The sequence below is a fragment of the Condylostylus longicornis genome, unplaced genomic scaffold (assembly GCF_029603195.1).
Source record: "Condylostylus longicornis isolate FDR11 unplaced genomic scaffold, ASM2960319v2 ptg000130l, whole genome shotgun sequence".
NCBI classification, from domain to species: Eukaryota; Metazoa; Arthropoda; class Insecta; order Diptera; family Dolichopodidae; genus Condylostylus; species Condylostylus longicornis.
This window is the reverse complement of record NW_026578098.1, coordinates 1,830,393-1,974,571: the sequence shown is the minus strand read 5'-3', so window position 1 is coordinate 1,974,571 and position 144,179 is coordinate 1,830,393. Positions and strand designations below refer to the sequence as shown.

At 29.8% G+C, this 144,179-nt stretch overlaps 5 protein-coding genes across 17 annotated transcripts in view; 3 read left to right on the top strand and 2 right to left on the bottom strand.

The window, feature by feature from the left end:
- The window catches only part of LOC129614944 (uncharacterized), a 4,245-nt gene extending 194 nt beyond the window's left edge, over positions 1-4,051 (bottom strand). Inside the window, exons 1-5 of the mRNA XM_055529927.1 lie at positions 3,912-4,051; positions 3,291-3,669; positions 2,420-3,036; positions 429-2,376; positions 1-364 (exon numbers count right to left, since the gene is read on the bottom strand). The exon at positions 1-364 is cut by the window's left edge and continues 194 nt beyond it. Coding sequence (XP_055385902.1) covers positions 1-364; positions 429-2,376; positions 2,420-3,036; positions 3,291-3,669; positions 3,912-4,051 — 3,448 coding nt within the window. The remainder of the gene's footprint in view (positions 365-428; positions 2,377-2,419; positions 3,037-3,290; positions 3,670-3,911) is intronic.
- Positions 4,052-23,185: 19,134 nt separating this feature from the next.
- Positions 23,186-27,129, bottom strand: LOC129614935 (uncharacterized). 3 transcript variants are annotated; one of them, XM_055529891.1, is made up of 8 exons: positions 26,910-27,129; positions 26,737-26,863; positions 25,902-26,083; positions 25,671-25,850; positions 25,481-25,618; positions 24,845-25,428; positions 24,631-24,788; positions 23,186-24,261 (listed from the first exon to the last, which is right to left on the bottom strand). In XM_055529891.1, the coding sequence occupies exons 1-8, from the start codon at positions 26,972-26,974 to the stop codon at positions 24,160-24,162; spliced, it is 1,536 nt and encodes a 511-aa protein (XP_055385866.1). In that variant the 5' UTR covers positions 26,975-27,129; the 3' UTR covers positions 23,186-24,159. The 3 variants fall into 3 exon arrangements, with proteins under 3 accessions (XP_055385866.1, XP_055385867.1, XP_055385868.1); XM_055529892.1 differs by having other exon boundaries at positions 25,481-25,606; positions 26,910-27,128; XM_055529893.1 differs by lacking the exons at positions 26,737-26,863; positions 26,910-27,129 and adding an exon at positions 26,122-26,610 and having other exon boundaries at positions 25,902-26,058.
- A 12,584-nt stretch (positions 27,130-39,713) lies between these two features.
- Positions 39,714-43,466, top strand: LOC129614937 (tryptophan--tRNA ligase, mitochondrial). The gene is made up of 3 exons (XM_055529907.1): positions 39,714-40,107; positions 40,171-40,631; positions 40,732-43,466. Exons 1-3 carry the CDS (start codon positions 40,003-40,005, stop codon positions 41,348-41,350), a joined length of 1,185 nt encoding a protein of 394 aa, XP_055385882.1. The 5' UTR covers positions 39,714-40,002; the 3' UTR covers positions 41,351-43,466.
- Positions 43,467-54,391: 10,925 nt separating this feature from the next.
- LOC129614936 (uncharacterized) lies at positions 54,392-112,839 on the top strand. Of its 11 annotated transcripts, XM_055529897.1 has the most exons (8): positions 55,469-55,748; positions 92,808-92,947; positions 93,008-93,133; positions 93,245-93,395; positions 93,491-93,734; positions 99,304-99,372; positions 102,326-102,370; positions 112,657-112,839. In XM_055529897.1, exons 4-8 carry the CDS (start codon positions 93,284-93,286, stop codon positions 112,784-112,786), a joined length of 600 nt encoding a protein of 199 aa, XP_055385872.1. In that variant the 5' UTR covers positions 55,469-55,748; positions 92,808-92,947; positions 93,008-93,133; positions 93,245-93,283; the 3' UTR covers positions 112,787-112,839. The 11 variants fall into 11 exon arrangements, with proteins under 11 accessions (XP_055385871.1, XP_055385873.1, XP_055385876.1 ...); XM_055529896.1 differs by lacking the exons at positions 55,469-55,748; positions 92,808-92,947; positions 93,008-93,133 and adding an exon at positions 54,392-54,654; XM_055529898.1 differs by lacking the exons at positions 55,469-55,748; positions 92,808-92,947; positions 93,008-93,133 and adding an exon at positions 54,397-54,549.
- A 1,245-nt stretch (positions 112,840-114,084) lies between these two features.
- LOC129614952 (6-phosphogluconate dehydrogenase, decarboxylating) lies at positions 114,085-116,923 on the top strand. Its single transcript, XM_055529935.1, has 2 exons — positions 114,085-115,049; positions 115,774-116,923. The coding sequence occupies exons 1-2, from the start codon at positions 114,521-114,523 to the stop codon at positions 116,688-116,690; spliced, it is 1,446 nt and encodes a 481-aa protein (XP_055385910.1). The 5' UTR covers positions 114,085-114,520; the 3' UTR covers positions 116,691-116,923.
- The last annotated feature ends 27,256 nt before the right edge of the window (positions 116,924-144,179 follow it).

Sequence of the window (144,179 nt, the reverse complement as noted above, 5' to 3'; positions counted from 1 at the left end):
TCTCGTCCCTGAGTAAAACCAAATCAGAAATTTTCATGTTGTCAGTTCTTTTAGTCCATTTTGGACGCTGCTGCAATCGGTATAGGTATTCTTTATTCCAACGTGTCCAATAGGTTTGATGTAATTTTTGTAATAGTTGCCATCTGTTTAATCTATTTTCATTTAAATCCAGCAATGAAGGTTCAGGTGGTGTAATAATTACATCACCAGTCAGGAAATGCCCAGGTGTTAGGGCCGTGCAATCGTCTGGATTTCTGCTAATTTCACAAAGAGGTCTAGAGTTTAGGCAAGCCTCAATCTGAATCAGGACCGTTGAAAACTCCTCATATGTCAACTTCGCATTTCCGAGTATCTTTTTAAGATGCTGCTTTGTAGAGTTGTCGAATTTGATCCCGTGCACCAATGATCCAAAACTTTCTATTTATTACGTTGAGCATAAGTTGAGCACCACCATGTAAAGTTTCGCGATGAATTTTTTCTAAAAGCAGTCGCACAAAATGGCTTCTATCGGGCAATATAATCGGAAATTTCTCATCGTAATTCAAATCTGCGTGTCGCAATCTGCTACCCATTCTCAATATTCCATTTTGATCCAGAAAAGGATTAAGCCTCGTTAAACGACTGTTTGCATGAATAAGTTTCTTTTTCCGCAATTGTGTCACTTCTTGTAAAAAATGTTTATGTTGAATATATATGAATGTATTGCAACTTAGACTCCTTTTGGTTACTTTGGCGATGAATCTTTTGATGTAACTCGTCACATTGATGAGTTTCGTAAATGATGAATATCGCGTTTCCAATTCGTGAATCTCGTTGCATTCTTTATCATTTATGATCGTGTTGTGACATAGAGTTGATTTCCGTACCTCGCTGTCTGTATCTTGGAGTAGTATTTTAATTGGCCAGTGTGACTCTGATTTCTGTAACCATTTTGGGCCGTTCCACCACATTTTGAAGTTTATAAGATCTGGTGGATGCATTCCCCGTGAAGCACAATCTGCTGGGTTTTCCTTTGAGGGTACATGACGCCATATGTTTTTGCCTAGTGTGTGATGTATATCAGCGGTCCGATATGCTACAAACGTTGTCCATTTGCTCGGGTGAGCCCCCAACCAAGCCAACACAATCTCTGAATCTGTCCAAGCTTGCACCTTCGATATATTTTGAATTTTCAATACTCGCTGGACATATTTCATAAGTTTCGCCAATAATGCTGCGCCGCTCAACTCTAGTCTTATCAAAGATATTGTTTTTATCGGAGCCACCTTTGATTTTGCAGTTAACATACAAGTATTTCGGCCTCCCTTTTCGTCTATGACAACCAGGTAGACCACCGCAGCATACGCCTTTATCGAGGCATCACAAAATCCATGTAGTTCTATTTTATTTGCCGATGTTGAATAGTAGAACCACCTGTTTATACGTAGTGCTTCCAGATGAACAAGAGTCTTCCTGTAAATCTGCCATTCATCGTGCAAGCTCCTTTCTACGTCATCATCCCAGCCTGAACCTAAAAGCCATAATTTTTGTATCATTATCTTAGCTATAATGATACAAGGTGCCAACCAGCCGAGAGGATCGAATAGTTTTGAAACCTCCGACAATATTGTTCGCTTTGTCCATTTCCGTGAATCATTTTCTAGTAGGGAAATTTTATACGAAAATTGGTCGTTTGCTGGATCCCATTGTATGCCTAATGTTTTGAATATTTCAGCTTCTTCAATTTTTAAAGGCCAATTGATTTCTCGATGTTCTTGTGGAAGGGCTTCTAATAGCTCAGCTGCGTTTGATGACCACTTGCGCAATGAGAGTCCGCCGGAAGCCATCATGTCCAATAATTGTTTTTGCATTTCCAATGCCTTTTCGATAGAATTCGCACCCGACAGCAGATAATCCACATAAAATGAATCCAACGTTATTCTTGATGCAATAGGATAGTTTATCTTTTCATCTATCGCCAACTGTTTTAATACTCGTGTTGCTAGAAACGGTGCTGATTTTGTACCAAATGTTACTGTAGTTAATTTGTAGTCCCGAATTGATTGACTCGGAGAAGCTCTCCAGACTAATCTTTGACAATCGGCATGTTGCGGTGCGATTCGGATTTGCCTATACATCTTCTCCAAATCTGCTGTAAATGCAATTTTATATTTTCGAAAACGTAATAGAAGAGTAGATAAATCATCTTGTATGACCGGGCCCTTTAATGTTTTGTCATTTAATGATGAACCATTTGAAGTAGGCCGTGATGCATCAAAAACCACTCGTAGTTTTGTAGTTGAGCTACTTTCCTTTATGACGCCGTGATGTTCGAGATGATTTGTTGTCGTTGATTTTTTAATTCCATTGAATTCACTTGCTCCATATGGTTCATCTCTAAATATTCAGCTATGCACTTGTTGCAGTTGTCTTTCAATACCTCATTTTTTGAAAATTGCTTCTCCATACCGAAAAGCCTGACAATCGCAATTTATCTTGAACTTCCGAGTGATATGGGACGCTCATCTGGTATAAAAGGTAACTTAACCTGATATAGCGTCCATCCTCAAGTCTACGAAATGTTTCAGAAAAATGACTTTCACACAATAATTCCTTCTCTGTAAATATTGTTTGTTCCGGTACTTCTTCTAACTCCCAGAACCTTCTGATACTATCATCTAAATCGGATTGGATGTGGAACTTCTCTATTGATGTCGTGTTGACACTTTGTTGATCGACATTGCCCGTTATGATCCATCCAAAAATAGTTTTTTGAGCAATTGGTGCACCAGGGGGACCCTTTCTTAGTCCCTCCAAAATAATTTGGCCAAAAATGTCTGCTCCGATGAGTACATCTATTTTTCCCACCGCGAAATAACTTGGATCAGCTAGGATCAATCCGTCTATGTGTGACCACTCCTTGGTTTGAATATTACGCTCTGGTAGCAAGTTGGTCAGTTTCTTGAGAACCAATGCCGAAGTTTCTTGAGCACCTGCTTGGAATCCCCTAGATCTCGTATGATGACATCCACTTTTGCTAATGATTAGCCGATGTTGCTTTCTGATACACCGTGTATATTTGTTATTGTCCTAGGATCGATTAAAGCTCTCGCCCTCTGATAGCGTCCCGTTGCTGGAGATACTATTTTAATGCACGCAGTGGCCAGTAGAACCTGTCGTGTGTGTGCATCCGATGTGCCGCTAGTGTGAACATGGCTGTTGCTGCCGGATACGAATGCTGGCGCCGATGTCGAAATTTCACCCGCCGTGGTTGGAGGTGACGGATCATGTGAGACGTAGTGCGCACATACTTGTGACGCGACTGCGGTCTGCTGCTGTCGCCGTGATAGGCCTCGATCCCCAATTTCTTCGTTGTCCCTATGCAATAGGGTATGATGTCGTTGATGACATTTAAAACAACTCTGTTGACTAGGGCAAGTGGTCATCATATGTCCAGAATTAAGACAGTTGATACACAATCCCCTACCTTTAACAGCTTCCAATCTTTTGTTTTGTCTTAATCCCAAAAATCTTTTGCATTGTTTCAACTTGTGTGGGCCCCGATAAATAAGGCAAAGTGGGTTACTATTCGCCGTTGCATCCGTAGCAGCATGCAAAGCGTAACTATTCTTGTACTTACTAGCTTCGTTTTGTATAGGTCTATAATGTGATGAAGATCGCTGATATAATCTCCAATGTGCGAAATCGAGTTTCAAGGAAACTTTTCAATTGTCGCCAAGTTGGTAATTGATTTTCCGCGCTGACGCTCTGTTCCCATAGCTGATGTGTCTCGGTTGGCAGCTTTTGCACGATGAGATAAACTATTATAGGATCCCAGCCCTCCACATCTATTTGTAGATTCTTTAATGCCTGTAAGCATTCTTAGTAGTGTCCAGTAATTTTTTAACTGCTGTAGCTGTCTCCTGATTTACAATACTCGCTTGTTGTCACAATTTCCCTCAACATGTTGAACATAATTATCTTCTGTGACTTGAAAGGCTCTCAACAAATGCTCTAGTTCACCGGAAAGGTGCAATTTGAGGTACTGTAATTTCTGAACCGCTGGAATCATCTCATTATTATGGACCAAAGATTTAAAAAGATCATAGAACGAAGGCCACTTCTGATAATCGCCGTCAAATTTTGCCAAGGTGATTTTTTGGCAAATTTATTGAAATATTGGGAACATCCACCTTTTGGCTTATACTTTGATTTGGGTCCATCTTTAGCTCCGGTGGTCTCTCTGGGAATTTGGTTTTCATTTCAGCTTCTATCATTTGATATTTATGTTGATAAAATGTTTTTATTTCGTTGAGAACGCTATTTTCCAAGTAAGGGTAATTGTCCGCTAATTGAAGCTTAATTAACTTGTCCATCCTATATACTTTCTATAAAAAATAAATAGCAGGTGTGTCACGAAAATATCCTTCTACGTCAATGTAGAAGGAACTAAATACAAAGTAAACGAATACGGGCAATAAAAAAAGAAACGCTTATTATTAATCAACCGCACAATTTTATTCAAGAATTCAGTTGATTTTTATTCTATACAAAGTTTTTATTTTGTAGAAAAGTGTTCCGCTTTTTTTTTTTACAACTTTACTGAAAAATAATCGATACCGTACAGTATTAAATTAATTTTAATTATATTACAATTCACTTATTCATACAAACACTTTCAATCAATTCATTGCACAATTCTTGCATTAAAGTTGTTAACTCATAAATTCGCTTTTTAAAAGTGGAATCCCCGCGCGAAAAACAACGCTTCTATTGTTCGAATTAATAATCTGAAAATATTGTTGAATGTTAGATTAGTAATATGTGCTATCATTAATGATAAAGTTATGTTCCTTTTATTATTTTTTTTGTAATTTGAATTATAATTAATACCGCGTTCAACACAAAATCGCGCAAGGCACTCTTAATGTTAAAATCTTTTTTCTTATTTTTTGTCCAAATAATCTGTTGCCTCAAAAATATAAATAACTATATTCCATCCATCCAAAAAAAAAACAATGTCCACAAATCAATTATAATAGACACCACACAAGCAATCCAACTTTATTAAGAATGGTTGAACAAACATATAATAAAATCGTCAACCAAAATCTCAACAAAAAAGAAGAAAATATTTTTTAAAAAAATTGGAACGGACTTACTTAATTTTCTGTTAGCCAGCCACTTACTCCAGAACAACTTACTCCGCCTATTCCATTGACGCGAAACGCGAACCGATACCGAAACCGTTTTGCACTATCAGCTTCAAAAAAAAATTCACACAAAAACACAATGTTCTCTTCTTATTTTTTTTCTTAATGTTTGTAAATCTTAATATTTTACACTGTTCCTTTGCAACAAAATTTAAATATACATATTATAATAGTTCAATAATATATATACTTTTCTTTTGAGTGTTTTAAGCACCACCTTTTTTTCAAACTTTTACCACTATTAATTGTTTCCTTTTTTTTATATATATATCGCACTACCACCTTTGTCTATGGTCTATTTTAACACCGATTTGTTACACAACACCGTTCTTCATTTAAAGTATGTATATAAGTTAATTTTTCAATAAAAAAAACCAAGTTTTCTAAATTCAAATTTGCCTTTAAAAAATATCCGGCTGGAAGGACCAAAAAATGTTCGCGAATAATTGCTTTCAAGAATTTATATATAACACTTTCAAGAATTTAAATAAAAGATAAGTTTTTCTTTTCCTTTTTTTAGAATTATCAGTTTATATTAGAAAGCACCAAATCAAAAAAAAATATGTACTCTTTTTTTCTTTGAAAAATTTACAAAATAAATATCTATAGGTACATATATATGTATATTATATTTTCCTTTTCTTCAATTTTTTCTTTCTTCAAAAAAATTTCACAACACAGATTTTTACAAATGTTATATATAAGGTTGAAATTATATAATCCAAAAAAATGATCTTTGTTTAACAATACTTTTTTCTTGGTTTAAATTATACAATTCAAAAAATTATTTTTATTTCGACAAAAAATTCATAATTCTAAAGTCGATATGTTGCGGTTAGCGAACTTCTATTAGTAGTGCTTCTTCTGGATGATTCTGTTCCTTTTATAATTTCTGGAACAAGCGGTTGAGCAAACGGTGAAGTTGTTCCTAGCCAGTCCTACTTTTCGGTTGTTAACGTTTTCTTCTTTTCTTTTACATAGATCATATGGTATAGTTCAACGAACCTGTAATGCAATGTATCATTCTTATATACATCGCAAAACATATTGTTGTTGTAAAATTCTACGTTTCTTCTTTTCTATTTTATGCTATTTTCCCCTTCCATTGTCCATTTCATTCACCTTCTATTTCTTTTCTTACTCCATTACACGTCTATCAATAGCTGACTATAACTCTATTGCTGTTGTTTTCTTTTTAGGAAAGGAGAAAAATTAACTATGACGTCATGACGGAACAAATACATTCATATGTACATACATGTGATTGAATAAAAATATTATTTTATTTATGCCCAAACCTTTTCTTTACTTGAAAAATTTATTTCTGTAAGTTTAACCCCAGTTTTGAATATTATCCATTTTATATATGTATGCAGTTTGCAAAAAAAATTAGTTAGGAAGCTTGAAAAATATTCATATATATACATACATTCTTATGTATGTACATACTTATATACTTAAAATTTTTTTGCCAATGTATTATGACAATATTTTTCTGGAAATTTTTTTCAAATTTCTAATACAATATTTATCTATTACACATATTATGTATATTAAAAAAAATAAAATAAAAAAATAAATCAAAATAAAAACAAAATTTAAATATAATCCAGAAAAAGAAAAATAGGACAATGTTCCTGACAAGCATCGATAAAATAGCCTTCTCGTTATCAGACCACACTACCCACTAGGCTACGCAGCACCTTGTATTTACCTTTCCAGTTCTTTATAACTTTTCCAAAACCATCCTATTATACATAAAAACATCATTTCGTCGCAACTAAGCAAATATTAGTTACCAAATAACAGCGTCATTACTATAGTAAAGGTAGATAAAAAAAACAAGGATATGTGGGTTAAAAGGGGAAAAGAAAAAAGGCAAGTAAAATAAAATGACGAGCATAACTTAAAAATAATAAAAGCAACAAAAACATAAAGACTAACAACATACCGACCACCAGACAAAAAAGAGAAAAGAAACAGTAATAACAATATAGAAGAAAGCATTAAGAAAGAAAAGAAAAAAAAATTTATAAGTAAAATCGAGCAGGGAAGACGAGAAAAAAATATTGCTACAAATTTAAATTACACAAAGTATCAAATACCAAAGAATTAGAATTACATTCGCAACATTCTAGCAACCAGCTCATTTCTACCGTAATCAATAGAATGATAGCGAATATTATATAAGTCAACAGGTTTAAGTTTCCTTACGTTATATCGTTAGTTACGTATTAGCTGCCCATTCCAATCAGCTCAAAGCAAAACGTAAAAACTTCTTTTGAACAGATTCATTACGCCAAATGGCCACTACATGAAAGAGCGCCCAAACCTGACAAGCATACTTAAGAATTGACTAAACAAAGGGCACATACAAATGCTTCACAACATTCGGGTCAACAAACTCTCCAGCCTTCTCATTTCAAAGTCCAGCTTCGAATTAGCCTTACCTAGGATCATATTGAAATAAGCACCAAAATCCAATCTGTGATCAAGCATAACCCCAAGATCGCAAAAAAAACGCTCACTTTCTCAAACACCATCCCTTTAAGACAATAACCATGCCAGACAACAGAAAACCCCCTCCTTCGTAAAAAATTCATGACGTTAACTGCAAAGTTATTCGCCCGATACCCCTCAACTATCCAAAACCTTCTTTAACGCTACAAAATCATCCTCTGACCAGACCGACCTCACCATCTTGTAGTCATCGCCAAAACTATAGAGCGGACCCCACAAAAGAGTCAAAGGCATCCTTAGTCGCGACTAGAAAAAGTATGGGATATGAATGACTACCCTGCGGAGCACCCAACACGGGATGTCAACGACCTCTTGTTGACATTGACAACCTCTTGCGATTTCCTCAAAAAGATATATCACTTTTATGCTTATACAGTGGTCGAAGTGGGATACTCAAAGTGGTGGGATGGTAAAAAAAAAAAAAATAAAAAAAAAAAAAGTATTATTTTAGTTACTTTTTAAAAAAATACTTCCAGTAAACTAACGAGAATATTTATATTCAAAATTAAATCAACTAAAAATTGAATCAAAAACTGTGCAAATTGTTACCAAAGAAATGCATAGACTACTATGTAGTAATGAAAATTTCATTAATAGAAAAAAATTATATGTTACTATTTGAAATTGGTCTTATTTAAAATTACATATATTACATATATTTTTTGTTAAAAAAATTTTTAAAATTCATTAGAAAATTTTCTTAAATTTCAAAAAACATGTTCCGGAACGCATTTTTCTCTCCTATTAAGGAGTAGGAAAAATAAACAGTAAATATTAATAACCTCAAATAATTAATATAAATAAAACTACGGCAGGTTAGTCACCTACCTAGTTAAACTCTATGACGCTATGAAACTAGTGCATGAGAAATCATGCACTAGCCCTATGCTCCTTCTAGGAGTGAATAAGGAAAAAAAAAAAAAGTAGTAGGATGGATTTCCAATTATTTAAAAGTACTGGGATGGCATCCCACTCTATCCCGCCTCACTTCGAGCACTGCTTATACATATAAAAATTTCAAGAAAATTTGGATGATTATTGTCTTATCGGGGATTTTCTTAACCTTTTCTGAAGAGAATTTTGATTTTGATTATAAATATATTTAAACATTTGGTTATGGTAATGAATACCTAAATGCTTGCTAATAAACACTATTACTTTTTTTTTAATTTTCTTTGGAAAACGATTTTTTGAGGGGGTATCCTCAGGTTACCAATAAGTCGGTACGCATATTAATTTCTTTTAATATTGCATTTAATTTTTTTTTTATATTTCGAAATATTTTTTTATCAGTTAAACATATAAGTACCTTGCATATTCATTCTTAAACTACAATTTCTTTTCATTCTTTTTTTTTTACTTTAATTTTTTTTTCTTTTAAATCAAATTTCACACATTTCATACTTTTGTTATGTGGTTATTTGGAATTCTTAAACGAAATTCTTAATCAGCAAATACTTTGCAAACGTAAAATATATAATTGAAATTTATTTCAACACTTAAGAAATAAAACCACTTGAAGACCTGAATTCCACTTAAAAAAACCTAAATTTAAACTAAAACAAAGAATTGCGTATTTCGCATTTCTTTTCTTTCTTATTTAAATATTGTAAATGTGTTTGGTTTTTGACCTTGTATAATAATATTGTAATATTAACATTGTAACATAATTTTTACCAAATTGTAATATTGTATGAATTTTAAATTTTAGTCTTAAGAGAGATTCAATAAAGTAAAGTTACAAGTAAATCTTTACTTTCGTTTTTATTTTATTTTCCTTACACGTTAAAAGAATATAAAACTGGCGCAGTCGGTAGGATCGCCATACTAGTTAATTAAAAATAAAGACATTAAGTTAATACGATTGAGAAAAAGTCGAATTTTTTTTTAAATTAATTAAAAAAGAATCAAAAACTTAATCAAACATAAGCATAATAAATAAGTTAATCATAATAAATAAAAACAAGAACCAAAAAGTTAATCAAACTTTATTATAAAAAGTGTAAAACTGTTACAGTTAAAGAAGATTTTACAATATCTTTATCAATAACAAAAGTAACGTTACATGAACATTGACTAGTTTCCTTTCAAGGATTCAGTAGCGATTAATGAATTTTTATAAACCATATTGTGTAAGAAAACAAAAGAAAAAACCTTTGCCAACTATCGCAGAATTGAACTATAACGAAAATTTAGAAAAATTGCAAAGTGATTTTATTCAAATAGTAAAAATGGCAAATGAAATTAGTGCAAAAGACTTATTTAGTGAAGCAAGGTCCGTCCCGATATTTCGAGATCCCGATATTTTGAATTATGTAACTTCATAAAGGAAGTAGAAACCATCATGGGTTCAACAAACGACGTCAACACAAAAAACTACTTGAAAAATATATTCAATTCGAAGATACAAGGACCGGCAGCGGTAGCGGTACGTAGAATAGAAATCTTTTGGAGTACAAGAGTCCTATGTTAAACTGAAGGAACAAGCGGACTCCATAAAATTCAGAAATAATGAAAAAAGTATTCTAAAAAAGTTTTTATGTAAAATTCCGAGGTCAGCTAGTATGTTTTTAAGAATGAAAAATATGTAGATTCGCTGAAGAAAGCTTATTATGAGTTACTAGAAACTAGTATCTCATATTCCTTAGCATAATAAATTTCCTCGAAACCAAAACTCCAATAATTACAGATATAAAAATAATTATAGTTCGAATCATATCAATAATTCGAATGACTTTGGTAGAAATAATAGAAATTATGCCTAGGTAATTCTGGTTATTTTAATCGAAATAATAATGGTTATGGTCCGAAATATAATAATAATGGTTTCAATAGAAACAATTTTAATAATAACTCATTTCAAAATAGACATAATACCAATTATAGACAAAGTGGATTTTCAAGAAATCATCAAAATTTCTCCAATTTTACTCGTAATAATAATCATAATAACAATAACTATCAATTTCCAGAACCGATGGAAGTTGATCTTAATCACAATGAACAGGAAAATTTTCGGTCAGAGCCTCGGAAACCACCTCAAAAGATTCCTTACCAATAGTAGAATTTGCTATTGGTAATATTAAATTTAAATGTTTAATCGATACCGGCTTTACAACTTCGTTAATTAGCAATAAAATTTTTCCTCACCTTAAATTAAAAAAATTAGAACAACCTATTAAAATTAATACTTTATTTGGTGTGAAAAAAATATTTTTTGAATCAATCACAAATGTTCCAGTTGAATTTAATCACGATGCGGAAATTCTCTGAAAAGTATTAGATATTAAAAAAAAAATTTAGTGCTATATTAGGACAAAATGTTCTAAACGCAATAGGTTCAAAAATAGATTTAGTAAAGCAACAAATAGAAATCAAAGGAAAAGTTACTAAATTTTTAAACGCTTGCCCTTTGATGAAAATGAAATTCATCAATTATATTCTTTGAATTTAGGTCCAAATGACATTTTTAATCATATAAAGGATAACAATCTAAATTAAGAAGAATGTAAAAATCCTAAGAACATTATTTATAGCAATGAAGATTTATTTTACCAAGAGGGTCAACAGTTAACCTGTGTAGATTCCATTAAACACTCTATAATAACCAAACATTCACGATATATTCTAAAATATATAGATTCCCTAAGATTCACGAATTAGAAGTAGAAAAGCAAGTAGCAGATATGTTAAACCAAAATATTATTAAACCTAGTAGTTCGCCTTATAACTCTCCAATTTGGGTAGTTCCGAAGTAACTCCGGTAATTCCGGCAAAAAGAAATGGCGAATAGTTTTTGATTATCGTAAACTTAACGAAATCACAGTAGATGACAAATTTACGTTACCAAATACTGAGTCGCTTTTCGATAAACTTGGCAGGGCTCAATACTTCAGTACAATAGATCTCGCAAAAGGGTTTCATCAAATACTTGTTGATGAAAAAGATCGTGCGAAAACAGCATTTTCAACCCCACAGGGTCATTATGAGTTTGTCAGAATGCCATTTTGTCTAAAAAATGGTCCTGCTACATTCCAACGTATGATGAACCACATTCTACGCGAATTTATTAATGTTTCATGTGCCGTTTACTTATATGACATTCTAATTTTCAGCACATCCCTTTAAGAACATGTTGAATCGATTTATAAGATCTTTCTGAAACTACGGGAATATAATTTAAATATCCAAATGTAAGTTTTTCTCAAAGGAATCAGAATACTTAGGACACCTGTTGAGTGACAAAGGTATTAAACCTTTGAAACTTCCTACAACGCGAAAATCTATAAAAAGCTTTTTGTGAATTACGGATTACTAGCGTAAATTCATTAAAGACTACGCCAAAATAGCGCAACCCATTACCTATTGTTTAAAAAAAGATAAGAAAATTGATATAAAAAATCCAAATTATATAGGAGCGTTTGAAAAGCTCAAAGAGTTGATTGTAAAAGATCCAATTCTTAAATATCCAAACTTTAATCAAAAATTTATTTTAACAACGGATGCGAGCCAATATGCCATTAGTTCCGTTTTAGAACTCTGAATGAGCATGAAATCAGGTATAGTAAAATTGAGAAAGAACTGTTATCGATCATTTGGGCTACGAAATATTTAAGTCCCTACATTTATGGTGTTAAATTCGTAATAAAGACAGATCATAGACCCTTAATACGGTTAAATTCATTAAAAGAGCCTAACTTCAATTACAAAGGCGGACAATAAAATTAAACGAATTCAATTTTGATATAGAATATGTAAAGGGCAAAGATAACAAAGTTGCCGATTTTCTTAGTAGAATTAACTCTGAAAAAAATGAAATTAATATATTGCAAACTAATCAATCGTTAGAAGTGGAAACCGACATTGCTACAATTCATAGTGGCGTCGAAGATTTTGGCGACCGCATTCCAATTGTAGAAACTATTGTGAATAAATATTTGAGACAAATTCACCTTGTACCAAATAAAACGAGAGAACTAATCGTGAAATATAATAAATATACAAAAATTTTTATATCTGAAGAAGATTTAAAAAATGAACATTACTTGAATGATATTTTAAGGAAATCAATAATGTCTGGCAATTTATTCGGAACTAGATTATAGTAAATTTAATATTTTGCAAAGAAAATTAATTGAGTTATTCAGTAGTAATAGGAAAATTAAAATAATTAAATGTACTAAATTGGCTCAAGATGTAGAAAATAAGGATGATCTCATTAATATTATAAAAGATTTTCATGAGAAAACTAATCATCGCGGAATATTAGAAAATTTCAATGAAATCAAAGATAGTTACTTGTATCCGAAACTAAAGGACTATATTTATAAGTTTGTTAATAACTTCGATATCTGTAATTTGGTCAAATACGATAGAAGGCCTAATAAATATAATTTTAATATAACCGAAACACCTTCTAAGCCTAATCAATTCGTAGATTCGTAGATTCGTAGATTCTAAGGGAACCGAGTGGGACAGGAGCATCCCCCCAAGCCACCGCAGCCATTTTTGACTTATTGTAGTCACCCCACCCTCCCGTCTATAATATCCCCGTCCCAATCACAAAGCCGGCGATATCCCTAAGGGAGTTGGACAATAGTTCCCGAACACTTAGGGACCCATGTCCAAGACAATTGCGGCGCCGAACAGCCAGTGCCGGACAGTCGCAGAGAATGTGCACGGCGGTCTCATCGCCACCCCCACAAAATCTGCACAGGGGGGAGCCCGACTTCCCCAGCCTGTGCAGGTGGTATTTCACCGGGCAGTGCCCCGTGAAGAAATTCGCAATAGTGCGAACCCGGCTCCTGCTCATCCCCAGCAACTCCGCAGCGAATCCGCCGGAGCACGCCGGAACAAACACCTTCGCATGACGGCACCCCTTCGTGTCCCGCCAGTGACGACTGCATTCCGCCGCGAGTAGGCAGGCAAGCCTGGCCCCCACGGCGGAAGAAGGCAGACCACAGAAAGGCAGCGGCTGCACAAAGGCAGCCCCAGATCCCCTCCGCGCCAACTCATCGGCAACTTCGTTGCCCGCATGGCCACTATGGCCCGGCACCCAAATGAGCATCACTCTGTTTTCCGATGCCAATTCCATAAGTGCAGCAAGGCAGCTCCAGACCAGCTTGGATGTAACCTGAGCTGAACGGAGCGCCAGCAGTGCAGCCCTGCTGTCTGAGAACACATAGATGGTGCGGTTTCTATACCCCCTTTCCAAATTGATTCTCAGACAGATTTCTATTGCATGTATTTCGGCCTGGAACACTGTGCAATACGGGTCAAGGGTTGCATATACACGCGTGTCCGGGCGGACACCGTATACGCCCGAGCCCACCCCCGACTCCGTTTTGGACCCGTCCGCATACCACACGCTCGAACCCGACCTAAGTACCGGACCACCCCGATCCCACGTCCATCGATCAGGAAACAGAACCCTGTACTTGTGGTCGAAGTTGTACCGCGGCAGACAGGTATCTGACATGGTTATCCTTAGAATCGGATCGCCCTCAATGAAGTCTCTGTGAGTTCTGTGGGCCAACTTTAGCCCTGCCCCGTCCTCGCCAGAGAGAAGTCGGTAAGTCACCAGCCGAGCTTCCTTCAATATATGGAGGTGCAGTGGCGGCAATCCGATCATCACCTCCAATGCAGCGGTGGGAGCCGTCCGCATCGCCCCGGTCACTCCCAGGCAGGCCAGCCTCTGTAGCTTTTCCAGCTTGGCCCGCACACCCGCCTGCTGAGCCTTACGGCACCATACAATCGACGCATAGGTGACGATGGGCCTAGCAAGGGCCGTATATAGCCACAGTGCTATTCTGGGACTAATTCCCCAGGTCCCCCCGATGAAACTCCTACACGTCCACAAGGCCGCCGTAGCTCTCCCGATAACTCTATCGATATGGGTATTCCAAGAGAGACGATCATCCAGGGTTACCCCCAGATACTTCACCTCCCTCGAGTAACTAATACGTTCACCAAACAGAATTGGGCTCGTTAACCTGTCCCTGCTTCTGCGTCTGGTGAAGGCGACCAAAGTGCTCTTGCTTGGATTTATATTTAACTCAACGCCTTTGCACCACCTTTCCACAACACGTAAATTTTGCTGTAGAAGATCAGAAATAGTGCTCTCAAATTTTCCCCGCACGACGAAGGCCACATCGTCAGCGTATCCCCAGACACGCGCCCCGGAGCCCCTGAGAGCAGCTATTAGATCATCCACTACAATGGACCACAGGAGGGGCGAAAGAACCCCGCCCTGCGGACATCCTTTTGCAGCGGAGATGAAGAGTATATCGTCAGCTATGGTGGACTTAATAATCCTATCCTGTAGCATCCGATTGACCCATCTGCTAGTCGTCGCATCAATCCCTCGTTTGTGCAACGACTCACAGATGACATGATATGGGGTGTTGTCAAAAGCTCCCTCTATATCAAGGAAGCAGCCAACTGCTACCTCCCGCACCTCCAGTGAGTTTTCAAGGACCCCCACCAGACTCTGCAGAGCGAGTACAGTAGACCTTCCCGACTGATAGGCGTATTGAGATTCATGCAAGGGATTGCTTCCCAGTGCACCGTCCCGTATAAATCTATCAATCACTTTTTCCATTGCTTTCAATAGAAAAGAAGTAAGGCTGATTGGACGGAAAGACCTTGGGTGGTTGCTTGGTCGCTTACCCACCTTCGGAATATACGTCACTTTAGCCACCCTCCATGCCTGAGGGATGTAACCCCACGCATAGCTGGCGCGAAAAATTCCCAACAGTGCTCTAGCGATATGTTGGAAACCCCTCTGCAAAAATGCAGGATATATCCCGTCATCACCTGGAGATTTGAAGGGCCTGAAAGAGAAAACAGCCCATCTAATCCTGCCCATCGTGAAGACTAGACGGGATCGTTGCCAGTCATCCCTATTGGGCCAGGGTGCCCCCGGTTCGATGACTGCATTTGAGTGATTCCGAAGAATCTCCGAGTCAGGAAAGTGCGTTGACGCCATAAGCTCCAACGTCTGCCTTCCGTTCTCAGTCATGGAGCCATCAGGACGTTCCATTAGGCCCAACCTGCTAGCATACTTTTTGGAAAGCACCCTGTGAAGACGCGCACTGCTGGGGAGTTCATCAATGCCCTTGCAGAACGCCCTCCACGAGATTCTCTTCGCTTTCCTAATTTCCTTATTGTATTTTGTGAGTGAGTCCTTATACTCTTCCCACGAACCTGACGCTTTGGCCTTATTGAATAGCTTCCTGGTCTTTAGTCTAAGCCTTGAAAGCTCCTCATTCCACCACGGGCACTTCCTATTGCTCCGCCTCGGCTTAGCACGGCAGCTCCCGTGATAGGCATTAGTAATAGCCGCCGTCAGGGCCTCGCTGGCCAGTTCGATATCCATCACCGTTCTGACAGAAGCAGGAACGGATCTAATCCCATCCATGAGGAGCGTTTCGAATTGACTCCAATCTGTGGATTGGGGCACCCGATAAATTTCTTCTGCCAGGCCTCCGGAGACCATGATATCAAACCTAATCTGCCTATGATCGGACATGGATGTCTCATTTGAGACATGCCATCCACCAACCCTACTGCCGATAAATTCAGTGCAAAGGGTGATGTCAAGGACCTCTTCCCTAATTGCATTTATGAATGTCGGCCTATTGCCTTCATTCATAATCATTAATTTATTGCTATATATAAATTCAAGTAGGCACTCACCTCTTTTGTTTATATTGCTGCTTCCCCAGACGGTGTGGTGGGCATTGGCATCACTTCCTATTATAAGTTGGAAGTTCCTCCTTCCACAAAAGTCCACTAGATCCTTCAGTTGCTCGTCCGGGTGGGCACAGTCCCCCGGGAGGTAGGATGAGCACACAATGAACTCTGTCCAGCCCCCGCAGGACTTCACCTTCACCAACGCAGCTACCTGATCCTTAGAACAGTAATCTGGAATGGGAAAATACGTTAGCTTTTTACTAAACAAGATGCAAGCCCTAGGCCTGCCCCCAATTGTATTATCATACAATAGCTCACCTGTTAGGCCCTTAACCTGATCCTTCACTATGTAAGGCTCTTGGATAAGGGCGATATCGAGGTGATCCTTCATAAATCTATGAGCCAGAACATCAGTAGATGCCCTAGCATGCTGTAGATTTATTTGGATGCACCTCACAGCCATATTATTTCCTCCGGCTCTTGTCTATGGGCTTTGGCCCTTTAGACAAAGGCTTTACATGAGCCTTACCTCCCATTGTCGCCTTTTTACCCATCTTGGTGGGCGCCTGCCCTGCCACAGCCTCTTTTGCCGCCCCAGGTGCCACGCTAGCCCCTCCAACAGCAAATACCGAAGCACTTCCGGGCTTCTCAATGGGCTTGAGCCCTTTTGGTTCCCCCGGGACGCTTGTATTTGGCGTGCTGGTCGATGGTCCTTCCGTTTCCCTTGCCGCCATTTTCGGAGCGACTTCAGACTTTCCAATGAGTTTTGGCTCTTTTGGTTGGCCTGAAGTGCTCGTCGTTGTTGCGGTGGGCACTGGTTTTTTATTTTGTCCTGCCCTGCCGCCAGCACCTTGAGAGGATTTTCTTCCTTTAACCCGAACGGTAACACGGAAGAAATTCAGGAAAAGTCGGAACTCCGCTTTCCGTAGATCTTCCAATCCGGAATCATCCACGGAAAAGGTGATGGAGCAGCCCCCGTCCTTTTCCTTATCCATCCTCAGCACCCTCCAGGAACCTATCTTGAGGCTGGGATTTTGCTTCCCTATCCTACTTAGAAATTTGTCCCTGGAGAGACTGACGGTTGTCTCGTCCTTTGGTACGTAGGTGACGCAGACATGCTGTTTGGGCATGCTGTCGCCATCCAGTACCACGACATCGCAACCGTCCCAAGGCTTTATTTTCCTGCAGACACTGGTTATCCACTCCCTGGTGTTTTGATTGTTGCATGTTACGGATATCCATCGGTCCCTTTGCAACGCTGCAGTGAATTGTGGATGAGAGTCCACAACCCTATCCATTTCATCCATGATGGCTACTTTGATTTTCCCCATCTGGACTTCGGATAGCCTTTCCTCTGGATGCAGTCTATGAGTGATGGCCACCTTGACCTGTGCTACTGCATCCCGATAAGAAGTCATTTTCGGGTTTTGTTGAGGAATGTTCCCAGGGACCTTTTCCTCAACATTGCCCTTCATCGACCTCTTCTTTGAGGGCCCTGCATCAGGGGTGTTGCTTTCCGACCTTTCCCTCTTTTGGGGATGGTCGGCCACAACAACCGATCCGCAGGCCTTCAGCTTTTCCAGCCTTTCTTTCTCGTATCTGCGAGCTTCCTCTGGGGACATGCCATCCCTGATATAAGCCGCGATACGCCGCTTGGATGCACCAGAGAAATATTGTTTTTTTCCCCTGATGTCCAACCTTTTCAGGTCCTCCTCAGTTTTTTGGATAATAGGTCCAAGAGGATCCTGATTATCCGTCTCCATCGGAGGCGCCGCCTCTTCCTCCACTGGCGTGAGAAGGAGTTCCTCCTCTGCGTCAGTTAAGAGAAGCTCTGGTTCCGAAGACCCTTGAGCACTAAGTGGTTGTATGTTGTCCTTAGTGTCGTTGTTGTTGTTGTCACTGTTGTTATTTGTCTTGTTGTTGTTGTTGTTATGTTCCATTTCTTGTCCCACGAGTAGCGCGGGAAAGTAAAGTCACCCATGGCAGAGCCCGGCATACCATGGGAAGGCTCATTTAAACTGGAGGGCGCCTGGTATCCAGAGTCCGCATACTAACGACTAAGCTCCCCCTTAGACACGCAGTCATCGGCATATGCTGTTCCACCTTGACTTGGGACGCCTGTCGTCAGCTGACGTATAGATATAGGGCTGAAACTCACAAAGCAAGAGGCTCGCCGCGAGACATGACCACGACACGAACGTAACTTTGATCGTTTCAATCACCCCTTTATCCTCCGCCATTACCGGGGCCCACCACTAGGAGGTGACAGTGCGGTTTTGGGCCCCAGCCTAATCAATTAGTTCATGGTGAACCCTTTTATCTAAAAAAAGAAGTATTTTTGACCACATTTGATAAGTTTACAAAACATCTTTATATTACTAAATTGACCGATAGAAATAGTGTTACATTAGTTCAGGCCTTAAGACAAAGAAATTTGTTATTCGGTAAACCTTCAAAATATATTTTCGATAACGAATTTAATTATTTTGGACGTTTAAGACTTTTGTAGACTAGAAAACATTGAAGCTCATTTCACTTCGCTAAGAAGTCATACGGGAAATTCAAATATAGAAAGGGTTCACGGAACTATTACTGAACATATTAGAATATTAACCTTAACGGAACCAAATTTAGATACAGAGAGCAAAATTCTGAAGGCTGTAGAAGCCTATAATAATACGATTCATTCAGTAATTGAAATTAGGCCAACAGATTTTATCAATAATACAATTTCAAATCTTCAGGAAATTAAAGATAAATTACATAACAAGAAAGAAAAAATTACTATCAAATTAAACAAAGATAGAAAACAATTCACAATTAAACGACTCCGAAATACTAATACAGAATCCTGCTATAGTCCGTTATAAAGAACAACCTCGCTACAAGAAAATTAAAATTAAAAAATTTAAAAACAAAATTATAGACAATAACAATAAAAACATTCATTCAACGCGAATCAAAAGAAAGTTTAAAAATCAAAATCATATATTTTTAGGAAATAAAACAACTGACTAATATTCTTGTTGTTCTTAACAAATTCATGTCAGGCTTCGATCAATCTCCAAAAAATGGAAACTCAGGCTGGCTTTTCAATCATTTAACAAGATCAAATAGATATACAGTAAAACACGGCTAAGTGGAAATCGATCAGCCAAGAAAATTTTGTCCACTAACGCGTGTTTTCCACTTATACGAATTCGACTATCTATATTATATTTTACAAGATTTTTCCAGTTCATGAACAGGTATACATATAATCTAATAAATAACAAAAACAAAAAAATGAAAATAGCAAAAGAGAATACTCAATTGATTATACATACTGTAAAACAAAAACAAAAAATTAAAAGCGAAAAGCGAAAAGCGAAAGAGAATAAAAAAAGAGTAGTAATATTTTTTTTGTTTTTTTGCTTTACTACCATAAACAAAAATAAAAAGCAAAAGGAAGCGAAATATTTTAAATGAGTTAAGTAAGAGTAAAATAATTTTTTGTTGTTGTATTTAACATGGAATGGAATTTAAAAAAATAAAACTAAAAATTGTGAGAGATATAAGAACACGAATAACGTTACGTTACGTACTAAGGCAATTATTCTTCGTGTGCTTGCGAAATTTCAATTGAGTAAGTAGCCAAGCCAGGTCTGTATAAAGAAAAGAGGCATTGATTTTTTATTAATTCACATTCACTTTGGTTTTAAAGTTTAACGTGAAAGGTACTATTTCCAATTGCGAATTCTTTTCTTTTTAAAAAATGGATAACAAACAAATGATGGAAATATTTTAACAGATAACGTTGTTTATAAGGAAATTTTTCGTTCTTAATAGAGTTAACTAATTCTTAAATTGAATTTTAATCATATCTATGTAATTAACAGTGACACATATTACATCTTAAAATTTATTAAATTAAAAATATTTCCATTATTTGCTGCTTATAAGCAAACCACAGGGGCCCCTAGTAATATTATAACTTTAATTTTTCAACACTCAAAATTTGACAATGACAGAAACTAAAATATTTTGTCTAGCTACATAGTGTTGCTTTTCTTATTTTGTAGTTGAGAGTGTAGTTTTTCATTTTTGACATTTATGCTAAATAAAAACAGGGATGTGCAGTTAACCGAATAAATTTACATATTAAGTATTACATGAGGGAAAAAATATATGCGCAGATAAGCGTGTTGTGCACTTATCCGAATTCCACTTAAACGAATTTTTTTATATGAAAAAATCGAAAAAAGTACAAGCCACGAAAATTTGATGCAATTAAGCGTGAAATCCACTTAAGCGTGATCCACTTAACCGTGTTTTACTGTAATAGAAAGTTATGATAAAATTTTTCATATAGTTAATTTAAGCGAAATCGAATACACTTTACATACAATTGAATTACAATTAAACTCAACTTTCAATTTGCCAACTGACAGAATAAATTTTAAAACTCTTAACGCTAACATAAACAAACTCAAACACACATTAAAAACATTAATACCATTTAGACATAAAAGATCCGTAATAGATATGGGGGGTTCAGTATTAAAGTTCGTTTTTGGAACTATGGACCAAGAAGATAAAATCGAAATAGAACAACGTTTAAAAATATTAGACGAAAACATCCATAATGAGGTATTAATTTAATATTCAAATCAAAATTAATGATAATATTCAAAAAAATATCAATGTTCTGCAAAAAAGTATTAATAATAATAACGTATGGTTAAATAAACTTTTTAACGATGTTTCTACTGAAAATAGAAAAATAATCAAACAACTGCAGTTTCTTCAATTAATTTCAAATATTAATCTTCTGAAAGAAAAACTAGAAAAAATACAGGAAAACGTAATGTTCGCAAAACATCAAAAAATGAGCCGATCTCTTCTTACACCAGAAGAAATTGATGATTATAAAATCGATATTTTCAAAATTCAAAACCTTAAAATCTCCTTACTAACCATATGATACTAAATTGATATTCGTAATATGTATTCCAAAAATAAACCAAGAAAAGGCTGTCCAATACAAGATCTTTCCTGTTACTAATTCAAAATTTGAGGAAAAAAATATAAAAATAAAACATACTATCGTACTTGAGAAAATTACCAAAATAAATTAAAACCTGTATCAAATTGTATTTCTAAACTATTTAATAATTCTTATAAAAATTGTACAAAAACTTTTGAAACTAATTTGCAAATTATAGAACTAGAGTTAGGTATGATATTAATTAAAAATGCAAATAACTTAAATTTTTCTAGTACTTATAACAATTTTCAATATACATATGTATGTAAGTATGTACATATGTACATATGTTGTACAAAAATTTTATTGTCACTTTTGAAAACTGTACTATTGAAATAAACAAAATAAAATTTTCAAACAAACAATTATAATATAAGCATACGATATTAATTCCAAGCTATGAAAATATTGAAAATTTAAATCACTCTGTAAATTTAAAAATGTTACATGTGAATCAGATGAAAAATAATAATGAAATTCAAATACATTTATTTTAATTGTTTTGATTTTAATTTTAAAAATTCTATTAATTTTCAAATATTGTAAAAGGTCAAGAAATCACACCGATTTAAAAGGAAATGTACAAAATTATATCGACCAGGAGTACAACAATCCTAACGAGGGAGGAGTTACATATCCAAAAACAACAATATGTAAAATCACTCCCTACTAATCATAAATTACTTTCTTTATGATGCATTCTTAAATTACAATTTCTTTTCATTCTTTTTTTTAACTTTCATTTTTTTTTTCTTTTAAACCAAATTTCACACATTTTGTACTTATGTTAAGTGGTTATTTGGAATTCTTAAACGAATTTACAATCGTAAAATATATGTATGTATGTATAATTGAAATTTATTTCAACACTTAAGAAACAAAACCACTTGAAGACCTGAATTCCACTTAAAAAAACCTAAATTTAAACTAAAACAAAGTATTGCTTATCTTGACCAAATTTAATATCTTAATTTTGACCAAATTGTAATATTGTATGAATTTTAAATTTTAGTCTTAAGAGAAAGATTCAATAAAGTAAAGTTACAAGTAAATCTTTACTTTCGTTTTTATTTTATTTTCCTTACACGTTAAAAGAATATGAAACTCGCACGTCTGATTGACGCCCCATAAAAGGACATCTTGGACAGGATTGGTCAAACCTTTTTTAGATGAAACATATGGTTTGAAATTGTTAGGTTTTCTTTCTATCAAAGGACGGAAAAAATTATGGTATTACGAAATGACCGTCGAGAATGTTTAAAAATGAATTTGAAAAGGTGGTACTCTCACATCACCAGTAAGCTTGAAAGTGTTACTGATAATGTAAAAATAGTGAAAATAGTCAAAACCCTAAAAACGTTAAATCGTACCGTAATACAGATGCAGTTCCATAGATCTGACATATCCCAAAAATTATTGGCAAAGTACACTAAGAAATAAAAAAGTTTGCGAACTTGGCATACTAATCTGTACAGAGAAGCAGACAAATAGACATCTCTAAAAATACTTTATTCACAGTTTCCTAGGATGAAGAAAGCAATTTCAGCAGAAAAATCGACATACGAAATGTGGTTTCATCACATATCTCTCTTATAGTGTGGAATGCGGCCGATAAAAAATATATTGTAAGAAAAAAAATGTATATTACTTAATCTTAATTTTATCAAACCTCAATAGATCTAGATGAGAGTAGGACAAAAGTATTTTTTATACTAAAAAATTTTTCACGGGTTGATAGTTTGATTCTGTATAGTGTTTTTTATTATTTCTTTTTCCAATTAGATTTTGAGTATTTTTATTAAATTTACAAATTTATTCATAAGTATACAAAATGTTATGTAAACAAAATTTTCTTAAATAGAATTATCGTAAATTTTAAATATACATATGTACTTAAACACGAGTTACTTCCCCCTAAATTTATTTTTAAATTTTTGTTAAAATTTTCAATATTTGCTGAATAGGAAAAATTAATTCAAAACCGAAATTTAAAGGGGTGCAAAACTACTGTTTAAGAAATACTATCTTACATTATTATTAATATTACGCTTATAAAATATTATTTAGAAATTTTTGCATAAAAAAGGCAATAAAACATTATTTCATAAACAATTTTAAAATTTTTAAATACTTTAAAATTAAAAAAATTAAGCTTCTATATCGAAAGTTTTAGTACTTTATAAAATAGACAGGTAGCTACTTTTATCTGCTAATATCTTCAGTAATTATTAATTAAATATATTCACAGCTTTATCTATATTCCTATTCCTTGTAATAGCATTTTTAAATGTTTACTGATTTATATTACTTACTTACTACGCAAATCATATTTCGAGTTTTAGATTCAAAATAAAAAATATTTTATATTGAATTTTAAATAAAATGTTCACCATTCTTTTTTATTTTTACATATCTTGCGAAAAGTTTCTTCTATTTTAAGCTCTTGCCTTATACAATTTCAACCAAAATTATAACGTCATTCAATCACTTAACACGTACATATATTACAAGAAAGATTTGCTGAAAAAACTACAAAATAAGCTTATTTAAAAAAAAAAATGTAATAATAATGTAAAAAAGTTCATGGAACACTAATTTTGCGCAGGGCGATATGATATTCGTATACACGCCCAATAAAATGTTATCTATGTTATTTACTTGCATTTGCAACTCATATTCTTAATTTTTCCTTCGTAATTGCATATTATAAAAATGGATATAAAACATTTAAGATTGCGGGGGATTTTCATCTCGTTCTTTGAATCTTGGGGGAAACTTAATACTTGGAAGACGATCTTGATTTTCTGTTGACCAAATTTCATAAGGTGCCTAAATAAATTTAAAAAAAAATTTAAAAATATGTTCTTTTTTTTCAAAGAAAGACTGAAACAATTTTTTTTTTCCGTTGTAGCAAGAAAGTATTACAATTCTTGATTTAAGAATTCAATACTTTAAATGGTATTACAAATATTATATTAAATGCTATTACCAACACTAGGGTTATTATGTCCAAAATTTAAAATGATTATAGCCATATAAGAACATGTAAATTAAAATAAATTGCTTTAGTTTTCATAAAATAATATTATGTCATTACATAGTATCTAGCTATATATGTTTTTCTTTATTATTGTGACAGTCTTGCTCTGAATAGAATGAATAGATAAGTTATATATATATCTGTATATAAAATTTTACAGGTTCTTCGATAAAGGGAGGTCCTAAAGAGGGTAACTGTTGTGTTGGCAGCGATTGCTGTTGTTGTAGGGAATAATTTCTTTGAGGTCTACATGATAACAGTTGAATTGCTTCTGCTAAACCATCTTGACTAGTAACTGACGGTTGAAACAAAGAATCTAAAAATTAATAGTATAAAAATGTCCTGTTATGTTTTACTTTACATTTTAATTACCCGGGGTTGTGCTTTGACTACGTTCGGAACTTGTCTTTGAAGTAGTTGGTATTGCCAATTTGGATATTGGCATGACTCGCGTTTGATGCCATGTCACAGTATTTTTGTCACTCTTACTTGCTTCCCAAGGCATTGACCATCTCCTCATTTGACTTTCAACATCTACAGAATGCAATCTCACTTCTCCAGCTGCGGCTTCTGACCAGCGCCTTTGGCCGGTCAATGGAAATAATGGAAAATTTAGTGGCGAACGTGATCCACGATAAAATGGTGACTTCATACCAATTAAGTGCCCTGGATTTGGCAAAGGGCCGCGAACATTTTCTAAAAATCCTTGAATAGGGCTGGGTCCACGTATTTCTTGTGGAGAAGGACCACGCGTTTGTTCTAAACCACCCACACCATAAACATGTTCTGATGAGGCTTGTGTAGAACTGGAACCAAATATTATGTTTCTGGAATCAACAGCAGGAACAGACGGCAGTCGAAATTGTTCAGTTTTTTGTAATTGCGTTTGTTGCTGTGGTTGAATTACACCTCCAAAATGTGGAGATGGAGTTTGAGATCGTTGCTCAACATTAATCCTATTACAATAACAAATGGATTTTAAAACCTTAATCAAATATTTTATTTTACCCATGTTTTTGCTGTATCATTGTACATTCTGGGTCATGTGAAAATCCTAGAGGCACTTGACAAACGAAGCAGCATGTAAGCGATGAAAATGAATCATAACTAGCTGCACAAAATTGATGCTGAATACTTAAATAAAAACTTAAATATAATCATAAATTTTTAAGAAAAATAATTTTCGTTCCTTTATTACTTTATCATTGTCTGAGCATTTTCCAAAACGATTTGCTGATTATGATCACGAACCCTTTGCTGTTCAATTTCTTGTTCAACGGTAACCTGAGCTGTTGTAGGAGCCATAGAAGTTGTAATAAAATCTTGTAACACAGTTACAATGTGTGACTTTACAGTACTTGTGGCAACAGCGGTAGCCCTGAAGTTCGAATATTTTCTATTATTAAAAATTTAATTGACTTTTATATACCTTTGTAAATCTTCCCAAGCGTTCGTGAAATGAGCTGACAATTGACTTGACGAGGGGTTATTGAAATTTGATGGGCCCTGTGATAATACATAAGTTTCCGCAGAGGGCGGATGACCCCACTGTTCTAATGACGAAATTGATTGTGCCAGTCTAAACCCTGCTGCACATAAATTGTTTAAAACCTGAAATATTTTTCTTTACTAGATGTATACATCTTTACCTACAAGTTCATATACAGGGTAATTCACAAAGGTATACAACTGCATATACCATTAGTTAGAGGGTTGAAAATGGATAAAACTTTTGTTCCGGACTAGGTGCGATATCTCATGGGTATACGAGATACAGGGATTCTGACGAATTTTCACGAATTTTCTACTTCTCCAAGTTTTTTGTGGCTAAAGTACTGTAAAAACAAATTTCGAATTTTCAAAAAATTTCGCACGAAATTATTGGGTTAAAAAAAATAAAAGATTAGATTTTTTTCCAAAGTTCGAATGATTGGTATTCCGAAAGTACCTAAAATACAAAATCAAGTACTTAATATGTCGTTTTCAAGCCCCTATCTTTTTCGGAGCGAAAGTTACAATCAAAAAAGCTTGGAAAAGTAAAAATTTCGAGAAAATTTGATAAAATCCCTGTATCTCGGAAACCCCTGAGATTTCGCAACTAGTTCGGAACAAAAGTTTTACACATTTTTGACCCTCTAACCAATGGTATATGTTGTGGTTTACCTTTCTAAATCATCCTTCATATACATTTACATATATACAATTATATTATGTATATATATGTCTTCATATATGTATGTATATATGTATGTAGTGGTTGTTACTTGCAAATAATTTAGCCAAGCCCCCAAACAATCTGACACAGCTGTTTTGGCTGAACCTTGGCTACTGCTAGAGCTCGTTGACGGTGATATTGATGATCCAGAGCTATAAATTCCACTTCCAAGGGAACTAAAAAAATTTTCTGTTAAAACGTAGAAAATTTATAAAGATTTACCTCCGGGGAGTAACTCCTATCCCGATTGCTTGGTGTTGTCCAGCACTTTCATCTAGATCACTCATTTCCAGTATAATATCCGTACTTTATTTATTTAATTTTCTACTCAGTATTAATTATGATAATTGTCATAGCTTTCTTGCTTAATTATTATTAAAGATTAAAATTTTTATGCATATGTCAAGTGAACCCAGCAGAATTTTTGATTATAATTAAAACAAAAATGTCATGTGTGAATTACGCCTGACTATATTGGACGCATATTAACGTAAACAAAAGGAGTCCGTAAATTAAAGAATGTTTTTCATAACCGTAATATTGCAAAACAATAACTGCGAAACTCTGCAAAAACATAAACTGAAGGCTATGTAGATATTTTTTATCATTCTATAAAATCAAAACAGATCATATGATTGAACTTACTCATATTAATTTTGCAATATTCCAAGAATTTAGTAAAGTTCATGCAAAAATAGTTGAACATTTGTTTATATATAAAAATAAAGTGAAGCTTTCACGATAAATCGCCATACAGTGCACTAATGAAAAGTTCTAAAGCTATAAACGTTGCTGAAATGAAAAGACACTCTTGAAAGCTGCAAATATTATTAAATGCATTACTGAACGCTTCAACGTAATTAAATGCAGTTAATTCAAAGTTTGAAAATGCTTCTAATAAATTTCGTTCATCCCAAAGCAGTAAATCAAAATTGGTTTATTTTCCTTTTCGAATCACCTTTCAACACATACTGCTTTTTTACTGTACTGCTTTTGCAACAATTGTAAAACTGTTAAATTTTGAAGTACGGCTTTATAGCTTGATTAAGTTGAAAAGAGAACAAAATTGACATCTCGTGCCCAAATGTCAAAATTGAAACAGCTGATATATTTTGTCATAGTTTGTTTCCACGCGTGTGTGACATTCCACGCAAAATACGAATAATTTATGGCTTAACAACGAAAGTCGTCCCCGTTATCGTTCTCATAATGGATTTTCATAATTTTTCTCTGCAGAAAAAACGCCCAATTGTCAACTTTTAATCCAATCAAAAATTGATTTCTGTTGGAAAATTCTGAATATGTAAATTCTCTATTCCATCTACATGTAGAACTTGCAGGTTTTAAATGCAGATTTAGCTCAGTCCCTTATATGTGAACAAAAATTTATTTTATTATAATTTAATAATCCTGAAAACAATATTAGTAGAGTACTTAAGCAATTGAATTGCTTAAGTAAAATCATTAAAATTGCAATCAATTTGAAATCAATTACGTTGTTTATAATCATGCTCTCTAAAACATTCATTTAGGATATTATGTCAGAAAAGTATTTAATAAATTTTTAAAATATTTCTTAAAATAACAAAGGAATTCGAGGAAACACAAAGGCAAGAAGAACCAATTACTAAAATTAAATTATTAAATCTTTAGGAAATGTTTCAGTATTTTTTTTTATAAAAATTTATTTGCACAGGTATTTCTAAAATCTTATATAGAAAAAAATTTATTAGAAGCAAAATTTAAAAGCAAATAACACATCATATGTACATACATAAGTACGTTTGTGTTATTTGTTATGTGCGAAAACCCACATACCATGTAGCGATTTTTTTTTCAATCCTTGTTGTAAAACTGGGATTTAGACAGAATTTAAACTATATTAAAAACTTTTTATACTGCGTTTTGAAAGTCACGGGTACTTTAAAACGACATAATCAAGAGCTATAGGTGATTTTATTTAAAGTTATCTTGTCATATATGTATCTCATTTTTGTAGGAATGTTTTCTACCACAGATACGACAAAAGAACAATTTTTTATACGAAGTACTCCGACTTGTTGTCTCGTTTCTATTTTTTTCAAATTCCATCGATTGTGTCATATCTTTACTATTTTTTTTCTTTTTTTCAAGTAAAAAAGAGTTTACAATTTCAATAAATCTCACGATATTTTACACATCTTTTAAAAAGCTTGCCATTTATATTCTTTGGAACGTAAAAAAAGTGCAAAAATTCTTCATATTCGTATTTCAGTATGGTTTCGAACACTATTTACACTTATTCTTATGGAAGCTATAGAGGACCCTTTTTTACTTTATTAATCTCGAATAAGATGAACCTTTTTCAAATTTTTAATTAGAAAAAGTTAAAAATTCAATCTTTTTCTACTTTACATTTTTAAAGCGTAGTGTTAAACAATTAAAAAATTTATTTAAAAAAAATCTTTCCAGGTTCTGTTCATTTTTTTAAGATTTCAATATATGTATGTACATATGTACCTACCTACTTACGCTACACTATAAGAAACAAAAATTGTGTGATTGTTCTTTTTTTTTTTAATTATTAATTTGGTTTTTGAGCATTTTTTCAAATTTAAGAAAATATACATTTGATATTAACAAGTTCCCTAATTATGTATGATCAACTTAAAATCAAATAGCTACAAACTTAAATTCTAAATTAAAATCTAATAAAATGTTCATTAACTTTATATTAAATCGTGTATTTTAGACTAAAAACGAGAAAAAAAATAGACTTGACCTTGTCAACTCTGTGATACCCGTACGAATTTGTGCGAATAACTAATGTGCCATAACTAACTATGGGGCAGACTATGACTTTAAGTTGCCGTATTACCATATTAATTTATGCAAAATTTCAGTACTATGTGTTATTCAAAATACTGGTTGTGCCAAACTACTAATGATGTTGTATGGCAGCTACCAGAAAGAGCCAAGAAATTTTAGCGAATTTTATCAAGCACATCGGCCCTACTAATATACTCACTTGTGTGAAATCTCAATATCACAGCTTTTATAGTTTCTGAGATATAGGCAAATAACTTTTGAAGTTGTATGGCAGGTACCAGAAGGAGCCAAGTAATTTCAACGACTTCTATGAGACACATTGGCCCTACTAATATATTCGTTTGTGTGAAATTTCAATACTATAGCTTTAATAGTTTCTGAAATATAGTCAAATAACTTTTGAAGTTGTATGGCAGGTACCAGAAGGAGCCAAGTAATTTCAACGACTTTTATGGGGCATACTGGCCCTACTAATATATTCGTTTGTGTGAAATTTCAATACCATAACTTTTATAGTTTCTGAGATATAGCCAAATAAATTTTGAAGTTGTATGGCAGCTACCCGAACCGGTAACCCGATCATGTCCAATTTAAATAGGGTTCTGGCACTTACTACAATAAATCATTTGTGAAAATTTGGTGAGCTTAGCTCAATTAGTTTTTGAGTTATCGTTCGGACGGACGGACGGACGGACGGACGGACGGACGGACGGACGGACGGACGGACGGACGGACGGACAGACAAAGCTAAATCAACTCAGAATTTGACGCTGATCAAAAACATGCACTTGAGTCTATATCTAACACCGTTATTTCTTAGCGTTACAAACGGTAAGGCAAATTTAGTATACCCTTCGAACATACGTTCGTACGGGTATAATTATAGCACCAAGGTTTTGAAGGTTTAAGTCAATTTTTCGTATAGCAGACTCAAAATGAAAATAGGCAAAGTTATATTTTTTTTCAAAAAAAAAACAAAAAAAATATTATGATATTTTCAGAAAAGTCATTAAAGAATGCATATGCAATTTTAACAAATATTTCACAAAAGAAGAAGTGTCCAGGCCTTGATTTTTTGTAATGCCAAGGTTTCGAATATTAATATAGAGCGAAATATGATTTTATCATGTACATTTTGTGTAATCACTAAAATTCGTTAAATTCACTAAATTTTTGCAAATAATTTATTATAGTAAATGCCAGAACCCTATTTAAATTTAATATGATCGGCGTACTGGTTCAAGTAACTGCCATATAACTTCAAAATTTATTTGACTATATCTAGAAACTATAAAAGCTTTGGTATTGAAATTTCGCAGAAGTAAATATATTAGTTGGGCCAATGTGTTTGATAAAAGTCGTTGAAATTACTTTTCTCCTTCTGGTAGCTGCCAAACAACTTCAAAAGTTATTTGGCAATATCTCAGAAACTATAAAAGCTGTGGTATTGGAATTTCTCACAAGCGAATATATTAGTAGGGCCAATGTATTTGATAAAACTCGTCGAAATTGCTTGGCTCTTTCAGGTAGCTCCATACAACTTCAATAGTAGTTTGGCCATATCTTAGAAAATATTGAAAACATAGTACTGAAATTTTGCATAAATTAATGTGGCAACTTGAAGCTATAGTACAGTCCCATAGTCAGCTATGACATACATATGTATTTATTCACACATACGGAAAATTTATTTGTGTATTTTCCATATTTATTAACAAGTTACTTTTTTGTAAAATGTCCTTACCTGGGTTTGTATGACCTATGTTAATTCTGTACGCAAACGCACAAAAATTTTCATAAGTACTCGTACCTGCGATTTTACAACATAAATTTTTGGGTCATTTACTAAGATACTATTTTTTTTTACAATAAAAAAAATAGCCAAATCTGCTCATAAAAATATATGATTCTTCCAAAACTTTTTAAATATTTTTTTACTTAACTAATTGATATACATATTAAGTTTTTAAAACTTTCCTCAAATAAAAATAGATGTAAAATTTTGAAGTGTAACGAATATAAAATTTATATTATGTACACAAAATAAATATATAAAATGTAAAAAGTATACATATATAAAATAAAAGTGTATATAAAATTGTATAAAAATAGTATACAAAATGAAATGTTGAAAGCGGCTGTTATTGTGCTTGTAGGTTTTACGCTTTTTTGCATGTATTTTAAGAATTTTAAGTAATTGTGAATGAAAATATTATTATATTAATTGATTTTTGAAATATAACTTCAGAATTTTATCTGTTTGTAATAATTATTAATTTTTTTTCTTATTTCCTCTAAAAAATGGCTATTTCGATTTAAAAAAGCCATACAAAATAAAGTCGCGCTTTCTCCTTCAACATTGGGATTTGTTAGATAAAGGCATTAACAAAAGTATAAAAACTTATAAAATTCCAGATAACTCATAACTGTAGAGGTAGAAGCAAAAATAATTTCCTAATGATAACTACTTGTTTATCGTGTTTGCGAAAAAGCAAATAATCGTAACCACAATTCGTTTAAAACAGGTTTCATTTTATTATGTATGTTTACAGCATTTTATCATGTATGGTATTTAAAAGACGACTGTATCCTAGAGTAACTGTAATAAATTAAAATTTACAAATTCAATGAGTGTTTTTGATGCTACTTATATGCCATCATACACAGTGACTTTATTAATAACCCCTTTCATTTAAGTTTAATGTTTTCAAAATCCATTAGAAGGCACTTTTGTCCTTATTTTTAAAATATTACCGAATTAATATAGTATGAGCTCTCGCAGCCGATTGACTTATACCTTCACCTTTCACTCTTGTATAGTAATTACTCGAACCTGTGAAACCTTTCTATAAAAACTTCACGGATATGTCTGACCTATAATTCGAAACATGACTGCTAAGTTTCATGAATCTGACTTTATTATTTTCCAAATATTTAAAATAAGCTTTAACTTGTATAGCAGATACCCGAACCTGTAACGCGATTCCATTTAAACTTCAAGGTTATATCTGTTCTATAATTGGACACGACTGTCAAGTTATATGAATCTGACTTTATTATTTTTCCAAATATTTAAAATTAGCTCTTGGATTTGTATGGCGGCTATTTTGGTCAAGCCATTGTACCAAAACTTCATAAATATATCTCACCTATAACTTCACGAATCTGACTTTATATTTTCCCAAATATTTCAAATTAGTCTTTGGAGTTGTATGGCAAGCACCCGAACCTGTCAAGTAATTCAACCAAGAGTTCAAGAATATATCTGGCCAATAATTGAACACGCGACCGCTAAGTTTCATGATTTTGCCTTTTTTATTTTTCCAAATATCTAAAATAATCTTTCGGGGTTGTATGGCAGCTATCTGAACTGGTCAAGCAATTTTACCAAAACTTCAAGATTATATCTGACATAAAATTGGACAAACGCTTGCCGAGTTTCATGGATCTACCTTTATTATTTTTCCAAATATTTAAAATTAACTTTCGAGGTTGTATGCCTCCCCTCTAAGTTGTAAACCTATTTGAATTGTATACAGCTACCCAAACCCTAATATTTTAAAAATAATGTATTTTTGTATAAAAATTATTGTAATTTTTGTTAACACAGGTGTTAAAAATCCTCAAAAGCGAAAAAAGGCGGAGCCAACCTGTCATCGAACCTATAGCACTCTACACTAATTCGAGAGTGCAAATATCGAGGCCTGTCTCTAATTCGAGTGAGGCCTCGATATTTGCATGCTGTTCCAAACGCGCCCTGTGTTTCATGGCACAGTTTCTTATCTCCTCACTTCCGTGGGGGACACCCACGTCCCTACGAATATCACTATTGCGAACATATCCATGGAGCACCCACCATATTACGAAGGACCTGTTTTGGGAAATCTGTATTTGTCCGATTTGTGTTTTCGTGGCACAACCCAAGCTGTAATTCATACTTCCATATAGACTTTATCATTTGGTTATAGATCAACACCATATCTTATCTAGGGGCCAATAGTTTTTTCTATATTTGTTTTCTAATCCTATACTTTTTTTTTTACATGTTCTTTCCATTCGAGCGTGACATTAAAAATAATACCTAGGTATTTCGCTGGTTTTCGATTGACCATTCAAACTAAATTGTGGCGGGTTCACTAGCCTTATTTTCCATGTATTTTTCCATTAGTTTATATTGTTTCTTGTTTCCTGCAATTTTTTTGTCAATTCTTCAGCACTTGATCTCACTGGCAATAACTAAAGTCACACCATCTAAATCTGGCAAATCGCTTGTACAAGCCAGATTTAGATGTGAATTCTAGTTCCTATATTCTAGATCCTATATGACATATTTCTGGACATGGCCTTCCCTCTAACGCCTTTTGCACGATATTTGTTATTCTGTGTATTTAGTCAATTGTTGCATGCTTTGTTTTAAACCAAACTGATGGTTTGGAATCAATTTCTTATTTTCTATTATCGGCTCCGGGCTTGTTAACAAAAATTTTTCAAAACGTTTTGATATCATTGCTGTTAGAGAAATCGATCTTTATGACTTTGCCTAATTCAAAGGTTTCCCCGCTTTCCCTATCACAACACCGTTCGCTACTTTCCAAGCCTCCTCGAGCCAACTGCTGGATTTATCAATTTTATCAAAGATGTCATAGCCTTTCCCAGAAATTCCCTTAATATCTCAAGAGTAATGAGTTCAAAACGTAGGGCCTTATTCGGTTTAAGCGACTTTATCGCTTGGCAAATTTCTTCTTCATTAATTAAAACTACAATGTTTTCATCCATATCAAAATCTTCTACAAAACAAATACCAAAATTCAGTTCATTTGGTTGAAAAATTCCTTCCAAATGATTAGCAAATAGTTCAGCTTTATCCCTGCCGCTTTTTGCCCATGATCCATCAGCATTTTTCAGTGGGGGGATTTGTTTTATCGGTTTCTTGGTACTCTCGTTGTTTACCACAACGAATAATTCGTTTCTTTAGTTGCCGATAAGTCTTTATATAATTCTTGTATGATATATGCTTAGGATAATTACTAGATACAGGTTTCAATTAAGAGATTCTTGTATTTTTCTTTAAAATTTACATATATGTTTGAAGCCTAGCCAATCTGTGATTTTTTTGACTATAGCTGGTCTTCTACGTTTGTTAGTTATTTTCTCAAGGGTTAATATACAGCTGGATGATCGGAATTCAAATTGAAATCATCTTCCAAGTTCAAAATATTTTTTGAAATTCTTTTAAAAAAGTCAATAAGATCCGCGGCTTTGTTAACATTAGTAGGCCAATAAGTGGGCCTGCCAGTAGAATGATAGGAACATCCGAACTCCCGATCGGCTTTCCTTAGGTCTATACCTCTAGTTGAGGTCAATCTAGAGTCCCAATTCACATGTTTGGCATTATAGTCCACTTCCCGTAAAAATCTACTTTCAACCGCGCATAGCAGATGCTTAAAAATATCCTTTTTATGTTATATCCCGGTAGAATATTTATTTATATAGCTATGGTAGATTCAATTTTAAGCACAACATGTTGAACCTCCTCAGTCTGTATTTTGGACTTCTCATCATGCTTTATATTTTTACTAAATAAAATAGCACTACCTCCTAACTAACCATTTAAGTTACCAGGATAAGTTGCCCTATAGCATCTGTAACCCAGTACATCCAAGTCCTACCCCAAGTGCGTTTCTGACAACAGACATACATCGATATTTTTAGCTCTAAGAAAAACCTCCAATTCGTGCTTTCTACTTAGAACGCCTTTAGCGTTCCACGTACCAATTCGTATTTCATTTACTGATATTTTTCAGAAATCGCTAAGGGGTTGCTAGATAGTGTATTTACTTTTCACAGTAGTTAGTCTCATTGAAAATTCGTCAATTCTTTGCAGCACGTCTTGCATCATTTACATTATGCTATCGCGAATTTCTTTATGTTTTTGTATTGTATTATCGTCAATTTCTTTATTAGTCATGTCTTTCTTGCGTCTTTTATCTCTTTCTTTGGTAAAAAATATAAAAACTATAAAGCAACTAGGCACAAAAAACAACCAAAATTTAAAAAAATTTAAACTTACTAATATAGATATTTCTAATATTAAACAACCTCCAAAACAAACTAATTTTTATGTTTGGAAAACATTGACGAGGGCCATATTTCTAATAACATCTAGTTTAGCTTAATTGAAACAGCAGAAAAAGGTTTCGTTAACATAACTCAGATTTACCAAAAAAGCATAATTATACATATAATCAACACACAAAACCATTACAACATCTCTATAACAACAGAAAATTTGAACTCACAATACTCGTAAAAACAATACTACAGTCAGAAATCACTCAACTTATTATCAAAAGTAATACTTTTACACCTATAAACAAAGGAAATAAACGTAGATTAATAAATGCTGTAGGAAGCAAATCAAACTGGCTTTTTGGTACAATAGACGACACAGAGTAACAAAATATAGAAAAACATTTAGAAACTATAACATAATATAACAACTAGAAATTAACTCGTAATTCCAATTTATAAGTAAAAATAAATGATCATATTAATAGGACAATTAATCAAATAAAACGCTATAGAAAAAGGCCGATCTTTACTTTTAGAAAATCTTAATAAAATAGAAGAACCCACTAACCGGTAAAATTTTTATATAGAATTAAAATTCAAAATCCAAATTATTAAAAAAAATAATCAAATGCAGGATAATTTAGCTTCAGTCAGACATCATCCTAAAATTTTAGCAAATCAAAAAATTCAAAATTATGATATAGATTTCTATAAATTACAATATTTCAAATTCGGAGTAGCTAAATTTAGGAAAATTCATTATTACTTGCTATTAAAATTCGTAGCAAAATTATAAAAGTTCCAATTAATATTAATAATCCCTTCACCAGATTTTGTAAAGAAATTGCCTATGTTCAAGAAACGGTCTTTGAATATAATAGCTTAAATTACCATTAGAAAGAATTAAAAATATTAAACGAATTACAATTGAGCAAATACTGTACTTTCAAAAATAATAGTAAGCTTATACCTACATAATAATGTCAAAAAAATTGTTGAAATTGATGAAGAAACCAACTTAATAAAAAATTGCAAAAAATATTATACTCATTTAAACTTGTGACAATAGAAATTTAGCTTTATCTAAAAATATGCTTACGAGTATACATTTTAATAACTGTTCATTAGAAATATTAGAACACTATTTTTCAAATATAAAACCTATTTTAAAGAAAAGATTTTATTATCTTATAAATGAAAATAATAAAAATTTACAAATTTTAGTACACAAGTCACATTTGATGAATTTGCATCAGAATTTTATTAGTACCAAACATATGTACATATATACTTGTTAATGTCTTTGTATCTAACAAGTCCCAATACTCAATTTTTTTTACGAAATATTACGAATTTTTGGCTTCGTTGCTGGTTTTTTCTTTAAATGCCACTGATCGTGTCATATTTTTTGTTATTTTTTTCTTTTTTTTAAGTAAAAAAGAGTTTAATATTTAAAAAAATCTCAGGATATTATACACATTTTTTAAAAAGCTTCCCATTTAAATTCTATTGCACGAAAAAGAAAGAAAGGTAGGAGGAAAGAAAAAATGAAAAAAAATTTGAAATTCATATTTCAGTATGGTTTGAAATGTTAATGAGGAAGGATGTATGATTTTTTATGCACATTTTGTATTTCCCAATAAGGTAAGTTGAGTGGTGTCGGCTAACAAAAGTGTTATTAAAAGTAATATAGGTTGACACATTCCAACAATTTGAATTATCTCATTTCGGTTATTTATACGTTACTTATAAAATTGTTTCAAATAAATTCAGTTAGTTTTAAGTTATTAAAAATAAATATGTATGTACCTACTTCCAATAATTTTTTTTTTAAATAATTAGTTTAAAACTATTTAAAACATGTTATATTGAGGGCTTCAAAAATTTTGCTGTGCTCTTTTTTCATATTTTATTAGCAGGTAAACAAGAGCAATCTATTTATAAAATGTCCCTGCATGTGTATGTATGACCTATCTTAATTCTAAACGGAAAGAATATTACATAAAGAACAAAAATTTTAAAATACCTGCTATTTTACAGTCGGAATTTTTGAGTCATTTGGTAAAATACCATTTATTTCAAAAATAAAAGAATATTCAAATCCGGTCATAAAAACATATGATTGTTTTTTCCAAACATTTTAAATATTTTTTTTTCTTAGGTAATTGATATAACTGATGGTAAGTTTTTAATATTTTTTCAAATAAAAATAGAGGTAAAATTTTGAAGTTTATATAAAATTTGTATTTAACAAATAATATTTGATTGTATTTTAGATATTATTTTCCCATTCCCTCTTAAAATTTTTTCTTTACTATTTATTTATATCAATATTGAATAATTATCTTTCATTAATTATATTTTCAACTTGACACCACAGTTACTTGCCATATCTTGAGTTAACTTACCCTATGAGAAAAAAAAGCTGTTCACTTAAAAATAATGAAGTAACATGTAAAACGTTGAAGGTTGTGCTTGTTGTTTTTCCGCTGTTTCAAGAATTTTAAAATAATTGTGAATAAAAATATTAATATATTTTTTTGATTTTTCAAATATATTTTCTAAATTTTACCTGCTTTATAATAAGTGTGAATTTATTTTAATATTTCTTCTCAAAAAATAGTCACTCAATTTAAAAAAACCCATATCAAATAAGGTCGTGCTTTCAAGTTTCTCTCTGAGCATTGGGACTTGTTAGATATAAAGACCAAAGTATATTCACTAATAAGTAATTCGACTCGTTCCATTCCGTTAGTTTTCGTTTGCATCTTGCTTCCAAATTCTTAAAATATTCCATTTTTTTGCAGAAATAGATGGTAATAAGAGTTGTGTAGGCAAGAAAGAAACAAAATATTGTAAACAAACGAGTGTATCAAAAACATTGAACTAAAATAAAATTAAATTAAGTTAGGTAAAAATTTTGTTATTTTTATTTTGATAATAACAAAATTTATTTTTCATTTTATAAAACTTAGGTAAAAATTTCAAATGTATGAAAGCAAAAGAGTTTGAAATTTCATGTATGAATGTACACATGCATGTACCTGGTACAGTAGATACGCAGTATCAGGTAGTGACATAGAAATAAAGTAATTTATAAAGAAAAAAGGTGCTGATTACTTTATGAAATATAATTATTACCGGGAAATATATTATTCATGGCAAATATGTTCTAAATTTAATAAGATTGAAATAAAAATAAAAAATTTAAAGATAATTTATTTATTTTATTTATTAATTACAAATGCCTAACACTAAATATTTAAAATATTTTCAAAAGTACATATTTACCTCTTCACATCTTTCGGCAACAAATGAAATTTTCGTGTCGACTTTTTTTCATCCCAAACACTTCAAATAATGTTTACCCATTTTTATAAAAAAAATATTTTTTTCACAACTATTTAATTTTTTTTTTACTATTGTACGTCTTTTCAAAATTCATTTTTATTATTTGTAAAAATTATATTATATAAATTATAATAATTTTTTTAAACACTTTTTTTCTTCTTCGCTTTTATAATATAATACACATTTTTTGCCACCTTGTACTGGAATGAATTACAGAAATTATTGTGTCGCCTTTAAAATTCTTAATATTTTTCCCTATACTTTATATAGGAACAAATAATAAAGTGTCCCCTTTCAAAATTTCATTATAAAAAAACAGGTTGACATCTATTGCGTACTCTTTCCCTCTCCCAAAAATTCTTATGTGTATAAAAATGAAAATAAGAAAGTATACTGCTTAACTCTTTTAACTAAGGGATTTTTTTGTATACAAAAATTGGTGAGTGATTGCATTAGTGTGATGTAAACGAAGAGTCGAACTACTTGTTAGTAGATATACTTTGATAAAGACTTTATACTTGTGTATATATATTTGTGTATCAAATTGAGTATGCGTCCGAATAACAACGAATTATCGCATAAAAAGTAGGTAAACGCGGTACACGGTTTTCGAGGGATTGGGAACATAGTTATGCAACTAATGAAAAAAAACTGTTAATGCCAAGCGCCTTTTAGAAAGGTGTTACTTTCATTTGCATTTAGCCTCCAAAAATATTGCCAATTTGAGATGGCAACTATTATTTCCTTATGATGTTTACATGTTGATTATCGTAATTATGTTACTAAATTACAAGAAAACCAAAAATATTTAAGAAAAAAAATCTTTTTTTTAAAAGGAAAATCGAAAATGTTCGATAGAAAAAGCCCCCTTGAATATATCGAATAAGTTCTATTTTACCATTCGAATATCTAAAATGAATAAATTTTTCGTAACAATTCGAATTATTCGATAGTAAATATGTAATAGTTCCCATCAGTAGGTTTAAGTTGAAGTTTGTTTGTACTTTAAAAAAAAAAGTATTTACATTAAATGGTGTCTCAATAACACATAAAAACAAAAAATATAAAAATTAACCAATTAAAAATGAAAGTATTAAGGTCATACTCCAAAAATTTGCATTTTTCAAAAAAAAATTTTTTACTGAAGAGAAATTTTGGAGGAAATCAGCATAATTCTAGTCACCTTAAAGTATGTCCTGCCATAATAAAAATCCAATTTAAAACTATTTCTTTTAGTATTTATTTGCTTTAGTCTCCAACTGATGCGTCCAAAAAGTTTGAAATCAACGAAATAGTTTGGCCAAGGAAAGTCTTTTCCGGCATTCAGCCAACTGGCGCAATTCATATTGGTAACTATCTTGGTGCAATCAGGAAGTGGAAGGAACTGCAAGACCAAAAGGAGAGTGCAACATTTTGCATTGTAGATTTGCACTCAATAACAATTCCCATTGAAGCATCTGCCCTTAGACAAAATATTTTGAATCTAACTGCAACTATGTTGGCTTGTGACCTTGACCCGAAGTTATCAACAATTTATGTGCAATCAACTGTAAAAGAACATGCTGAGTTAAATTGGATTCTCAGTTGCTTGTCTACAATGGCGCGTTTGGCTCATTTACCACAATATAAAGAGAAAACCCAAAAAATGAAAGAAATCCCATTGGGTCTTTTTGTTTATCCAGTACTTCAAGCAGCAGATATCATGCTTTTCAAGTGAGTATTTCGGTTATATATATTTTTTTGGATATATGTGTATTTTAAATATATATATGTACAAGAAATTTTCATATCGCATTAACGCTCTAAATTTTAGAGCAACGCATGTTCCAGTAGGTGAAGACCAAGTCCAGCATATACAGTTATGTCAACATTTGGCGAAATCATTTAATTTCAAATATGGTACAACGTTTCCCTATTGTCATGCATTAATCGATAATCGACAAGCATCTCGAATACTTTCTCTTCGTAGTCTTGACAAAAAGATGTCAAAATCAGATCCAGATCAGAAGGGATCAATATATTTAACGGACAGTTCAGATCAAATTTTGCGAAAAATTAAAAAAGCTGTTACAGATTTTACTTCAGAAGTAACGTTTGACATAGAAAATCGTCCAGGCGTAAGCAATCTTTTAACAATACATTCGCTTATGACGGGAAAATCTATAGAAGATATTTGTGCTGAAGTTAAATTTTTAGATACTGGAAAATATAAATTTCAAGTGGCCGAAGCAATAATAGAGCATTTAAGTCCAATTCGAAATAAAATAGAATATTATTTAAAAAATAAGGAGTATTTAATATGTTGCTTGGAAGAAGGAAGAGAAAAAGCAAGTACTATAGCTGAGCAAACTATGACAGAAGTAAAAAATAAAATTGGTTTAGGACCTAGTGGTGAATATGGTATTCCAGAAGCATTGATGAATCAATTATAATATAAAATGCATGTACAATTTATATATGTATATAATATGTATTTCGACAACCAATTAATTTTTTAAATGAATGTACGTACATTTGCCTGTGCATGCATAAGTATGTACATGTCTACGCAGCATATTCAATATATTAATTTAGAAAATTATAAATTAAAGTTATAAACCCAATGCCATTTCATTTTTCAAAATTTTTTTAATACAAAATCTTAAGTCAGAAATTACATGCCAATCAAAGATTGAGATTGATGAAGATTGACCATGCGTCATCGTCAATCAACTATTTTGATCACACTTTGGTTGACGGAAAAGTAGAAATATTTTATATTTTCGTCAATCGCTTTTGACAATAATAAAATAAAAGCGAAAAAATAGAGTTGAATATGTCAACTGTGTGATACCCTATGTGCGAATTAATATATCATAGCTGACTATGTGACAGACTATAACTTTAAGTTACCATATTCATTTATGCAAAATTTCAGCATTGTGTTTTCAATATTTTCTAAAATATGGCCAAACCATTGTAGTTGTAGGGCAGCTACTAGAAAGAGGCAAGCGATTTCAATGAATTTTAGCAAACACATTGGCCCAACTAATATATTCGCTTTTGTGAAATTTCAATATCATAGCATTCAATCAAATTGAAATTTCAATTTATAGTTTCTGAGATATAGCCAAATAACTTTTGAAGTTGCATGGCAGTTACCCGAACCAGTGCCCCGCTTATATCGAATTTCAATAGGGTTCTGGTATTTACTACAATAAATCATTTGTAAAAATTTGGTAAACTTAGCTGAATTAGTTTTTGAGTTACCGTTGGGACGGACGGACGGACATACAAAGCTAAATCGACTGAGAATTCGACACTGATCAAAAACACATTTGAGTCTTTATCTAAGACCATAATTTCTTAGCATTTGAAACGGTAGGCCAAATTAAGCATTCCCTTCGAACATACGTTCGTACGGGTATGAAAATGGCGTAAATATAAGTTGTTGAATAAAATGTACCGTAATCAGCTGTTTTAATTTTTTCTTTGCAATTTACCATTTGACAGTGGAATTGTAGTTTTAGATTTTTGAATTTAAAATGTAAACGTAAATATTCAATCATGATTGTTATTTAAGCACATGGATCTAATAATACGTTGTATACAACTTGCAAATAATAATTTTTGAAGCCAACATCAAATATGAATATACGTTAGTTAGAAATTTATGTGAGTTATTTCTTCAGCAAAAAATTTATAATTTTTCAACAATACACATATGTATATGCAATAATATTTTATTTTAAACATATACAATATTATTTTTTCAAAATTAATACTTAGTATTTTTAATAATAATTACTTTCAGCTGTCATGAATTCCACTCTTAGAACCCTTCGAATTACGAACATAACTACGACGTAGGCTTTTGAATGATCACAAATTCCTTTCGTAGAGATTATAAACCACCAATGGCAGTATAGGTTTTCGGGTTGCCAAAATCAGTATTTTATTTCAACTATCAAATGTATATTCCTCCTTTTTTTTCTATTTCAGTGAACAACTTTCTACAAAAGGATATTGTCTAAAATATTCAGGTAATAGAACTTTTTGTTTAAATATTCTTTTGTAAGAAAGTTGCATTTTCTTTTTGAATATTTTTGAAAACTCGGCAAATAAAATTTTTGGTAATAGCAATTCATTTCCTTTCATTATAGCTGTGTTAGAGTAACTCAAACTCAAACAAAAAAATTCAAAATTTAATAATTTAATATAATTTTAAATTCCTTTTTACGATTGTTTATTTCTTTCATAGGTTGTTGAAGGTAACGTAATTTATGATTTCTCCATTACGAATATTCAGAGCAGAATTTTAATAATTCGTAATTGATAATATGATATTCGTAATTTTCCGAATTGCAATTCTACGAATGAAACTCGGAAAATTACGAATATAAGCAATAATATTATTAATATACACACATAAGCAATAATATTCGGAACGAATTGTCATTGTAGTTAAATATTTTTTAAATATTTGTATAATTAACAGGTAGAATTTAAGAAATGAAATATATGTATAACAATAGACAACTTCAAAATTATGGAAAGCAAAATATTGAACTGCAAAAAATGTGAAAAAATGTTTTAAAAAATGTTTTATTATTTTTAAATTTGTGTTCACAATTCAAAAAAAGTTAATATGTATATTTCTTCCTAGTAAAATAAATATTTTTAAAAAATTTGTTTACTGGTAAAGCCAACTTCATGATTTTACCACAAAATAATATTTAATTTTTCTGAACTTTCTTCGTAATATTCGAAAAAAAACCTAAATTTAAATATTTGTCACCTTTACGAAAACGCAAATTTAAATAATAACCTAAAATAGCCTACAATTTGATTGCGTTGAAAACAAGACACAATGGTAATGCTAAAATTTGCAAAAACATAAAATTTGATGTAAAGTTAAAAGTACAATGCAATTATATGGGAGTTGGTTTAATTTTTAATTAAGAAATATATTAGCACTAGCTATGCGTGTATTATTAAATACATGGTTTTGACTGAAGAAAAAGCAAAATCAGAGCCAAAATACAAAAGGAGGAGTCGGAGACATAAACTTTCGAATCGGAGCCAAACGACACAACCTTATGATTTTAAAACAAAATTTATGGAGTTTGTATGGAGGAAAAAAAATCAGCGTCCTTTTATGTTTTAAAGTATCTAAAAATGCGTAAAAAGATTTATATATAAATGAATTTTTGACAAGAAACCGTAGGCCACTGGTTCTAGTCCAGTTCTCATTTTTTTCAAAAAAAAACATAGTGAAGCCAAAAACTTCAGGTAAGTCCCTTTACATTACCTATTTAACATTAAATGCTAAATATTGTTTTTTTTTTCTTAGAAAATTACGCGCCGCTATATAAAAAGCAACAAAGAAGATTTTGTTTATAAAATAAGTGCAGTTTGTAAATAAAAAATTAAGTGTTAAGAAAAGAATACTACTCGTATTTTATAAAAACTTATAAAAAAAATGTAACAAGGGAGAGAATCTGTTGAAAAAGAAAAAGGTATATATGTATATAATTCTAAACTGTCACTTCCATTTGTAAAAACAAATAGTTTTATTGCAACATATACATGTGAATATTATTCCTTACAATAATTACAAAAAATATTTATTCAATATCGCTTTGATTAATTTATAATTTGTATTTTTATTAAGTTTTTAATTTGCAAAGAAACCATGTGTTTTAAATGTAAATTAAAATGATTTCGAATGACATAATTTTACCAGGACCGGACTTTTAAAGCAAGATTAGTTTGTGTTTGATAAAATATAGTATACGTACAATATTTTAATTTGGTCTTTCAGAATAAGTAAGAAATACTGAGTTGAAATATTTTTTGGGTAGATGCTACACACACCGAAATTAAATTTTTCGTACCTTAAAATCAAAAAGGTTTTTTTTTTCCTTTTGGGTACAAAATAAACATAAAAACAGAAAACATAAAACGTAAAAAAAAATTAAAAAAAAATTTAAACTTTAATATGTTGAGGATTTTAAAAAAAATTTTAAATAATTCTAAAAATTATGTTGATGAATTTGATGCTAATGATGTTGATAATTTTGCCTTTCATTTATTTTCATTTAATTTTTTTTTGGACTCTTTAAAAATTTTGAAAATAAGTGCTTATAGTTTCTCTCTCTCCGTGTACCCGTTTGCAACACTTGAAGAAGTTGAACTTAAATACCTTAAAAACTTGAAATACCCTTGAAAAAAGAAAGCTGAAAGAAGTAGATTGAAAAAGAAAAGAATTACGTACTTATATCTTTTTTTATTGTATTAATACCGTACTTTAATGTCTTTATATCTAACGAGTCCCAATACTCAATTTTTTTTACGAAATATTACGAATTTTTGGCTTCGTTGCTGGTTTTTTCTTTAAATGCCACTGATCGTGTGATATTTTTTATTATTTTTTTCTTTTTTTTAAGTAAAAAAGAGTTTAATATTTTAAAAAATCTCAGGATATTATACACATTTTTTAAAAAGCTTCCCATTTAAATTCTATTGCACGAAAAAGAAAGAAAGGTAGGATAGGAGGAAAGAAAAAATGAAAAAAAAATTCAAATTCATATTTCAGTATGGTTTCAAATGTTAATGAGGAAGGATGTATGATTTTTTATGCACATTTTGTATTTCCCAATAAGGTAAGTTGAGTAGTGTCGGCTAACAAAAATGTTATTAAAAGTAATATAGGTTGACACATTTCAACAATTTGAATTATCTCATTTCGGTTATTTATACGTTACTTATAAAATTGTTTCAAATAATTTCAGTTAGTTTTTAAGTTATTAAAAATAAATATGTATGTACCTACTTCCAATAAATTTTTTTTTAAATAATTAGTTTAAAACTATTTAAAACATGTTATATTGAGCGCTTCAAAAATTTTGCTGTGCTCTTTTTTCATATTTTATTAGCAGGTAAACAAGAGCAATCTATTTATAAAATGTCCCTGCATGTGTATGTATGACCTATCTTAATTCTAAACGGAAAGAATATTACATAAAGAACAAAAATTTTAAAATACCTGCTATTTTACAGTCGGAATTTTTGAGTCATTTGATAAAATACCATTTATTTCAAAAATAAAAAAATATTCAAATCCGGTCATAAAAATATATGATTGTTTTTTCCAAAGATTTTAAATATTTTTTTTTCTTAGGTAATTGATATAAATGATAGTAAGTTTTTAATATTTTTTCAAATAAAAATAGAGGTAAAATTTTGAAGTTTATATAAAATTTGTATTTAACAAATAATATTTGATTGTATTTTAGTTATTATTTTCTAATTCCCTCTTCAAATTTTTTCTTTACTATGTATTTATATCAATATTTAAGAATTATCTTTCATTAATTATATTTTCAACTTGACACCACAGTTACTCCCCATATCTTGAGTTAACTTACCCTATGAGAAAAAAAAAGCTGTTCACTTAAAAATAATGAAACGCTTTCAGTTGTTTTTCCGCTTTTTTTTTAAATTTTAAAATAATTATCAATGAAAATATTAATATATTTTTTTGATTTTTCAAATATATTTTCTAAATTTTACCTGCTTTATAATAAGTGTGAATTTATTTTAATATTTCTTCTCAAAAAATAGCCACTTCGATTTAAAAAACCCATATCAAATAAGGTCGTGCTTTCAAGTTTCTCACTGAGCATTGGGACTTGTTAGATATAAAGACATTATTTTAAAAAATCTCAGGATATCATACACATTTTTTAAAAAGCTTCCCATTTAAATTCTATTGCACGAAAAAGAAAGAAAGGTAGGAGGAAAGAAAAAATGATAAAAAATTTGAAATTCATATTTCAGTATGGTTTCAAATGTTAATGAGGAAGGATGTATGTTTTTTCATGCACATTTTGTATTTCCCAAAAAGGTAAGTTGAGTAGTGTCGGCTAACAAAAATGTTAGTAAAAGTAATATACGTTGACAAATTTCAACAATTTGAATTATCTCATTTCGGTTATTTATACGTTACTTATAAAATTGTTTCAAATAATTTCAGTTAGTTTTTAGGTTATTAAAAATAAATATGTATGTACCTACTTCCAATCAATTTTTTTTAAATAATTATTTAAAAAGGTTCAAACATGTTATATTGAGTGCTTCAAAAATTTTGTTGTGCGAATGCTGCTTTAAAATGAAAATGGAGCCGTTAATATAATGCTCTCATCCAGGGATTTATTACGTCATTTATTGTCAGCTTTCACTTATAGAAATTTGAAAAAACTGCTAAAAATGTGACTTTTATATATGTATTTGTGAGGCGAAAACTTGATAGGGGTTGGAGTTGGAAAAAATCTTTTATTAGTATGTAAAAGCTAGAAAAGTTTCAGACTTCTACAACCTATTTTATAGAAGAAAACTGATATCAAAAACTTGAAAAGGAACGGGCTTCAGATAACGTTTAATTCTAGCACATTTATTTTTAATATTCAGTTATTTATAAAAAATGCCAGACGCAACTTTTTTGCATTTGAATGTTTATAGTTTCTTTAAAATGGCCCTTTGAGGTTTTATTACTCTTAAAGGAAAAGGCGATAGCTAAAATTTTTCTCTAACGGAAGTAAGTTTCCAGTAAAGATTCATTTATATATTATGAAATTTCAGCTTTCTTTCTTCAAGGGTATCGAAGTTTTGCAAACGGGTACACGGAGAGACAGAAACTATATGCACTTATTTTCAAAATTTTTGAAGAGTCCTAAAAAAAAATGAAATGAAAATAAATGAAGGACAAAATGATCAACATCATTAGCATCAAATTCATCAACATAATTTTTAAAATTATTTAAAAATTTTTTTAAAATCCTCAACATATTAAAGTTTAAATTTTTTTTTAATTTTTTTTTACGTTTTATGTTTTCTGTTTTTATATTTATTTTGGACCCCGAAAAAAAAAAACCTTTTTGATTTTAAGGTCCGGAAAATTTAATATCTATTTTTAGAGAGGTTTGTCGGTTTGTCAGTCTGTTGGTCTGTGTGTGTGTACGCGTGTATCTCAAGTTCGACTGAACCGATTTTGATGAAATTTTATATATAAATTTATTTCGACCATGGCACGGATTGATAATTTTTCGGGATATATCAGGCTTCGGGAACTGCACTTTTTAGCGGGCCTGTTTTACATTTTTGACCATTTTGAAGAAAATATTCAACCGATTTCCTTGAAATTTCATATATAAGCTTTGCTCAATCGTCCGCGAAACCTCTTAACTTTTGGAAGAAATCAGGCATCAGCAACTGGACGTTTACTACGGACCGAAAATACATTTTTGCGTATATAAAGAGAAATAATCAACCGATTTCATTGAAATTTAATATTTAAATTGTTCGTACTAAAACAATGAAATATAAATTTTTTGGAAAGATCAGGGGTCGAAAACTTATCTGCGGGCTGATTTTACATTTTTCCCCATATCTACGAACGAATTGATGGAATTTCTTGAAATTTGATATTTGAGTTCTGGTTGTTACCGAAACTAACTGGCGAGCATTTCAGGGAATTCGGGTAGCACAAAATGAAATTCTACTATGAGCCAAATTTACATTTTTCTAGGTATGTTAACTATAAGTTTACTAATGTCATAAAAATTGGAAAGAAGTACTTAAAAGGCATTTTTATAATATTCTGTAACACTTTTACTGAACTAGACAACACACATTGCGGTCGGTTATGTGCTGATCGCATCAGATTTTTTTACGTTGTTACATTTTTTTTATTGCGCTTATTATTAAATATTTTAAAATTTTTTACTTAAAAACTGCACTTTTTTATAAACAAAATAACATAATCTTCTCTTATATAACGGCACGTAAATTTCTAAGAAAAGAAAGGCAATATTTGGCATTTAATGTTAAATAGGTAATGTAAAGAGACTTACCTAAAGTTTTTGTCTTGACTATGTTTTTTTTTTTCAAGAAACGATATTTTAGAGAGTGTAAGCGAGAGAGAAACAAAAATGCGTCTTAATTTAGTATTTCTAATTCGTTGCGAATTGCTTATAAAATATATATACTTTACTACTTATAAAATAAATATATTCTTTTTACAAACATTATGCATTGCACGGAACGAAGCACTAAAATGAATAAAAAATTTGCTTTTTCTTCAGCAACGAATTAAAAATATTAAAGTCAGGAGAATCTTTGAAAAAGAATGAAAATTAAAAAAAATTTTAAAATTTCGTATTTTTATGTTTTTTTTTAACTTAGTTTTTAATTAGAAATACTGAATGAAGGAGCATCTTGAAAAAGCAATGACGCCAATTTTTTTCTAGTTGTCTCTTTTTTTGCTCCGAGAATTGTCAAAATCGTGTATATATTTTATTTATATATTTCAAAAATTTTTCACAGATTTTAAAATTTTTAAAATTCGTCCGCTAATACAGTATACAATTTAGCATATAAAATATATAACAATCTACCTGGTGAATTAAAAAGTCATACACTAATAAATAGATTTAAGCAACATATTAATTCATACTTTATAAATAAAATATAAGAGTTTTATTAGAATCATTAGTCGTCAAAATGTTTAATCAAAATAAATTATCATATACAATATTGTTAGTTAAACCAAATATTACTCATTTTGTTATTGTTATGGATTAATTGTTGCACTATTTGAAAGATAAAATTTTGTACTGATATTTGACAGTTAATTTTAAAAATTTTTTGTAATTATACACTTTGCTAGCTTAAAGCTCATTTTGAGATTAGATGAATAAATTGAAATTGAACTTGAAATAAAAATGTGACTTTTACAAATTTGTAAGGCGAAAACTTGCGAGGGGTTGGAGTTGGAAAAAATTTTTTATTAGTATCTAAAACCTAGAAAAGTTTCAGACTTCTACAACCTATTTTATAGAAGGATCCTGACATCAAAAAATTGATAAGGAACGGGCTTTAGGTAACGGTCAATTCTAGCACATTTATTTTTAATATTCAGTTATGTTGTGACGTTGTAAAAAATGCCAGCCGCAACTTTTTTGCATTTGAATGTTTATGTAATGTCTTTATATCTAACAAGTCTCAATACTCAATTTTTTTACGAAATATTACGAATTTTTGGCTTCGTTGCTGGTTTTTTCTTTAAATGCCACTGATCGTGTGATATTTTTTATTATTTTTTTCTTTTTTTTTACGTAAAAAAAAGTTTAATATTTTAAAAAATCTCAGGATATTATACACATTTTTTAAAAAGCTTCCCATGATGTAAGTACGTAATGTCTTTATATCTAACAAGTCCCAATGCTCAGAGAGAAACTTGAAAGCACGACCTTATTTTATATGGGCTTTTTAAATCGAAGTGACTATTTTGTGAGAAGAAATATTAAAATAAATTTACACTTATTATAAAGCAGGTAAAATTCTAAAAATATATTTGAAAAATCAAGAAAATATATTAATATTTTCATTCATAACCACTTTAAAATTCTTGAAATTGCGGAAAAACAATAAGCACAACCTTCGCCATCAACGTTTTATATGTTACTGAAAGCATCTCATTATTTTTAAGTGAACAGCTTTTTTTTCTCATAGGGTAAGTTAACTCAAGATATGGGAAGTAACTTTGGTGTCAAGTTGAAAATATAATTAATGAAAGATAATTATTGAATATTGAGCTTTAAGCTCGTAAAGAGTATAATTACAAAAAATTTTTAAAATTAACTGTCAAATATCAGTACAAAATTTTATCTTTCAAATAATAATTAATCCATAATTCTTCAAATAATCTTTCAAATAATAATTAATCCATAACAATAACAAAATGAGTAATATTTGGTTTAACTAACAATATTGTATATGATAATTTATTTTGATTAAACATTTTGACAACTAATGATTCTAATAAAACTTTTATATTTTATTTATAAAGTATGAATTAATATGTTGCTTAAATCTATTTATTAGTGTATGACTTTTTAATTCACCAGGTAGATTGTTATATATTTTATATGCTAAATTGTATACTGTATTAGCGGACGAATTTTAAAAATTTTAAAATCTGTGAAAAATTTTTGAAATGTATAAATAAAATATATACACGATTTTGACAATTCTCGGAGCAAAAAAAGAGACAACTAGAAAAAAATTGGCGTCATTGCTTTTTCAAGATGCTCCTTCATTCAGTATTTCTAATTAAAAACTAAGTTAAAAAAAAACATAAAAATACGAAATTTTAAAATTTTTTTTAATTTTCATTCTTTTTCAAAGATTCTCCTGACTTTAATATTTTTAATTCGTTGCTGAAGAAAAAGCAAATTTTTTATTCATTTTAGTGCTTCGTTCCGTGCAATGCATAATGTTTGTAAAAAGAATATATTTATTTTATAAGTAGTAAAGTATATATATTTTATAAGCAATTCGCAACGAATTAGAAATACTAAATTAAGACGCATTTTTGTTTCTCTCTCGCTTACACTCTCTAAAATATCGTATCTTGAAAAAAAAAAAAACATAGTCAAGACAAAAACTTTAGGTAAGTCTCTTTACATTACCTATTTAACATTAAATGCCAAATATTGCTTTTCTTTTCTTAGAAATTTACGTGCCGTTATATAAAAGAAGATTTTGTTATTGTGTTTATAAAAAAGTGCAGTTTTTAAGTAAAAAATTTTAAAATATTTAATAACAAGTGCAATAAAAAAAATGTAACAACGTAAAAAAATCTGATGCGATCAGCACATAACCGACCGCAATGTGTGTTGTCTAGTTCAGTAAAAGTGTTACAGAATATTATAAAAATGTCTTTTAAGTACTTCTTTCCAATTTTTAGGACATTAGTAGGCTTATAGCTAACATACCTAGAAAACTGTAAATTTGGCTCATAGTAGAATTTCATTTTGTGCTACCCGAATTCCCTGAAATGCTCGCCAGTTAGTTTCGGTAACAACCAGAACTCAAATATCAAATTTCAAGAAATTCCATCAATTCGTTCGTAGATATGGTGAAAAATGTAAAATCAGCCCGCAGATAAGTTTTCGACCCCTGATCTTTCCAAAAAATTTATATTTCATTGTTTTAGTACGAAAAATTTAAATATTAAATTTCAATGAAATCGGTTGATTATTTCTCTTTATATACGCAAAAATGTATTTTCGGTCCGTAGTAAACGTCCAGTTGCTGATGCCTGATTTCTTCCAAAAGTTAAGAGGTTTCGCGGACGATTGAGCAAAGCTTATATATGAAATTTCAAGGAAATCGGTTGAATATTTTCTTCAAAATGGTCAAAAATGTAAAACAGGCCCGCTAAAAAGTGCAGTTCCCGAAGCCTGATATATCCCGAAAAATTATCAATCCGTGCCATGGTCGAAATAAATTTATATATAAAATTTCATCAAAATCGGTTCAGTCGAACTTGAGATACACGCGTACACACACACAGACCAACAGACTGACAAACCGACAAACCTCTCTAAAAATAGATATTAAATTTTCCGGACCTTAAAATCAAAAAGGTTTTTTTTTTTCGGGGTCCAAAATAAATATAAAAACAGAAAACATAAAACGTAAAAAAAAATTTAAAAAAAATTTAAACTTTAATATGTTGAGGATTTTAAAAAAATTTTTAAATAATTTTAAAAATTATGTTGATGAATTTGATGCTAATGATGTTGATCATTTTGTCTTTCATTTATTTTCATTTCATTTTTTTTAGGACTCTTCAAAAATTTTGAAAATAAGTGCGGAGTAATATAGTTTCTGTCTCTCCGTGTACCCGTTTGCAAAAGTTCTACACCCTTGAAGAAAGAAAGCTGAAATTTCATAATATATAAATAGATCTTTACTGGAAACTTACTTCCGTTAGAGAAAAATTTTAGCTATCGCCTTTTCCTTTAAGAGTAATAAAACCTCAAAGGGCCATTTTAAAGAAACTATAAACATTCAAATGCAAAAAAGTTGCGTCTGGCATTTTTTATAAATAACTGAATATTAAAAATAAATGTGCTAGAATTAAACGTTATCTGAAGCCCGTTCCTTTTCAAGTTTTTGATATCAGTTTTCTTCTATAAAATAGGTTGTAGAGGTCTGAAACTTTTCTAGCTTTTACATACTAATAAAAGATTTTTTCCAACTCCAACCCCTATCAAGTTTTCGCCTCACAAATTTATAAAAGTTACATTTTTAGCGGCATATATTTCCGAAACTGCAAGTTTTTTCAAATTTCTATGAGTGAAAGCTGACAATAAATGACATAATAAATCCCTGGGTGCGAGCATTATGTTAACGGCTCCATTTTTATTTTCAAGCAGCATTCGCACTTGGAAAATTGCTTCTTTACAAATCATTTAATGTTTCAACCAACTTTGTTAATTTTGTTAGCTACTTTTAATAACAAATTTTTCCGATTCGTAAATAATTTATTTCGTTCATAAAAAACGAATGTCTCTGAGTGTCGACACATACTATGACAAAATGTGTACATATTAACGCAGTCAGTACTTTCAATAATAAAAAAAGAATTGTGACCTTTGAAAAAAACGTTGAAAAAAAATCACATGAACAAAGTTTAATTAATACGATGGTTATTACTTACTGAAGTAGATGGCATGTTGTCGTATGCTTCCTTATTCATTAATTGAGCTTCACGTACTAATTCATTCTAAAACAAAATATTTTATAAATAATTCATTTATAGGAAGACTATAATTATAAAAAAAAAAGATCAATTTAAAGTATTTTTTTGTATGCTACATTTTATCAAACACAAACTCGTTTTGCTCAAAAAAAATCCGGTCCTGGTAAAATAATGTCATCCGTAGTAACTTTAATTTTAAACAAAACAAAAACAAATGCTTTCTTTGCAAAATGAAACCTTAATAAAATTACAAATTGTGAATTAAGCAATATTGAATAAATATTTTGTTTTTATTTCTTTTTAAATTTGTTTTAGTATAAAAAAACTATTTGCTTTTACAAATGGGAATAACAATTTGGAACTTTACACCTTTTTCTTCTTCAACAGATTTTTTTCTTTTTTTCAATTGATATATTTCTTTTATAAGTGTTTATAAATCAGTATTCTTTTTTTGTCAGTTATTATTAAATATTTTATGATTTTTTATTTACAAACTGCATTTATTTTATAAATAAAATAACAAAATCTTCTTTGTTTACATTTTATGTAGTAGTGCGTAATTTTCTAAGAAAATAAAAAAAATTTGCATTTAATGTTAATTTCTGTTTGACAATACTTGGAGCAAAGAAAGAGACTGAAATTTTTGGCTTCACTATGTTTTTTTCAAGATAAGATTTGTTAGGGATTGTAAGTGAGATAGAAGCAAAGATGCTCATTCCTTTAGTATTTCTAATTCGTTGCTCCTTCCCTTAGTATTTCGGATTCGGTGCGAATTACTTATAAAAAAGACATACTTTGCTACTTATAAAATAAATATACTTTTTTTATAAACATTGCACGGAATGAAACACTAAAATGTATAAAAAATTTGCTCTTTCTTTAGTATGAAAACGTCGTGTTGCTATAAAGACGGGTGATAATTTTATTGTGTTTTTCCTAATTTTTCTAATTATTTTGACTTTTTATTAATTCTATATCAAAACCGTAATATTTTTCATTAAAGTAAACTAAAATATTAATATGTATATTATTCGAGAAGTAATATTTTTATTTATTATTGCTTGAAAAAATTTCATTTTTTTGTAATATTTTTTTGTAATGTCAGGCATTTAATACTTAATTTTTTTGTATATATATGTGCAGGTGCGTTAAAGTAGTGGCTGAAGTTTGTTAAAAAAATTTTATATAAATAAAAATATGTACATACATATGTTTTTTATACTTATTTTTTTATTTTGTGAAAATTAAATATAAAAACAAGAGCTTCATATTTCAGATCTATTTGGAAATCAACAAATACACACATGTAGCTTATAAAAAATAAAAATTGAGTATATCAAACAAAAATTTCGATTAAAAAAGTATGAAAATTAAAAGAAATATTTTAAAATTTCGTATTTTTAGCTGTTTTTTTTTTAACTTAGTAGCTATTACATTAGGTATATTTAATTCACGCACACATTGCAATTTTTACTGGACTACCTGAACTCGTCTGCATTATTTTGACATAGCTACGTATATAAATCATAGTACCTCTTCAAAATGATTTAAAAGTGACGTTAGAATGACAAAATTTTAATAATATAAATATTAGTAAAATAAAGTCAATCTAAAAAACTGTTGTTGTTTTCAGATTTAGTATTACATATTTACCTTTACATGCCTTTTTGCCTTAAATTGTATGTGTTTTGTACTTTTGTAATTTTATATTATTTACACATTGTGTACAAGAGTTTAAGATAGGAAAAAACAACTCTTAAATTAAACTTTTTATATTAATTATAATTTCAAACGGAATTTCTTTAATAAAATAAATGTATAAAATTATCATTTCTGGAAAAATATATCAACTTTTTACAACAAATTTTAAATAGAACAAATAAATATCTGGAAATTTTACTTAGTGAAAAATTTATTTTAATAGGTTTTAAAATACATACATAGGTAGGTACTTATGTTTTGTTAAAAATCATAAAATAGGTATAATAAATTCGTTCATTAGTATGCCATCAAAACGTTTTTAATAGTAGAAGTGTTATTTTAATCGTGAAGTTTAACTGTTTTAAGAATTATTTGTAATGTACCTATAAAAACAAAATAATTACTTAATTAGTGTTTACTAAAATTTACAATATTTTAACCAAAAGCAGAGAATTTAATAAGTTCATGAAATTTTTTATAAAGAAATCCAAAAGATACATGTACTTACCTACCAATAAGCAATTATCATTTACCTGGTAAGTAAAACGTAAGCATAAAATAATAAACATACATTTAGTATGCATGCACATTTGAAATCATGTATTGCGAAAAAAATACATGCCAAATTTATGAAACATGCCAATATATGAATAATTGAAAATTAATTAAATAACTCGATAAATATTTTTTCTGTTAAACATCTGCAAGCTACTGAGTTAAACCAAAGACTTTAAAAATACAAAAAGTAATATCAAACCAAAAGTTTTTATTGTGTGCATATTTAAAATATAAAAATATAATAATATATTTGATTCCTATAAATTGAAATACCGCGAACTTGTAGCGTTGTAGGTTGCATTTCTATAAGAAACAGTAGTCTACGAGAAAAGAAGAACGTAAATGTTATATCTACGTTTGTTTTTCCAAAGAACGAGGTAACAATAAAGCATATTATTAGCTTTAAGAAAAGTGGATTCAAAATTTTATTTTCTTATGTAAATATGTTATGTAGTTAATAAACAAAGTGAATTCAAAAATTTTTTTTCAAAAAGAATTATCACGTATGTATTTACTATTTTTGTTTTACATGAAGAACAAAGTAAATTACCTAAAAACAGTTTTGTTACCTATAATTCATTATTCTAGTTTGTAAGAATATGAAATTTCATTTTGTCATTTAAAAAGGAAATAAAATAATTTCTGTACACATATATTTTGTATTTAATCGTTTTTACTTTTCAAACATTCTAAATCACCATGAACATTTCTTATTTATTCGAAAATACCTAATATAATAATGTTTTTCTTAACAAAAAGTATGATGATCAATTTTGAATACACTGTATGTATTTATTAGTAAATTCTGTATTACGAAGTCTTGAGAATAAAGATGTTTGTGGTATTATATACGTAACCATAGACGAAGTCTTATATAAAGATATCTATGGTTACGTATATATGTGTATCTTCCACATGTGCTAAATATATGAATAATTTATGCATACAGACATACCAAAATAAAATGAAAAAAACTGAACAAACAGAAGCAAAAAAAAAATAGTTAAAGAATTAAAAAAATAAAGAAAAAGAGTAAATATAAAAAAATAAACATAGAGAACTAAAAATGCACTTATGTTCTGACAATGTTTGTTATCCCAGAATTGATTTTTTAAGCAGAAATTTATCTTGTTGGTACATCTTTGTATTTTAAAAGTCTTTGGTTAAACATTATTACAATTAAACATACCCATCACTGTTATTATTTTAATCAATATCGCAATCATGGATTTTTGCCACGGCTTGCAGAAATACCATTTCCAAAAAAGCAACAAAAAAATGATTCTTCAGAAATGTCATTTCGCCAAAAATACATATGCAATTCTAACAAATACATTTACAAAAAAAACAGTGTGCGGTCCGGTCTTGATTTTTTCTAATGTCAATAACGACTTTGTATGTCTACTTACTTATCATAGTAAGATTATTACTATACATATGTACCTACGATTACAAAAATACTTGTTGTGCTGTACATAAATATTTGTTATACCAATTGAGATTTTATACTAAGAAATTAAAATCTGTGCTATACAGTGAGTATTGGTGTCATTCAAAAAAAGTGTGAATTATATCCGAAAATATTTATACAAATTTTAAATTAGAGAATTCGCTAAAATCCACTAAAAATATAAAACACTAAAAAGAACACAAGTTTTGAATTCATACACCCATAGGTCCAAAGACTGGTCGTGCTGGTGAGATTCTTTCTTCGTTTATCTTTGCATACCACATCATTGCGAATTGCGTTCTATTTTTCGAAAAGTAGATTTTCTTAATTGTATGTATTTGAAAGGAAAGTCAAAGAAAAACGAGAAAAAATAGAGTTGACATGTTGACCAGGTCAACTCTGTGATATCCGTACGAATTTGTTATCCTATGTGCCAGTAAATATACGTTAGCTGGCTATGACACAGACTATGATTTTAAGTTGCCGTATTACCTTATCAATTTATGCAAAATTTCAGTACTTTCTAAAATGCGGTCAAACTACTATTGAAATTGTATGGCAGTTACCACATGCGTTCATGAGATCTCAATGACTTTTATCAATTACAATGGCCCTAATAATATATTCGTTTATGTGAAATTTCAATACTATATTTTCTATATCTTCCGAGATAGCCAAATAAATTTTGAAGTTGTATTGTCGATCATATCCAATTTAATTATGGCACTTACTATAATTAATCATTTGTGAAAATTTGGTAAACTGAGTTCAATTAGTTTTTGAGTTACCGTCGGAAGGACGGACAGACAAAGATAAATCGACTAATGATTCGACGCTGATCAAAACGTATACTTGAGTCCATTATTTATTGGCGTTACAAACGGTAAGGCAAATTTTTTATATGCTTCGATTATTATTAGACAAATTTTGTATACCCTTTTATACTTTGTGTTTTGTGATTCAAAGTAAGCGATTATTTGAATTAAGGCACTGAATTGAAATATGTTGTGAATCATTAAAAATTCAATAAAAAGATTATGGTGTTTACTTGAAAAAAATTCTCACCATCCTTTTATGTTTTTAGTCATTTGCATCTAAAAATTCTTGCAAAGATGTTTATGCAAATAAATTTTGTAGTTTTATTTTAATATTTGCAAAAAAAAAAAACAAAAAAATCACGAAGTTTAGGTATATTCAAAATAAATTTTCTTAAAAATATGTTTCCTAAAATTTATAGAAATTCAATCGATACAGACCTTCCTCATCGGTATTTAAAAGGGCACTGAGTTAAATTACAAAAAAAATTCAAAATAAAATTTGAATTCAAAAATTTTGATAGGATAAATTTGGCTTACTTTAAGCATACTTACCTTTTATTACAAAACTTTACTAAAAATTTTTATATCAAATAGAATATTGGGTATTCCCAATGATTTTATTCGATATAAAGATGAAAAAGAGGATGTTTGATAGCGATAGTATGTTCGAAAATCTTAGCACGTCTAAAGCATTTTAAACTTTTTAGTATTTTCCAAAAAATTTTTGAAAAGTAGTGCTTATTAGTTTCACTCCGTCCGTCCGTCCGTCTGTGGACATGTTTACAAAACTTCTACACGCTTGAAGATAGAAAGCTGAAATTTAATATGTACATAGATCTTTACTAGAAACTTATTTCCGTAGAACAAAATTTTTACCTATCTCCCTCCCTCTAGAAGTTATACCCTACCAAAACCCTAAAAGTGCCACTTTTAACTATTCGTTGCAGTGAAATCATAAGCATTTTTCAAATTTTGCAAACGCAGAAAGGCAGTCATTTGCTTCTGCTTTCGCGGCATACTTTATTTAAACTTTAAAAAAAACAAAATGGCCGTTCAATTTTACCGTTATCTAAAATCAGTTTTTTCCAAATTTTTGATGTCGTTTTTCTTCTAGACCCCCGATTGTAGGAGCCTGAAATCTTAGCAGCTGTTAGTCACTAATAAATAATTTATTTTGTTAGAAAAAAATTTTTTCCCTCTCAGGTTATCGCCTCTTGAAATTTGTAAAATTTGAATTTTTGACACCTTATATATCTGAAACGGCAAGCTTTTTTAAGTTTCTATAAACGCAAGAAGCTAACGGACGTGACATTAAAGAGTGTAACTATTTTTCTTAACTCATGCCATTAACCCTTAAAATCGAGCATTATTTTAACCCCTCTTTATATTAACTTGTGCTTTATTTTATAGACTTCATAAATAATTCATCCTAAATATATGCAACCCTAGAAATAGTTTCGTATATGAATGAAAATAACTTTAATAGTGTGGTAAGTATACGTAGGCTGTATTTAAAGGCAGTATTTTCACTTGTTGAAGGGAAAAGTGCTATAATACAAACAATTGTTTTGAACCAACTTTATTTTTATAACTTTTTTACAAAATTATTTCAAGTGTGAAAAAAACCAAAGCGTAGCAATAATAATTTATTATTATTGGTTATATTAATGTCTTTACATCTAACAAGTCCCAATACTCAATTTTTTTTACGAAATATTACGAATTTTTGGCTTCGTTCCTGTATTTTTCTTTAAATGCCACTGATCGTGTCATATTTCTTATTATTTTTTTCTTTTTTTTACGTAAAAAAGAGTTTAATATTTTAAAAAATCTTAGGATATTATACATATTTTTTAAAAAGCTTCCATTTAACTTCTATTGCACGAAAAAGAAAGAAAGATAGGAGGAAAGAAAAAATGAAAAAAATTTGAAATTCATATTTCAGTATGGTTTGAAATGTTAATGAGGAAATATGTATGATTTTTCATGCACATTTTGTATTTTCCAATAAGGTAAGTTGACTAGTGTCGGCTAACAAAAATGTTAATAAAAGTAATATAAGTTGACACATTTCAACAATTTGAATTATCTTATTTCGATTATTTATCCGTTACTTATAAAATTGTTTCAAATAATTTCAGTTAGTTTTTAAGTTATTAAAAATAAATATCTATGTACCTACTTCCAATCAATTTTTTTTAAATAATTATTTTAAAACTATTTCAAACATGTTATATTAAGTGCTTCAAAAATTTTGCTGTGCTCTTCTTTCATATTTTATTAGCAGGTAAACAAAAGAAATTTATTTATAAAATGGCCCTGCCTGTGTATGAATCTTAATAGTAAACGCAAACGGACAAAAATTTACATCAGTATGTACTACCTGTCATTTTACAATCGGAGTTTTTGAGTCATTTGCTAAGATAATATTTATTTCAAAAATAAAAAAGATATTCGAATCCGGTCATAAAAATATATTATTGTCTTTTCCAAAACCTTTTAAATATTTTTTTACTTAGGTAATATATTAAGTTTTAAAAATTTTTCTCACAAATAGAGGTAAAATTTAGAAGTGTATGTAAATTTTGTATTTAAAAAATAATATTTGATTGTATTTTAGATATTATTTTCCAATTACCTCTTAAAATTTTTTCTTTACTATTTATTTATATCAATATTGAGTAATTATCTTTCATTAATTATATTTTCAACTTGACACCACAGTTACTTGCCATATCTTGAGTTAACTTACCCTATGAGAAAAAAAGCTGTTCACTTAAAAATAATGAAGTAACATGTAAAACGTTGAAGGTTGTGCTTGTTGTTTTTCCGCTGTTTCAAGAATTTTAAAATAATTATGAATAAAAATATTAATATATTTTCTTGATTTTTCAAATATATTTTTAGAATTTTACCTGCTTTATAGTAAGTGTGAATTTATTTTAATATTTCTTCATAAAAAATAGCCACTTCGATTTAAAAAAACCCATATAAAATAAGGTCGTGCTTTCAAGTTTCTCTCTGAGCATTGGCTCTTGTTAGATATAAAGACATTAGTTACATTAATGTACATATATTAAAAAGTTAAATTTTTAGCTATTAAATATCTGTAATTATGCCAACAAATATTTTTTTGTTAGAATAAAAAAAGGAGTAATTAAATGCTTTTAATTGGTAATTTCTCTTATAATATATACATATACGAAAATTTAGTTAAAAAAACTTCATAGTTTTTTCAAATTAAAAAATGTTTTCATTGGAAAATAAATTAAGTTAATCGAAGTTAATTCGATTGAATCAGTTTGGAAAAAATTTTTAATGCGGACTGCGGTGGTAGATTGTCTATACTAATCACGGCAGCGGATAGAGCTATAAAACGTATGGAAGATTAAGAAAGAAGAAACTAACGACCATTCTAAATAGACAGATATGTTGGTAGATTGGCATGCAAATATCGCATGAAGTGATGTAATAGTCTCTAAGTGGTATTTTTATAAGGTGTATGATAATAATTGAATTGGTTTGGTACCAAATGTCCAATTATGTGATAGAGCCCGACGTGATAAATTTTTTGTATAAATAAAAATAATATTTATGTTTTATTTAAATATTTATATATGCATGTATAAACATTTTTTTCGATGCTGTAGGAAATTCTAAGGGTTTCAAAAAATTTCTACCTATTGCTTTAAAAATTAAAACTTTTTTTGCTTTCGTTTATATGCACATAATCAAAATATTTTTCATGTCATTCTATTTTAAATTTTTTAATGTTGATAGTGAGACTTTTTTAACAACTACGTGACTAACCGAATATGCGTTAAAGTATTTTATTGTTATATTTCACTTCAACGAGAAAAAAAATAGAGTTGACCTTGTCAACTCTGTGATACCCGTACGAATTTGTTATCCTATGTGCAAATAAGGATGCCATAACTGACTATGGGACAGACTATGACTTTAAGTTGCCGTATTACCATATTAATTTATGCAAAATTTCAGTACTGTGTGTTTTTCAAAATACTGTGTGTACCAAACTACTATTTAAGTTGTATGGCAGGTACCAGAAGGAGGCAAGTAATTTCAACGACTTTTATTATACACATTGGCCCTACTAATATATTTGTTTGTGTGAAACTTCAATACCATAGCTTTTATAGTTTGTGGGATATAGCCAAATAAATTTTGAAGTTGTATGGCAGCTACCCGAACCGGTACCCCGATCATGTCCAATTTAAATAGGGTTCTGGCACTTACTACAGTAAATCATTTGTGAAAATTTGGTGAAATTAGCTCAATTGGTTTTTGAGTTATCGTTGGGACGGACGGACAGATAAAGCTAAATCAACTCAGAGTTTGACGCTGATCAAAAACATACACTTGAGTCTATATCTAAGACCGTTATTTCTTAGCGTTACAAACGGTAAGGCAATTTTAGTATACTTTTCGAACATACGTTCGTACGGGTATAAAAAGGAAAAGAAACGGTCATCGCGTTTAAAAAAATTGGTGTAATATACTTATTCTGATATGCAAATAAATTAAGTATACTCGTAACAATGTGAGAAAAAGGAAAAGCATGCCAGCAAAAATGTTTATATACTTAAATCTATAAATTAAATAGGTATATGTACTTACTCGTATGTATATTGCAAATATAAGGTTTGCACTATTAAAAGAACTCACTTATAAGTTATCAGAAGTTATCCAATATAAAGTTTGTCAAAAATATATTGACTTTTTTTCACTTTTTATTTTTTTTTTATCGTTGGTCCGCGAAAAAAAGTCATTAAAAATCGCAAAATTTTTTCGACTTCCTTCTCATTTTTTGTAGATAAAGTTTAAAAAACCCTTTAGATATACTCTTCAATGCTATGAAAAAGATAACAGCAATCCCACATTTTTTACATGCAGTATTTAAAATAATCTACCTTTTCGAATAATTATTTTCGAAAATTCGTTGACTTATTTAAAATATAGGAACAATTAGTACTTTCTAATTACTTAACAATAAAATTTTGCAAATACTTAACAATAAAATTTTGCATTTAAGAGATAGCAAAAATGTATGCTACAAAAATGTATGCTATTCCCACAAGATTACATGTGTTGAGCCAGAAAGTACGTTGTTAGTACAAAAAAAGTTTTTACGTTTTTTTAGGCAAAGAACTAAATTTTTTTAATGCTTTGGTAAAAAATGTGTGACATCAATGATATAACAGGATCAATATATGGATTGATTTTATGTGTGGGATACTAACTAATAGTAAGTCATAACTACTTTTTAAATTTGATTGTGTTAGTATTTGTTTGTACATATACTCAATTTAAAATAATCATTAATCACAGGAGCGATAAATTTTTGTTCCACTTTAACAAGAAATAAATACGTGTTCACCAGCTTAGTCTAAAAAATAAAAAAAAAATAGTTATATGGGGAACCATACTTAAAGCTATAACATATTTTCTTTAAGCAGCTAGTGTGTGTGTGAGATATTTTAAGTTTACATTTTTAAACTTAAACTTTTCTTCAAAAACATACTCGTAATATACATATAAGTATATATGTTTTTTTCCTAATATTTTATAAGATGAAACTTAAAATAAGGAAAGTTTTTAAAAATAATTACAAAAAAGTACATAATTAAACAAATAATTAGTTCCGTTGAGATCTAATATAATATTTTGAGTAATTTATTTTAGAATCTCGCTTTGAGTTATGTCGCATAAAATTGTAAAATACCTTTGACAATAAGCACTTTATGCGATCAATTACTGTTTACGCATAATATAATTCGCTACTAAAAGCCATGCACGTATGTATTTGGATTTTATAATACATGCGAATACTAATACTATATAATGCTAAGAGCATACGATTTCTACACAAAAAGTTTCAGGTTCGAACCCTGAGATTTAATTTTCTGATTAAATTTTGTCCTAAAAATATATTGTCAAGAAATTTAATGTACACTTATGTTTTGCTTATATACTTACATACTTATTTTAAAACAATGTAGATTTAATTAAATCTTTACAATTTCCTTAAGGAAGTGTTCACTTTTTGTTATAACTCACACTTCCAAATATGACTTCCAATAATTACAACACTTCCAATAATTACATACAATATTTACACCCCCAAAATTAATAAAAAATTTACCCCTACAGGATGTAGTATCATTTTGCAAAAAGCGGTCCCAAAGCATCTTGGGAGGGGTGAAGGGGGAGGATGGGAGAAATTAATGCGGCAAAACCCTATCTAATGGCTTTTGTCCCATGTCTCTAGCCCTTCTAGATGTACCCGTGCTTTTTGACATCTGAGAAGTAGCTATATATATATAATATGGTAAAATAGGATGGTTTTTGAAAGTTATACTTACGAAAAATGAATAAAATAAAAAAAATTAAAGGGAAATTTAAGGTACTGTGTAGCCTGGTGGGTAGCGTGGTTGTCAGATAACCAGAAGGTTATTAGATCGATGCTTGCCTAGATGTTGTCGTATTTTGCTTTTTTTGGATTATTTTAAATTTTTTTTTTATTTGTTTAAATTTTTTGTTTTATTTTTTTTAATATATACCAGATAAATATTATTATAAAAGTTTAAGTAATTTCCAAAAAAATATTACTGTAATAGTTTGAAAAAATTCGCAAAACTTTTAAGTACATAAGCATGTATGTATATTTTTTTTGAAGTTTTCTAACGAATTTTTTTTAAGCTTCCTATATGAATTGAATAATATTCAAAACTGTACTTGGCATATAGTAATAAATTTTAAACACATAATTATTAAATCGTTGGGGTAAACATACAGAAGAAAAGGTTTAGGCATAAACAAAATAGTATTGTTATTGAAATATATGTATGTACACATGAATGTATTAGAATTTAGCATTTTAGAGTTTTTTGCTCAAACAATTAAAATGAAATTTTAAGTGCATATATACATAAATTGTGTATATATATATATTTTCAAAGCTTACTGGCGAAACATTATATTGAAAACAATAACAAATGAAGCCTTAATATTCAGATGCCATAAAACATCTGATATCTTTGATAAAAGCTGACATTTATTTGAGCTTATTTCGATTCTTCGAACTAAAAATATGTGAGATCATTATATTTTCAAATATTATTTATTTCCCGGGTTGTATTTCTTATAATAACGTAAAACGTATTATTTATTTCTTGGTTTGTGCTTCTAATAATATAAACTTTAAAAGGTAAACGTGCTCTTGTTATACAAAAATCTTTTCAGAAAATCTTAAAAAAAGGGCTAAAAAGTTCTAATGTCAGATTTGTCTGGGACCTTAGAGGAAAAACCCTACCTAATGCCTTTTGTCTCATGTCCTATGTATAATATATAATATAGTCTGTCACTTACTTGTATATTAAGGAAAACTAAAATAACGAAGAGAGTACTATAAAAACGATTTGTGGTATTGTTTTAAGGTTACCGCGATATCTTAGCCTGGTTCGAAACAAGAATTTCCATTTGGTTGGTTTTTTACATTTTGTAGTCATTTGGTTGTCAGAGATTACGTACTGTTCATGTAGTTTTCTTTTGATTTATTATGTTGTATTACCGCCTTTTTTTACAGACATTTCTTGTTATTCATAAAAACCTTAAATGTTACATACAATTGTGAATACACAGACTATAAAATATGTTATTATGGTTATATGTATCTATTTTTTATACGTAGCAGGACATAAGGGCAAATTGTTATACTTTGGCAACTACAGTGCTGTAATAGATGTTTATTAATAAAAATTGAAAATATAAAATCTTAGATATTTTTAGGATTTTCTATTAACGTTATAACTACATTTTTGGTAGTTTGAGTAAAACACGATTGAAACTTTATTTTACAATTGAAATTTATTAATTATAACGCTTTTTAAAATTTTTTTTAACTAGTGCATATTAGTTTTTTTTTCTGTTTGAAAGTGCATACAACTTTAAACACTATACCGTATTTGTTTGTCAATAGTCTTTTAAATTGAAATAAAAAATTCTTCTTTTTAAGCCTATAATTTTTTATAAAACGCCAGTCGATGTGAAATAAAGATTGCCACAATGCAGTATTCTATTTCGATTAACTATTTTAACACTAAGTTCACCAACATTTTTCCAGCTAATACAAAATTATTATCAAAAAAGTTTTTTATACGAATAACTAAATTCAACTCATAAAAAATACATTGAGTATTTTTGGAGTAGACGTAGTACTTTTGAGTTGGAGTAGTACAGTAGTACCCTTGGCGAAATAGTAGTGCAATATTACTAAATATGACTAAAATCAAAATTTTGATTTTAGTCTGCAAACTGTCTGAAACTAAAACTTTTACGGACAGAAATCTAGTAAACTTTTTACCCGTAATTGACTTTGAATTTTGATCATCCGTAAACGTCAAAACAAAAAAAATTTTTTTTTTAGATTTAAAATAATTTTATACTTACATATTAAAAATTAACAATAAAAATATTTTTTATATTATTTTTAACGTAATGATAGTCACTCAACACATCAAATTTATTTATTGAATTACTACGTCAGACTGTCTGCATGTAAAAAAAAAAATCTACAATATTGACGCTTAATTGACTTTTTTAAACGTTTAAGAATTTAAACTTTGACTGAGAGTAAAAACGTAGTAGAGTATCCGTAAACTCAGACAACTCAGATTTTGTAAAATTTGACGTTTAAGAATTCACCATAGCTCTGATTGTAGTATACCTACTGTCCTAGCTTCTGTAAGTATAAGGCCACAGTGTTGTTATTTGCAACCTGTTTTTCAGTAGCATTTTGTTTAAAAAAAAGTAGTACGCTGAGCTCTAGCGTGGTAATTTGTGTTTATTATTAAAACAAAAAGTGAGGCATCCAAATGATTGGACGCGTGGCGCGTTGTTCTTGTTTAAAATGTACTTATACTCGTACATTTACAATCTTAAATATGCCACGTTCCTACGCAGTGTGTTGATATTTTTGATTTTGGCAATGGTCGGTATATTTTTTTCTGTTTTTTGATTGTTCTTTTTTCTCATATCAGATATATTTCTCTAATATAAACCTAATATACACATGGTCCGAGAGGGAAAGCTCTCTTGAAACATGCCAGCTGGAGACAATGTTAATTATCCCCCTACTTAGCAAGTTGAGATCAAGTACCTCCCGTCGAATGGCATTTATGAAAATGCGTTCGCAACCCACATTTGCCACGTCCATGCTGTATTGCTGAATGAATTCGAGAAGTTGTTCTCCTCGGGCGTTTGTGTTGGAGCTTCCCAAAGCCGTGTGATGGGCGTTGGCGTCGCATCCGATTATGAACTTCGTTCGACCCACCCTACAGTGATTAACGAGCGCATCAACCCAAGGGGTTTTTACTGCCCCCTCAATGTCCCCGACAAAATAGGCCGAAGCCAAATTTATGTTTATGTTTTCATCAACGGGAAGACCCAATGTTAGTGAGACCGCCGTGATGTCTCGTGAAATATGCTCGTTTATGCAAAACACATTCAGACCGTTTCGGACCATAGGTCTCTCTGCATTTAGATACAGCCCTAGATCTCTGTACATTCAGATTATAAATGTACCTATAATGTTTGTTATTTGGAAAGCCTGTTATTTGGAAAAGGAAACTTTGCCGTTATGAGTCCATGGTTCTTGGATGAAGCCAATGTCCCAGCAACTACTAAGCGAGAGTATAACTGCCTTTGATCTATGGAGATTAGTCTGAACACATCGAATAGTCGATGTACTCATGCGATTTCTCGCCATTTTGTCTTTTATTTAGGGCATCTAGGAGCCCTGCTGTTTCGGGACTTTCCTTCTACTTCCCTGTCCGTCGCCCAGGCCATGCTTTTTGGACGACTTTTGGGTTTTGGGTTACGAAGAACCCGGAGTTGCTATCGCCATTGAACTCGGATCTACATGTAGACGAGGCGTTAGCGGACAAAGTAGCTGAGACGCCGGTCACTCATGTAAAGGTAGATCAATTTCGATCCCATCAAGAGAAACCGTCAAGGTTTTCTCGTAGGAGTTGTATAGGTTTTTAGGTTAGGTTCCTACTTTTTCCGCCTGAAGGTGATGTTGGCGAATAGCTAGTTCACCTCAAATTTTTGAAGCTTCAGAAGCTCCGAAGTTTTTTGGTCAACGGATGATGACCTAGGAAAATTTTTCCCTCTGTCCTTCCAAGAAAGGATTCTTAGATGAGAATCCCGATGTGCTCGATTCTGGATTTTGAGCCTGCGAACGATCTTGTCGTTATCGTCCTTCATGCCCTGAGGAAGGTAAGCAAAAAATACCAAAGGACGGGGGAGGTCCCCTTCTCTGATGATTTTTAGCTTGGTATTTTCCCCAATGTTGATAGTGGGGACAACGCTACCAAGCTAAGTAGATGTCTCAGCGTCGGCGCAACTAATCCTAAGTCAACCGTCTCTTTTCCGACTACCCAGAAAAAAGGGGCAAATGCCATCCAGTGGGAAGTTGACTACTTGATTCATGATCGAACCCTTCAATCAGTTGAAGCTGGAATTCGGTCAATTTCTTTTGAGGATATTGTTCATCTGTTATGGCTAGATTTATAGCCTTAACAATGTCCGTAAAGGATGGAGTGAAGTCTGTTTTCCAAGGTCAGTTTTCGAAGATAATTTAGCAAGTTCAAGGATCTTGTCGCGAGGCAGCCCCGTACGAAGAAGGTGTCTGAGACGCCTCTTCATTGCTCCATTTAAAGAATTTTGGACCCGGAGATCACAAAGTCGATGACACAGATCGAAGACCTGCAGTTGTTCAAACAGATTTTGTGTCGATGTCAGGCAAGAGTTCGCCCCGTACATCTTCACCTTGCCCAACAGAAAGTGCATTTAGGCACAAGTCTTCCGAGTCGGAAGAGTTTGGTTTGCTTTCGTAGGCGGACAAGAACTCGTCCTGTCTCTTTCGATAGCATAAAGTGTGTTTAGGCCTGAAGGCCCTAAAATTGGAGAACTCGAAGGTTGCCCCCTATTAGATAATGTTTTAGAGCGTGAAGGTTCTGAAGTTCGATAATCCGAAGGTTGCTCGATGTTCGGTTCTGACGCGTTCAAAGGATTACCTCCCTGAAGATTTTGTTTTTTCATCCATACACTGTAGGAATTGAAATGAGGAGAGACGGTCGACCACGTAGAGCCTAATACTGTGGCAAGGCATTTATTTAACTGAAGGGCGCCCGGTATCCGAAGTCCCTTGGCGGACGTGTCTCACCTTGGTTTGGGTTAGGACCTATTAGAGATTGGCTGGTGCCGTTACTCTATGCCCTGCGACTTATTAGCTATTGCCGGTACTCTAACCCCTTGGGAACCTCTTCGTTTTCAGACCGCAATCAGTCCTAAATGAGCCTAACTGAGTAGAAGTTTTACTAGTTAATGTTTTAGTAAAACAGAAATACACAAAAAAATTTCAATGGTGTTTTACCCGAAATGGCAAAAATGTAGATACTTATCAGGTTCTGACAGAAAACCCTAGAATAATAAGTTACAAATTGCAAAAATGAATTCAATGGTGTTTTACTCGATATGGCAAATATGTAGATACGAGTATTTATCATGACAGAAGACCATAGCATTATGAATTACAAATTGCAAAAATGAATTACATATAAAAGTAAAATCGCATTTAAAAAGGGAATGCTTTAAGATTATATCCTTCCTTTTGAAGGACATTCTTCTAAGAATTTTAAGTGTTTTTTTAAGTGTTATACCCTATTCAGACTACAAGAGAATAACAAGCTATTTATGCTCTTCGATTAACACGTTATAGAAAATTGGATTCACACTATGTAAGCGGTTTTCATTAGGCAGTAAGTTGGTTTTGGTTAGTATTTTGTTTATGTATTTAAATTTTTTTTTGTATTTTGAAGTATTTTTGGGTTTGTTTTAGTAAAAATTATGGATTTTTTTACTAAAAATTGTTTATTTTTTTACTAAAAATTTACTAAAAATTATGCATTTAAATTTTTTGAAGTTTTTTTCAAAATTTTCTTTGATTGAGGAAATAATCCCAAAAATAAATCATTCACAATAGAAAAACATGTTATTCTGAAAAACATGTTTGAATTTAACAAATTTTTTTCATATAAATTTTGTTAAATTACAATGTTCAAATATCATTGGAACATGTTATTCTTTGTAGCGCGAACAACAAATTTTAAAATTTATACTTGTTAAGGTTATAATTTTATAGATTTTACAATTACATTTTTCTACAACGCATATTAGGAAATATTTAGAAATATCTAGAAATAACTAGCACGTTTGAGGGCGACAGAAGCATCCGCCTTCAGCATTTATGGGATCGAGTTTTTTCAAGTAATTTTTTTTATTTAGTCGTTTTTCGTAAACTATTATAAATAAATACTTTAAAAAACTAAATAATTTAAAAAGTAACAATACATTGTATATTGTTGCATTTTAAAAAGTTAAAAAATCAAAAAAAAATTATCACAAACTAATCTAACACAGGTGAGAAACTTAAAAATTAAAAAGCTTTTAAATATTAGGTTTATTCTTCTTGCAGGAAATTAAACTTATTTTTCTATAAGTTACAGTCGGTAGACCTTTTGAGCGATACTAATTCGATGTACAGAATATTAAATTAATAGTGCAAAGTTGGTTAAATGGTAACAAACCTTCTGAATTTTGTCCATATCCCTCACGTATTTTCAGAAACAATGATTTAATCTAATTTTGGAGTCTATCATCGACTTGTTTTCGAATGTGTTTTTACTAAGAAAATTAAGTTCCTAATAACTTAACTATTAACGATAATAATGTAGTTAATAACGTTTTATCAGAAACTATTATATAGACTTAGGAATTCAGTTTATTTTTCTATTTTCAATTTTCAAAGTATTGTCCAAACAAATATTTTTTGTATTATACCAAAAACCGAAAATTTTGATTTTTGATTTGTGAACCCATTTTGGTTATTTTATTTAATTTTAATTGAAATGTTTTGAAAAAAAAGTTATTATTGATGAAAAATTTTTCAAAAATAAAATCTTTTGACATAACCAAGAAAAACATGTTGCGCCAGCTGTAAGACTTTAAAAGTTTTTAAAACACTAAATTTTACTTAACAAAACTTTAAAAAACTTTAAACATTGAAAAAATGATTATTTCATAATATTCTCTCATTTCTGTTCAAAAAGTATTATCCCAGCCGCTTTGCATGCAAAAACTTTATTAAGTTTTTAAAAGTCTTTAAAAGCTTTCTTATAATAGAAAGACTTAATATATACACGAAGCTAAATTTAAACTTAAATAATTTCTAAAACCGAAGCTAACAAAAACCTTAAGATAATATAGTGGAATCTGTAGTAACAGAAAAGACGTATACAATATCAATATGTGAATATATAAATTTTGTTTTTTTGCTTTTTGTTTTATTGCAAAAAAATCATACTCATAGGATAAGAAATCTAGTATTTTGGATAGGAAAACCATATCTGGTATTTTCTGTTTCCTACTGAGCCCTGATGAACTTTTACCTTTGTGTAAAGATCGATCGTTTGTCAGCACATGCGACTAGCTTCACGTATTCCATGGTCTCTACATGAGGGGTACGAACCTGGGTTATCCTTCATGACTAGACGAAATTTTGCCATAAGTTACCCCCCAACTTTCCTCCGCTTTTCAGCCGAGATTCTGTCATCCTGAGCTTGGTTTACCGAAGTCATAATAAGATGACTTTGTATTCACTCGACCTGACTTTGTCACAGCATTGTGATTGTCGATTTGGCCCTGGTTGAGGTGCATCTTTCACCTTCGGGTTCCGATTTGTGCTTAAAATAGGTCTAGTGCTCGCCTCCGGTTTATTGTTGGAACTCGCTTTTCGCAATAATCCTTTAGTCGTATACAGATTTTGCTTATTCCTTTCCGGTTTTTGATGAGTATCAGATTCATTTGGTTTTTTTTTACAAAATCTGACTTCTCCATTGCTGATCCAATGGGTTTCGGAGAAATGGTGTCCATCTAAACATAGATTCGCCGTACTTAGAGAAGGCTCGATAATTTGAAGGTACTAGGTATACGGAGATCCATTCGCGACTGGACTCCCAGTCAAGTTGATTATCGAAATGAGTCATATAAAACCTTAATCAAGATTATGTATTTGATGTAGATATAACACCTTAATGCATATTATGTATAGCAGCCTAATCCAAAACACCCAGGGTAGTTTAGAATGATGGGAAATATGATAAAGGTAGGTTTTGAAAGGGGTTTATTATCTCTTGGTTTCAGATTTTATCTGGGGACAGGCACCGACAATCTTTGATCCTACTCAGCTTCTACACCACGACAAGTATAATTTTTGTTTAAAAGGTCAGATTTTTAATAACTAAATTAATTAACTTCAAGACATGCAGCTACGTAGAGTCCAATATATAACCGTTTGGTTAAATATTGGACTCTACGTAGTTTATCTAATATACCATCCACGATAAGTATACGAATTTTCTTCTTTTATACCCTGCATTTCGTGAAGGGTATATTCACTTTGGTATGGAGTTTGTAACCACTTGAAAGAGTCGTCTCCGGTATGGACATATATATATATATCCTCGCTCAGCGTAAAATTCTGCGTTGATTTAAATATGTCCGTCCGTCACCAAACTTGCACAAGTCTTTTCTTTTGTGCCAACGACGGCTCCTATTGTAGATGGACCAATAAGACAACGGGTGCGGGTAGCTGCCATACAACTCCAAGAGATAATTTTAAATATTTGGAAAAATATTATGGCTAGATTCATGAACCATGGCGTCGTGTGTCCATTTATAGGTCAGACATAATATCCGTGAAGTTTCTATTGAGTGGTTTGACAGGTTCAAGTAACTGCCATTTAGCAATCTAAGTTATTTCTAAATATTTCAAAAACAAATTTTTAAACTCAGATAGTCAAGGTGCAGCATATTATTTAATCGGTTTATACCGACTGAAGCGTTTTTATATATTTCTTCCTAAGTTAACTATTTTTTTAAACTATTCATAAAAGACTATTGTACCTAGAATTACTTTTCCGAATTATATTTTGCTCTTCCATTTCTTATCTATATTATATTTTACAAGATTTTTCCAGTTCATGAACAGGTATACATATAATCTAATAAATAACAAAAACAAAGAAATGAAAATAGCAAAAGAGAATACTGGGTACATACATTACTCAATTGATTATACATACTGTAAAACAAAAACAAAAAATGAAAAGCGAAAAGCGAAAGAGAATAAAAAAAGAGTAGTAATATTTTTTTTGTTTTTTTGCTTTACTACCATAAACAAAAATAAAAAGCAAAAGGAAGCGAAATATTTTAAATGAGTTAAGTAAGAGTAAAATAATTTTTTGTTGTTGTATTTAACATGGAATGGAATTAAAAAAAATAAAACTAAAAATTGTGAGAGATATAAGAACACGAATAATGTTACGTACTAAGGCAATTATTCTTCGTGTGCTTGCGAAATTTCAATTGAGTAAGTAGCCAAGCCAGGTCTGTATAAAGAAAAGAGGCATTGATTTTTTATTAATTCACATTCACTTTGGTTTTAAAGTTTAACGTGAAAGGTACTATTTCCTTTCCTTTTAATTTTGTTCGGCACCAGTTCCCCATCCGTCTGCATATGCCATGACTATAAATAAGTCCCAAGGGCAAACTTTTGAAAAGGATGGCCTCTATCTCCCCAGCCGTGCTTTTCGCATGGGCAATTATACACAGCATGTTCAAGAGCCATAGACTCCAATTCTTTAAAAATTCAAGTCAAAGATACGGTTCGACAGGGAAAAATCGATGATGGAAATATTTTAACAGATAAAGTTGTTTATAAGGAAATTTTTCGTTCTTAATTGTTAACTAATTCTTAATTTGAATTTTAATCATATCTATGTAATTAACAGTGACACATATTACATCTTAAAATTTATTAAATTAAAAATATTTCCATTACTTTTATTTATCATTAGTATTCAAACCAATATGATATTTATGCATATACAAGTATATACCTGCATATGTATGCCATAATATGTACAAATTTTTCTAAACTTATTTTAAAATTGATTGCCACAATCCTGTTTTTACAACAGATAATACTGCTTATAAGCAAACCACAGGGGCCCCTAGTTTTATTAAATTATTTAAAATTTTACATTTTTCTATTTATTTCTTCTTCTCACATTTTATCATTAGGTAATGTGCCTCTGCATTAATTTGTTGATTTATAGTAGTTTTAAATTCGTGTATTACTTAGTTAGTGGCGTTTAATTGACGTCTTCCTAAAAAAATTAATCTGAACAGTTTTTCTTAAATCTTCTATTAAATATCTTAAATATTCTTCATTTAGGTGATTTAAATAAAATTTTTTCAATAATTGAGTGCAAGATTTCGTAATTTTTTAAACCAAATTTCTTTAATCGTAAATATTTCTTTAATTTCAAAAGGCTAATCTCTTTCATTTAATTCTATTTCCATTTATTTCGACAAAATTTTTTTAAAATTAATTTTTGTTTTCAGACTTTCTACAATATTTTACCTATAACAGCATGTTCTTTTTGGTAATTTGATATTTTCCATTGTATGAAACCTTTATATTAGATAAACTAGATAGAGCTCAATATTTCACTACATTCGATTTAGCACACTCGAATTGACAAACTCAGAGAGAAAGGATTAAAAATCCAAATGAATAAATACAATTTTATGAAAAAGGAGACTGAACTTCTTGGTCATATTTTAACTTCAGAGAAAATTTATAATAGATTATGCAAAACTAGCTCAATCCATAAACAAAATACTTAAAGGTATTAGAATCAATACTATCGAATACTAATAATGATTTCGAAAAACTTTATGATTTGAAAACGAAACATTCAGTTCTTATACACCCAGACTTGCCTTACTAATACTAGCCTAAGTATGATCTCCAACGCAAGAAGAAATGGCACAAAAGAAGAAAATGAAAAAAATAACATGCAGAAAAAGACAAAAAGAAAACCAAAAAAAAATATTATGTATTCTCAATTCTGCACATATTACATCGTATTCATATCGTATAAAATCTATACTAATTTTCTGCACAACTTATCCATTTCCGTTTTATTTTCGTATTCTCATAAGTTGAATAAGCTTTAGCTTAACAAGCAGCGTAAACGATTATACGTGTTTATGCTACAATTATTTTTAATATTGTTATTGATTGTTGTAATATATAGTTATACGAGAAAAAAACTTGAACATTTCACTTTTCTACTTTTCAGCTTTTTAAATGCTACTTTTCTGTTACCAAAAAGCAAATATTAAAGTTATAATTTCTGACGTGAACAAATATTCTTTAAAAAAAAAAGAATAGAAAATAGAAATTTTCCTTAAAAAAGTTTAATAAAAAGCGTTTCTATGTGTGCGTATATTTATAAAAAATACAAATATTTTTGTTAGACAATTTTTATTACATTAGTAAGCTTATAGTTAACATACCTAGAAAAATGTAAATATGGCTACCCGAATTCCCTGAAATGTTCACCAGTTAGTTTGGATAACAACCAGAACTCAAATTTCAAGAAATTCCATCATTTCGTTCCGTAAATATGGTGGCCCGCAGATCAGTTTTCGAGCCCTGATCTTTCCAAAAAATATATAGATTCATTGTTTTAATGCGAAGAATTTAAATATAAAATTTTAATGGAATCGGTTGATTATTTCTCTTTATATACGCAAAAATGTATATTTGGCCCGTTGTAAACGTCCAGTTGCTGATGCCTGATTTCTTCCAAAAGTTAGGAGCTCGCGGATGTTCGAACGAAGCCTATGTATTAAATTTCAAGTAAATCGATTGAATATTTTCTTCAAACTTGTCAAAAATGTAAAACAGGCCCGATAAAAAGTGCAGTTTCCGAGGCCTGATATAACCCAAAAGTTGATCAATTCGTACCATGGTCGAAATAAATCTACATACAAAATTTTACTAAAATCGGTTCAGCCAAACTTGAGATACACGCGTGCACACACAGACCGACAGGTTGCTAAAAGTAGTTTATTTACATTTCCCTACCATGGAGAAGTGCATTCCCACCGAAGACTCGATATGCAAAATTTGTTGCCATCACATAACCTACCTATTATGTACACAATACGGTCGGTTATGTTATATTTATTATACATATATACATAATTCAAAAGTTAATAAAAGATTTAAAAATTTTTAAAATCTTGAAATCGTTTTATTCAGTTCATATGATTTGATTTTCTACATTTTTTTCAAAAGGGCACTGTGTTTCTTTTTATTATTAACAGTACTGATTGCGTTAATATATCTATACACATTTTATCATAGAATGTGTAGACACTCACACAGATATTTGTTTTTCTGAACAAAATTAATTATTTAGAAATTTAAAAGATTTCTTATTAAAAGTAGCTAACCAAATTAATAAAGTTGCTTCAAACTAATGGTTTGTAAAGTAGCAATTTTCCAAGTGAGATATTTCAGCTCGAATTCAATGGTTGATTGCGTCATTTATTGTTTGTTTTCATTCATAGAAATTTCAAAAAACTTGCAGTTTCGGAAATATACACTGGCAAAATACGACTTTTACAATTTTTGGGAGGTGAAAACCTACGAGGAGGTGGAGTTGGAAAAAAATTTTTATTAGTATCAAAAAGCTAGCAAATTCTAAAACTTCAGAATTCGAAAACCTATTTTATAGAAGAAAACTGATATCAAAAACTTGAAAAGGAACGGAATTTAGGCAACCGTTAATTCTAGCAGGCATTTATTATTAATATTCAGTTGTGCTATGCCGCTGTAAAAAAGGCTAAGTGTTCTTTCATCACTTGTTGTGTGCAGGAATACAAAGAAAAAATTGGCATATTTTTAGAAACTCAGACTTTTTTTTAATTCTTTTCACTTCTCCAAAGAAAACTTTCCGTTTTGTTTACCAGTATGTTTCAAAACTCTTCATCATCTGCCACTTCATTTGAGTCTAAAAAATTCAAAAAATTTTTCATTGAAAATGTTGATATTTTTCCGAAATATAAAAATTTTTTTAAGTGTATGAAAAGAAACTCCATTTTGCTTGGAATAAAATACTTTTATTTTTGCTGATATATTTTTCTTGCACTACATACGCAAATTATCAAACTCGATTTGTTTCTCAATTATTTAAATTCATTTGTTCTGAAACTAATAAACTGGTATTCGTTATACGCTTGTATAACGCTAAAGGGAGAAGTTTACTGAAATTTTTGTTTGTAAATCTGTTTCAATTTCAACACTTCTAGAATAAGTAGATAAAATTCCTACAATTAAATTATAAGTATTCTCTTTCGAGCTTTTCAATGTTTGAATGGAAAAACATAGTCAATTAATGAAGGAAGGGCAACAAAGCTTCACTAAGTGGATTTTCAAAAAAAATCAACTGATTAAACGATTTCAGTAGTTCGTACATTTTTATGTTTCGCTCGATAGCTTGAAATAATAAAAACCAACGTGTTCTTGATGAACTTAGTAAGGGTTTAAAATCCGCTTCCAACAAGCTCTAATAGTTCTTACGGCATAGGTTGAAAAAAAATTAAAATTTTCAAAATAATACCTTCAACGTCAGTTGGAAATAAATCGGTACATACCATGCAAAATTAATCTATGTTATTTAAAATGTGCGCTAGACATTCATCAACTTTTTTAATAAACAATTTTCTTTTAACAGAGCGAAAACATCATTTGAACCTTTTCGCACCCTAAGTCCAAACAGTTTTCTCCATCAAATGCAAAAGCTTGTTAAGAAGGTTAAACTCTGTTAAAGTTTCTATTAATAAATTGTGATAGTTTCTGAAGTTTTATTTGTAGCGGATTTTATATTAAGTAGGATTTTATATCCTTGTTACTCCACAACTTTTCGAGAAATAAGATATTAAAATCGGGAACATTTTAGTTGTCCCAGGATTACTTCAATCTGTACTTACTCTAATAAAACATATTTTTCTATCTTGAAACTCTTTCTTAAGTTTTGTAATTACTAATGAAGATTGAACATTAGTAATAACATCTGTAATTTTTGTTTTACCACATGAAAGACATTTAGCAATTTTTGACTCAGAAAACCAAATTTCTAAAATATTTGATGTATAATCACTAGATAAAAGCTGTGCTGATGATTGACAGTATGGTAAACTACCACCAGTTTATGAACAGATACCAATTTCTGCTTATTCACATTCAAATTGCAAAATGTTTTCAAATTTTTAGAAGTTTCAACTAAACTTACAATTTTTTATCTCTCTCAGAAATCAATTGTTAAATTAAATCAGGTCTACCTACAAGTTAAACGATTTTAACTTTTTCTAGTGACCAGTCATTTTTGTGTTAATAAAATTTGTAAATAAGGTAGGTGTAAATATTTAACTGTTACACCTACATTTGTAGTTACATTTAAATAGTTGAATTTTTAAATTTTTAATTTTACAATTTAATTAAGAGTATTTGCTTTTATTCGAAATGACAAAAAATTCTCATTTCGAATAAAGGTAGGTACTTTAATAATGTCATTTTTCATAAAGGTAAAGGTTTCAATTCTAACGATTCCGTTAGAAATATTTTTTTTAAACATTTTCATTATTTTTTCTAATTTTCCATTGAAAACACACTTTCTTTTATTTGTTGTCGTTTTCTGCATTATATATTTATATTTTATAATATTTTTATTAAAATCGAAATATGAGCCGTTTATTTTGAAAGTGGCATAAGTCACTTTGTTTTTAAGTCGAGATATTTAAGGATTTGCATTTTAACACGTTTAAAAATATGGATGCTACACGTTTAAAATATGGAGATGATTTACTTGTATTATTTATCTCATGATTATGATATTTTTCTCAGTGTAAATAATTTCGTATTTAAACACTTAAAAAAATCACCACTTTTCATTACGGTAAAGTGAGTTGAGCCACTTTCAAAATAAATAGTTTAGAAAAATTACTGACTTATATTGATTTTGTCCGACGTATTTTACTGAAGCGATGTTTTGAAAGGGCAGTGACTTACTAAAATTGTTGAATAAATTACATATATAATAATAATTCATACCATCAACATATTTAATGTAAAGGTTTGATTTGAGTATTATTTATTTTAATATTCATTAAATACAAAATTAATTAGTTCATTTAGAAACATATTATGTAAGTATAAGTAATTTATAAGAAAATTTATCAGCTCAATTTAATTTTCGTCATCAATAGGAGTGGTTAAGTCCTCGGTATATTTTCAAATTTTTATGTATGTTTTACCTGATTCGTTGTCCGATAACATCATATAAAAGTAATTTTAATAGATTAATGCTAATTATGTGTACTATATTAGTTGTCACTAAAATATGATTTACAAAACTGCACTTATAAAAATAAGTCCAATGATCACAACTTTTTTAAAAACACTTTAAATAGTTCAAAACCATACATCACACACGTTTATAACGTGTTTCTATTTCTTTCACACTAAACCCCATAATTAATTTCCCGAGTACAGCTACTTACGCCACTTTCAAAATAAACATGTTTGTTATACCGTTAATTACCAAAACTTCTCTCGAGGAAATCTCAATAGTTCTCAACTTATTGAGTGCAAAATATTTTAAAATGAAGATATACCGTTAAATTGTATTTAGTGTTGTCATTAACTCGATTTTTTTGAAAAAGTGACTTATGCCACTTTCAAAATAAACGGCTCGTATTATTAATGCAACAATACAAAAATTTTATTACATACCAGCAAAAAATGAAACACAAACTTTGCTACACAATTAACCAATAAAAAATAAAAATTGCATATTTTCAACAATACCATTCGTTCCGAATGATAAAATCATTCAATGTTCTTTTTCCTCTTGAAAACTTCTGTTCGGTCTTTGACTACAAATTACAACCTTTTTTTTAACAAAGAGCTGAAATAAATTAAGGAGTTGCTTTCTGTTGTCAAAATAGTGTGAAAAAGTCCGTGACTTTCGTGCTTTGAAAAAGATTTAAGTACGGTATTAATACGGTTGTAGTACCGTCTCAGGGCTTTCAATACCTTTACATTGGAAAAAAAACTACTAAAGCTTTTCGTATATTTTGGAATACAATTTTTACAATATTATTGCATACTTTGACGTTTGTTTAAAAAGTTCAATTTAAAGTTCTGTGCAAATGTTAATTTTTAACAAACATTACCAAGTCATTAAAAACATTGCATTTTTATGCTGCATTTTAGGAAAAAAAACTTAATAACTAGCACTTTATTGCTGAAAATAAATGCTAATTTATTTAATTTGTTATTTATGGCAACATTTATATGAAAAGGTATAAGAAAAGCGTGCTCGACGTATAAAACACTACGCTTTTATTAAACATTTTGGAATTTGATACTTTGTAAAATTAACGTCGTAAGCGCATTATTGAAGTCACGGAGTGTGTTCTTCAAAAAACGAGTACAAAAAAGTTTTTTTGGGAAAAGAGTAAAAGAGTAAATAAATTGTATAACTCGATGTATGGACCGCGTTTTTTTCCAGATTGGAAGAATTTTTTTAGGATCAGTTGTTTTGTAATTATAATATTAATTTTATTACTTAATGTATTTATAAAATATAAAACACAATTATTATAAAGTGGAAAATATGTTATATTTGTCTACACAATTATACTTATGTTGAATATGATAAAAAATTTTCTTTTGTTGTTACCATAGTGTCACATACTTGTATATTTTTTAACATTTAAAAAATATCTATTTAACCTTCAAAGCTTTCAAAAGGTAAACCTAGGTATACCTATCCACATTTTTTTCTTTTTATAAATATCTTACCATTATTTTTTTAAAAGCCGAAGAATCCCTAATGTAAATTCAATAAATATTATTCTTATTTTCTTTATATACTTTCTTTATTTATTTTATTTATATATATATATTTATAAGAGATTATGTGATGGAAAAAAATTTCAGGTGTCGAGTTTTCGGTAAGAACTGACTTCTCCACAGTAGGGAAGCGTTAATACACCGATTTTAGCAGGATGCCTGTTGGTCTGTGTAGCACGCGTATATTTTAAGTTCTGCTGAACCAATTTTGATGAAATTTTCTGTATGAGTTTACTTTGTGTATTAACTTTCGAGATATGTCGGACATCGGACCTGGATATGTTAGGCGGCCGATTTTATCCTGTTTATCATTTTAAAGAAAATATTGAAAAGACTTTCTTGAAATTTTATATGTAAACTTGGTGTGACACTACCACCATTAGTCTGATCGATTCCCCGCAAAAAAATCCTATGGGTAGGATTGAAAAATTGCTCTTTTTGGGCTGCAGTCTGTTAAAAAAAATATACCAGATATTTGCTGCTTATAAAAAAATGCTTATCACTGCGGAACCATACGAGTAAACTATCGTGGGCTTGTTTTGCAGACAATTGATTGCTTTTAATTTTTGCTATTACAATCAATTAGATTAAGTAATAAAGTCCCACTATCAATTAATTATAAAGCGATTAAATGTGTTGAAATATTCAAACAAAGAATTAGAATATATGCGTTGAATTTACCGGTTTCCTAACGAAAGTGCTATGGCCACACAAGAGGAATACTTTAGCAGGTTTTCTGATAGTCATGTATATTATAAGTAATACAATATATTAACGTAGCATAATCACATGTATGATGTTTAATAAATTATTATTATAATTATAATGTATATGTATACATAAGTGTTCAGGACTGTCGTTTGATTTTTTACGTGGGAAGCCGAAATATTCAAAAAAAGTAAGCATTATAAAAAAAGTAGCAAATTTCTATATTTTATTCAAAAACAATTTTTAACTTAAAAATAAAAAAAATTAAGAAAAAGAAAATTAAAACTCCAGACAAAAATTACTTTAAAAAAAAAAAAAAATTAATTCAAATTAAAAAAAATATCACAATAAAAACTTAAACTTACAATAATACTTCTTACATGAAACTTAATATACATATATGTACTGTATGCAGACATGTATTTCTACATTTTTTTTGAGAGTTAAGGCCCTAGTCATATTGATCTGGAAAAAAATATAAAAATTGTTTGCGCTTTTTTTAATATTTCAAGATATATTTTCGTAAAAATTAATTCTAATACAATATCAAATTTTTTAAATTTTCTTTTAATTAAATAACATTATGTTTGTTAAATTAATATAAAAATTCCAAAAAAAATTTTAAATTTTTCAGAGTCAGAAATTTTTTTCTTAATTAATAAAATTTAAAATATGGGTTTTCTTTGGAAAACTATTTTGAGTATATAGTGTTATTTAAATAAAAATTAGAGAGATACAATTTTAATTTTCTTTCAAAAAAAGTAAAATGAAATACAAACATGTATATATGAAACAAGATATTCGATCGACTTCAATTAAAAGACCAAACTCTAAAATTCTATACACACCGATTTCATCTGCTTTTATTTTCTTACTTTCGTTTCCGCAAGTTTAATTATTTGACACTTTAACTGACTAATTTATTAACTTGACTACTAAAAAGTAGCTTATAACTGCGCCTTTTAAATTATCAGAAGAAGGTAAATGTACATACGTAATTTTGTGAGCCACGGTTTTGACAACAAATTAAGATTGTACAAAAAGTTTTTTTTGTTTATTTAGAAATTACAGTTTTCAACTGAAAAAGCTTTTTAATAATACTTATCCGTATAGTTTTGGGTTTTGACCGAGGAAAAAGTGAAATCGGAGCCAAAATGCAAAAGGAGAAGCCGGTGGCATAAATTTTCAAAACGGAGCCAAATGACAGCTCCGATAATGAGATACTAATATGTTAATGAGAACATTAAGATTTTCATGTACACAAGTCGTGTGCTTTTAAACATACAAATTTGTTACCGTGCTATATATTTTAGTTGAGACCAATGTTTGTTCAGGGAGTACGTTGAAATTTCTGTTGTTGTTGGTTTTACCTAGTCACATATTTCATTACCAAAAAGAATAGCAAAATATGTACTCGTACATATGTAAATAAATTTCAATAATGTATATAAAGTTTGTATAGAAAACTCTTAAGTTTATATTACTACAAATAATTTTTTTTTTAAAGTCTAATTTTTTTTTACCGACAGCATTGCATACCAAATTTGGCGTGCCGGGTTTTCTGTGGAAATGGATTCTTCTATGTTAGGGAAGCGTAAATAAACTATTTTTAGTGAAATGTCTGTGAGTGCACGCGTAAATCTCAATTTTGGTTTAACCGACTTTGATGAAAACTTATACTTCTTTACTTTGGTAATGTCACGGATTGATCAACTTTGGGACTTCTGATTTCAGGAAGTATTCTCCTTATAAGGAAGCGATTCTACTTTTTGGTTCTTTTTTAAGATAATATTCAACAGATTAGCTTGGAATTATATATGAAATAATAGAATTATACATATGATTCGTCTGACAGTACGCAAAATCCTCTAATTTTTGGAAGAAATCAGAAAGCCAACCAATTGTTGGCCAAAAATTACATATGTTCTCATTATATATAGGAAGTAATTAACCACTTTCATTAAATTTAATTTTTAAATTTAGAATTGTACTAAATAAAATGAGAATTATAAAAAATACTCAAAAATTTTCAAAAAAAAAAAATAAAAAAATATTTCAATCGGCATACTTCGAAAACATAAAACATTAGGAATTGTTTTTGTATTTTTTTCCGATATAAAATTATGGAAAATATTTTCAGCTTCGAGGCCTGATAGATGTATGTATATGTATGTCATTAGCTGATTACATCAGATATTTTTAAATTAAAATAACTAAGGAAATTATTATACATATAGAGATATATATGAATCGATACAATCACTTCAATGCCACACTAGAAGTAGAAATCAATTTCTTAGTAAATGAAAAATTTTTGAATTTTATAGTTTTACCTTTTTAATATTTGATATTGTTACTTCGATTATTAATTACGACCTGAAATCTTCGAGGCATGCTTTCAATAAGGTTGTGTATTGTTTCATTCAAAATTAAATACCAAACATCCTGGACTGCGGATCACAAATCATCAAATTTCTGAAAAATTTGAATTTGGAGTTTGACCTTTACTTCATTCCACACATGTAAGTATTATTCAATTCAGATCCGGTCTTTGAGCTGGCTATTTCAAAACATTAATGTATATTTTTTCCGGCAATCCAATTCTGAACCAAACGAGCAGTGTGATTGGGATCATTGTCCACCTAACTGGCATAAAATCAAAAGGATGTGGTTCCACATGATTTAAAATTTCTAAATTTTGAAATTGATCCATTTGCTAATTTATAAGGGCTATTGGTCCAGTGCTACGCCATGAAAATGCACATCACATTTTAATATTTCCACCAAAATCCTTAACTGTTTTTCTGTCTACTTGGGATTGAATCCTTGGGCTTTTCGGCGATGATCAAATGATCTACCATCTGGTCCGAACTTCATTCAAACGCCTTCGTGCGGTTCTGGAGAAAATTTCAAAACCTAGTTCTGCAATAATTTCAGCCTGGATTTTTGTGGGACTCTTAAAGAATCCATCTTAGACTCTCGAATAATTCATCTATTCATCAAACACTGGTCTTACGTCTTGTACCTATTCGACTTATGTTTCTATTTAACAAACATGCATCATGTTCGACCAGATAAAGTGCATTGCGAAACATTGTTCTGGATCTATTAATGATTTTTTGAAATAATATTTTTTTTATATCTTAAACTGATAAAACAGTAATTTTTTTTATTAAAATTTAAAAACATACACAGTAATATTTTATTTATTTATCACACAAAAAAATTTTCAAACAAATGCATGTGCTATTGACCAAAGCTGTATATGTACATACATATTTGTAAATTTGTAACAAGAAAAGTTATTTTTTATCATGTTTTTGAGTTCTTTAAAATTATGCGTAATATACATACATATATGTAAATGTTATTGGCATAGTAAGTTTTGGTAACGGCTGATAACACTTTAACAAAAAATATATAAAATTTTATTTATGTATTATATAACTAATATTACAAAGTTTCTTGACACCCACTTTTTATACCCATGCGAACGTATGTTCGAAGGTCAGAAGGTGAGTTCACCACATTTTCAAAAATGATTTATTGTAGTAAGTGCCAGAATCCTATTTAATTGGACATGATCGGGGTACTGGTTTGGCTAGCTGCCATACAACTTCAAAATTTATTTGAAACTCAGAAACTATAAAAGCTGTGGTATTAAATTTCACACAAACGAATATATTAGTAGGGCCAATGTGTCTCATAAAAGTTGTTGAAATTACTTGTCTCCTTCTGGTACCTGCCATACAACTTCAAAAGTTATTTGACTATATCTCAGAAACTATAAAAGCTATGGTATTGAAATTTCACACAAACGAATATATTAGTAGGGCCATTGTGTTTGAAAAAGTCGTTGAAACTGCTTGGCACCTTCTGGCAGCTGTCGTACAACTGCAAGAGTTATTTGGCTATATCTTAGAAACTATAAAAGCTGTGGTATTGAAATTTCACACAAGTAGGGCCGATGTGCTTGATAAAATTGGTTAAAATTTCTTGGCTCTTTCTGGTAGCAGCCATACAACTTCAATAGTAGTTTGGCACACACAGTATTTTGAAAAACACATAGTACTTACTGAAATTTTGTATAAATTAATACGGTAACTTTATTGATACGGCAACTTAAAGTCATAGTCTGTCCCATAGTCAGTTATGGCATCTTTATTCGCACATAGGATAACAAATTCGTACGGGTATCACAGAGTTGACAAGGTCAACTCTATTTTTCCTTGTTTCATTTAAATGTTAAGAATATAAATCTAAGGAATTGATAATTCCTCTCCGATTTATCTAATTTGATGAGTAACGTGAAAATTTAAAAAGAATCAAAATTAAGGGTAAAAAAGACACCCATAGCTAAAAATGCATTTGTAAGCATCTTCGTGAAGGGTATATTCATTTTGGTAGGGAATTTGTTACCATTTGAAGGATTCGTCTGTGATATGAACATATACATATATTGCTCAGCCAAAAATTTTGTGTTGATTTAGACATGCCCGCCCGCCCGACCGTCCGATGATAACTCAAAATGAATAACGCAATCTACACCAAACTTTCATAAGTAGTTTCTTTTCTCAATAGCAGCCGTAATTAAACCCAAATGGGTTTAAACAAGATTTCTGTTGGTCTGTGTATGCACGTATATTTCAAGTTCTGCTGAACCAATTTTGATGAAATTTTCTGTATGAGTTTACTTTGTGTATTAACTTTTGAGATATGATATCCGAATCAGACCTAGATCTTTAATTTCTTAAGTCGGAAATCAGACACTTTTAGGAAAATATTCAACAGACTTTCTTGAAATTTTATATGTAAACTTGGTCTGACAGTCTGATCGATTCCCTGCAAAAAAATCGTATGGGTGGATTTGAAAAAATGCTCATTTTGAGCTGCACTCTGTTGAATAAAAGATACCAGATATTTGCTATATATAAAAAAAATGCTTATTACTGCGGAACCATGCGAGTAAACTATTGGGGGCTTGTTTTGTAGGCAATTGATTGCTCTTTATTTTTGGTATTACAATCAATTAGATTAAGTAATAAAGTTTATCAATTAATATCACTATCAATTATTTATGTCATCTATCTATCAATTAATTATAAAGCGATTAAATGTGATGAAATATTCAAAGAATTAGAATATATGCGTTGAATATGGCTAGAGTATTCCTCCTGTGTGGCCCATGGCCACACAGGAGGAATACTCTAGCAAGTTTTCTGATAGTCGTGTATGTGTATTATAAGTAATACAACATATTAACATAACATAATCATAAGTATGATGTTTAATAAATTAGTATTGTAATTATAATGTACATATGTATATGTAATCCTAAGTTTTCATACTAATTAGGACTGTCGTTTGATTTTTTGGGTGGGAAGTAGAAACATTCAAAAAAGGTAGGCATTTTTAAAAAAGTGGAGAAATACAAACATGTATATATTGAACCATATATTCGATTGACTTCAATTAAAATGCCAAATTTGCAATATTATGGTCTATTGTAAAAATTCTATACAAACCGATTTCATCTGCTTATATTGACGCGTTTTCGCGAGGTTTAATTATTTGATACTTCAACTGACTAATTAATTAACTTGACTACTTGACTACTAAAAAAAAAAATATAACTGCAGCTTTAAAGTTAACAGAATAAGGGAAATGTACATAATTTGGTTAGCCATGGTTTTGACAACAAATTAATATTGTACAGAAAGTTTTTTTTGGTTTTTTTTAGAAATTATATTTTTCAACTGAAAAAATTTTCGACTAAATAATGGACACCAAGCTTTCACAAGTTTTTTCTTTTCTCCCAAGGACGGCTGCTATTTTAATTAAACCCAATGGATTCGGGTAACTGTCATACACTTCTAAAAGCAAATTGTAAAAATTTGGAAAAACAATAAAGTGAGATTCATAAAACATGGAGTCGTGTGTGCTATTTCAGGTCAGATGTATGCCTGAAGTTTTGTTTTAATGGCTTAACAAGTTCTGGTAACAGCCGTGCTATCCAGAGAAAATTTGAAATATTTGGATAAAGTTAGATTCATGAAACATGGCAGTCATGTGTCTAATTATAGGTCAGACTTATCCGTGAAGTTTCTATAGAATTGTTTGACAGATTCAAGTACTTGGAATACAAAAATGAAAGATAAATCTGATTTTTGGCATCAGATAAAACGTGATGAAAGAAAAAGAAATTAATCCGATTATCTTCATATTTTCTGTCAGATTTTTAAAAATAACATAGCAGTAAATAAATTTTTGAAAGTTTTGCCACAATCAGCTGATTCTGGTTTTTTTTTAATTTTTTTTAAAGTTCTGATGTATAAGTGCTCTTCTGTTTTATGGTAGATTAAATAGTAGATTTACTCTTATGAGTAACTTGACCTTAATATTTAAAATATTTAAAATAAGTAAAATTAAAAAATTCGAATCGGTGAATAAACTTAATTTTTATCAATTTTTCAATAAACATACGTTATTTTTTTTAGGAAAAAAAAAATAACGTAGGTATGTTTATTGAAAAAACTTCACCGTAAACTTAATTTTTATCAATTTTTCAATAAACATACGTTATTTTTTAGGAAAAAAATTCATTGCGTTATAGAGTTTTAACTAGGTAGGTGACTAGCCTGCCGTAGTTTTTTCTTTATAATTCTAGGTCACTACGAAACTGAAAGATTTACTATAATTGGGAAAAATGTTTGTAGATGTGGAAAAAAGTAATAAAAATAAATTTAATTTGAATAAGTATAAACAACAAAATTATTTAGTAACACCGAAAACTAACAGACTACTTACAATGAAGCACTTAAAAAATATATTTTTTAATTTGACTTTTTTATAAAAAGTCGAAAAGTTAAGTCGACCTTGTAAAGGAACTTATCATATGAAATGTGCTAATATTGTACACAGCATGTTTAAGTAGGTGAAAAGTGGAATTGTTTGTTGGACTTGCCCAAATTGTCCTCCTAGAAATGATGAGTCCTTCGCCCTGCTGAATGACCCAAACCATTTTCCTTTCAGATAATAATGAGCACCAACAAAATGCCGAACGAGCAACCCAAGTATTTTGTGGGTGATATATATGTATGTCATGTTCAACACTGATTCGACTAACTTTCGTGGGCGGATATGAGCTATTTTTTGTGATGGTATTACCGTGGGAACTGGTTTCGACGGATTTGGAGGAGGTGGAACAGGTGTTTTGCTATTTGCCGAAACCGGCTGCAACAGGTTTAGATAGCATTTCCGCAAAATTTGACGACTAAACGACTAAACAGAGAAGAGTTGATAGAAATCATTTGAATGCTTGATATTGGTAAAATTTTATGCCACCTTGTATTTTTCTATGTTTCTATTCTTTTAAAAATTTTGAAAACATTGTGTAGTTTAGTGTGGTTCTTGATGTAGTTGTATGCATAATCAACCCTTTGTGAGACGATTTTTTTACTTTAGGTGTTTGGTTTTTTGTTGACGTAAATTTGAGACCGAATTGCTTATGCTGTGGTCGTAATCTATGTTTATATTTTTCACAAACATCGCATTGCTATTAACGAAACGTTGCTTTTAAGAAAGTGACTTAATCATTTTACTTTTGTTTTTTTATTTAATATCGACTGCCACGTAGCCTCAATTGTATATTTTATATAAAAGCATTTATACTTACTATTAAGCTTCTATTTTATAAATTTTTTAATTATGTTGCCACTGAATAAAAAAAAAAAATTCATTTAATCACCAAACACGGATTCATATTGTGTTTTTTTCAAATAGTTAAATCTTTTTTTAAATAAATATTTTTTTAATAGCTTAACAAAAGTTTTTCACAAAATTATGTGCAATGACCATATTGTGTTTTTTTAAATAGTTATTTTTTTTTTAAATAGTTATTTTTTTTTTAAATAAATAATTTTTTTAATATTTTTTAACGAAAGCATTGCACAAAATTGTGAAATGTTTATTAAATATTTATTTCTTCTATTATAACGGTAAAATGCATTTGCTTTGAAAATTCGACATGTCAATAAGTCAATTACCTTTCACCAATTCACCAATATCAACCAATTTCACCAATTTTTTTGGTTTTATGTAAATATGTAGAACTTTTAGCAAAAAACCAAGTGAAAATACTGCTTTTAAGTACAGTCTATGTATACCTACTTCACTATTAAAATTGTTTTCATTCGTAAACGAAACTATTTCTAGGATTGCATATATTTGGGATGAACGATTTATGCAGTGTTTGAAATAAAGCAAAAATTAATATAAAGAGGGCTTAACATAATGCTAGATTTTGCATTAATTAACATAATGCTAGATAGAGGGTTAATTGCATGAGTTAAGAAAAATAATTTAATTTTTTAATGTCATGGATTTTACCGTTAGCATTTTGCGTTTATAGAAATTTGTAAAAGCTTGCGGTTTCGGAAATATAAAGCGTTAAAAATTCAAATTTTACAAATTTCAAGAGACAATAACTTGAGAATGGGTGGCGATGGAAAAAAAATTTTCTTCCAACGAGATAAACTATTTATTAGTTCAGGCCCCTACAATCTGGGGTCTAGAAGAAAAACGACATCCAAAATTTAGAAAAAACGGATTTTAAATAACAGTAAATTTGAACGGCCGTTTTGTTTTTTTAAAGTTTAACTATAGTATGCCGCGATAGGAGAAGCAAGCCACTGCCTCTCTGCGTTTGCAAAATTTGAAAAATGCTTATGGTTTCACTGCAATAAATAGTTGAAATAGTTGGCATTTTTAGGGTTTCGTGGGGTTATACCTTCTGGAAGGGAGATAGGTAAAAAGTTTCTTCTACAGAAATAAGTTTCTAGAAAAGGTCTATGTACATATAAAATTTCAACTTTGTATCTTCAAGGGTCTAGAAGTTTTGTAAACATGCCCACGAACGGACGGACGGACGGATCGGCGGACGGACCGATTGAAACTAATAAGCACTTTTTTTCAAAATTTTTTTGGAAAAGTGCTAGAAAGTTACTTCTGTAGATTTTGGAAGAAAAACTAAAAAAGCACATTTTATAAGCTGTTTCAAGTATAATTTTTTCCAATCCTTTAAAATTTTTTTTTTACTTATATAACTCAGACTTACTGAATCAAAATTCAAAATCGGAAATTGTAATACAAAAAAATTTCAGCTTAAAATAAACTAAAATTTTGAATTTCAAAATAAAAATTGACAAAAACCTAATTATGATCATGACATTACGTTTCAAAAACTTTCTTACAATTTTAAGGGTGTTAGTAAGATTTTTATCCGTATCATATTGGAAAAATGTAAATTTGGCTCTTATTAGAATTTTGCTTTGTGCAATCGAATTCCCTGAAAAGTTCACGAGTTACGTCAATCCATTTCGTAGATATGATAAAAAATGTAAAATAGGCCCTCAGATCGGTTTCCGAGTTCTGGTATTTTCAAAAAATTCATTGTCTTAACATCTCCATTTTATATATAAGTTTCAAGGAAATCGGTTAATTATTTTCCTTTATATATACGCAAAAATTTAAGATCGCCCCGCAAAAAGGTCAAGTTCCCGAGAACTCATATATCCCAAATCTTGATCAATACGTTTTATAGCCAAAGTAAATTCACATATAAAATTTCATCAAAATCGGTTTGGAAGATCTTGAGATTCGCGCGTGCACACACAGCTCGACAGACATTTCTCTAAAAGTAGTTTATTTACACGTCCCTACTATGATAGATATCTGATAGATATATATAGATAAAGTACATACAGACAAACAGGCCGACAGACTGACACCTCTCTAAAAATAGTTTATGTACGCTTCTCTACTAAGCAGAAGTGCGTTTCCAACAAAAACTCGATATGCAAAATTTTTTGACATCACATAACCTCCCTTATTGTATGCAATGTAAAAAGAGCGAGTATTAAATTTTATTTTTTATTATTATTTTAAATGAAAGTAACAAAAACAAAACAATAAAAGAAAAACATGTAACTGTGCGTATTGTATATCTTAAATTTCAATATCTTATACTGGTAATTGATTAACGTTTTATAAAATGTTAATCCAAACGAACTCTTGTGCTAAAACAATAATAAATTGAATGTTATTTTTATACCCTGCACCTTCATGAAGATATATTAACTTTGGTGTGGAGTTTGTAACCACTTGAAGGAGTCATCTCCGGTATGGATATGTGTATGTATTCTTGCTCAGCGTAAAATTCTGCGTTGATTTAGACGTGTCCGTCCATCCGATCAAAAACGAATAAAGCAAGTGCGACCAACATTTCACAAGTTGCTTTTTTTGTGCCAACGACGGCTGCTATTGTAAATGGACCAATTCGGACAACGGGTTCGGGTAGCTGCCATACAGCTCAAAGAGTTTATTTTAAATATTTCAAAAATTAATAAAGGTATAAAAATGAAATTTTGTATACGTGTAATTAAATAATCATTCAGAATTTTTTGTTATTTGGGTTATGTATTTGGCGTTTTCTTATTCAAGTTTGTTTATAAATGATTTTTATAATTCTATAGCTTAATATTAATATAAAATCGATTGATTATTTCTCTTTATATACGCAAAAGTGTGTATTTGGCCCGTAGTAAACGTCCATTTGCTGACACCTGATTTCTTCCAAAAGTTGGCAGGTTTCGCTGACGGTCGAATGAAGCTTATATATGAAATTTCATAATACGTGGCGCATAATAAAAATTGCTTTTCTTTATTTGTGCATAAAAGTAAGACTTTTTTTTTCCAAGACGTTCTTGGTTCCGAAGGTTTGAAGCAAAAGGTATCAAATATGGTCATTGGACTTTTATTGAAAAACGGTCGATTAAGATCCTCAAGGCTCTGGAAAAGGTTTCGAGGAAATAGGTCCATAAAACCAGAAAAAAATAATGCTACTAATACTTTAAGGTGGGAATTAGCCTGTAGGATGTAGGCCGATCTAGATCCTACAGTGCTAGACAAAAGTATATCGAAACGAGCTGCGTGAGATTGTTAGTGGTTTAGCAATAGAGAACTTTGACTACTCTCGAAACAGAATGAAATGATAAATGTGGTATGATAACGTTTTCCTTATTTAATCCGAAGCAGATTGAGATTAGTTAAAAAATAAATATGTGTTCGTTTTTTATTTCAGGACGTTGAGCGCAAAAAATTCGGTTTATTTTTTGCAATTGGAAAATCCTCAGATTGTGATTTGAATAAAAAATGTTGACAATTCTCAGAGCTCTAATACTATTTTTTCATTTAAAACCTGAAAAATTATTAAATGATGGAGTAAGCGGTTACTTTTTAAAATCAGAACTCTCCGATTATAAAATTTTTTCATTTGATTAGATCATGCTCTGACAACTCAGATCAGATTCAACTGCTGAAAACATGAAGAAATCTTGTTATCATAAAGCTTTACAAGAGATGACTAAAATAAAATTAAACTATATACAACTATAAACTAAATATAAAGTATCTAAAATAAAAATTTTCTTTATTGATCTAATAGGAATGAGTATTAAAAAAAATGTTTTTATGTAGGTACATTATTTCAAATATTGAATTTACTTGTTTTCTTTTCAGATTTTAATTTAATTATTCATTTGTAAAAGAAAGTTAAATATGGCACCAATGCCAGTTAATAAAAGCCCTCCATCAAAAGCACCAACATTCCTATTTTCCGTTGCTGATTCAGATGATTCCAGCCCATCACTTTCAAGCCCACCTAGTACAGGTATTTTAACATATTTTTACATTAGATTGTATTACAATTATTATGAGAATCTCGTAATTGATTTGAGCTTTATAATTGTTTTTCTTTAATTTCAGATGCTCCAAAATCACAATGCTCGTCGTTGTCAGAAGGTGAGCCTTTCGAAGGATTTGGAGAAAATGAAGTAGGTGGCAGTGGACGTGGGGGCGGTGTTTGTGTACAGCCAAACAATAGTAATACTGAAAATATAAGTTCAAGTGGAAACAGTGTGCACGTTGATCATCGAAGAAATGACAGTATTAATAATAACGGTGGTGTAGAACTGGAATTAGCACCACATGGTAACTCAACTCCAAGCGGGTAATAATTTATATACTCTTATATATATGTATATACGTATTTGTCTGATCTATTATTATTACAGTTGTATTATTATTAATTTCGCAACCAGTATTGGCAGGAAACAAACTCTGTTAATGCAACACAATAAAATTTAAATAAAAACATGAAACCTGTTATTAAAATCATAAATATTTTTTGTGCATATATGTTTAGATATGTATGTTAATAAAAAATTGAGCAAACCTGTAATCAAGCAGGCAGTCAAATATCTAAATACTGGGGGCACCTGTGGTTCGCTTATTAACAGCATTTTCTACTAAGTGAATTTTTAAAGGACGGTATTCGATTATTTTTGAACGTCCTTTATAAATTAACGATAGTGCACTTTCTAAAAGTGTTCATTTTATCCCTAGAATTTTTCTGGATATATAAAAAAACAATGCTTTAAATTTGTTTTAATGTTAAACTTAACCTCGTCTGAAAACCATTCGATGTATCGTGCTATCAAATTTAGTAACGAGCTCAGCTTTATCATGTTCATTTCATAGATAACCTAGAAAATTTCGTCAAAAAATCTGAAAAAAAAAACCAGACTTTATATTTGTAGGGTTTTCTATCAGAATATGATATTTACATTTTTAACAACAAAAAAGCTATGAATGCAGCATTACTTAAAATTTTAAGCGCTTTCTAATGCAAGAAAAAAAAATGAAAAAAAAAAATCCTTGAAAATATAACTAACTAATTGTTCTAAAAAATTTTCTGACAAAATTAGATATCAACAGTTATTCACTTTTCGAATTGAAATATAGATATGTCATGATAACCACTTTTGAAATGAAAATGTCTTCTAGTTTTTATACAGTTTCGTTTTAAGTTGAAAATGAAACAACTGCACCTTTCATTTCTACATTTTATATTTAAATGTTCATGCTGGTTATTTTCATATAAGTAAAACGCACATTTAAAAACATTTAAAATAAGATAAGTCTGATTGAGACTAATTGCAATTGCAAAAAGTGTATATCTTATTTGATATAGAAAAATATATTAAAATTTTAAAACTATGTAGTATTTAGTAGCAACATTTTAAAATGATAACTTTTAAAACCATCTTTACTAAATTTTCACTAGTTAGTTTCCTTAAAACAAAACACAAAAAAATTGCAATGGTGTTTTACTCGAAAGGGCAAAAGTGTAGATATCATGTTCTGACAAAAAATCTTAAATTTAATTGCACATTTTTATTGCCCTATAACTAATGTTTATCAAAAACTATTCTTATTAGAATTAAATTTTCAAAAAAACAAAAGTATGAATCAAATTATTTTTAAAAGTATAATTTTTACTGATTTTGATTTTTTTTTCTGTTGATCCTTTAAATAAAAAAAACTCTGATGTGATCAGCACATAACCGACCGCAATGTGTATTGTCTAGTTAAGTGAAAATGTCACAGAATATTATAAAAAGGTCTGTTAAATACTGCTTTCCAGTTTTTAGGACATTAGTAAGCTTATAGTTAACATACCTAGAAAAACGTAAATTTGGCTCTTAGTAGAGTTTCATTTTGTGCTACCCGAATTCCCTGAAATGCACGCCAGTTAGTTTTGGTAACAACCAGAACTCAAAACTCAAATTTCAAAAAATTCCATCAATTCGTTCCGTAGATATGGTAAAAAATGTGAAATCGGCCCGCAGATCAGTTTTCGAGCTCTGATCTTCCCAATGAATTTATATGTTCATTGTTTTATTGCGAAGAATTTAAATATTAAATTTCAATGAAATTGGTTTATTATATATGAAATTTCATTTCATATATAATCAACCAATTGAAAGAAATGAATTGGTTGATTATATATGAAATTTCAAGTACTTAAATCGGTTGAATATTTTCTTTAAAATAGTCAAAAATGCAAAACAGGCCCACTAAAAAGTGCAGTTCCCGAGACCTGATATATTCCAAAAGATCAATCCGTGCCATGGTCGAAATAAACTTACATATAAAATTTCATCAAAATCGGTTCAACCGAACTTGAGATACACGCGTGCACACACAGACCGACAAACCGACAGACCGGCGGACCGACAGGTTGCTAAAAACAGTTTATTTACACTTCCCTACCATGAAGAAGTGCATTCCCACCGAAAACTCGATATGCAAAATTTGCTGCCATCACATAACCTGCCTATTGTATACACAATACGGTCGGTAAAAATTAATTATTTTGATGGTTTAATATTCTTAAAACAAAAGTGATTTTTTTAACCATTTTTCCATTTCATCGTTGGCCATCAGCACAAAATTGCCTGTAAGATGAAGGGTAACTTATATCAACATAATAAAATCAACCTTACTTCACAAACAATAAGTTTCAAAATATCAAAATCAGTATTCGGTTAAGCTGGATTCACTGATTCGTCGCTTTCGCGACGAGCTGATGTATTTTGTATGAAAATTTGAATTCTTGACATTCTCTTTATTTTTAGTATAGCTTTTTTTCCTCTCTCTCAAAAAGTTGAATCCGTGCCACAGTTCAACTTTAGTTAGCTCAAAAACGACGAACCAGTGAATCCAGCTTTAGTCAAGCAAGCACACGCACACAATTCATTTTAAATAATTTTTTTGTGTATTGATTTTTGAAATACGGGATTAGCGTTTAAAAAAATTGGCAAATTTAAAAAAGTCTAACGTGTTGGGTAAGAAATCTGGTCATTTTGCAGACTTTTGCAAAATCTGAAAAATTCAGATAATCCTGGCAATATGGTAACGCTGAAGGAGCTACAGCAAATTACAGCAAACACAAAAAATAAGTTTTTAGTTTTCATTTGTTTAAATCTCTTTGATCAATTACAATTTTACATCGACGAATATTACATGGTAAAACTGTAAAAATGGGAGGCATTTTGTGGCTTTGATATTTTTTAAACAAAACTTCATATCAGGGGTGAAAATTGGGGTGACAAAATTTGAGAATGCACAATTTTGTAGCCAGTATAAAATATTATAAATATTTTATTGGGACCGAATGATTGTAATTTCACAACATATTCTAAGGCTTTAATACCGAAAAGAAAACATTTTATGTCATCATTATTTAATTAAAAAGAAATGTAATATTTTGTAATAAAAATTACATGTTTTGTATTACAACATTTTTTGCTCGCCTATATGTTGTATTGAATTCGAAGTAGAATTCTAAGTCGATTTACCTATGTCTGTTTGCTGTTGTGAAAGGGCTTATTTAATAATGACCTAGATGGAATAAAATAAATATTTGAGAAGTAAATACAAGTATCTGCATAACATTCATGTAGTCACTCACCAATATTTGTTTGCAATTACAAAATACAAAAAGTTCCCTTATTTAAAAGAGTAAAGAAGTATACATATATTACTTTCCATTTTTTACACATTGGAATTTTTGAGGGAGAAAAAGAATACGCAATTGATATACATGCACTTATTTTTTTAATGTACTTTTAAAGACACAAAAGTTTAATTTTCGTATATAAAGTTAAAAATATTAACCATTTTTAAAGCGTTCGAAACCATTTTTGTAACTCATCCAGTACAAGGTGCCAAAAATGATGTATCCATATATTAAAAGCGTAGCGATTTAAAAAAGAAATTGAGTGTAATAAAATACACTCAAATATAAAAAATAATATAAAAATTTATAGATAATTGCAAAAAATAATAAAGTTATAAAAAGACAAAATAATGTTAAAAAAAATTAAATTTTATTTTAATCTTGTCTTTGTAATTTAAAACCCATATTTCTTATGAATATACATACATATGTACCTATAATTGATATATTTCACAAAGTAACCAGTGTGCATACACATTTTTTTCTTTATAAATTGCTTTATTTTTTATCTCATTTATGTTGCAGAAAAAAATAATAAAAATTTTTGAGAAATTTCGAGTTTTTTAATAATTTCGAAAAAGAAATTCCTCCTTTGCTGGAAGTTAATCAAAGATACATACCTAAAATCATTTGCCTTATATGAGCACTCTGTACATGTACAATATATGAAATTTTAAACTTGTCTCAGTTGTTTTCATAAACGTTTTTACCTAACTTTTATGAAATGAAAAATAAAATATTATGAAAAATAAATTTTGTTTTTATCAAGATTTACTTAATTTTATTTCAGTTCACTATTTCAGTTTGTTTATAAAATTTTGTTTTTTTTTTCTTGTGTACACAACTTTTATTACTATCTATTTCTTAATAAAAGTGGAATATTTTGGGAATAGTGGAAGTGACAAGCAAACGAAAGTTAACGGCTTCAAATAAGCCGAACATTATTCTTAAAAAGATATTTGATTTTAATAATAACCAAAGCATATCTATTTTACAAGTAGTTTTATTTTTTGTTTATTTGTCTATTATATATGTATACATAGCTATACATGTTTTATAACAATATTCATCTGTTATACATTAAGAAAAACAAAATATATAAACAAGATAAAATAGCAAAAAAAATATAAAAAAATAAAAATACGTACTCCGGCAAGCATTGATCTAATAACCATCTGGTGATCAGACTATCTACGAGTACGTAGTAACTTGAATATACCTTTCAAAATCTTTACTTTATTCATATTTCGTACTCTTCAAAAACCATCCTACTTTACATTATATTATATATGTACATATATGAATATAGCTACTTCTGAAGTGTGAAAAAGTGCGGATACTTCTAGAAGGGCTAGAGACATGGGACAAAAAGCATTAGGGTTTTGCTAGTATGGTACCATCCGGTACTAAATGGTACTACATCTTATGGGAGTAATTTGCATTTATTTTTGATAGAATGAACATTGTTTACAAATTATTTTCTAGAAGTGTGAGTTATAACAAGGAGTGCAAACTTCCTTAAGTAAGTGATTAAAGTTAATAAAATTTACTTTGCTGAAGTAGATAGTACAAGTAGATGCATAAGTATTGCATTCTTTTCGCGATTTGTTGCAAAAGTGCAAAATGTATTAATAAGCAAAACCTAAGTGTATATTAAATTTATTCACAATATATTTTTAAAGCAAAATTTTATATGAAAATGTTTCAAATCTTATTACATTAGAGTTTAACAAATAGAGTATTTCCAAAAAACATTTAGGGGCGGAAACTCGCTAATATTGATATGATAAACCTTTTTTTTTCATTTTAAATAAGAAAAAAAATAAAATGATCAGTACAAAAAAAAAACATCTGACAGTTCGCATTTTTCAGCCAAAAATATAATTATCAGTTCTCATTGCCAAAAATATTATTATAGTACATAATACCTAATTATACATTCACGTACATATGTTATTTGTTTGCATTACAGATTAAAAATACTTATGTACATGGGTTCTGATTATTATTCTGATCATTAGAGTATTATTTTATGCGCAGTATTAAATGTGATGTAAACGAAGAGTCGAACTACTTGTAAAACTAATATGCTTTGTTTGATACTCGTATGTGCATGAAATCGTTTAAATCAAATTTTGCAGATTGTATATGAATAACAAATCTCTAAAATTTTTTGATATTATTTAAGTGACATTATTTTTTTATTTTTCTGTAGAGAAGAGGAGAGAGCACTAATATCAAGGCATAGTTGGGCCCGAACAAGTTTGCGCAGAACTCCTACAAGGTATGTATTTTATTGTACACTCAGTCAATTACTTTAACGTTTTTTCAACACTGCAGTAATATCTATAATTCAGCAATTTTTACCCCATAATTTTGAAGTCAGAAATTTTTAAGTGACGAAGATTATAGGTTATTCAACTTTAGTTCAATAGTTTCGTTGACATTATTTAAGTACATTTGTGTAAATTGAGACAGTTTCAACACGTTTCAAATAGATTATATGCCTATTTTTAATGTAAGGCATTAACATACAAACACAAGGTTATATCGTTTAATACATGCAGGGTGTCGTATTAAAGTACACTGCTATATACCATTGTATAAGCCTGATAAGTAGACAAAACTTTTCTATGTAGACCGTGTCCACAGCTCAACAGGTTCGAAGTTACAGGGACGTAAAGTTAGTTTCGACTGATTTTTTTACTTCTTGAAATTTTATGTATAACTTCGTGGCTATGTAAGAGAGGCCCACAATTAAAAATGATTTGGCAACCTGAAAATTCGAAATCACATGACTTTAAATTTTCGAAAAAATTGGAAATTTTAATTTTCCATTTAAAAACATCAACTTTCTAGATGATTTAACATTGGAGTTATTTTTATATTAAAACAGCTGGCAATCTTGTCTACTGGCCTTTAATTTGGTATTTGGGTCATCTTCGTATCTGTTCTGTTTGAGTATTTGCATAATAGGAGAGAAAAACTTTTTGAACGATTTTTGTAATTTTTCTAAGTCATTGAAGAAAAAAATTTGGCATATAGTTAGATATGCTGTATTCTATTTTTCTCAATAACTCCAGAACAGGTATGAAGATGACCCATATATCAAATTCAAGGTTGGCAGCTGTGCTAAAATTGGAGAAAGCTTCCTCGTTAAGTCTCCTAGAAAATTGAGTTAAATTTAAATTTTTTTTTAATTTTGAAGTCATGTGATGCCGAAATCTGAACAGGTAATAAATAATTCATATAGACATTCATATGAAACACTTATTCTCAGATTTCCAAATCATATTTAATAATGTGCTTGTCTTACGCAGGCCCATACAGTTATTCTTAAAACTTCAAAAAGTAAACAAAAGGTTTTACAAAAGTTTTGTCTACTCATAAGGGTCTATACAATGATATATAGCAATGCACTTTGATATGTGTAATAAACAATAAACCTTGTATTTGTTATAATATAATATACATATAAATGTGTATTACGCATAAATATATAAATATGTATTGTTATAAATATGTATTATATCCCTTAATACATATTTATAGTTTTAAGGTTATAAACTAAAATTCAATGCCCTTAAAAATTAGGTTTTTCTTTTAAACGACTATTTAGAAATTTCAAACGACTATTAGTTTCAATTCAAAATTTTTCAAATTCAACTTTGAAGTTTTATGTTATACTTCATTTGAAAAAAGAAATAGATTTTCGGTATTTCAAAATCTTAATCAATTCTTAGTGTTTTCTCCTGTCTTTTTAAAAATCTCAATATTACTATATTAAAATATTACTTTTACCGTATTATTAAGTGAAATTAGAAAAAGATGAGCAAAACAAATTTTTTGGCTGTTAAATTATTGTTGACGTTTATATACGGATAGAATTTTTGATGTTGGCATTCAAATGCCAACGTCAAAATGTGATGGCATTCAAATTTTGCATATCGAGTTTTCCATAGGGAAGCGTAAATAAACTATTTTTAGAGAGGTGTCGGTTTGTCGGTCTGTCTGTCTGTATGTGTGTGCACGCGTGTATTGCAAGTTTGGCTGAACCGATTTTCATGAAATTTTATATGTAAGTTTGTTTTGGCTATGTCACGGATTGATCAACTTTTGGGATATATCAGGCCTCGGGAACTGGACTTTCTAACGGGCCTATTTTACACTTTTGATCATTTTGAAAAAAATATTAACTGGACGTTTATTACAGGACAAATATACATTTTTGCATATATAAAGAAAAATAATCAACTGATTTAATTGAAATTTAATATTTAAATTCAAGGTAGTAAAGTAATGAATTTGTAATTTTTTTTGGGAAGATCAGGGTTTGGAAAATGATCTGGGGCCGATTTGATGGAATTTCATGAAATTTAATATTTGAGTTCAGGTTATCACCAAAAATTACTTTTCGTATGATTCGGACGGCATAAAATGAGACTTTACTAAGAGCCAAATTCACATTTTTCTAGGTATGTTAACTAAAAGGTTATTAGTGTCCTTAAAATTGTGAAGAAGTGTTTAAAACGCATTTTTATAATCTTTTCGAATATTTTTGCTAATCTAAATAATATACATTGCGGTCGGTTATGTGCTTTGTTCTATTGACAAAAAATATGTTTTTTTATGAGAAAAAATCGTTACTTAAATATAAAGTATATGTACTTACATTGAATTTACAAAAAAATGAAAAACGCGTGTGCTCACTAAACGCTGAAGTAGTACTCCCAAATTACAATTTAAGAAAGAGGTTTGAATTTTCTACAAAACTGCATAGCCGAGTTGTATATCTAATTTTTAGTTTAACAGAAAAGTTTTTTGTTATCATAGTTTATCCTAGTTTTTGTTGAACATATCATTCGCAAATTATATAAACTGTCGCGTTTTATATATTCGCAATATACTTGTAAATGACAGATAAGGATTCAATTATATTTTCTAAAAAATCGATAAGCTAACACAATTTTGATCGTCATCATAGAAATCGCGTATGTTATTGCATTATTATTCATAGTTTTTAAAAAAATTATTGTTTTTTTAATATTGACTGTATTTTTTTTATTTTTAATAAAATTAAATTTCTATTTGCAATTTCAAATAATTAATATTTTCAATATTAGTTAATAATAATTCGATTTTTGTTATAACTGTATCTAAGCAATTGTATAAATATAAAAAATAATTTTATAATATAAAATTGACAAAAAGTCTACAACAACATAATTTTTTTACAGCAATCCCGATAATATACCAAATCGTCGTTGGGGATCAATGAGACAGTAAGATTAAATAACTAATAACTAAATTATAATTATTTCTACATTGTTTTATTCTTTTCTCTATTTGTCTTCCATCTTGATATTTTTATTTTTATCTTTTAATATTCAGCCCTATCATGAATTCCACTCGTAGAATCCTGCAAATTACGAACATAACTACGACGTGTTAGACTTTTAAATGATCACAAAATTTTTTCGTAGAAATTATGAATCACCACCTGTGGCGGTGATCAAACATAATATCACATGTTTATTTATACTGCTATTTCAGTAAACAACTTTCATACGAAAGGATATTTTTTAAAATATTCATGCTACAAATATTGTTTGAACGTTTTGAAGCTCTTTTAGTTTTTGAATTTTTTTTGAAAAAAAATTTTTTTTGGCAATATCAATTCATTTCCTTTCATTGTAGCTGTGTAACTCAAACTCAAACCAAAAAATTCAATATTTGAAAATTAAATACGACTCCTCTCTTTAAATTGCTTGCTACAAGTGATTATTTCTTTCGTAGACTTTTGAGGATAATTTTTACTACGAACGTCATTTATGATTGTTCCAAAATGAATACTCAGAGCAGAATATTAGTAATTCATAATTGTTGTGTAAGAACAATTATTCTAAATTCTATGTTTCTTATTATTATTTTCCCATTTATTTCAATTACCAAAATTGCTAAAATTTTAATTTGCCAAAACTTAATATTAACGCACATGTATTTGCAAACATTATAGTTAGTCAATGCAAATATTTTCCCATATATAACTTCCCACAATATTTTAGTAGGGGTCAAATTACATATATTTTGTTTGTTAATTTTACTTTAAGTAAATTTGAAACCTATATGATACGTAAGTTAACATGGGAAAATTATGAATTTTATATTATGTTTGAGTTACATTGTGCGAAATAATTCATTTCAAGTAGTATAATTTTTGTATAAATAGTTCAGATGTTTAATAAATAGATTAATTAACTTGAAACCAAGCAACAAGAAGTTTTTCAATTAAACTATATAACAATAACCGTAATTTTCCGAATTTCAGAGCTACGAAAGAAATTCAGGATAGAGCTGCTTATATCTTGTCAATGCTTTTCTTTCTTATCAAAAATTGGTATCACATTAAATTTAAAATTTTTTTCTTGCACATACTTTATATACAGGGTGATTCAGTAAAGAGTGCATCAAAAATGGGTAAAAGTTTTGTTTGAAATTAGTTGACAAAACTCAACGGTTTCCGAGATACAGGGATTTTAACGAAATTTCATAAAATTTTTACTTGCCCCAGCGTTTTTGCTCATAACTTCCCTTCCAAAAGAGGTAGAGACTTCAAATTTCAGTTTCTGAAAGGACTAGTAAACGGTTTGAAAGCAACATATTACATGATTTTGTATTTTATGCACTTTTGGAATGCCAGGCATTTGAACTTTGGGAAAAATTTAATTTTTCTCTTCTTTTATTTTTTATTTTTATCCAACTGGATAATTTCATACAAAATATCGTGCTTCGCAAGCATTACGTATACGTTATATTTTTTAAACTTCAAAGTTTTTTTAGAAAATTTTAGCCAATTTTTTAAGTTTTAATTTGCTTCGCCTTCCAACTGAGCGCTTCATGCATTTAACGGGGAGTAGGTTGCGGCACTCCGTAAGGGGGTGTCTCCTCTTCTCTGGAATTTGGTAATTCAATCAGTTATTGGGCTGCAAGGTAGTCGCCTACACAGATGAATTGGCGGTGCCCGTGTCTGGCAAACACCTCCACGTCCTAAGTGTGCTGATACAGATGGCAATTAACCTCGTTTTGAACTGGGTGGCTTGCTCTGGGCTAACTATTAACCCTCAAAAAACTAGTCATTTTCATAAGGAGATATAAGATTTCAGGCGTAACTCCTTCAAAACTTGGCGGAATCCGCCTATCCCTTAGCAGGGAGGCTGGTTCAAAGCTGACGTGGAAGTCTTACATCATGGAGAGAGTAAAGATAGCAATTATTACGCTTTACTCGTGTAAGAGGGCCATCGGGCAAAGGTGGGGCATAAAACCAAACGTGGTTCATTAGCTATACACCGCCGTGATGACACTGGCCCTGATGTACAGAGTTCTGGTGTGGTTTCCGGCACTCCGTACTTCCTTAAACCTGAGATCAACAGGGCTCAAAAGATAGCAATAATATTTGTTGGTGGTATTATGCACTCCACCCCTACTCAGGCCCTTGAGATTCTCTTCTACCTGGCTGCCATTGGATATACTGGGCTGGCAGATGGCTGCGCAATCCGTAGTACGATTAAGAGCCGCATCACAGTGTTCGTGTGGTTCCATGGGTCACACTTCGATTCTTGCGGACTGGGGGCATGAGGTGGAGACAATTGATTTGGTTCTTTCTGTGCTTTCATTCGTATAGAATTTTCGGGCTTCAATCCTGCCGAACCAATGCTGGCGGGACGCAGCTTTATCCATTTTTACACGGACGGATTCACACTTGCAGTGTAAGCATCTTCCCGCACAGCTAGGCCGTGATGAGGGCGCTGGAGTCGGATACCTCTATGTTCAGAATGGTCCTAGATTGTAAGTTGTCTTTTATGGCGGGGCATTTCGATTTAAACTTTTTTTGGGTTCCCGAACACAGTGGGATTTCGACGAACTACAATTCAGATGAGCTTGCAAGACAAAGAACTACCCTTGGAATTCTACCTGGGAAGGAGAACCTGGGCATGTCTCTAAGCGCTTACAGATTGTTGCCACTGGTGGAACGCAGGAATCTCAGTTGGGCCAATGGAACAACGTGTAACGCGACAAGGTAGTTGTGACCCAAACTAGACTTCTTCAACGAGGAGAAGCAGGAAACGATAACCTACGTGCTGGGTTCGTATCTGGCGTTGGTGAACTCCAGGCAGAGATTTCTTGGGTCCCACTTTTTTGGGCCAGATATGGACAAACAGAATGTAAATGCTAGGGACTTTGGTCCGTTTCTGAGGAACTCGGACTGGTTCTAATGAGAGATACGGGAAATACGGCGACGGCAACACGACGGGCCTTGGTGGCCTAAGTGTACTCATCGGGGAGCCGTGCAACCTAACCTAACCTAAGCTTTAATTTAAGTCATTAAAAGATCTTGAATGGTATAGGAGATAAAAGAAAAAAACCATTTCTCAAGATTTTAAGGGCTCTAATAAAATGTAAAAATTTAGATCTCCAACGCTCGCAGAAGAAATAACACACAAAAAGAAACCAAAAAGAATAACATGTAGAAAAAAGAGGAAATCGAATAAAATGTATTCTTAATTCTGTATATGTTATATGGTATTCGTATCGTATAAAATGTACACCGATTTTCTGCACAACTTTTTAATTTTTGTTTTATTTTCATATTCTCAGTAAGTTGAATAAGCCTGAGCTTAGTCCGCAATGCATTTGAATATAGTGTAATTTATTGCTAATATTGTTATTGATTGTTATATTGTAGTTATATATTCTCTGCAAACTAAATTAAATCAGCAAATAAATTAGCACATGAATCATGAAATGAACACCTGAAGAATAGAGTCAAATATTTTTGTTATTTTTTCATGTTTTTATTTATGAACTTAAATAGCCAAAGTGGTTCTGCGTTAATTACATGAATTTTTATTGATATTATGTTATACAAGAAATTATACAAGACAATAGAAAACAACAAAAAAAAAGCTATACAAATTCAATACCATTCAACTTATTCACAGAGCAAAATTTGGACTATTTTATTTTTTTTGGGATACGTAATGCTTGCGAAGTACGATATTATAACATATTAGGATTATTTAGGTTGGGAATACATTGAAAGAGGCTAAAATCCTGTTTTCCGTTTTTTTTGTTATAATCTGTGCGCGTTTGGCAGGATGCGTGTGCGGTTTTATGTGCAAAATACTGAAAATTTGATTGTTCCGGTCCGTTTTTGTTCTGGATTAAGAACGAAAATAGTCCGCTGTTATCGTTTACCACTTTGGTTTTGTTTTTACACTTATATAAAATATAATGATCACATGACAAGTATTTTACTTCAATAAGAATGTAGTTTTGCAGAGCATTTGTATATTTATTCCAAACATATTATCCATTCGCTAGAGTAAAACCACATGACATACATTTAAGTTCCTGTTTATTTCAAATTATTACTGCTGGTTACGACTACTGCTGGTTACGACTTCTTCATTAAATAAGAAAACATAAAAAATTTTAAAGCTTCTTTAGGTATTTAGTTTCTTTAAATTTAAGAATCACCCTGTAGATGATGCTCAATTTATTACATATATGCCATTAAGTTTTTAAGCTTTTATGAATGTGTTTATAAAGATGCTTACATAATTTTTACCGACCGCTTTGTATACAATAAGGTAGATGATGTGATTGCATCAAATTTTGGCTGTCAAGTTTTTGGTGGAAACGCACTTCTCCATTGTAGTGAAGCGTAAATAAACTACTTTTAGAGAGATGTCGTTTTGTCGATTTGTATGGCGCGTGTGTTTCAAGTTCGGCAAAACCGAATTTAATTTTTTTTTATATGTGAGTTTACTTTTTCTACGGCACGGATTGATCAACTTTTGAAATATATCGGACCTCGGAAACCGAACCTTTTTGCGCGCCAATTTTACATTTTGAATCTATTAATTTTTTGAAAGATCAGGGCGCGGAAACCGCATTGGAGTCAATTCTACAATTTTTATCATATTTACGGAACGGAATTTCTTTAAATTCTGGTTGTTATCGAAACTAACTGGTGAAATTCTCAGGGAATTCGGGTGGTACAAAGCGAAATTCTGCTAAGAGCCAAATTTATACATTTCTAGATAAGTTAGCCAAAAGCTTGCTTACTTCCTTGAAATTGAAAAGAAGCGTTTAAAATGCATTATCATAATCTTTTTGCAACAATTTCACTAAAGTAGGCAATATACATTGCGGTCGGTTATTTGTTGGCCACATTATTTTTTTTTTGATGATTTAAATCGTGGTGAAGGTTTTTTTAAATCGTTATTAAATAAAGTCTGAATTATTTGCTATTTGTTTCGTGTTTTTAAACAACATACTTAACATTTTTGTTAACGCTTATAAAAGCAACGCATGTAAGTATAATTTAATATAATTTTTTTTTTATACATAATCTTTACATTATTAATTAAATTTTATTGAAACTAATGGCTTCAAATGTATATGCATAAGCTGGATAATTTAATTGTGTAGCAAAAAAAATGTTATTACTATTTTATATAAGGCATATAATAAAAAGTAAAAAAGAAAAGGCAACAACTCCTGATTTCGAAATCCAGCAAAAAATTATAAGAAGTACTTAAGAAATGTAACTGCTGAATAATGAAATAACTTGCAATTTGAAACCCAAGAATGCAAACAAACAATTGTAAAATTTTACAACAAAGTTTGGCATTTTCAGTACGAAAATACGAAATTAAAGAATTTAAAGATAAATATTTCTTTATTTTCTAAATATAGTTTTATTTGATAGTTGCGCTGCGCCGTGTTCTCCATATTTTCAAAACGAGAATACGGATTTCAAACAAGGATATGTATCGAAAACTTTATTTTATGTCGCTTATTAAATCGTTACAAATTATACAATTTTATCATACTTACATTTTAAAATAAAGAACAAAATTTAAATGAACTTGTTAAATTTCAAATTTTGGGTGACATTCAACATAAAGGGTGAGTACTATTCTGCTTCAATTCTCAAAGACGAGAATCACAGAACACCATTATTTATGGAGAATGGGTTTTGTATGCTGGAACGCCAAAAGATCCAGCCGAGGATCTAGCTACTCAACCGATTTTTACTAAAATTTATACTTGAGTTAACTTTGAGGATGAGATTATTTGATCAACTTTTCGAATATGTCAAAACTAATGGTCAGATATACATAATTGATTGTAAGAACAAAAAGATCGATAAATTATCTGTGAAACAAGTGTTTATTGGTTACTAAATGTTACATGATTCCGTAGTTATTAGTATTTATTTATATAAAGGAAAAATCTGGGACCGATTTTTTCAACAGCTATAGTTCGAAAAAGAGTACACCTGCATCACCATAATCCCCACCCTGCACTTTTCCTCCTCCCGCACACAATTTTTGTTGGGAATTGACCAAAGAACCATCACTAAAATTATTTGCCACTTTATATGAATCACCTTGTATACATACACGCATGTCTGTAATATTTCATAAAGTATGAATTAGTATGCATTTGCATTTTCTTCTTTATAAATAACATTATTTTTATAGCTCGTCTAATGTCTTTATATCTAACAAGTCCCACTGCTAAGAGAGAAACTTGAAAGCACAACCTTATTTTATATGGGTTTTTTTTTTAATTGAAGTTGCTATTTTTTGAGAAGTATTAAAATAAATGCACAATTATTATAAAGCAGGTAAAATTCCAAAAATATATTTAAAAAATCAATTAAATATATATCAATATTTTCATATTATTTTCATTTATTTTAAAATTCTTAAAATACAATTTTTGGAAAAGACAATCCTATATTTTTACGACCGGATTTGAATATCTTTTTTATTTTTGAAATAAATAGTATCTCAGCAAATGGCTCAAAAATTCCAAATGTATAATGACAGAGAGTCATGTAAATTTTCGTCCGTTTGCATTTACTATTAAGATTCATACACAGCCAAGACCATTTTATAAATAGATTACTCTTGTTTACCTGCTATTAAAACATGAAACGAGAGCAAAAATTAATTATTAAGCACTCAATATAACATGTTTGAACTAGTTTTAAAATAATTAGATAAAAAAAATTGATTGAAAGTAGGTACATATATTATATTTATTTTTAATAACTTAAAAACTAATTGAAATTATTTGAAACAATTCTATAAGTAACGTGTAAATAACCGAAATGAGATGATTCAAATTGTTGAAATGTGTCAACCTATATTACTTTTATTAACATTTTTGTTAGCCGACACTACTGAACTTACCTTATTGAGAAATAAAGAATGTACTACATGAAAAATTATACATCCTTCCTCATTAACATTTGAAACCATACTGAAATATGAATTTAAATGTTTTTTTAATTTTTTCCTCCTCCTACCTTTCTTTCTTTTTCGTGCAATAGAATTAAATGGAAAGCTTTTTAAAAAATGTGTATAATATCCTGAGTAATGTCTTTATATCTAACAAGTCCCAATGCTCAGAGAGAAACTTGAAAGCACGACCTTATTTTGTATGGGTTTTTTTAAATCGAAGTGGCTATTTTTTGAGAAGACATATTAAAATAAAATAACACTTTATAATAAGTATAAACAGGTAAAATTTAGAAAATATATTTGAAAAATCAAAAAAATATATTAATATTTTCATTGATAATTATTTTAAAATTTAAAAAAAAGCGGAAAAACAACAAGCACATCCTTCGCCTTCAACGTTTTATATGTTACTGAAAGCATTTCATTATTTTTAAGTGAACAGCTTTTTTTTCTCATAGGGTAAGTTAACTCAAGATATGGGGAGTAACTGTGGTGTCAAGTTGAAAATATAATTAAGGAAAGATAATTCTTAAATATTGATATAAATACATAGTAAAGAAAAAATTTGAAGAGGGATTTAGAAAATAATATCTAAAATACAATCAAATATTATTTGTTAAATACAAATTTTCAAATTTTATATAAACTTCAAAATTTTACCTCTATTTTTATTTGAAAAAATATTAAAAACTTACTATCATTTATATCAATTACCTAAGAAAAAAAAATATTTAAAATGTTTGGAAAAAACAATCATATATTTTTATGACCGGATTTGAATATTTTTTTATTTTTGAAATAAATGGTATTTTACCAAATGACTCAAAAATTCCAACTGTAAAATAACAGGTATTTTAAAATTTTTGTTCAGGTATTTTAAAATTCTTTCCGTTTAGAATTAAGATAGGTCATACATACACATGCAGGGACAAATAGATTGCTCTTGTTTACTTGCTAATAAAATATGAAAAAAGAGCAAAGCAAAATTTTTGAAGCACTTAATATAACATGTTTGAAATAGTTTTTAAATAATTATTTAAAAAAAAATTGATTGGAAGTAGGTACATAGATATTTATTTTTAATAACTTAAAAACTAACTGAAATTATTTGAAACAATTTTATAAGTAACGTATAAATAACCAAAGTGAGATAATTCAAATTGTTGAAATGTGTCAACTTATATTACTGCTATTAACATTTTTGTTAGCCGACACTACTCAACTTCCCATATAGGGAAATACAAAATGTGCATAAAAAATCATACATGCCTCCTCATTAACATTTGAAACCATACTGAAATATGAATTTGAAATTTTTTTCATTTTTTCTTTCCTCCTACCTTTCTTTCTTTTTCGTGAAATAGAATTTAAATGGGAAGCTTTTTAAAAAATGTGTATAATATCCTGAAATTTTTGAAAATATTAAACTCTTTTTTACGTAAAAAAAGAAAAAAATAGTAAGAAATATGACACGATCAGTAGCATTTAAAGAAAAAAACAGGAATCAAGCCAAAAATTGGTAATATTTCGTAAAAAAAATTGGGTATTGGGACTTGTTAGATATAAAGACATTATCCTAAGATTTAAAATATTAAAATCTTTTTTGCGTAAAAAAAAGAAAAAATAATAAGAAATATGACACGATCAGTGGCATTTAAAGAAAAAAACAGGAACGAATTCAAAGATTCGTAATATTTGGTAAAAAAAATTGAGTATTGGGACTTGTTAGATTTATCGAGCTAATAGACGAGCTAATATGTACATTAGCTCGTCTAGTAGAAGTTAATATATACATTAGCTCGTCTATTAGAAGTTTGAGTTACCGTGACTTCAATAATGCCTTATAAAAAGTTTAAGTACGGTATTAATACGGTGGTGGTACCGTGTCAGAGCTTTCAATATCTTTACATTGTAAAAAAAACTGCTAAAGCTTTTGATACATTTTGGAATACAATTTTTACAATATTAATACATACTTTGACGTCTGTTTGAAAATTTCAATTTAAAGTTCTGTGCAAATGTTAATTTTTAAGAAACGTTACCACTTCATTAAAAACATAGCATATTTATGCTGCATTTTGGGAAAAAAAATTGATAACTAGAACTTTATTGCTGAAAATATATGCTGGTTTATTTTATCGGTTATTTCTGGCAACATTTATATGACAAGGTATAAGAAAAGCGTGCTCGATTTTTTCGACACCAGATTTATAATAAAATTACGTCTCCAATACGTATAAAACGCATTTAGGAAAAGTGTACAATGTTTTGGAACTTGATACTTTGTAAAATTTACAAAGTATCAAAACTTGATACTTTGTAAAGTCAAACTGCGTTTTTACTATTCTACGACGCTTAAAGAGAACTGCAACGGCTATATATTACAAAAACAAGTTTTTGGTGAATTAAAATAATGTCGGAACATAGTGGAACTGGAACACATTTGGTTGTCTTGTCAAGCTGTTTAAATTTATAACAAAATCAAAAACAGAGATGATCGTTTTTATAAACGAACGTATCAAATGGATTAGTTTAAATTAAATAAATATATTAATCAATTTTTAATAAGTAAATTTTCAAATTAATAAAAATTAGTTGTTGAAGCTTTTATGCTCCGTGTAACGAATAATTGTTATTAGAAATAAATTTTTTTTCGCTTATATATTGAAACTATATATTGAAGATAGCAAAACAATAAGCCACATTGTCAAATCACTGTTCACTAATATAATATAACATAATTCTTTGCTCATTTTAAATAGGCCATTGAATCTTGTTGCTCCTATTGAGCGTTGTTTCACCCACATCAGCTGATTACGTTGTAGTTGTTCTTATTGAATGTCGAGGGTTAACATTTCAATTAAAGTCAAGTAAGCAAATTTTTTTGTTGAATTGAGTGGAGCCGGCTTCAAGTCAAGTAACATTTATATAGACATTGAATAAGCTTCAAGCATTTACCCTTGAAGCAGCCATATATACGAGATATGTATGTATATACATATTACTACAAACTACATGATACTCAGTATCTATTGTGCATAATTATGTATGTACATTATATACATATGTACAATATAACAATATGTATATGAAATTTTAAACTTATATCTGTTGCTTTCATACATTCGAACATTTTTACCTAACTTTTATGAAATGAAAAATAAAATATAACGAAAAATAAATTTTTGTTTTTAATAAAGTTAAAATTTATCAAAATTTTTACCTCACTTAATTTAATTTTTTTTCAGTTCGCTGTTTTTCATACACTCGTTTGTTTACAATATTTTATTTCGTTTTTGCCTACACAACTCTTATTACCATCTATTACTTAATAAAAATATTTTAAAAATAGTGGAAGGGCAAGCAAATGAGAGCTAACGGCTTGGAACGCATTGCACTGGTAAAAAAATACATATACTTTGATAGATGCTTTGACGTTACTTACCCAGCATTTACACGTACAAGTTACTTGCAAGAAAGTTGCAATACATACAAAAATTTTACTAACACATTGAAATATTTCTACTTGCTTGTTTACTTGCAGTTCAACTTGCAAGAAAATTTTGCTGCCAGTAATTCGAGCAAGTAATTTGACATATTGAGAAATTCACAAAAAAAAATTTGTTGTTTTGATTTTTTTTTTTTTTTTAATTTAAAATTTTTGAATTTTGTTTTGAAAAAATTAAACTTAGCAAACTTATGGTTTCTAAAATTTATAAACAATTATATATATTGCTAGTTGTTTTCTTCTCAAAGACATTTTCAAAAATTAAATTGCTAAACGCCTACGTCATAATAGCAAGTAATTTGACATTTCGAAAAACTAATTGACAATTAATATTATACAAACTTGCATGCAAGTAACTTGTATGTGTAAATGCTGGGTTACACAAATCAGTTTATGAAATGTGAATATCAATTTGTGTTCCCACTCGCTTAAAAAATGTAACCAATGATTGGTAAAAAAATCTATGCAAAACGTATCAAACCTCACTACATAATAGACTTTTAAGACAAATTCATTTATGAAGAAAAAGGGTTTAAAACCTTTATTCGTATAAAAAATGTTATTTTAGGTACTTTTTTACATAATATGTTTATGGTATGTAGGTTTACATCATTTCTTATTCTCAGTTTTTTTTTTAAATATATACATAGATCAATTATTTTTTTCACTACTCTATTTTTTTTTTAAATGTTCATCGTATGTATTAGTTTATGATACGTGTTAAAAATCTTCTAACTATATTAAGTTTCAAAAAAATTTTCAAAACACTTGCAAAAACGAGCTTGATAGTGGACATTATTTAATGGCTTAATCAAAAAAAATTTGTGACACTGACATTTTCTTGTATATTATACGTTTAGTTATTATTTAATTACTTAATTTTCAAAAGACTTAAAATTAAAAAAAACAAGGATGCGTTAAAAACAGGGAAGCGGTTTTGAAATTTTAAAAATTTTTTTTATAAAATTTTTGATACTCTTTGAATTGAAAATTATATGGTTAGTAAAAAATTTTTAATATGACTTGCAAATAAAGGGAAAATGTATCCGCTTTGATACAAATTTATTAAAGTGCGAATATGGCTGTTTCACATTTTTATTAGATTTTTTATTTTCTTTCTTTAATTCATTTTGGTAAATATAGTAAGCATTGATTAAAACTAAATATGTACATAGTATGTGTTATAATCAGGTATACACTTATACAGTTTTGATCACAAACACAATCACTGTAAGAGCGTAACGTGATTACATGAATTTGACTTATTACTTGATTACCTTTTTTTTGGCATTGCTTTTCCCCAAGTTGTATTAGAATAGATAAATCCCATAGCGATTAAATACGTAGTAGAGCAAGTTTTACATACATGTATCAATTTAAAAGTATTAAACACATGCAAAAGTTAGTTAATAGTAGTCCGTAAGGCTGTTCGTACGTTTTTTGTCATTTAGAATTCGGATTTTTTTGTGATATTAAATTTTACTACCGATTTTTGCTTAAAATTTGTGCAGCGTTCAATATTATTAAATAGATAATTTATTTGATATAAAAACTTTAAACTTGGTTGAAATTTTTAAAAGAATATTCTTAAAAATAATTTTAAAATGTCTCAGAAAGCTGATATTGCTTTGATTGGTTTAGCTGTAATGGGACAGAATTTAATATTAAATATGGACTCCAAAGGTTTCATTGTATGTGCATATAATAGAACAATTGAAAAAGTAACACAGTTTCTTAACAATGAAGCCAAGGGCTCGAATGTTATTGGAGCAACATCATTGCAAGATATGGTTTCAAAATTAAGAATACCTAGAAAAATCATGTTGTTAGTAAAAGCAGGGAGTGCCGTTGATGAGTTTATCAACAATTTGATTCCATTATTACAACCAGGAGATATAATTATTGATGGTGGTAATTCTGAATATCAAGATACAGCAAGAAGGTGTAATGAATTAGAAGTTAAAGGTTTATTATATGTGGGATCAGGTGTTAGCGGTGGTGAGGAAGGTGCCCGTTATGGACCATCTTTAATGCCTGGTGGACATCATGAAGCATGGAAACATATTCAGCCAATATTTCAAAGTATTTGTGCTAAGGCTGATAATGAACCTTGTTGCGAATGGGTTGGTGAAGGTTGGTGAAATGTTTTTAGTTAACTGTTTTATAATTTAAAAATTTTCAGAAATCTAATGTATTATTGTATTTGCATTTAACGAAAAAACGACTTTCATAAATGATTAATGGACGAAAGCTTTTAAGTTTTATTTTTACATAAATATTGAAGTTTTATGTAAATGTGCATTTGAATAAAATATTCAAAGTCAAAATGGAAAAAGTGTGACTAAGAAAAAATTTTTGCAATATGGGTTAATAACAAGCTTTCGATATGTATAAAAATTTTATTTTCTAATCGGATATAATATATACATATGTACAAGTTCACCCTAAAAATCGGTTTCTTCATTTTCAAAACACATGTCTACACAAAGTATAATATAAATTGCTTAACTGTATATCATTGTTGAATTATATACATACATTTCTACATAAATATGTATGAACATATTTAAGTCAGATTTATTCGTCACATTCTTCCATCCAAATTTTTAATGGCATGCGTATGAGATGAATGGGATCATAGCCTAACATCTCTTATTTTATTAAATTTTATTTTATCTTTTATTCTATTTTTTTCGAAAAGCTCAACATTTCGTTTTATTTTATTACATATCTTGCCACTTTTTATTTTTTTTTACATACCTACATATACATATGTATGTATATAATTGTCATGTAATTTTAGCAATTTTAAAATTTTTACTTCGAAATAAATATAACAGTATAAAAAATCGTTTAGGTGGTGCTGGTCACTTTGTCAAAATGGTTCATAATGGCATCGAATACGGAGATATGCAATTGATTTGTGAGGCTTATGATCTGATGCGTAATTTAGGATTAACACAATCAGAAATGTCGAAACAGTTTGCTAGGTGGAATTCCGAGGAACTAGATTCATTTCTAATAGAAATTACAAGAGATATATTAAATTATAAAAACTCTGAAGGTGAACTGCTATTAAGAATTCGTGATACAGCTGGTCAAAAAGGTACAGGAAAATGGACTGCAATTGCTGCTCTTCAATATGGTGTACCTGTAACGTTAATTGGAGAAGCAGTTTTTTCTAGATGCTTATCTGCATTGAAAAATGAACGAGTTGAAGCAAGTAAACTATTGAAAGGAGCAGCTACAAAACCTTCAGTAGCAAATTTACAAAATTTTTTGAATCACATTAAACACGCTCTCTACTGTGCAAAAATTGTTTCATATGCCCAAGGTTTCATGTTGATGAGAGAAGCTGCAAAGGAGAACGGGTGGAACTTAAATTATGGTGGAATTGCATTAATGTGGCGTGGTGGCTGTATTATTCGTAGTGCATTTTTGGGAAATATTAAAGAAGCTTTCACGAGAAACCCGCAACTTTCTAATTTATTATTAGACGGTTTTTTTAAAAAGGCTATCGAAAGTGGCCAGGAATCATGGCGTCAAGTTGTTAGTCATGCATTTATGTGGGGTATTCCAGTTCCAGCTTTATCATCAGCTCTCTCATTTTATGACGGATACAGAAGTGAAAAGCTTCCAGCTAATTTATTGCAAGCTCAAAGAGATTTCTTTGGTGCACATACTTATGAATTGCTTGGTCAGGAGGGCAAATTTGTGCATACGAATTGGACCGGTACTGGTGGAAATGTTTCAGCTTCAACCTATGATGCTTAAGCAATAAATCCATTTCCTACAATATATAAAATTATACTTTCTGAACATGCATACATACATACATATATAAATTGGTATAATAAGGGATTATGCGGTAGTTATTTTAGGTGTGCAGGTCGTTTATATCCAAAAAGAAAAAAGTAAATGTTTTGGAATTGGATTAAAATTTTGTTATAATATTAAATTGTTAAAATATTTTTTAAGAAATAAATTTTGATATTTGATAATAGAAATTTCTTGCTTATTTTAGCATGCGTTTTTGATGCTTTGCTGAAGAAGACACTTCAATCGACATTTCAGCTTTGAGGTAAGGGAAATTAAGTTTTCATTCGCTTAAAAACAGTTTAGTAATATACAGGGTGTCCGAGACTCAATGGTATCGCGGAGCAGGGTGATAGAATGCATGCAGACGAACAAAAAACACCTGGTGACATTTTTCTTTTTGGGCCCTTGTTCAAAAAGAAAAATGCAAAAACCGGCTTATTTCCACATTTTTATTTATAACTCCGGAAATGTGACAAGTAAATCCAATCTTGTAGACTCGTTTTATAGCTAATGAAATCCTCATTCTAACGGTATGCCAGCGGTTGCAAAGAACTTTTTAATTTCCGAGATATTCAAGTGCAAAGTCAAAATTGATTAAAATTTTTTTTTTAATTTTCGTTTAACCGTCATTGACTCTTAATTCCACGTTATCAACCTATAATTTTTTTACAGGAAGACGCCCTATATTCTGACCTTCATTTTAATATAACGTAATGTGGGAAATTTTTAGAAATAACATGTCTATCAGACGAAAACTGAGGCCAAATCCTTAAAAAATTAACTAAACCAAAGTACTTTTCAAACAAAAACAATTCTTTTAATCTTTATTACGCAGTACTAATTCATTATTAACATTTATTTTTTCTTTTACAAAATGAAAGACATTTGCATTACATTAATTTCTTTACATTTCCAAAAGTTTCAGGAATATCGTGTGTACGAGGATCAAATTTATAAAAAAAACAACAAAAACGAGTTTTTTCGTAACAAATTAATTATAATCCAATTAATGTTCACCCTTTAACCTTCTTTGTATTTTGTTTTTATTCTAAAAATTCAATTCTTGATCTTCAGGTATAGTTAATGTGGAAAATTTTAATTTTCATATTACATACAAGAATGTTATTTTGTAAGTAAACTGCTCTTTTTTATATCCATATATCCTTATAATAATACTTTTAATAATACTTTTAATTAATACTTTTAAACAGACAAAGCCAAATCAACTCAGAATTCGACACTGATCAAAAACAAACCTACTGTATAGGTTATATTAGGAACTACTAGCGCCATGATTCAATGATTTTTACGATGGTTAAACTAAGTTCTTTAAATATTTCCTAATTTTTTAAATTTTAATTGTATTTTATATATTAAATGCTCCAAAGTTAAGGACTTAATGCTCCTGAGTTCTCTTTTTTCCATTCGCTTTTGCGAATTTTGAGTTAAAACTAGTTCCACAGATTTTGAGGCATGATGTTTCTATTTCTGCCTTCGAATTATATCTACTTTAGTTTCAAAGAAAATCAGTGGGCACTTTGCACCATATACACCTTTTTTTAATTTTTTCTCATTACAAATATAATACTGTATAGATATTTCCTATGCCAAACTAAAAAAGGAATGTTTTTGTCATAATTACACGTAAAAAATATTTATGCCAATTTAAGGTCATTGCCATAGACAATGTATTCAGTTTATGTTTTGAAAAAAATGGGAAACAAGAAGGTTTTTCTTGCACCTCTAATTCTTCCGCTGCGGCTTCGGAATAGGTGATTTTTGATTCAAATTTGAACCCATTCATTTAAAAAATATAATATGAGACCAAATATGGAAAAATATTTTAGCTTCGAATTAGGGATTATAGAAATTATTCTGATTATTTAGTCGAAATTAAAAATAAATTAGGAAATTTCATGTTGAGGAAAAATTCAAATGAATTCTTTATTATTTTCTCAGTTTCTTTATTGTATTATTTTCTTAATTTCGGAATCAGAATTTAAATCAATTAACTTCCATCAGAAAAAACACTCTCTACTATTATCTCCCTACCTTCACATATATTTTCAATTTATCCATATTCATAATTTAAGAATTTTTATTTAAAGAAATATGTATATAAATTCCCTATTAATGTATATAAAAACTAATATGTATATAAAAACCTATTAACTTAGTGGTAACTCTATTTACCACAGTAAAATACTGCTGATACGTATGTATATTCACCATAACACGAGTTAGTGAAAGGGCTTAATCTATTTTTGTGCCATTAATTTTAACAGATCGAAAAAAAAGAAAACATAATTTAACATATAAAGATCTTTAAAGTTTTTTTCTATTTTAAGTAAATTAAACAGATTTTTAATCTATGTGTCTGAGCGTATCTAAATGTGAAACTATAACTTGAAATTATGTGAAGGATGTGAAAGTAACCGCAAATTCTTTAACGTCAAAATTTTGATTTTAGTCTGCAAACTGAAACTAAAACTTTTACGGACAGAAATCTAGTAAACTTTTTACCCGTAATTGACTTTGAATTTTGATCATCCGTAAACGTCAAAACAAAAAAAAATTTTTTTTTAGATTTAAAATAATTTTATACTTACATATTAAAAATTAACAATAAAAATATTTTTTATATTATTTTTAACGTAATGATAGTCACTCAACACATCAAATTTATTTACTGAATTACTACGTCAGACTGTCTGCATATAAAAAAAAAATCTACAATTTTGACGCTTAATTGACTTTTTTTAAACGTTTAAGAATTTAAACTTTGACTGAGAGTAAAAACCTAGTAGAGTATCCGTAAACTCAGACAACTCAGATTTTGTAAAATTTGACGTTTAAGAATTTACCATAAAACTTAAGATTATGAAAATGAGTTTTACACACTTCTTTCAAATTTTAAGGAAGTTAGTAAGCTTTAAGTTAACATACCTAAATATTAAAGTGTAAATTTGGTTCTCAGAAGAGCTTCGCTTTGTCCCATTTGAATTCCCAGAAAACTTTGCCGGTTAGTTTCGGTAACAATCAAAAACTTATTTAAAGTTACTTAAAAGGGCTTATTGTTTTAACGCCCCGAATTTAAATAATCAATTTCAAGTAAATCGGTTGATTATTGATCTATATATATGCGGAAATATGTAAAATCGACCCGCAAAAAGACCCAGTTCCTGGGGTTGGATATATCCCAAAACTTGATTAATCCGTGACATAGTCAAAATAAACTCATACATAAGATTTCATTAAAATCGATTTAGCCGAGCTTGGGATACACGCATGCACATACAAACCAAGTGAACGATATTTGTTTAAAAATAGTCTACTTACAGTGTAGCACCATCCATCAAATAGTAATAGCTTAATAATTTCATTAAATTTTTTGCAGGGAAAATACCCAAGGTTAGGCCCAAAATGCGGTAATACAGAATTACTACGCAATTCAGCTTATGAGTGTAAATTTCTGAATTATGCGGTAATACGAGTTTAGCGTCGGGGATTTTTTCGTTTTCTTAAAATTTATAAAATGTTTTCTTTATAACCCGCATCCATACACTTAACCCTAACGTATCCAAATTTTGAGTTAAAATACCTTGCCATTTTTATTTGCTATTTTAAAAGGATTTCAATGAAGTTTTGTTCCATAGAATTATTATTACTTATAATTTTAGTCAGCACACTCAATTTCTTATTTGCTCCAATGCAATGAAAACTTAATACAGGCTAACTCTAATTATGTACACTAAAAACTACTTTGTAATCGATTCGTTGAATGGAGCAAACTGTCCACTGTGATTTATCCGATAAAATATGAAATTTTCGACAAGTAATTAAGTGACACTAAAATAGTTTCTGGTGACACCTTTGATATCTGGCGTAGAATGGAGCAAACTATCCACTGTGACTTATCCGATAAAATATGAAATTTTCGACAAGTAATTAAGTGACACTAAAATAGTTTCTGGTGACACCTTTGATATCTTAGTAAATTAATCAATAATACTTCTTTAGTATTGAATAACTCTTTATTGCAGTGATGAGCAACCAGCGGCGACTGATGTTTTTTTTGCGACTTAAAAAAAAATTAAGTTTGTTTCACTTATTCACTTATTTACTTATTGTTTAAAAAGAAGATTTCCCAAAGACAATATTTTCTTTGGTTAAATGTTGGCTTTTCGCAGTATGCTCAATGCGTACTCAGATCTTTGTACACCGTTTTGTTTTAACACAGTCTAAAAAATTTAATTCAATATACGTATACATATCTATTTCTTATACGAATTTTTAACTTAAGCATGGTTTGAATCGGTTAATTTTCATCAATACAAAAAGATAATAAAATAAGTTTGATAAAATTTAAAAAAATTAAAAAACCACGCTTATACAATGCTCACCAAGCAAATATTTCTAAACTTGTCACTTTTAATACTTATTTTTATTTTTTCTTATTATAATTTTTCAATTACTATTTTTATAATAATATGTTTAAGTTTAAGAAAATAATTATAATATCTAAGATACATTCAATAAACATTTAAGAATAACTACAAAATGCCTTGAAATTACTTATTACTGAAATTAAACTTAAATTATTACTTATTTATACTTATTAGCCCAATTTAAAAAACGGTTGCTCATCACTGCTTTTTTGGACCAATTTTTTTTAACGTTCAAACTTTCATTTTTTATTTTTTGAATTGTACTTTGAGGCTCATGGAGCAAAAGATAATTCCGGCGACGATGTGTTAAAACAAAAACCATTATGTTTATTAAAAATCAGTAAATTAAAAAAGTTGGGTCAAACCAATGATTTGTATTATAACACTTTTCCCTTCAACAAGTGAAAATACTGCTTTGCAAAACAATCGATGACCTATTAAAACATTATTAAAATTATTTTTATTCATATACGAAACTATTTCTAGGATTGCATATATTTAGGATGAACGGTTTATGCAGTTTTTGAAATAAAGCAAAAATTTATTTAAAGAGGGATTAACATAATGCTCGATTTTAATGTTAATTGCGTGAGTTAAGAAAAACAATTATATTTTTTAATGTCATGGAATTTACCGTTTCCTTTCTTCGTTTTTAGAAATTTGAAAAAGCTTGCGGTTTCGGAAATATAAGGGGCCAAAAATTCAAATTTTACAAATTTCAAGAGGCGATAACTTGACAGGGGGTAGAGATGGAAAAAAATTTTCTTCTAACGAAATGAACTATTTGTTAGTGCTTAAAAGCTACTGAAACTTTTGGCTCCCACATCCTGGGATCTAGAAGAAAAAAAACATCAAATATTTGAAAAAAAAACAGATTTTGTATAACGGTAAATTTTAACGGCCATTTTGTTTTTCTAAAGTTCAAGTATAGTATGCCGTGATATAAGAAGCATCCCACTGCTTTTCTGCATTTGTAAAATTTGAAAAATGCATATGGTTCAACTACAGTAAACAGTTGAAAAATGGAATTTTTGGAGATTTAGGGGGGTATAACTTTTAGAGGGGAGGAGATAGGTAAAAATTATGTTCCACGAAAATTATTTTCTAGTAAAGATCTATGTACTTATAAAATTTCAGGTTTCTATCTTCAAGGGTGTAGAAGTTTTGTAAACAGACACACGGACAGATGGACGTACTGACAGAGTGAAACTAATAAGTACTTTTTTTCAAAAATTTTTTGGAAAAGTGCTAAATTTTAGATAGGTATCTATTAAAATTTTAGAATTACAAAAAATGTTATTTCAATATTTTAGAATATGTATTTTTTGCGTATATTTGGACTGCTTAAAACTATTAAATGTTTGCAAATATATTAGGCGCAATAGCAAACTATTACTAAATTTTCTTTCGTTATAGGTATACTTTTTTAAATTAATTTTCGTTAAGTATATTTATAGTGAACCAGTTCAGAAAACCAATTCTTCTTCATTAGGTCTGTCTGGGACAAAACTTGAAAAAACTTAAAAAAGAAAAAAAATTGTCATTTAAAGAAAAAATAACCAGACAGAGAACTTGTAAAAACTTTATAAATATGCGATGAACTTCAAATTTCAAACTATTTATCAAACGTAAACAAATATTTTTTGGCTATACCAAAAAACGAAAATTTTGGTTTTGGATTATAAACGTGTGAAACTTTGAAAAAACCATTTGCGAACCTATTTTGGTTATTTTATTTTATTATAGAAAGTTTTATTCCTTTTAATAAGCTGTGGGAAAAAACTATTACTTTTGCAAGAAAAGAAAATTGTTTTGATTTCGGATTTTGGTTATATGCATAAATTTAATAACTTCAGAATGCATACAATTTGTTTAATTTTAAAGTTGGTAACTAATAGATACATTCGGATTTTAAAAGAGTAAACAGAATAATAGGAAAGGATAATGCGTGTCAGTGTTTGCATAAGAAAAAGTAAATGAAGTTGGCTCAAACCAGTGGTTAATGCAGCCCTTCAAGAAGTTAAAATACTGCTTTTAAGAACAATCTATATGTGTAGCTACTAAATTATCAAAATAACTTTCATTTATATACGAATTTTAAAGATTGCATACAATGCCCATTCTAAAACTTTAAAATATCTTCTTATTTATATTAGCCCAAGTTTGCAGAAAGAAATAACACACAAAAAGAAAACGATAAAAACGACATGCAGAAAAAGACAGAGGAAACGAAAAATATTTATATTCTCAATTCCGTACATATATTGTATTCATATTGTATAAAATGTATACCGATTTTCTGCACAACTTGTTTCGTTTAATTTTCATATTCTCATAAGTTGAATAAGATTTTGCTTAATTCGCTGCATATGTGTATATGGTATATTTATTCTAAATGATGAAATAAAATAATATTAATTGTGTAATGTATAGTTATACTATACATAGTAGATTTCTCCGAACTAAATTAAATTAACAGAGAAGTTAGTATATGAATCATGAAATGAACACTTAAAGAGGAGAATGGGATGAAATAATTCTGTTGCTTCTTTTTATTTTGGCCTGTTTTTTTTTGACATCATTTGTTTCCATAAATGTGTGTTTTTTTCTATTTTAAGTAAATTAAGATAAATTCAAGACCATATTAAATATTTCAATACAGATTTTTAATCAATGTGTCTGAGCGTATCTAAATGTGAAACTATAACTTGAAATTATGTGAAGGATGTGAAAGTAAAACTTAAGATTATGAAAATGAGTTTTACACACTTCTTTCAAATTTTAAGGAAGTTAGTAAGCTTTAAGTTAACATACCTAAATATTAAAGTGTAAATTTGGTTCTCAGAAGAGCTTCGCTTTGTCCCATTTGAATTCCCAGAAAACTTTGCCGGTTAGTTTCGGTAACAATCAAAAACTTATTTAATATCAAAAACTTATTAAAATCGATTAAGGCGAGCTTGGGATACACGCATGCACATACAAACCAAGTGAACGATATTTGTTTAAAAATAGTCTACTTACAGTTTAGCACCATCCATCAAATAACCTCCCTTAATAATTTCATTAAATTTTTTTGCAGGGAAAATACCCAAGGTGAGGCCCAAAATCCGGTAATACAGTATTACTACGCAATTCAGCTTATGAGTGTAAATTTCTGAATTATGCGGTAATACGAGTTTAGCGTCGGGGATTTTTTCGTTTTCTTAAAATTTATAAAATGTTTTCTTTATAACCCGCATCCATACACTTAACCCTAACGTATCCAAATTTTGAGTTAAAATACCTTGCCATTTTTATTTGCTATTTTAAAAGGATTTCAATGAAGTTTTGTTCCATAGAATTATTATTACATATAATTTTAGTCAGCACACTCAATTTCTTATTTGCTCCAATGCAATGAAAACTTAATACAGGCTAACTCTAATTATGTACACTAAAAACTACTTTGTAATCGATTCGTTGAATGGAGCAAACTGTCCACTGTGATTTATCCGATAAAATATCAAATTTTCGACAAGTAATTAAGTGACACTAAAATAGTTTCTGGTGACACCTTTGATATCTGGCGTAGAATGGAGCAAACTATCCACTGTGACTTATCCGATAAAATATGAAATTTTCGACAAGTAATTAAGTGACACTAAAATAGTTTCTGGTGACACCTTTGATATCTTAGTAAATTAATCAATAATACTTCTTTAGTATTGAATAACTCTTTATTGCAGTGATGAGCAACCAGCGGTGACTGATGTTTTTTTTGCGACTTAAAAAAAAATTAAGTTTGTTTCACTTATTCACTTATTTACTTATTGTTTAAAAAAAAGATTTCCCAAAGACAATATTTTCTTTGGTTAAATGTTGGCTTTTCGCAGTATGCTCAATGCGTACTCAGATCTTTTGTACACCGTTTTGTTTTAACACAGTCTAAAAAATTTAATTCAATATACATACATATCTATTTCTTATACGAATTTTTAACTTTAGCATGGTTTGAATCGGTTAATTTTCATCAATATAAAAAAATAATAAAATAAGTTTGATAAAATTAAAAAAATTAAAAAACCACGCTTATACAATGCTCACCAACCAAATATTTCTAAACTTGTCGACAAGAAGCAGTGTCAAATTTCTCATTAAAACTTTTCATACTTATTTTTATTTTTTCTTATTACAATTTTTCAATTACTATTTTTATAATAATATGTTTAAATTTAAGAAAATAATTATAATATTTAAGATACATTCAATAAACATTTAAGAATAACTACAAAATGCCTTGAAATTACTTATTACTGAAATTAAACTTACTTATTACTTATTTATACTTATTAGCCCAATTTAAAATAAAGTTGGGTCAAACCAATGGTTTGTATTGTAGCACTTTTCCCTTCAACAAGTGAAAATTCTGCTTTTAAATACAGTCTATGTATACCTATCACACTATTAAAATTATTTTCATTCATATACAAAACTATTTCTAGGATTGCATATATTTAGGATGACGCATATATGCAGTCTTTGTAATAAAGCAAAAATTAATATAAAAAGGGGTTAACACAATGCTCGATTTTAAGGGTTAATTGTGTGAGTTAAAAAAAATAATTATATTTTTTAATTTCATGGAATTTACCGTTAGCTTTTTGCGTTTATAAAAATTTGGAAAAGCTTGCGGTTTCGGAAATATAAGGTGTCAAAAATTCAAATTTTACGAATTTCAAGAGGTGATAACTTGAGAGGGGGTGGAGATGAAAAAAAATTTTTTTCTAACAAAATGAGCTATTTGTTAATATCTAAAAGCTTCTAAAATTTCAAGCTTCTACAGTCTGGGGTCTAGAAGAAAAACGACATCAAAAATTTGGAAAAAAAGGACTTTAGATAACGGTAAATTTGAACGGCCATTTTGTTTTTCTAAAGTTTAACTATAGCATACCGCGCAAGGGGAAGCAAGCCGCTGCCTTTCTGCGTTTGCAAAATTTCAAAAATGCTTATGGTTTCATTGCAACAAATATTTAAAAAAGGCCATTTTTAGGGTTTTGGGGGGGTATAACTTCTAGAGGGGGGGAGATAGGTAAAAATTTTGTTCTACGGAATTAAGTTTCTAGTGAAGATCTATGTACGTATTAAATTTCAGCTTTCTATCTTCAAAGGTGTGGAAGTTTTGTAAACAAAAAAAGTGTCCACGGACGGACGGACGGACGGACGGACGGACGGACAGAGTGAAACTAATAAGCACTTTTTTCAAAAAAATTTTTGGAAAAGTGCTAAAAAGGTTGCTCATCACTGCTTTATTGGACCAATTTTTTTTTAACGTTCAAACTTTCATTTTTTATTTTTTGAATTGTACTTTGATGCCCATATAGCAAAAGATAATTCCGGCGACGATGTGTTAAAACAAAAACCATTATGTTTGTATTATAACACTTTTCCCTTCAATAAGTGAAAATACTGCTTTGCAAAACAATCGATGACCTACCACATTATTAAAATTATTTTTTTTTTGTTTTAACTTTTTTTATTTATTGCATCATAATATTCTTATTCTAATTTAACCTAGAATAAAGTTAAAAAAAACAAGTAAAAACGTTTCAGTCGGTATAAACCGATTGAATAATACCCTGCACCTTTCGTTATTGTGTAGCAATTACTCGAACCTGTGAAACCATTCTATAGAAACTTCACGGATATGTCTGACCTATAATTGGACATCCGACTGCCAAGTTTCATGAATCTGACTTTATAATTTTTCCAAATATTTAAAATTAGCTTTTGGAGTTGTATGGCAAGTACCTGAACCTGTCAAACAATTCCATCAAAACTTCACAAATATATCTGATCTACAATCGGACACACAACTGCCAAGTATCATGAATCTGACTTTATTATTTTTCCAAATATTTAAAATATGCTTTTGGAGTTGTTTGGCAAGTCCCCGAACCTGTCAAGCAATTCCACTAAAACTTCACAAATATATATGATCTATAATCGGACACACAACTGCCAAGTTTCATGGATCTGACTTTATTATTTTTCCAAATATTAAGAATAAGCTTTAAGACTTGTATGGGAGCTACTCGAACCTGTCAAGCAATCCCATTAAAACTTTAGAAATATGTCTGACCTATAATTGGACACACAACTGCCAAGTTTCATCAATCTGACTTTATTATTTTTCCAAATATTTAAAATTAGCTTCTGGAGTTGTATGGCAGGTACCCGAACCTGTCAAGCAATTCCTCTAAAACTTCACAAATATATCTGATCTATAATCGGACATCCAACTGCCAAGTTTCATGAATCTGACTTTATTATTTTTCCAAATATTTAAAATTAGCTTCTGGAGTTGTATGGCAGGTACCCGAACCTGTAAAGCAATTCCTCTAAAACTTCAGAAGTATATTTGACCTATAATTGGACACCTGACTGCCAAGTTTCATGAATCTGACTTTATTATTTTGCCGAATATAAAAAATTTGCTGTTGGAGTTGTGTGGCAGCCACCCGAACCGGTGCAGCTATCCCATTATAATTTTTAGAGCATGTGTTGAATATAATTGGACACATGTATACAAAGTTTTATATTTATAGCTTTATTAGTTTTTGAAATATTTAAAATAAACTCTTTGAGTTGTATGGCAGCTACCCGAACCCGTTATCCGAATTAGTCCAATAACAATAGGGCTCGTCCTTGGCACAAAAGAAAAAACTTGTGAAAGTTTGGTGTCGATTGCATTATTCGTTTTTGAGTTATCGTGCGAACGGACGGACGGACGGACGGACGGACGGACGGACGGACAAACGGACATGTCTAAATCGACGCAGAATTTTACGCTGAGCAAGAATATATATATATGTCCATACCGCAGATGACTCCTTCAAGTAGTTACAAACTCCATACCAAAGTTAATATACCCTTCACGAAGTGCAGGGTATAACAAGGTTGAATTCTTTTTATTTTGTTTTAACATTTAAAATATAAATTTTTTTTTTTATTAAAAATTTAAATTTATATTATTAATTTATAAATGGTTTATCGAGCTATTCTGTAATTAAGTTATTTCCTATTTTAAGGATTTACTAAACATCTATTTTAAATATTGAAAATATGCAGCAAAAAAAAAACAATATATTTAGACTTTTTATCATAAAAAAAACCCTAACCTAACTTAATCTACCATAAAACTAAGTTTAGTTAGTAACTAACTTTTTTTTTTTAATTTTCCTCACAAAACACCTGTTATGACTATCCTAACCACCAACATCCGCGGGTGATCAACATATCCTTAACGGGTATATTCGTATCATACTTAAGACTTTCTCCGTTTATATTAGCCGGGTTATAATCAATTATTTTACATGTATAATAATGCTCAGGAGCTATAAATCTTCTGAGCAGTGTATTTTTTATGTATTCTTCATTATGGTAGAATATATGTGATATTAAACCATTTTCTGAAGTACTTAATGCTCTCACATAATGTTTTCGATTTAGTTTTATCATAAAACTATCGATTCTATTTATGTTGGCTACTTCATACAAATATTTATTAGAGTAAAAATGTTTGTAATCAGTTTCTGGCTTTCTTGATTTGTTTATACATACTCTTATGCACTTTCTCTCAAATACCCTAAATTTCTCCATGAGACTGGAGCTTATATTGTACCATATAGGTACACGATAGTGTCGGTCTAACTAGACTTTGATAAACTATGACTTTAACTTTGGTGCTAAGTGTACTATTTTAAAATGGTCTCTTACATGCGAAAAATGCTTTATTACCTTTTTGAAGTGCCCTTTTAACATGTTCAATATATTTTAAATTTCTATGTAAATGAGCTCCAAGATACTTTACACACTCTTCGTTTCTTATTGTTGTGTTAAAAGGTCCAAAGCCTTTTATTTTAAATTTTTTCCAGTTAGTTTTCAGATTAGAATTTAAATTATTCTAGGTATTACGAAAGAGTATCGTTTGGCATTTTTCAAAATTTATTTTAAGCAACCATATCTAACAATAATCGACAATTATGTTGAACATTTTTTGTATGCTTAGCTGTATACTTTCTATATTATCGTTTGCTGAATATATTATGATATCATCAGCAAAAGCCACTGTATAGTTCGCACCTTTTATTCAATCTAGCATCTTTAATAGTTCCAATATGTATAGCGAAAACAAAACCGGCGAATTAACTGCGCCTTGTTGTAGACCATTTGATATATTTTTATTATTAGAAACATTTTCTTTATTATTTGCTGTTACATTTTTTATTAATTCTATTTGTTATTATTTATTATACTATGTATCAAACGTACTAGATGTTGAGGGAATTTTAGATTTAGCAACTTGTATATTAACCCATCAATCCACACAGAATTAAACGCCTTTTCAAGGTCAACGAGGCAAGCTCCTCCGGCAAGGCCATTGTTTATATACCAACATATATCTGACGTTACCTTAGTAATTGCATGTACTGTGCTATGCTTATGCCTAAAGCCAAATTGATTTTCATGCATTATATCATTTTCATTAACAAATTTATTAATTTTTTCGTTTATTATAGCTTCGTATATCTTACTTATACTTGGCAATAGGCTGATTGGACGGTAACTGTTAGGATCCGTTGGATCCTTTCCTGGTTTTTTAATTAATATGACTCGCGTTTTTTCCACATGTTTGGGAAATATGGATAATTAAGTGCATTGTTGAAAGTAATTACATAATTATTTATAATTTGGTCGCTTATGTTTTTCATTACTATGTTAGGAATACCATTCATTCCAAATGATGTTTTATTTTTTAAGTTTTTAATTATATTTTTAAATTTTCTTAAATTTGTGAAATAGCTATTATTCTCATTCTGTTGAGAAGCCCTGTTATTTACATGGAAATTCGTGAGAGTGTTTGAATTTCCCGTTTCATTGCTATTTACAAATTCATTGATTTTATTTGTTATTCGAATATGAAAAGAGTCGTTAGGCAATGTTGTTGTATGTGTGTTCTCAATACATGAGCTTAATACATTATACAGGTATCCCTTGTATAAAGCGGTACTTATACAACGCGTTTTCGATATAACGCGATTTGGAAAAAAATTCGGTTTCAGTACAACGCGAAATTCGGACTTTTATAACACGAAGTTGAAAATCCCAATATCCGATAAAAATATCTTTATCATTGTTTTCACAATCATTTTGGCCATTGGGATGTGTATTCATATTTGTTTTCAATGTAAACCGGGAATTTCCCATTTTTGCCTTTGAGACGCTCCTCCTATAACGCTCACAACTTTCTCGAAATAGGATGTTTGAAGACAGCGAAACAGATTAATTATAATGAAGTTTGTTTTAGTTTTTTTTAATTTAATTACATGTATGAATCTGTTTTATTTTGTTTTTTTGAATTGTTATTATTTTAATTTTATGGTTTTAATTTTAAAACAAAATCTGAATTTTAGTTTTGAGTTGAAATATATGTTATTTCTTATTAAATATGTATTTTATTTTGTAAAAAAACTTATTGGAACATAACCCCCAAATTTATATGAAAACTAAGTCTTATATAACGCGAATCACATAACGCGGAATTTCCCTGGAACGTAACTATCGCGTTATGCAAGGGATACCTGTATATGTCTTTTTGATCTTTTAGGATATATTTATTATCGACAGTTTTTTTGAGTTTAGTGTGGTCGATACCGTTTGCTGTTAGAAATGCATAAGAGTCTACATGTAAATTATTGATATTTAAGTAGTTTTTCGGTTTAAATATTTTGTTTATTTCTGGGAACATGTTAGAGTTCTTTGGGGAGATTTTTGTAAGCCTATTTGGCCAATATTTATCAACTTCATTTCTTAATTGTTCCTCTATTAAAATGTTTATATTATTTAAAAGGCTTTTCAGTAGTTGAATTTGTTGCGTTCATCAAGATACTTTTTTTTTTAAGAAGTTTTTTTAAAGTTATAGAATAAAATTTAGCGACATTATTTCGAGATTTTATTTTTGGAACCACTTCATTTATTGTTTTTATAATAACATGGTTCAATTTTTCTAGGTGGTATTCAATATTTTCTCTACTAAGGTTGCAATCGTCAGAAATTTTGTTATTATCGTTTAAATATTGTAATTCAATATTTTGGTCTAATTGCTTTTTAAATTTTTTCCAATTAGCGCATTTAAACATATACTTATCATCATCTGGCAACTCTCTTAATAATATGTTATCATTTGTCAGAGAAAATTCAATTTTTATGGCATGGTGATCAATATCATAAGGAATAGTTAGTAATTTGTTGCCAGCATCAGGGTATTTTATATTTAATCTTACATCAGTAAATACAAGATCAATATAAACCTCAGACCTTCTGGATGTGGGTCCATCCGTTTTATGTAAGTGCAACCTATATTGAATGCAATTATTTTGTAGCCAATTATTTAATTGTACCCCCCTTGAATCGTTATACGAATTGCACCAATTATGATGTTTGGCATTGAAGTCTCCACTAATTATAAAAAAATTGTTGTCGTCAGCAAGATTTAGTACTTCGAAAATCTTATCTAATTCATCAATAAAATTGGAAGAATTTCGATTCGGCGCATACACAGAAATTATAAATGGTTTTTGTTCCCCCTAAGTTCCACATATAATACGCATGGCTCAATACATGTAAAATCGTCAAAAATTTCGCCTTTAATAGTTTTGTATTTAAAATTTTTTTTATACATATGGCAACTCCACCACCACTAATTTGACACAATCGATCTCGTCTAATCATGTCATAATTATCAATAATAATCCTGTTATTTTCATTTAGCTTTGTCTCGCTCATACAAATGAAATCAGGTGTATTAATATCAAGAAAGTGCATAAGAGAAAGTCTTTTGTTGTTGGAGATTAGAGAATTGACGTTAATTGATATCAAATTGTAAATATTGTTTAGTTTAGTCATATTGTTGGTTAGGCGTCATTCCAAGTATGTTACAAAAAAAATAATTTTTTCTGAATGTTTTTCTATATTATTAAATTTCGTGTGAATGTTTAATATAGAAATCAATTAATACATTATTGTTTAGATCAGTGTTGTTAGTGATATTAGTATTAATATAGTTCTCTTTTTGATGATTAGTATTATTATCTTTAAATGAATTGGATTTTACGACATTAGCAAAAGAAACATTTTTATTAAAAAAATTTTGTGTCATATTGTGTTTACTTACAATTTTTTGTTGCATATTTTGTATAATTTTTTCTCGAATTTCAAGTTTTTTCTTATATATAAGACAGTTCCTAAAAGAAGCAGGATGGCCATTTTTTTCGCATAAGATGCAGTATAATTTTTCTTTTGGATCTTCTGAGGTGATCGTGCATTCTCCAATTGGATGATATTTCCCACATTTCACACAACGAAATTGCATAGAGCAGTTAGCAGCTGAATGTGAAAATCGTTGGCATCTAGTACATTGCAAAATATTTTATATAGCTTTTCCCAGCGTACAACTTGATGATCAATACCTCGTATTTTTTCAATTTCGCTAATCAAACTACCAAAGGCAGCTTGTACTATGTAGTGCGGTAGCTTAATTTCATTTTTAATAGAATATTTAGTAGTTAATCGCGTAACTTTTTCAAATTTAGTGTTTTGTGTTTCATAGTTTTTTAGCAGTTGTAGTATTTCTTCAGGGGTATATGAATTATTTAACCCTTTTAATACATACATATGTTATTTTTTTCTCTGGGTTTGGAGTAAATGTGTAGTGATCAATTGTGGCTTCTTGAAGTAATTCACGTGTTTTCTTGAAATCTTCTATATTGAATGTATATACAGTAGCCTGTGTATTATTGTGTTCCTTAACCAGGAAGTTTGTCACATTTAAATTATTTTTAATTAAATTTTTCAATTTATTAATTTCAGTATTGAATAAATTTATGGGTGGCATTTTTTTTGTATTTTTTTTTGTTTTTTCTGATGAAACCACGTTTGGTAAACTATTTGATTGAGTTGTTTTTTTGGTTTCACCATTAATTTTTGTAGTTTTTTTTTAGGTTAAAGGGGTCCAATTTTTTATTTATGTCATCGAGATTTTCCGCTTCAGTCATATCATCTTCTTCGTTGGTTAGGTCTATCAGTGGTGAGTAATAATTTTCATTTTCATCATTTTTTTGCGTTGATGTTGATGGTAAAAATTTTTTCAGTAACTCTTTAAGGTCATCGTTTTCTTTTTTAAGCTACTCAATTTCCTTTTTCAGATTATCGTCTTCAACGTTCATTTTACGTTTTTTGACTAATACCTTGTTTTCATCTAGTAGATTGCAAAGCTTTTCGTTTATAGAATCCTTTAGCAGAGCCTTCTGTTTATCTTTCTTTGACGGCATGATTGCTTAAAGGATGCAATCACTGCCTGTACAATTGGTTGTAAGTATTAATGAATCTCGTTTTTTTTTACCATAAAAATAAAAAAAAGCTGAGAAATCAAAAAAAAAATGTTTACTACTAATTTGTTTTTTCGTTTTATTTTTTTCACTAATTTTACAGATATTTTTAATTTGTTGATTTTTTATATATACGTCTGAACCGTATGAATTTCAGCGCAAGAATGATTATTAAAATTATTTTCATTCATATACGAAACTATTTCTAGGATTGCATATATTTAGGATGAACGGTTTATGCAGTTTTTGAAATAAAGCAAAAATTTATTTAAAGAGGGATTAACATAATGCTCGATTTTAAGGTTAATTGCGTGAGTTAAGAAAAATAATTATATTTTTTAATGTCATGGAATTTACCGTTACCTTTCTGCGTTTTTAGAAATTTGAAAAAGCATGCGGTTTCGGAAATATAAGGCGCCAAAAATTCAAATTTTACAAATTTCAAGAGGCGATAACTTGAGAGGGGGTGGAGATGGAAAAAAATTTTCTTCTAACGAAATGAACTATTTGTTAGTGCTTAAAAGCTACTAAAATTTTTATATAATGGTAAATTTTAACGGCCATTTGGTTTTTCTAAAGTTCAAGTATAGTATGCCGTGATATAAGAAGCATCCCACTGCTTTTCTGCATTTGTAAAATTTGAAAAATGCATATGGTTCAACTACAGTAAACAGTTGAAAAATGGAATTTTTGGAGATTCAGGGGGGTATAACTTTAAAAGGGAGGAGATAGGTAAGAATTATGTTTTAGGAAAATTAGTTTCTAGTAAAGATCTATGTACATATAAAATTTCAGGTTTCTATCTTCAAGGGTGTAGAAGTTTTGTAAACAGATACACGGACAGATGGACGTACTGACAGAGTGAAACTAATAAGTACTTTTTTTCAAAATTTTTTTGGAAAAGTGCTAAATTTTAGATAGGTACCTATTAAAATTTTAGAATTACAAAAAATGTTATTTCAATATTTTAGAATATGTATTTTGCGTATATTTGCGTATATTTGGACTGCTTAAAACTATTAAATGTTTGCAAATATATTAGGCGCAATAGCAAACTATTACTAAATTTTCTTTCGTTATAGGTATACTTTTTTAAATTCATTTTCGTTAAGTATGTTTATAGAGAACCAGTTCAGAAAACCAATTCTTCTTCATTAGATCTGTCTGGGACAAAACTTGAAAAAACTTAAAAAAGTAAAAAAATCTCATTTAAAGAAAAAAAAAAACCAGACAGAGAACTTGTAAAAACTTTAATAAACTTTATAAATATGCGATGAACTTCAAATTTCAAACTATTTATCAAACGTAAACAAATATTTTTTGGCTATACCAAAAATCGAAAATTTTGGTTTTGGATTATAAACGTGCGAAACTTTGAAAAAACCATTTGCGAACCTATTTTGGTTATTTTATTTTATTATAGAAAGTTTTATTCCTTTTAATAAGCTGTGGGAAAAAACTATTACTTTTGCAAGAAAAGAAAATTATTTTGATTTCGGATTTTGGTTATATGCATAAATTTAATAACTTCAGAATGCATACAATTTGTTTAATTTTAAAGTTGGTAGACTAATAGATACATTCGGATTTTAAAAGAGTAAACAGAATAATAGAAAAGGATAATGCGTGTCAGTGTTTGCATAAGAAAAAGTAAATGAAGTTGGCTCAAACCAGTGGTTAATGCAGCCCTTCAAGAAGTGAAAATACTGCTTTTAAGAACAATCTATATGTGTAGCTACTAAATTATCAAAATAACTTTCATTTATATACGAATTTTAAAGATTGCATACAATGCCCATTCTAAAACTTTAAAATATCTTCTTCTTATTTATATTAGCCCAAGTTTGCAGAAAGAAATAACACACAAAAAGAAAACGATAAAAACGACATGCAGAAAAAGACAGAGGAAACGAAAAATATTTATATTCTCAATTCCGTACATATATTGTATTCATATTGTATAAAATGTATACCGATTTTCTGCACAACTTGTTTCGTTTAATTTTCATATTCTCATAAGTTAAATAAGCTTTAGCTTAATTCGCTGCATATGTGTATATGGTATATTTATTCTAAATGCTGAAATAAAATATTATTGATTGTGTAATGTATAGTTATACTATACATAGTAGATTTCTCCGAACTAAATTAAATTAACAGAGAAGTTAGTACATGAATCATGAAATGAACACTTAAAGAGGAGAATGGGGTGAAATAATTCTGTTGCTTCTTCATAAATGTGTGGTTTTATATGCCAAATACTGACACTTGATTTCACCGGTTCGTTGTAGTTATGGGCTAACAACGAAAATCGTCCGCTACTGCCGTTCATAGCATTTGGTTTGGTTTGTACACTTATATAGAACTTGTCGTGTGGGCTTGCATTGCAAGCCTTGCAAGTATTGTCTATAGTTTTCAAATTGTGTTCCATTCTGTGTCTGAGATATTTTAATTTACTTTTTTTCTTCAAAAACACACCCGTAATATACATATAGATATACATATAGATGTTTTTTTCCTAATATCTGAAAAACTAATTGAGCTAAGTTAACTAAATATTGTGCAAATGATTTATGATAGTAATGCCGGAACTTCATTAAAATTGGACGTGATTGAGGCAGTGGTTCAGAATGCTGCCCTACAACTTCAAAAATTATTTGCATAAGTAAATATATTATAGTGGCTGTTATGTTGGTAACATGGTCAGTATTTTCGGTAAAAGCTGTTGTGACGACATGACCGCTTGCTGTCATACGAGAGCTATTTGGCATTATCTCGGATTTTATTGCAGCTGTAATACAGAAATTTCACGCAAACAAGTTATTGGGGCTGTTGCTTGTGATAAAAGACGTTAAATTTTCTTGATTACTTGTGGTAGCAACTTCAATAATTGTTTGATCATATCCTACAAACTATTGAAATTAGAGTATGTGATATAAATATGCATAAATATATTATTACTCAGTCTTGAGACAACTCTGAAGCAATATAGCCATGTCGGCCCATCCTAGTAATAATTTATTTTATTTATTTATTCATTTATTAATTAATCGATTATAAAGTTATAATTTCTTAATATATATAATATATAAAGCTTATAATGTATATATAAGCTTTTTTCTCCGACAATTCTTTTTTTTTCGACAATTATTTTGTAAAAGAAAGAGAGAAGGAATTTTTATTTAACAAATTTAACTTTTAAAACTTTAAAAAAAGTATAAACCTACATATATGAAGTTTCATGTAAAAAATATTATTTTAAGTTTAAGTTTTATTGTGATATTTTTAATTCGAATTTGTTTTAACAGCCCTGAATTATGCATAAATGAAACAATTTAATTTAAGTACTCACGAGGGTTGACTTTGTGATATAATTATATGTCAATCTCAGCAAAATAAAAATCTTGCTTTATGAGATAATGATATGTGTACGCATGAGTGTTGATCTTATACATTTTAGGCAGTATAAATTATGTGTACTATATGTTTATATATATATTATATGAGACGATTTCACTTATATATATGTACGATTTTATGTATATAGCTGTATGGAATAATATTTTGTATGATTAGGCAAATACGAATTTATTCTAGTATGTATATGTATAAAAAGAAAAAATTAATAATTGTAATTCTAATGATTCATATCATTCAAAAATATATTTAGTGCATTCGTATAATAAAAAAAAGTGAAAGAGTAGTGTGGAGTGACAAAGTTTATGAATAATTTTAATTTTATGAACATTTTTTGTTGTAAGGTGAAAAGGAAAATATTGTTATACACATTTTTTATATTATTTGGAATAAAATATTATGTTTGTACGAGGTGCATTTTGTCAAGTTAATTTTTTTTTTTTTAATTTAGGGGTTTTTTAAGTTTTCAATGGTGCCCCTATTTTTTATCGCCCATTGCAAATGCATACTTTGCATATATGAGAAATCCCTCTCTGAGATTGAACATTCGTCCAAAATTTTTAAGCTGTCTTCAAAGTATTTTGTGATTTTGTTAGTATCCTTTTCAGTACTTAGCGTATCAAATATAGGTCGTCAGTAAAAATGCAGTGGTAAGTGTTTTTATTGTTACTGCGGTATACCGTTGAAAAGAGAAAATATAGGCGAGAATATATTATTCACCATGCAATGTATCGTTCTATTAGATAAAAAGCATCTACGTAATTAAACATTTTTTGTTCAATCTGCCATTCTTGTAATTTTTTTTATATAAGATGTATTCCTACCTTATCAAAATGCCTTCTGAAAATCTATCGAGAGTATTGAAGTATAATTTCGGATTGAAAGGTTTTTACATATTATATGGTCAATGTAGATGTATCCATTGTTTAGAGAGATTTAGAGAGATATTTCAGATAAGCCTTTTTGCAACCATTTTCTCCTTTAGTTTTCCCATACAAAAGAGAAACGATATTGGTCTATAACTAATAATTGATCAATGTCCATTTTAGATTTTAGTGTAGGGATAATAGTAACAGTATACAAAATTTGTGGAATCTGCCCTGTATCATATACATATATCGGTTTACAACAAAAGTATTTGCCACTTAAGTGTTTCTTGGCAGCTCTTTAGCATTTGAAAAGTTACCTTATTAGAACCTGGTGTTGTACCATTGGCCGCTTTTGGGCATGATTTCATCTCATTGATATTAAAGTTTGATTCCAGGTATTTGGCTTTGTTGTTAGTATTTTGCGTCACTTTAATTGTTAAATTTCTAGCCTTTTGGTTTATATATTCTAATATATAAAAATATTTCACAAATTTCAGCGGAATCCTCTCTTGGTTGGTATTCACAGTGCTGTGTTTATTAATAGATTTAATGGTTCCTGGGATGTAATTACCAGCCAGAGACCTGATATTCTTCCAAATTTGAGCCGTAGGACTACGGGGGTTAGGAGAACTTGTAAATTCTTGGGATTTAGTGGTCTTTGTTTATATTACGGCCCTTCTAAAAATTGTGTTTTTTTTTTATATCCAATTAGGTGAGAAACATTTAGCATATTTTGGTGAAATTTTTCAAAGCTAATTGTTTCTCACTCCTTAATTCCCTTAATTCGAGAATTCACCATGAAACCACTCGGAAGATATTCTTTTTGGTGTTTTGTAGAATGGATGCATTATCAGATTACCGTATTACTTTTATTAGGCCGGCGAATTTTTTAGAAACGTTAGAAGTGGTCATTGTCCCGTTTTTGACTGCTTCGGCCAAAGTTATGTTAATGAAAATTGGAAAGTGGTCACTTTCATGAAGATCATCCGAATTTAACCAGGACGCCAGGGGAACCAATGGCGTTGGTCACTGTACCATGCGTGAAAAGATGCCAAGGTTGATCACCATTCAGAATTTATTGCAGTGAATTGTGAAATCTTCTACAATTTTTCCTCTTGAATTGTTGGATGGGGGCTCTCATAGTGGAGTCGGTATAGCCAATACTAGGTCGCTTAAACCTTCCTTGGAAATTATTTATTTAGGTGGAATGTAAACAGAAATTATTGTGATGGGGAATCCTAAATTAAGTACGATTCTCACAATCAGGAGATCTGTGTTTATTGTTATTCTTTTGTGGTGTGGTGTGATTTGTGTACGAGCATTGCTACACCCAACCTGGAAGTGTTAATGTAACGAAAATTTTCGAAGTAACCAAAATGTTGTTTCGCAGTAATATAGCAATGCAATTTATGAGTGTCATTGGTATTATTTTTGTTGTTACTATCATCATTATTATTATTATTATCATTATTATTATTATTATTATTATTATTATTATTATTATTAATATTATTATTATTATTATTATTATTATTATTATTATTATTATTATTATTATTATTCTTGTAATTTTTTTTATATAAGATGTATTCCCACCTTATCAAAATGCCTTCTTAAAATCTATCGAGAGTATTGAAGTATAATTTCGGATTGAAAGGTTTTTACATATTATATGGTCAATGTAGATGTATGCATTGTTTAGAGAGATTTAGAGAGATATTTCAGATAAGCCTTTTTGCAACCATTTTCTCCTTTAGTTTTCCCATACAAAAGAGAAACGATATTGGTCTATAACTAGTAATTGGTCAATGTCCTTTTTAGGTTTTAGTGTAGGGATAATAGTAACAGTATACAAAATTTGTGGAATCTGCCCTGTATCATATACATATATCGGTTTATAACGAAAGTATTTGCCACTTAAGTGTTTCTGGGCAGCTCTTTAGCATTTGAAAAGTTACCTTATTAGAACCTGGTGTTGTACCATTGGCCGCTTTTGGGCATGATTTCATCTCATTGATATTAAAGTTTGATTCCAGGTATTTGGCTTTGTTGTTAGTAGTTTGTGTCACTTTAATTGTTAAATTTCTAGCCTTTTGGTATATATATTTTAATATATAAAAATATTTCACAAATTCCAGCGGAATCCTCTCTTGGTTGGTATTAACAGTGCTGTGTTTATTAATAGATTTAATGGTTCCTGGGATGTAATACCAGCCAGAGACCTGATATTCTTCCAAATTTGAGCCGTAGGACTACGGGGGTTAGGAGAACTTATAAATTCTTGGGATTTAGTGGTCTTTGTTTATATTACGGCCCTTCTAAAAATTGTGTTTTTTTTTTTTATATCCAATTAGGTGAGAAACATTTAGCATATTTTGGCGAAATTTTTCAAAGCTAATTGTTTCTCACTCCTTAATTCCCTTAATTCGAGAATTCACCATGAAACCACTCGGAAGATATTCTTTTTTGTGTTTTGTAGAATGGATGCATTATCAGATTACCGTATTACTTTTATTAGGCCGGCGAATTTTTTAGAAACGTTAGAAGTGGTCATTGTCCCGTTTTTGACTGCTTCGGCCAAAGTTATGTTAATGAAAATTGGAAAGTGGTCACTTTCATGAAGATCATCCGAAATTAACCAGGACGCCAGGGGAACCAATGGCGTTGGTCACTGTACCATGTGTGAAAAGATGCCAAGGTTGATCACCATTCAGAATTTATTGCAGTGAATTGTGAAATCTTCTACAATTTTTCCTCTTGAATTGTTGGATGGGGGCTCTCATAGTGGAGTCGGTATAGCCGATACTAGGTCGCTTAAACCTTCCTTGGAAATTATTTATTTAGGTGGAATGTAAACAGAAATTATTGTGATGGGGAATCCTAAATTAAGTACGATTCTCACAATCAGGAGATCTGTGTTTATTGTTATTCTTTTGTGGTGTGGTGTGATCATTATTATTATTATTATTATTATTATTATTATTATTATTATTATTATTATTATTATTATTATTATTATTATTATTATTATTATTATTATTATATAACGTTTCATGTTCCACTGTAATATCTTGGTTATGTATTTTTGAATATGTTTAACTAAAATTAAATTGTTGTTAAAATGAAGTATTTAACAAGTGAAAACGTTTCAGTCGGTATAAACCGATTGAATTATACCCAGCACCTTTCGTTATTGTGTAGCAATTACTTGAACCTCTAAAATCATTCTATAGAAACTTCACGGACATGTCTGACCTATAAGTGGACATCCGACTGCCAAGTTTCATGAATCTGACCTTATAATTTTTCCAAATATTTAAAATTAGCTTTTGGAGTTGTATGGTAAGTACCTGAACCTGTCAAGCAATTTCACTAAAACTTCACAAATATATCTGATCTATAATCGGACACACAACTGCCAAGTATCATGAATCTGACTTTATTATTTTTCCAAATATTTAAAATTAGCTTCTGGAGTTGTATGGCAGGTACCCGAACCTGTTAAGCGATTCCTCTAAAACTTCAGAAATATATTTGACCTATAATTGGACACATGACTGCCAAGTTTCATGAATCTGACTTTATTATTTTGCCGAATATAAAAAATTTGCTGTTGAAGTTGTATGGCAGCCACCCGAACCGGTGCAGCTATCCCATTATAATTTTTAGAGCATATGTAGAATATAATTGGACACATGTATACAAAATTTTATATTTATAGCTTCATTAGTTTTTGAAATATTTAAAATAAACTCTTGGAGTTGTATGGCAGCTACCCGAACCCGTTGTCCGAATTAGTCCAATAACAATAGGGCTCGTCCTTGGCACAAAAGAAAAAACTTGTGAAAGTTTGGTGTCGATTGCATTATTCGTTTTTGAGTTATCGTGCGATCGGACGGACGGACGGACGGACGGACGGACAGACGAACATGTCTAAATCGACTCAGAATTTTACGCTGAGCAAGAATATATATATATGTCCATACCGCAGATGACTCTTTCAAGTAGTTACAAACTCCATACCAAAGTTAATATACCCTTCACGAAGTGCAGGGTATAAAAAGAGTATTTTTTTATTTCATGTGTGTTGAAAGTAATTGTATTGTTTTTAAATTTTGAGTAAAACTGGAAATATTATTACTTGCATTGTTTGTTCAGGGGGAAGTTTTATGTTTTGTACTTATCGAAAAAATTTTTTCTTTATTATTATAATGTATAGTATGGAGAGGCATGGATGTGATATTTTGTTTTTAATTGTTTTTTGTTTTTATATTTTTATCTATTTCTGCCTCTGTTATATTGAGATTCTGTTTTGGATCGGTATTATTTTTTATTGTAGTGGTACCAATACTTGATTGTAGGTGAAATATACTAAAGAGCACTTATTTGTTTTGTTATTTGGCGAAATATTATTTTCGTCAACTTTTGAAGTTGTGCTTGAAGTATTTTTTTTTCTGATTTTGAAGAATTTTTGTTGGAGTTGTCATCAACATTTGAGGTTATGTTTGTACTATTATTGTGAGATATGTTATCTACTATTCTTGGAAAAGTTTGTTTTAAAACAATATGGGATTTGGATTTTGTTCTTTGTATAATTTGCGTGCTTCTGTTATGCTACACTTTTTTTGGGTTTTTATCTTTATTACTTCTTTTTGCTGTACGTACTTAGGACATTTCCTAAAAGAAGCGGGATGTGTGTCTAAACAATTTGCACATATGGTTCTTGTGCATGGTATGGGATTATGTGGAGGGAGTTTGGAAACCACACATGATGGATTGTTTTTGCAGTTTTTGGTCGTCTGACCAAGTAATTGGCAATTTTTATATCGCACGGGATTTGGAAAATATTCTTTTACTCTTAAATTACACCAAGGTACATCAATTCTGCTGGGTGAACGGTGTAGGTTGAACTTTTTGACCCGCTTCTTCTATAGTGAATTTATGTACACCGACTACACCTTGTGATTTGAGATCTTTTCAAATTTCTTGTTCACTTGTTAGAATTAGGTTACGGTAGGAAATCGTTCCTTTACTGAAGTTTAATGCTAACATTGCAAAGCCCACCAAAATTGGTTGTTTTAATGAATTTATTTGGAAATTTTTGTGTTTTCGCCAATATCAACAAGTCGGGATCCCGGAGCAAACAATAGATTCCACTTTCTTGCTTATTGAGTCAATAGGTTTTTTTTGGCAAATACTCTAAAATTTTTTAGCGGTTTTATTTCGTCATTTGACTTGATAATTATGAATTTGGGATTTTTTACGTTGTTGCGGTTTTTTTCTGGTAAAGTTGAGAAAAATCGCTTGTTATATTTAATCTCTTTTTCTATTTAATCTCGCTTTGATATTTAGTTTTTAGCACTTTTCTGAAAAATTTTTTGAAAAAAGTGCTTATTAGTTTCACTCTGTCCGTCCGTCCGTCCGTCCGTCCGTTAGTCCGTGGACACTTTTTTTGATTACAAAACTTCTACACCTTTGAAGATAGAAAGCTGAAATTAATATGTACATAGATCTTCACTAGAAACTTATTTCCGTAGAACAAAATTTTTACCTATCTCGCCCCCTCTAGAAGTTATACCCCTCCAAAACCCTAAAAATGGCCTTTTTTAAATATTTGTTGCAATGAAACCATAAGCATTTTTGAAATTTTGCAAACGCAGAAAGGCAGTGGCTTGCTTCCCCTTGCGCGGTATACTATAGTTAAACTTTAAAAAAACAAAATGGCCGTTCAAATTTACCGTTATCTAAAGTCCTTTTTTGATGTCGTTTTTCTTCTAGACCCCAGACTTAGGAGCTTTTAGACATTAACAAATAGTTTATTTTGTTAGAAGAAAATTTTTTTCCATCTCCACCCCCTCTCAAGTTATCACCTCTTGAAATTCGTAAAATTTGAATTTTTGACACCTTATATTTCCGAAACCGCAAGCTTTTCCAAATTTTTATAAACGCAAAAAGCTAACGGTAAATTCCATGAAATTAAAAAATATAATTATTTTTCTTAACTCACACAATTAACCCTTAAAATCAAGCATTATGTTAACCCCTTTTTATATTAATTTTTGCTTTATTTCAAAGACTGCATATATGCGTCATCCTAAATATATGCAATTCTAGAAATAGTTTTGCATATGAATGAAAATAATTTTAGTAGTGTGATAGGTATACATAGACTGTATTTAAAAGCAGAATTTTCACTTGTTCAAGGGAAAAGTGCTATAATACAAACAATTGGTTTGACCCAACTTTATTATATTTAGTTCAAAACTAAAAGAACTAGAAAGTTTT

Coding starts and splice junctions, on each gene's coding strand:
- LOC129614936 (XM_055529896.1), top strand. CDS start 93,284: ATGGCACCAATGCCAGTTAATAAAAGCCCTCCATCAAAAGCACCAACA. Junction 93,396..93,490: donor TTCAAGCCCACCTAGTACAG/GTATTTTAACAT, acceptor CTTTAATTTCAG/ATGCTCCAAAATCACAATGC. Junction 93,735..99,303: donor GGTAACTCAACTCCAAGCGG/GTAATAATTTAT, acceptor ATTTTTCTGTAG/AGAAGAGGAGAGAGCACTAA.
- LOC129614935 (XM_055529891.1), bottom strand. CDS start 26,974: ATGAGTGATCTAGATGAAAGTGCTGGACAACACCAAGCAATCGGGATA. Junction 25,429..25,480: donor ATGATACAGCAAAAACATGG/GTAAAATAAAAT, acceptor TTATTGTAATAG/GATTAATGTTGAGCAACGAT. Junction 24,789..24,844: donor TAGTCAAAGCACAACCCCGG/GTAATTAAAATG, acceptor ATTAATTTTTAG/ATTCTTTGTTTCAACCGTCA.
- LOC129614937 (XM_055529907.1), top strand. CDS start 40,003: ATGAAAGTATTAAGGTCATACTCCAAAAATTTGCATTTTTCAAAAAAA. Junction 40,108..40,170: donor ATAATTCTAGTCACCTTAAA/GTATGTCCTGCC, acceptor TATTTGCTTTAG/TCTCCAACTGATGCGTCCAA. Junction 40,632..40,731: donor GCAGATATCATGCTTTTCAA/GTGAGTATTTCG, acceptor TCTAAATTTTAG/AGCAACGCATGTTCCAGTAG.
- LOC129614952 (XM_055529935.1), top strand. CDS start 114,521: ATGTCTCAGAAAGCTGATATTGCTTTGATTGGTTTAGCTGTAATGGGA. Junction 115,050..115,773: donor TTGCGAATGGGTTGGTGAAG/GTTGGTGAAATG, acceptor AAAATCGTTTAG/GTGGTGCTGGTCACTTTGTC.